Source organism: Panicum virgatum, chromosome 4N, assembly GCF_016808335.1.
Source record: "Panicum virgatum strain AP13 chromosome 4N, P.virgatum_v5, whole genome shotgun sequence".
Taxonomy (NCBI): domain Eukaryota; kingdom Viridiplantae; phylum Streptophyta; class Magnoliopsida; order Poales; family Poaceae; genus Panicum; species Panicum virgatum.
This window is the reverse complement of record NC_053148.1, coordinates 16271699-16413429: the sequence shown is the minus strand read 5'-3', so window position 1 is coordinate 16413429 and position 141731 is coordinate 16271699. Positions and strand designations below refer to the sequence as shown.

Below are 141731 nucleotides of genomic sequence, written 5' to 3'. Positions count from 1 at the left end.
GTGAATAGGGTCGCTAATTCGTTTTCTAACCTATGGCTCAATCTATTTGCATAAGATAAACCTAACACGCCCTACACATGCTAGTTATGACTAAGGTTTATCTACGCTACTCTCTACTTACCCCAAAAGACTTGCAACCTATAGCCAATCCTAATCAAACTAACTAGAAAAGAAAAGGCACACAAGATAGAGTAAGTGCGGAAACGTAATGCGGTAAGTAAAGAGGTAAGTGCAAGAGGGATGCAAACTCCCGAGTAGACACGGTCATGTAACGTGGTTCGGCTCAAACGCCTACGTCCACGGGACACCGAGGCTCTTCCGATCACCGTCTTGCACTAGGCCACCAAAGCGCACTGGCAAGCAAAGGCAAGTGCCCACAAGACACCGAGTCTCGTGCACCGCAAACGTCTCTCTCGGTCACCCGGCCGAAATCCACTACGGAGCTTCTCCACCAAGGAGGGGATCTCCTCTTCCCCCGTACAAAGTGTCGGCACCGCTCCACACCAAGTCGGAGGGTCGTCGATGGGAATGCTTTGCTTGCCTCGGCAAGACTTCTCTTAAGCTAGCTCTCTCAAGAACTAAGCCTATACAAGTGCACAAAGCACTCTCTCAAAGCTTCTCACAAGCTAGATATGACACTAAGCACTTCTAGGATGGTTGGTGATGGATCTTTGCTTGGGCAGCACTTTCTTCAGCTCTTGAGGCTTCCAACCATGTGTGACAACCGGCCATGGGGGTATATATAGACAGCACAAGCAAATATAGCCGTTGGAGAAAAACTGCCTGAAAAGTACCTAACGCCGGTTAATCCGACGCTCCTCCAATAGCCATCGTCGGTTCAACCGGTGATACTAAACTGCCCGTCTCAAAAACTAGCTGTTACATGTTCGGGCAATCAACCGATGTTGCGTCGGTTTAACCGGTGAGTGTAGTTGTCCTGTGAACTCTGAAAAACTAACTCTCTAGACAACTGCACCGACGTTCACCAAGATCCAATCATTGGTTCATCCGGTGTATAGACCTTGCCTTAGCTTCTGGATCCATTGCACCGACGTATTCATTTTTCCCATCGTCGGTTCATCCGGTGCACTCTGCTGACTGAGTCTTCTCTGAACTCATTGCACCGGTGTATGTAATTTGCCTCACTTCAGTTTAACTGGTGAGTGCAAATTACCTCTGTCTTAGTCCTTTCGACCTGATTTCTTCGGGGTTTTGTATCTTTTCATCCCTTGGACCTATAAGCCTGATAATGATCATCTTAACATATATATTAGTCCAAATGTTGGGTTGTCATCAAATCACCAAAACACATATGAGAAAATATGGCAGCCATGGCATGAGAGGCCATTTCCCTAAAAGGGGCCATTTTCCTTACAGGTTGGTCATGTGAACTCATAGTTAGGGCTTGCTACGGAAGTTCTACACCAGCTTGAAATTGCACAAGACGCAAGAGTTTTGTCAAATCAGGAGAAATGGCTGAGAGACCAGCTCAAAAAACACTCCCTGGCTCTCTCGTCCCTACAGCGAATGATTGCAAGGAGTCGATCTAGAATCACCTGGCTCTCGGAGGGAGATGCCAACACGACCTTATTTCACTTCCATGCTAAGCATCGCAAGAGAAAAAACTTTATCTGCAAGTTGTCCTCGGATGAAGGATTAATGCTCACTAGTCATGAAGACAAGGAGAATAACATCCATCTTTTCTATAGCCAGCTTCTTGGAGTTCCTTTGGAACGGGAAGTTACAGTTAACCTGGAGGAATTGAACATCCCGCAGGCTGATCTGGCAGATCTTGAGGCTCCTTTCTCTGAAGAGGAAGTCTGGAAAACTATTTGCTCGCTGCCATCCAACAAAGCTCTGGGGCCAGACGGGTTAACTGGGAATTTCTACAAAGCTTGCTGGCCCATAATAAAAGTTGATGTCATGGTAGCTGTCTTGGCCATATGGAGCAGGAAATTTGGGAACTTTAATTTGCTGAATTCTGCATACATTACACTTATCCCCAAGAGAGAGGATGCCCTACACATTAAGGGTTACAGACCAATCAGTCTAGTTCATTCCTTTGCAAAACTTATTACAAAAATCCTGGCTAATCGACTTGCTGGTAGACTCGGGCAGCTGGTATCACATAATCAGAATGCCTTCATCAAAGGCCGTTTTATACAAGACAACTTCATGCTAGTGCAACAAACAGCTCGACACTTGCACCAGCAGAAGCAGCCCCGGATTCTGATGAAACTAGATATAACAAAGGCTTTTGACTCGGTTTTTTGGCCGTTCTTGTTGGAAGTGTTGAGGAATCATAGGTTCGGGCAGATCTGGTGCGATATTGTCAGTGGTCTTCTCACTTCTTCCTCCGCTCAAGTGCTGCTTAATGGTTCTCCTGGAGAAAGAATTTCTTATCAGCGAGGTTTGAGGCAGGGAGATCCCCTGTCTCCAATGTTATTTATCCTGGTAATGGATGTGCTATGCTATATGGTACAAAAGGCTGCAGATGAAGACTTGTTACAACCTCTTGCTAGGAGGGCCCTGCAACATCGAATTTCCCTGTATGCCGATGATGTGGTAATTTTCTTGAGACCTGCTGCTGCTGATATGGATGTCACCTTTTATATCCTACATCTTTTTGGCAATGCATCTGGTTTAGTGAAAAACATTCAGAAAAGTAGTGTGCAGCCCATTCAATGCAATGTGGATCACAAAGAAACCATTCAGGCACACCTTCCCTGCCAGGTGGTGGAATTTCCTACCACTTACCTGGGCTTGCCACTCTCCCTGCACAAATTGACCAGAGCTCAAATTCAGCCAATTATTGACAAAATAGATGATCAGCTACCAAGATGGAAGGCTGATCTCCTAACAAAGGCGGGAAGAAAATTTTTGGTTCAGTTTGTACTCACCTCAATGCTCATTTATTTGGCAATGGCCATGGATCTACCTTCGTGGGATCTTAGAGCTATTGACAAGATTAGGAGAGGTTTTCTTTGGAAAGGAAGAAAAGAAGCGAGAGGGGGTCACTGTCTATTGGCTTGGCCCAAGGTCACTCGACCTGTGGAATTGGGAGGACTTGGCACCTCTAATCTGCAGCAATTAGGATGGGCTCTTAGAATGAGATGGCTCTGGTTACAAAAGACAGAACCTAATAAGCCATGGACTTTCCTCCCAATTCAGGTCCACCAGTCAGTTAAATCCTTCTTTAGCATGGCGGTTGTAACCCAGGTCGGCAATGGCACGAACACTTTATTTTGGATTGACCGTTGGCTGCATGGTCAGAGCCTAGATATGATGGTGCCTCACCTCTTTGGAGCAATTTCTAGCAGAGCAAAACGAAGGATGGTGCATGAGGCAATGACTGACAGGAGATGGGTTTCGGACATAAGAGGAGCTTTAACTGTTAATGTCCTAATTGAATACCTGGGGCTCTGGGATTTACTACTGGATGTTGAGCTACAGCCAGAACTAGAGGACAGTCATACATGGCGTTTTTCAGCGTCAGGAGTGTACTCAGCAAAATCAGCCTATGAGGCAATGTTCATTGGATCCACTCAGTTCAGGCCATGGGAAAGGATCTAGAAAAGTTGGGCCCCAGGGAAGTGCAAATTCTTCATGTGGTTAGTTGCGCATGATAGGTGCTGGACAGCGGATCGACTTGCTAGAAAGGGATTACCTCATCATGACCATTGCCTGTTATGTGATCAAGAAGAAGAAACAATAAACCATTTGCTGCTGCAGTGTGTATTCTCAAGGCAGGTGTGGTTCAGCATTCTACAAGGTCTTGGGCTGCAGGCACTTGCCCCACAGCTTGAGGATAAATCCTTGGATGATTGGTGGGAGAAAGTAACTGGCATGGTTGATGGCCCAGTTAAGAAAGGACTTAATTCAATCATAATTCTAGTGTCCTGGTCGCTGTGGATACATCACAATCACTGTATTTTTGAGGGTTCGCAACCAAGTCTGAATGGGGTCTTGTCATGCATCAGGGAGGAGCTGTGTCTGTGGAGTTGTGCTGGTGCTCGAGGAATTTCTCACATCCTCGCCCAGCTACCAGTGGGTTAGGTTACTTACTCCTAGCCGTGGTCTTGGATCTAGTATCAGATGTATAAGCAATAGAGTGATATCCTGGGCATAGGGGGGTTTTTTGTTTCTTTATAGGTTTGTTTTTTCCCCGGACAAGAAAACAAAACCTGTAACTTTGGGTGTTCTCACCCACTTCCTTCTTAATATATTGATACGCAGATCTCCTGCGCGTTCAGAAAAAAAAGCCTCTTTTCTCTAGCCCCAAGGAAGTTGTTCTCGACCACAATCGAGATTCAACTATGATTTCTCACGATGAATCTCTTGAAATGAAGAACCGACGGGCCACGAAATGTTGTGAAGCGCCGACTCTGGAGTTCATAGAAAAGGATTCCATATATGAGCATGGGAGCTTCCTAGTGATACCTCAAAAATCATGCTCTTTCAATACCTTTCTAGAGTCAGGCACGCATTGTGCCCAAAGCACACACGAGGACTATAACTGCCTTAAGGTCCTCTCTTGCAAAATCTTTAGAAGGCTAGTTGTAGATGCATATGTTTACCGTAAACATTGCAAATTTCGTGGATGCTCTGTGGTGCTGACCTTGCAGCTAAACCTTCATGACACATCAACAATTGGTGATAAAAAGGGGAACACATCATCAACAATAACTGCAAGAGGATATTCCCATGGTCGAGCTTATGACCAAAAACAAAGCACTGCCGGGAGATAGCCAGGATTATCATTTATTTATTTACTTATTTATTTCCCTTCAATAAAAGCAAGAGCATGTTCTATGATGTATTTTTCCTTCGGGTATTTTTGGTCACTAACCTTTTCAGGGGAAGATCAAGAAGAATGGCGGACAAGCAACACCTACGAACATGAGAGCTACACCAACTACAACCCCTCGATATGCCTTAATGAAGGAACAACTAAAGAAGGAGACTTGAACTCATACACTTGAAGTTTTGCAAACTCCAAGTGTGGGGGAGGTATGTGAGTGCCTCGAAGTAAGTTCTTTCTCAATCCATATCTTGTTTTGGAATTGGTGTTAGTTCCTGCATCTTGCTCTCTATAAAAAAAAGAGAGGAATTACCATGGCAGCAACATTGAAGTCTTCATCAACAAAATGCTATGGTAAGTACTCTCAATGTCCTGCTTTTGAAATTAAACAAAGCCCTGCCAGGAGGTCGCCCGAGGATCGCCAGAGTAAGTCTCATGGTGAGATTAAATTTTAGTTCAAATAAATTTTAGGAGCTTCCTGGTTCTTAAAACCAGCAGAGCCATTATTTTGTTTCCACTATCTCGTTGAATACAGCACCAGGTACAAGTATAAGTGTGGGGGAAATCTCTCAAGATCATCATTGTCATACACATTCAAGATCTCCCACAGATGCATCGCATAACATCGTCTGCACCATCATGACAAGAGACAAGGCAAGGACACCAAATTCAGCCAGCCACCTAGTGGTTTTGCTGAATCACCATTGTCTTGATCCCCACCTTCTTAAAGAGCGATAGTATGTGCATCCTCTACTTCTCAACTCTCTTTGATTCATGAGTTTGAATGGTTTTCAAATCTTACTCACTAAAATCAAACTCAAAATGAATCAGTGTATCCGCCTGCTCTACATGTTTCCTATGGTTGGCTTGCATATGTTTTATTCCATGCTTATCACCTTGATGCTTGTGAACAAAAATCCTTAGGAAACCATGTTTATCTAAGTAGTTGATGTTTGAGATATGGTTTGGATGATATGATCTTCTCTCTTTATGGTTTAAGTGCTTGGGAAATTTATTTGAAAATTTGGAAAATCCTTTGCGAAGCTCCTCTTTAATATGCCAAAGTCCTACCAGCGCCATATGATGATATTTCTTGAAAACCATATACACATATGGTGCTTGTTTTTGCATTGAGCTTTGTCAAATTGTTGTGACCCTTGAGAGAATTCTTTTCATGCTTTCATGATCAAGATTCATGTGCACACCATATACCCCCTTGCTATGCTTCTTTGAGAAGTTAGCATTGTACCATCCACTCATTCCACAAAATAAATGCTCCACTATATGTGTTGGTCTCTCCCCATTTTTTGTTAAAAAAAAGAGAGGCATGGGCTATCAAAAAAAATATGGACACATGAAGGTCCAATATAAAAAAAAGAAAAAAAATGTGGGCACACGAAGGTCCCTGAAAAAAGAAAACAAAAAAAGGAAAAAAAATATATCCATGCTCTCAAGATAATTTATATAGGGAGAGAGATCATACAAAAGAAGTTTCCATTCCATCCATCACAATCCATGCACATGCACATCTTGATCTGATTGTATGATTTGTTTTTCTCTTTGGATCCGGTTTTTGACTTGGCAATATATGTGAGACAAGTATGCCTTATCTTCCATACCCTACCTTGAGCTCCACATTAGCCATCACTAGAAGTAGGATGAAGAAAAGGCAAGTCAAATGCCTTGGTAAGGACATATACACATTGAGCGACCTGAGAGAATCAAATGAGGAGCTAAGCAAGGTTTGTGTTGGAAACTTATTGAAAACCCCCAAGCTACTTGACATGAGGAGTAGAAGTGATTTGATTCGCGACCATTCCATTCCTCAACTACCCAAGATGGCATGATAGACACTTCAAAGTTCACATGTGCAAGGTATGGTTTGGAATAACTCTTATGCTCGCTTCATACCTTTGGAAGTCATGTTCTACCTTAGTCCTTTCTGCTTTACTCGAGGACGAGCAAAGGCTAAGTGTGGGGGAGTTGTTGACGGCTCTTAAGTACCAAATTTAGGCCATCAACTCCTACATAAACACATGAAATGCAAACATCAACATAGTGGTAGGGGTTTATTACTGACCATTTCCACGAGTGTTGGTAATTATTTGTATGCAGGTGAAATAAGGGTGAAAACATACTTCATGAGCAGGAAAACACACTCCACAGATCAAAGTAAAATGCGCAACTATGTACAAGGATCAAATGGACCACTAAATAGCCTCACATGAGAAAGAATGCAGCCCACAAGCAAGGTGACACATCATCAATCCGTGGCAACACCCTCTCAACGAATCAGATGCATTCACGACGATCCACAAGCCCACCAGAGCATCTAAACTGCCTTAAGAGGGGCCCACACCCCTGGGTATGACATGGGGGCCCACCTAGCAGCCTCCAGACTAAGTTTGAGGCGGTTCAGCCAACCAGGTCGCCCGACCTAAGGTCGGTTCGCCTCGGCCTCATCTTCCACGTGGAGATCCCTCATTCGATGCCAAAGGCGGTGCAAGGAGGCACCGGCTCAACCCTGCAGCCGAGGAGGCCATGGTACCCCACTATAAATAGTAGAGGGGGGTTCCAAATGAAGACATCCATCCAAGTGCTCTCTCAAGCCTTCTCTTGGTTTAGAAGTGCCTTAGAGTAGGGAGAGGGTAGAGGTACTCATGAGGGGCGCCCGTCTTCGGCGCTCTTCTCCATTTTTGTACCTCTACGAGAGTGAGGGAGTAGTTCGGGAGAAGTGCTAGGGTGTCGGCATTCTGCCCCAGCTTGTACCTCTACGGATGCTGCTACATTCTTTAGTTTTTAGTAAGTATTCGTGGTTCCTATCTCTAGTATTTTACTTGGTATAGTAGATGCTAGTAGTGCTTGCAGTTGAGTGAGATCAATTCTCTTACTCGCAGGTTCGTCGATCTGTATTCATACAGAGTGTTGTAGTTTGCTACGGGACGTCATACGTAGTTAGATTGCAGTCGTAATCAGTCGCGTAGGCGTGGTGTCTAGGCTAAGGGTTATCCTTCATTTGCCTTATATCCCACGGTTTGTTAGAGATAGGTCGTAGGTGGTGACATCCCTATTGGTCCTTCGTAATCCTCCACGTTCGGATATAGCATAGAGCTGTTGGCCGGAGTCGACTGGCAGACCAGTTGTAAGCCGGTGCCCGAAGCGAGTATTGTGCCCAAGAGATCGACCTTTAACTCGACAGTAGCACTATCTTAGGAACCCTCTCTATCCTTCTACCTATCTTGCTGTGTCCTTGGACCGATTAGAATAGAAGAGAGTGCACACACGTTCCCTGTGGATTCAATAACCCTTGGAATACTCTGGGGTAAAAGCTACAACGGTATCCGTGCGCTTGCGGATTATTCGTGACGCTAAAATACCCAACAGAGCACTCCCGTCACTTTCGACCGGAGCGACCACCCCTGCAACACAGCGGGCGTAGGCCTCCTCCCGGTCGTCGTGACACCCACCATCTGCAACATCGGGGTCGGGAGGACCCTGGTGGACGGCGGAGCAGGCCTCAACCTGCTGTCGCCAGAAGTCTTCTGCAGGATGCAGATTGGGGAGTGCAAGCTCACCCCATCTGCCCCTTTCTATGGTGTGACCGACGGGAAGACTGTCCCGTTGGGGGCAAATCAAGCTACCCGTCACGTTCGTCGGGAGGGACAACTTCTGCATGGAGAACATCACGTTCGACATGGCGCATTTCGACCTCCCCTACAACGCCATACATGGGCGCCTGGCACTTGCCAAGTTCATGGCCGTGGTCCACTACGCCTACAACACCCTCAAGCTCCCCGGCCTAGCCGGGGTCATCTCCATCAAGGCCGATGTGAAGGGCTCGGTGCACTGCGCGGAGTGATTCTATGAGGAAGTGGCGACCACGTCCTCCGACGACGTGGAATGCCCCAAGGCGTCAGCCCCTCCGTCAACAAAGTAGCGCCTGTCTCCTTATAGTTCTACCCCCGATGAGGATATTACCTCAACAGGAATGAAACCGGGTGACAAATAGGAAGGCGCGCCCGTCACCTTCCTCCTGGGAGGCGTCAGCGGATCCACACAGAATCCGTCCAACACACCCAGGGTCCACAGGGAGGTGGTCGGGCCCAATCTCGCCGTGCATTCCGAGGCACAGCTAGAACGACTGAAGATCCAGTGCCAAGCCCCAGATGGGCGAAAGTTCATCTGCATGCCCTTCGGGCTCTAGAACGCTGGTTCGGCATACCAGCGAACCATGCACATCAACCTACAGAACTCCCCGTCCCACAGAGTCGCAACACATGAAGGGGAGGCTCGGCGATCAGCGCCCTTCCCGCGGGACCTGACGGAAGTTTTCAATAAGCTGCGCATCACCCTGTGATGATTATGCAGCACGGCAGGTCACCGTGCCCCTCTTTGTCGGGAACCCAGCACTGCGCCAATTCTAAGCATGCGAAGGGACGAACAAAACTCCCACCCACATGGGAAAGAAAATCCTCTTCCGTGTAGTGAAACGGCCCGGCGTGCCCAAAAATTACCAACAAGGGCGGGGCACGAGCGCTTGACGCGGAGGAACCAAAAAAAAATCTCTGTAAGTCTACTATGTAGATAGAGGAGAGTCCCCACACTCTGGCATGTGGACCTAGCGACCCGAGGCCACCTCGGGGAGCTTGGCACGAGGGCTCCCTCCTACCTATGTTTCGCTTCATTTTATGAGTATGCTTTGCATTCCTTGCAAATTCAAAAACTTTCTACGTCCCGGCGGGTGGGATGCCCAGCGCCATGAAAAAAGGACTCTCTCGGTGGGGTCGGCATGCTGGTCGCAGGGCTCACAGGCTCTTCCCGGCCAACTTCGACTCCCTGCTTGGTCTCTGGACTCCGGGATCAGTTGCCCGCCACGAAATCTACGCCTCCACCAACTCCTCGCACTGAGAAGCTCTGGAGTAGTTGTTGGCATTTCTTAACATCGCTACTAGGAGGGGTTAGTTCCCAGCAACGCCGCCAAGGAATGCCGGATTGGTATGTCTTAATGATTATAGAAAGATCCGCAAGCGCACGGATATACCGTTGTAGCATTTCACCCAGAAGTATTCAGGGTATCGTTATTTATATTTTCCCAAGGGATTGCGAGATTGTGTAAAGATGTTTACTAGTTACATAACCATGACATTATGAAATAAGGTGTAAACTGCTGATTATACAGGGGTAAGTGATAAATAAGGATAAGCAGGGGTAATGTGACACACACAGAACAACCAACTCTCATGAATAAAGAATAAACAAGCACACCTAAGTAGCGGGAGCATAGGCAACAAGATCCTAGTATACTATTCATGTTAGCAGGTAAGTTATGTTAGCCACATGCTTAGAACTGCAGGTGCCGGGAAATTAGGGATATCGGGGAGAATGACCCGCACTGGAGAACATTCAATCCCGTTTCATCTTTGCATGAACTCCTACATGATACTCGAACATCGGGGAGTACGCTAACCGAGAAGCAGCTTCCCGGCGGACTGACAGGTTGTCACCACCTGCGGTCTACCCTAGTCAAACCGTGGAGCACGGTCATATCCGAGGGATCCTGCATACCCGGGCACCATGCTCGCATATGAGGTCACTACCTTAGCACCCCCAAGTCCCCCACCCTTCGGATGGACAGGTAAGATGCTGAGGCAAGCCCGAAAGCACAATGGACCGATAACCTTACCCAGATCATCTGGTCTAAGCAAGCAACTAGTATAACTTGATAAAGCATAGATCAAGGCTAAGCAAGCTAAGAACATAGCAAGATAATCAAGAACGAACTCAGTATGAATAGCACAACGATAGTAGGAATACAAAGCCATACCAGAGGATGAGGATTGCTCGCCGACACCAAGGATGACTGGATTCGCTAAAGAAGATGAAGTACTAGCCTAGCTCCACTACCCGTAGGAGTACAAGTCACAATGAGAGTGAGAGAGAGGCTTCTCAAGTGGTGTGTGTGGAGTGTGTGGAGGGAGGCCCCTTATATAGTGCCTTGAGGTCGGTTCACGCCAAAGTTATACATAGAAACGCTGAAAACCGCCTTCAGGACGATTAGAACCACCTTCCCACCAAAAATGCACCTGGAGATGTGCCTGTCCAGGTTCGGCCGAACCACTGGTTTGGTCGGCCCCACTTTGCCACCTCTGGCCACCGCCTTTCTTTGGTACACTTCCTAGTGGGTCCTAGTGGTTTGGTCTGTCAGGTGGGCCTATTTTGCTTGTGTTATGTAGGATGCGGTCTTCTGTGGTTTCGTCTGCGTATTCTTTGTGTTTTCTTCTTATAACAGACTTGTGCTCCTGAAATCATAAATCTTCGAAAACAACTATGGAGCTAGGTTAGTGATACCCACCATCTGCAACATCGGGGTCGGGAGGACCCTAGTGGACGGCGGAGCAGGCCTCAACATGCTGTCGCCAGAAGTCTTCTGCAGGATGCAGATTGGGGAGTGCAAGCTCACCCCATCTGCCCCTTTCTATGGTGTGACCGATGGGAAGACTGTCCCGTTGTGGGCAAATCAAGCTACCCGTCACGTTCGTCGGGAGGGACAACTTCTGCATGGAGAACATCACGTTCGACATGGCGCATTTCGACCTCCCCTACAACGCCATACATGGGTGCCTGGCACCTGCCAAGTTCATGGCCGTGGTCCACTACGCCTACAACACCCTCAAGCTCCCCGGCCTAGCTGGGGTCATCTCCATCAAGGCCGATGTGAAGGGCTCGGTGCACTGCGCGGAGTGATTCTACGAGGCAGTGGCGACCACGTCCTCCGACGATGTGGAACGCCCCAAGGCGTCAGCCCCTCCGTCAACAAAGCAGCGCCTGTCTCCTTACAGTTCTACCCCCGATGAGGATATTACCTCAACAGGAATGAAACCGGGTGACAAATAGGAAGGCGCGCCCGTCACCTTCCTCCTGGGAGGCATTAGCGGATCCACACAGAATCCGTCCAACACACCCAAGGTCCACAAGGAGGTGGTCGGGCCCAATCTCGCCGTGCATTCCGAGGTACAGCTAGAATGACTGAAGATCCAGCGCCAAGCCCCAGAAGGGCGAAAGTTCATCTGCATGCCCTTCGGGCTCTAGAACGCTGGTTCGGCATACCAGCGAACCATGCGCATCAACCTACAGAACTCCCCGTCCCACAGAGTCGCAACACATGAAGGGGAGGCTCGGCGATCGGCGCCCTTCCCGCGGGACCTGACGGAAGTTTTCAATAAGCTGCGCATCACCCTGTGATGATTATGCAGCACGGCAGGTCCCCGTGCCCCTCTTTGTCGGGAACCCAGCACTGCGCCAATTCTAAGCATGCGAAGGGATGAACAAAACTCCCACCCACATGGGAAAGAAAATCCTCTTCCGTGTAGTGAAACTGCCCGACGTGCCCAAAAATTACCAACAAGGGCGGGGCACGAGCGCTTGACGCAGAGGAACCAAAAAAAAATCTCTGTAAGTCTACTATGTAGATAGAGGAGAGTCCCCACACTCTGGCATGTGGACCTAGCGACCCGAGGCCACCTCGGGGAGCTTGGCACGAGGGCTCCCTCCTACCTATGTTTCGCTTCATTTTATGAGTATGCTTTGCATTCCTTGCAAATTCAAAAACTTTCTATGTCCCGGCGGGTGGGATGCCCAGCGCCATGAAAAAAGGACTCTCTCGGTGGGGTCGGCATGCTGGTCGCAGGGCTCACAGGCTCTTCCCGGCCAACTTCGACTCCCTGCTTGGTCTCTGGACTCCGGGATTAGTTGCCCGCCACGAAATCTACGCCTCCACCAACTCCTCGCACTGAGAAGCTCTGGAGTAGTTGTTGGCATTTCTTAACATCGCTACTAAGAGGGGTTAGTTCCCAGCAACGCCGCCAAGGAATGCCGGATTGGTATGTCTTAACGATTATAGAAAGATCCGCAAGCGCAAGGATATACCGTTGTAGCATTTCACCCAGAAGTATTCAGGGTATCGTTATTTATATTTTCCCAAGGGATTGCGAGATTGTGTAAAGATGTTTACTAGTTACATAACCATGACATTATGAAATAAGGTGTAAACTGCTGATTATACAGGGGTAAGTGATAAATAAGGATAAGCAGGGGTAATGTGACACACAGAGAACAACCAACTCTCATGAATAAAGAATAAACAAGCACACCTAAGTAGCGGGAGCATAGGCAACAAGATCCTAGTATACTATTCATGTTAGTAGGTAAGTTATGTTAGCCACATGCTTAGAACTGCAGGTGGTTGGAAATTAGGGATATCGGGGAGAATGACCCGCACTGGAGAACATTCAATCCCGTTTCATCTTTGCATGAACTCCTACATGATACTCGAACATCAGGGAGTACGCTAACCGAGAAGCAGCTTCCCGGCGGACCGACAGGTTGTCACCACCTGCGGTCTACCCCAGTCAAACCGTGGAGCACGGTCTTATCCGAGGGATCCTGCATACCCGGGCACCATGCTCGCATATGAGGTCACTACCTTAGCACCCCCAGGTCCCCCACCCTTCGGATGGACAGGTAAGATGCTGAGGCAATCCCGAAAGCACAACGGACCGATAACCTTACCCAGATCATCTGGTCTAAGCAAGCAACTAGTATAACTTGATAAAGCATAGATCAAGGCTAAGCAAGCTAAGAACATAGCAAGATAATCAAGAACGAACTCAGTATGAATAGCACAACGATAGTAGGAATACAAAGCCATACCAGAGGATGAGGATTGCTCACCGACACCAAGGATGACTGGATTCGCTAAAGAAGATGAAGTACTAGCCTAGCTCCACTACCCGAAGGAGTACAAGTCACAATGAGAGTGAGAGAGAGGCTTCTCAAGTGGTGTGTGTGGAGTGTGTGGAGGGAGGCCCCTTATATAGTGCCTTGAGGTCGGTTCCCGCCAAAGTTATACATAGAAACGCTGAAAACCGCCTTCAGGATGATCAGAACCACCTTACCACCAAAAATGCACCTGGAGATGTGCCTGTCCAGGTTCGGCCGAACCACTGGTTTGGTCGGCCCCACTTTGCCACCTCTGGCCACCGCCTTTCTTTGGTACACTTCCTAGTGGGTCCTAGTGGTTTGGTCTGTCAGGTGGGCCTATTTTGCTTGTGTTATGTAGGATGCGGTCTTCTGTGGTTTCGTCTGCGTATTCTTTGTGTTTTGTTCTTATAACAGACTTGTGCTCCTGAAATCATAAATCTTCGAAAACAACTATGGAGCTAGGTTAGTGATACAAATATGCGAGTAGAAGGTACGGTTTTCGTTCTTTAATGAGTGTAGTTGACGGTCATATTTTGCACTTAACGACCGTCAACAGTAGTGAAACAAGCAAACCACCCCGGGATGTGGGACCTTTTCGCAATAAAGAAACAAATGGCTGAGAATATAGGCTTTGACAAACAATAAAGGCTAGAGCCGGCCGGGACCTCACGGCCCCCAAAAAAAGAAACTTTATTGCTTTTTCTTGCATATACCCAGTGCAGGACATAAGCCCAAACGGGCAAAACTGCAATGGAAGATTCCCAGCAAAGGTCACCAGACACTGACTGAAGGCAACAGCTCTACGCTCAGGCATGAGGACCAAGCAACCCGGAGTCACCCCGAGATACTTGGCCCGGGGGCTCCCTCCTACCTAGGTACCACCTTGGTTTCTCAGTTGCAATAAACATGTTTTGAATTCCTTGCAAATTCAAAAAAAGTTTTGTGTCTCGTGGTGTGGGACGCCTAGTATCATGAAAGAAGGACACTCTTGGCCGGGTTGGCATGCTGGTTGCGGGACTCACAGGCTCTTCGCAGCCAACTCCGACCCCCTGCTTAGTCTCCGGATCACGGAATCAGTTGCCCGCCGGGAACCCAACGCCCTCACCAACTCCTCGTGCTGGGAGGCTCCGAAGTAGTGAATGGGCAACCACCCCAGGACGCAAATGTTTTCCACATAATAACAGCTACCAGTAAAGTTTTCCCCACACAAAAAGGGTCAGATCTGACCGAGGTCTCAGGATCCCAAAAAAGGAAATCTTTAATTATTTCTTCGGCATGTATACAGTACAAACCACAGATACGTATACATGAAGCTGCCGCGAAGAACTTCCTGGTCCGCCAGGAGCGCCACGCTGCGGCCAAAGCGGGGCTACAGCGAGGCCAAGGTGGCCTCACCCGCCAGACCGCGAGTAGGAAGGGCTGCGGGGCCAATATGTGACCCCGGGGTGCGGGAAGAGATGATAGCATAAGCTCTCATGCACCCCGGGCTAGCATATTGGAGCAACTGCTGAAAGCAGTCGCCCTGCTAAAGACACAGCCGGAGGCTCTTGACGGGCTCCGCGCAGCCGACGAAGCAAATGACGCCCTCCCGCCGGGCGTCATTGGAGGAAATGGCGGCACTGGGGAGGATGAGAAAGGCTCCGAGCCCCTCGTCTGAGCTAGCAGCATAAACTGGCCCAGCCCAGTGCTGACACCAGCAGCAACAGCCAGCTCCATCATTCGGCTGGAGACCGCCAGCTGACGAGGAAGATGAGGACCCCTCGACGGCTGACGGAGACCTCCAACAGGAGGCGGCTGGCCGGGGGCTAGCAGACCCTGAGGAGCAGTAGTGGCCTAGGGAGTACTACCCCACCGCATGTGCAAGCCTGCAAATACCCTCCTCCATCACAGTGGAGGAAGACATCAAGCCGGCGACGCGGTGGAGCAGTAGCTCCCTCATCTGAGCGTGCTGCGGATCCCAGCAGTAGTAGAGGCAGAAGACAGCAGGCACATGTGCTTTGAGGAAGAATACTCGTAGCCGCACTTCCTCCTCTTCTCGGGAAACAAGCCCCCCTTCGACCCCTCTCGACTACACTCGAGTTAGAGGAGGATGCTTAAAGGGGGGGCCTTTCGGGCTTTCGCCGGAGAACTCGGAGGACCGCCTCCTCCGCGCTTCAAGGGCGCCATGGGTGCCCAGGCCCACGATGCCATTTCGACCCGACTCCACTACACTAGAAGAGTAGGGGACAACAGCACCCCCATGCTCTCCGCCGACAGCGGGGGGCGCGACGGCAAGGGCGACCCCGGAGAGGAGCCCCAAGGACTCGCCATGGAACCCAGGTCTGGTGGCTCGGCCATTTCTTGGCTAGGGCTAGGAGGAGTTGAGCTTGAAGAAGCCCCCCTGCCTAGCAATTTATAGCCCAGCAGGGGTCACGGGCGGTCCGACCAGGTTCTCCCAGCAGGGCCCTGGAAGGATCCAATGGTCTCCAAGGAAGCACCCCCACTAGGGTGCGCCCTCTGCCCTGCCTAGCTCCTCGAACGATGTGGTGGCAGGGCGAGACGAGCATGACAACTACTCCGGCCCTGCCACGCGCCCTGGTCAACAGGACTGGCAGCACGGCATGGGCACCACGGCGGTCCGACCACCTGGTCGGGACCAGGGCATGCGCGCTACAATGGCCGCTCCCCCTGACCCGGCTCTCTCGTCATGTCAAGGGTGATGGGGTGGACCTCGCTGCTGAGCACCCGCGGGCAACTCTAGCGCGGCGAGGGAACGCCCGCACCGGCTTCTTCCAACGGCACGGCGATGATTAAAAATGATGACAACAGCAAAAAATAAGATGAGTCGGCCGAAGCCACTCGTCGCGATCAAAGGTACTTCCATCAAGGAGTTCATTACACGCACACAAGGCCCTACTAGCCGGCCGCCGCCGCCTTCGCCGAGACCTCGGGCTGGGCCTCCGGGTCTGTGCCACCCCCGGCGGGCACCGGGGTGAAGGTGTTCACCACTGCTTTCGCCACAGCCTCGGTCCAGGCACGAGCCTCCACCTCGAGCCTGTCGACGATGCCCTCCATGGCCTCCTCCACGGGGAAGTCAGGGAGCCGGGACTACAGGCTAGCCAGCGCGAACTGCACTGCCTCTGTGGCGAGCGACCGGGAGCTCTCCTCAATGGCCTGTTGGAGCATGCCCCCGAGTTCCCCCAACTGGATGACCAGGAGCTCCATCCTGGGAAGAAGGTAGAGCTCATCCAAGGTGGGATCACCTCGGGGCTCAAACTCGACTTTGCCCAGGATGGTCTGCTCCCAAGCCTCCTTGAAGCGACACGTCAGGACGCGCACTCCATCGGGAAGTTGGCGAAGATGGCCTAGGTCCCGGGGTAGATCCGCTGAGGGGTCGGCCCGGGCGGACTCCTGCACCGCCGCCTCCAACTGGGCGGCTCTCTCCTCGGCAGCCGTCGCGCGCGCCTCGGCATCGGCAACTTCCGCCTCTGCAGCGGCGACACGGTGGGTGGCCTCCAGCTGCTCGCCCTCGAGGAGGGTCCGGGCATCCTTCACCATGTTGGCGGTGTCCAACAACGTGGCCATGACACAGACATGCACCTCCCGCTCGACCTCCGTAGCCCGATCCTTGGCTGCCGCAGCATTGGCCACCTCGCGATGGGCGGCCTCCTCATGTTCGACCAAGATGCACTCATGCGCGTCTAGAGCCGCCACACGCGAGGTGACCTCAGTCTCCCACTGCGCGAGCTTGGCCTCCCTAGTGGCGAGGGCCACCGCCTCCGCCGTGTAACGCCGTTCCTCTGCCGCTGCGGCCTGCACTTGACGGTAGGTGTCGTCCAGGGCAAGCTGGAGCTGCTCGCTACGGCGCTGGAACTCAGCCTCATGGCCGAGGAGGTCCTGCTCCCAGTCCTCTTAGGCGGCGGGGTCGAGCGCAGCCCCGCGAGCCTAGTGTCCGTGCAGGCCCTGGAGCGCCACCTCCATCGTGGCGATGACCTGCGCCATCGACAAGGCGGCGAGCGGCACTCCCCACAGGGGTTGCGCCGCCACCACATCCCCCTGCTCCATCACCTCGGCCTCCTAGGGCAGCTCCACCGAGACGGGTTGGGCCCCTAGGGGACCAGTGCTGTTGTCGCCGTTGAGCACCACCACCTGTGCTAGCCCCAGGGATAACACAGGCAAGTCAACCGCGGGAGCCGCCGCCAAGTTCACCGACGCCCCCGTATCTGTGGTCTCGACGTCAACGGCGACTAGCTGTGTGGCGGGCGCTGGCTAAGCGGCGGCACTCCTGTCCAAGATAGAGAACACACCAAAGTGTTGCCGTAAAGACAAGCAAGACAAAAAGACCGAGAGGCCAGAGTGTACCTGGCGACCGCCGAGCACACCTGCCGCCATGTCGAGGAAAAGAGCGTCGGACGCTTCGGCGCCGGGGCCCGTCCACCGACGTAGAGGGATGCCGCAACCGAGGAAGCACCGCCGGATGAAGAAACCACCAAGATGGGGGAAAGTGCGCGTGCACGCTTGACCCCTTCTTGGTTGGGTCATGGCGCGCTCCCGCTCACACCTGTGCCGCCGCCGCCTCCGGACGCTTGACCAAGGCCCTCACCTCCACCGTCAAGGGGAGGGGGTGGCGGCTAGGCCAGCCCCCGCCCATCGGTCACCGGCAAACTGCCGATGATGATCTCCGCTGCCGGGTCCTCGCACAGGGGCACCACCCCCTCAGGGAGGAAGGCCGCCGCAGGGTCCCGTTCCTCCAAAACCTCGCCCAGTCACATCACCACAGTGTCAGCGCTGGGGCTGAACTCTGTGCCGCGAGCCACCGTGCTGGTGTCGTCGTCGCCGGCGTAACGCCACGCCGGGTGGGGTTGAGCTTGGAGCGGGGCGATACAGCGGCGGAAGAAATCTATGGCCACCATGGTCCCGGTGACACCCATGGCCCGGAACACGTTGATCCGGTCCAGCACCGGCCTCCAAGCGGCTCCAAGCTTCGATGCCTCCGACCACCGAGTCTGGCTCACCGGCAGACCTTGAGGGAGACGTAGGAGCGGGGAGGCGTCATCCACCTGCACGTACAGCTATCGCCTCTCCCAGTTATCCCACTTACCTTTCCGGGTAAGGGGAAAGAAGTCGGGGCCGACCGAGTGATTCTGCAGGATGACGCTGGGGCCGGGGGAGAGGGACGACGACTTCACCACGCTGAAGAAGTGGCAGAACAGTGCCACCAACAGGCTCACCCCCACAAACGCCTCACACGCATGCATGAAGAGCGCAAGGGTGAGGACGGCATTGGGGGCGAGATGCACAAGGTGGGCCGAACGCCTCCAACGCCGCCAAGAAAATGGCGAGAATGGTGGGGACGAGCCCCACCAGGAGGAAGGGGAGGAAGTTCACCACCTCCCGGGCATTGTGGAATGCTGGGAAAGCTCTGTCCTGACGCAGCACAGTGCCCGCCGGCACCTACTTCGCCGCCACCCTCAGAGCGGCATCATCGTCCGCCGTCGAGGGGGCGAAATCCAGTACCCGCGGACCACTAGCCTGAGAGCCTCGGTGAGCCATGGCGGGAGCTATGGAAGCTGGGGCAAGAGGCGAACAAGGCGAAAGGACGCGAGAGCAGAAGGGGAACATGGCAGCCAGTTGTGCCCACTTCTCCGCTTATATACTTATGGGCGAGGAGGGGGGCGTATCAGCAGAAGGATCCACTGCTGCGGCGCCTCGACTCCCCCAACGGATTTAGCGCGACCCCCCACAACAGCGACGTGGGGAGCCGAAACGGCTGCAGCATTAATAGGGCTCTGGGTCCCACCACCAACCCACTCCGCAGGTTACGGGTGGGCCCGGGGGCTACTATCAGCGTGATGGGAATGGGGGTCCCCATAACCCCGGACTCATTCGTGATCAAGAAGGACGGGCCCACCGGTCACATCAGCCGGCAATGTCAGCCGGGCGCGGCCGTGGGACCCACCACGAGCGTTCACACACATGGCGTGGGCGCCCATCGGGAGCGGACTGGGCCTGACCCGACACGCAAAACCTGGAGGGATGCTTAATTCCCCTCAAAGACAACCCGCCTAGTAAAAAGATCTTTACCAAGCAGTTACAGTGCCTTGCCACCGGACTCTATACAGAGCCCAAGAGGGTGCGCGGATTCCCCGTAAGAACATCATGATTACGTGGATGCCGCGCGCTCAAAAGATAAGACGATAGGCGGCGGACAGCTTTTCTCTGAGTTACCTATCCCATCAACTTGAAGGTGGACGGTGGCTGGGTCCCACCTCCATTTACTGTGCCCCTGTCATACTAAAGATCGGGGTCACCCCGAGCTGGGCCCCGGAGCCGGCCAGGGTCTCCCCGGACACGGAGGGTCCACCGGACAACCCCGGAGGCCGCCACGTGGCCACACTCGCACCACCTCGGACGCCCCCGGAGACACCTCGAAGCGTTCGGATCGAGCAGAAGGCCCCGGAACACTCCAAGATGAGAGGACCCACCGGCCAGTGTCTACGGCCACCCTGGGGTCTCTCGGGGTAGCCCCGGACGACTCTGATGGTGGTAGGACCCCAAGCGGTTGCTGTAGCAGGCCCGACAAGACGGCTGCCTGCCTAACCGGGTCAGGGCAGCTTGGGTGCGTTCACACTAGTTAGAAAGCAACCAAGAAGGTAGATGTAGTATATAAATAGAAAGACCCGAGGACATGTAAGGGGACCGATCTTTTCGGGACCTAACTAGTACACAGGTTCTGGGCTTGGACTTTCCAACTCGGGATCATCAAAGAACCAATCACCACAAACACAGGACATAGAGTATTACGCCTCCGGGCAGCCTGAACCTGTCTAAACCGACTGTCTCAAACTCGCTTCCTTAGGGGAGATGTAAGGGTGCGTTCACACTAGTTAGAAAGCAACCGAGAAGGCAGATGTAGTATATAAATAGAAAGATTCGAGGACATGTAAGGGGACCAATCTTTTCGGGACCTAACCAGTACATAGGTTCTGGGCTTGGACTTTCCAACTCGGGATCATCAAAGAACCAATCACCACAAACACAGGACGTAGGATATTACACCTCCGGGCGGCCTGAACCTATCTAAACCGACTGTCTCAAACTTGCTTCCTTAGGGGAGATCCTTGCGTCGTTTATACCACTGGCCGAATCTCTAAACGGGGGTTACCAGTAATCTCTGCTAACGGTAATCATACACCGTCAGCTGCTTATAGAATAGGTTATTCTATGGCCCAATCAAGGGTACCAAATGCATCCACTCTGAATTTTCTGCAGTGAAACCTATTCATCACATATGATGTTGGACACGAGGGGTGGAGCAGCTTTCGGCGTGGGGTTGGAGGTGGGGGGAGCGGCCGCCGAGGTCAGCGGTGGCCGGGTAGTGGTCGAGGTGGTGGAGCTTATGGTTTCGGTTTGCCGAGGACCGGCCCTAGAGGAGGAGGTCGGCATCACCAGCGGCAATACGACGGTGGTGTGTGGTTCGGCCAGCGGCGGAGGTGAGGCAGCGCGGGAGCACTGCCGGCCGGCTGGGTTGGACCTCCGGGGGATGATAGCCAGCGGCAGGGGCAAAAAGAGCGTGTAAAAGGTGGTGGCACTACGGGGTTCAGCCTATTGTCGTGTGCCAGAGCCACACAGCAAAGACCCTAAAGCACACAGCAAAGGTTTTGCCATGTGGTGCACACGGCAGAGTCGACACGGCTAACAAGATCCAGCAACGCCGACTTTGCAGTGTGCCTTTTCTCGGGCATTACTAGGTGGTACTTTTGCTGTGTGCCGAACGTCAGGCACATGGCAAAAGCTGTGATTTTGCTGTGTACCTCTTTTTGCCATGTGCTTTTTCTTGTAGCACACGACAAATACATCCTTTGACATGTGCTGAACTTTTGCCGAATGGCTTTTTGCCGACACTCAACAAAAGGATATTTTGCCGTGTGCTCGAAGAATTGCACACGACAAATACAGGGGCATACGGTATATAAAGTGTTTCCGATAATATGGTGTGTGGTGAGCAGACGGGCAGCATGGCAGTGGGTGGTGGGCGGGCAACACAGTGGTGAGAGCCGTGGTTGGGGCGGAGGATCGTCGAGCAGAAACGGAATGGAGAGAGCCTGGCTTCTATGATGCATTTGCGAACCTTGGCATCCAGCCATGAATAGAACCATTTTGGCCGCACGGTACTAGGAAGACCTTTCAAATACCATACATGAGTCACTGGATATGTCAGTTTTATGTAGCCCATTTGATATCTTCGCATCCGAGAATCAACAAATTCTACCCCGCATTATTGGTAAAATCTTTCGTCTTCGTTTTCAGGTACGCTCACTCAAGAATTTCCACAAGCACACATTCCACTTTTTATGGGTCCAGAGATTCTTGGGCAAAACAATCCATCTTTTTCTGGTTTATCAATTCTATCCTCCGATGAATTACCACAATGCCTTTTGGTTCTCTAGGACTAAAGATTAGCTGGAGGGCTAAAGTTTAGCCCCTTTTATCGTTTGTTTCCATGAGCTAAAGTTTAGCTTAGGATTATACAGACTTTTTTACCATTCATTAATGGTGACTTCCCCTTATTAATCAGTGGGGAAGAAGAGAGAAGTAGCAGCTGTCTTCTTGAGGGGCAGGACCCCTTTAGTCCTCTTTAGCCCACCTTGTAGGGGAAGCGCTAATGGGTGCAGGCCGTGTTTGGTTCCTTTAGTCCTAGGACTAATTTTGGTGGCTTGACTAAAAATTTTAGTGTATTCCCATTTGGAATCAGAGACTAAAGGGAACTAAAGGTCATTAAATAAATTGTACGAAAGACCATGTTATCCCTAAGAGCAAGTATTATGATGGGTTGTAAGCAAACTGATATCTACGTGGACGATAGAGAAATGTAGAAAGAGAAGAAGGCAGATGTCTGGTGACGCGCCCGCTCAAGCCGGCGGGGAGAGACTGCGTGTGTTGCTATTAGGAAGAAGCGAGCGCGACATTAAATAGTATTGGGGATGCCACCATCCCACGCCCGTTGCAGCCAGTGGTTGGCGAAACCATAAGCCATGCTCTAGGATGGAGATGGGTGGATAAGGTGGACTAGGGGTGGCGGCTGGAAAAATAGGCCTTCACTAGACATAATAGGCACGTGGAAGAGGATTTAATGGATTATAGTCCTAACATACATTTTTAGTTTCTTTTAGTCCCATTTAGTCCGCCACCTCAGCACGGCGCGTCGATGCAGGGTGCTCGCCGGGAGAGAGGAAATCGCGGGAGCAAGCCGAGGCGGTTGGAGCTTGCAGCGGTAGGAGGCGGATGGCGGATCTGGGGAGGTTCGCTGGGAATAGAGGAACGAGGATAATCATCTTCTTTATAGTACCGCTTACAGGCTCCCAGGAAAATTTACGCTATCCTGTCCTGGCTGACCGGGCAGCATACATCGATGCGGTCAGTCTGAGGTCACCTTTACGCTAGATGCTCCCCTAATAGTCTTGGTCTTGGCACCGGACTTTCCAGATTCAGAGTGTCTGCGCTCGTCATATTTTAAATTTATTTTTTAAAAAAATATTCATATCTGATCATAAAAATTTTCTACTCTACAGTAGTTTCGCTGCATCTATCGTACTCTATATTTCATCCTCTATATCAACTATAACAGATGAAGCACCACATGTCAAACTTTTTTTTCCTTTTTTACTCCTCTCCCCGTCACTCTCTCTCTCCCACGCGCGCCACCCCCTCTCTCCTCCCTCCTCTCTCTCCTCCTCCCCCATTCCATGGCCGCCGAGCTCCCTGCGCACCGCCTATGGAACCCATCCCCGTCCCGGCTTCTCCACCGCCCTTCTTCCTTCCTACTCCCCTTCTCGCGAGCTCACCCGGCGGTCATCCCTCCCGCGTCGGCCGTCCTCTATCCCGAGCCACCCTCTGCTACTCCCTGGGCTGCGGCCATGGCGGCCGGCCCGTCGAGCAAGGAGCAGCGACGGAACTAGCATGGCCACCACGCGCACACCTAGAGCTCCGCGGCGCCAGACTCTCCCCTTCGGCTCGTCTCTCTGCTCCCCTCCCCGGTGGATCTCGCGACGCCCTCCCATGCTTTCCGGCGGCGGAGCTTCATGCACGGGCGCGCGGGCCGCCGGGTGAAGCCTCCCTCTCCGGCCCCGAGCGAGGCGCGAGGAGCTCCCTGGCGCGAACGCCGGCCCTCGCCCCCTTTCCGAGCTCCCTTCTTCCTCCGGCGGTGCACGAGCTCCGGCCGGATCCGTCCAGCCGTGGCGCCCGGCGGTGGATCCTCCGCGCCGGAGAGGGAGCTCCGCCTCCCCCAGACCGCGGCGGCGGCGGCGCCGAGGCTAACCGGCCGGTCCGCCCGCCCCCCGATGGCCCCCTGCGCGCCGCCGCGCCGGCGGCCTGCGCCCGCCGCCGCGAGCGGCGTGAGCTCGGGGGACTCTGCGCGCGTGCAGCTCGGGCTCGGGGAGGTGACAATGGGCGGCGCGGGCTCGGGGAGATGACGATGGGCGGCGGCGGGCGAGCTCGGGCGTATCGCGGCGGACGAGCTGGCAGCCAGCAAACTTCGAGCCGGCGGCCGGAGCGCGGGGTCGGGGCCGGCGCCGTCGCCGCCTACATTGCTGCCTGCTGCCGCGGCGACAACAACCTTGGCGACGCAGAGGAGAAGGCGAGGGAGGAAGAGCGGGCAGCAGTTGCGCAGCGCGGGAGGAGGCGTGGGGTGGGGCCGGCACAGGGCGTAGCGGACGCCCTGCAAGCCGCTGGAAATAGCGGATCCCGGCTGATACGCTTGGATAGCGTATCGGTTCTAGTACCCCGCTGCAGCGTGAGAAACGCTATGGTGATACTGCAGGAGGCCGTAGCGGACGTGATACAGGTCCCAGTGCGGACAGCCTCACAGCAAAATAGGGGCAGAACTATCCAGTCCTCCATCCTTCTTTTGCGTTCAACATGTCAATAGTTTTTTAAAAAATTAATCCTTGAACAAGAAGATCAGTGGGCAGCAAAAGCTTGTAATCTGCAAACGAATTGTCATAAAAAAGGACGACAAGGTCATCCAACTTTATTCGTATATATGTATGTAAGGCACCGAGTTTACATAGTACAATCATATAAGTATGGTACAAAAAGAATAACGAATAGCGTCAAGGCCTCGCACGACACGACTCGAATAAACCGCCTCTCAAATCTGCAGGAGAAAGCATGCTCCTAGTGCATGAGCGCGGCCACGAGCAGGGACACCAGCGCGGGTCCGAGGGCCACGGCCGGAGCAGACGCCGCCCCAGCGACCGGCGCGGGCGCAGGTGCGGACGACGGCGCCGCGGTGAAGTCCTGCGCTGACACGGAGGCGACAAGCACGGCCACGGCGAGGAGCAGCACGGCGGCGGCGACGGCGCGGGGAGCCATCGGGACCGAGAGAGGGCTTGACACTTGCTAGTAGCACGTAGGAGACTCTGTCCCGGCGGCGGCGGGGGAGCGGTGTGTGTGCGCGTGCGCTCTGGCCTGGTGGTGCGACTGGGGCAGGAGACGCGTGCTGCGGCGAGGCTTATATAGGCCGTCGCACTCGGCGGACGAAGCCGGGTGCCGCCCGCGCCGTGGGTTCGGCGGTCGCGGGTTTGCGTGTAGGCGCGCTGGCGTTTGCGTTCCGCGGGGGGCACGCCACGGCGCACGGTGTGAGAACGCGCGCGGGCGTCGGCGCGGCGAGGCGGCTCGGCGAAGTTTCCGCGTGTGGACGGGCCGGTTTGACGCGGAGCGCGCCCACGGCTCGCGCGCCGCCTGGACAACACGGGGAAGGGTGCCTGTCGTGAGCTCGTGGGGTCCAGGCGCCTGCTTGCTGGTGGTGGCGGGTCGCCGAACGCGTTGCGATACAACCGCACTGGTAATTTCACTCTCGTTTTCTTTAATCTTTAACAAAAAAAGGAATTGGAGGCGGTTAAAAGTCTAAAGACGCTGAAAATCCACCGGAGAAAAAAAAGGGGATAAAACAAGTCCAAAGGCGCTTACCATGGGTAGAAAAAGAGCCGGCGCACGCACTTGGGCATGCACGCCGCTTATCGTAAAAGTTAAGGTGCGTGGAATTAGCGAAATCTATTTATCGCACGCGCGATAAATCACCGTACCATCGCAAAAGGGGGAGAAGCCCCTATTTTTCTTCTTCCCCGAGCTAGGGGAGGGGGTGCGCGGCCACCATCAAGCTAGGGGAGGGGGGTGGCCAGGGAGCGGTGGTTGGTGGGCGGAGCGGCCGCCGATGAGGTTGCCCGCGGCCGGGGTGGTGCAGGGCGGCGGCGGCCTTATGATCCCGGGTTGCTGGGGGTGGAGTGGCTCCATGGCCGCCGGCTATAGAGGAGGGCTCGGTGGCGGCGGCTGTGGAGGCGGTTTGGCCGGCGGAGGCGGGAGCGTTGCCGGCCGGGCGGAGCCGGACCCGTGGGCGGTGCCGGCGGCGGGGGCGAGAAGAAAGCGATACGTCGGCGGCTGGACGGTGCGCTCAGCTGGCGTTGGCGGCACGGGAGGGTGGCGGCGGAGAAGCCCGGGAGGCGAGGGAGGTGGGGGAGCAAGCACGGGACGCCCCTCCCCCCCTATCTATTCCCCCCTGGAATTTGGTTGGATCCGTTGAAGGTACGCGTACCGTGTGCAGAACTAAAAAAAATTACTGCTAGTACGACGTAAGTTTCAGGCTCACCTTGTCATGCGCCACCAATTTTCCAGGGGATCAGGGCAGTTCCAATGTCGCATAAAATAACAATGGTAGGGAGGACACTGCTGGACTGTTAAGAACTGGTAGGAACTATAATTCACTACCTAATACACAGGGGAAACTACCTAATACAGATATAAAGTGTTGTGGCTACGAAGCCTTCATGTACTATTTAATTTACATATGGTAGAGGTACGCTAGGCCTTCGTAGATTGGTAGGCAGCAGCATGCATTGGTGTAGTTGCATCAGGTTCGTTGGCAAAATAGAAGGTGCTTATCAAGTCCATGTCTACCCTGCACTGGAATAATGGGTTTAAGTTTGCAATCATGTTACAACAAACGCACAAATTAAAGGATTTGTCAGTGTGGGCAAATCACCTAATCCTGGTCATCTGGATCAGTGAGGTGTAGCTGTCTCCTGGTCCTCTTCTGGGCTGATGTATGGATATCACTGCAACAAATAGGAAGGCAGAGTGTGCTGCACATTATTGTATATGAAAGTTGCTGAAATTTTCATCTGAAATGCATTGTCAAGTAAAGATTGCGGTATGAAATATCATGTATTGATTTGGATTATAATCTGGGTCCTATTTAGATAAAATAGTGCAGATGTCATGTACTTAACATACCCTGGATCATTTTTTCTGGTGCTATCAGATTGGTCATCATTTGAACCCTTGGTCTTTTTGGTCTTTGGGTCAGGAACCTGAATGGGGAACGGTTAGTATAAAATTGTCTTTCTACCTAATCAAAAGGTGAGTGACTGTCTATGTTAGACATGGAGTTATGAGACATACCTGGGTTTTTTCTAGGTCTGCAAGTGACACCGGAGTTGACGGGAGGTTGCTTTCAGATGATTGAGGAGCCTAAAGTTACATGGACATAGGAAATGCATAAATATACTGGAGGTATGAATGTGAACGCCAAAAACTTTTAGTGGTATGGAAGTGTTGTAATATTAGGATCAACACAGTGCACGACCAAGAGGGATCTCTTTCTCTTTTCTTTGTTCAAGTACAAGATGTTCCTAGATCTAGAACAAAGAGTACACGAGAGTACACTGAGAGAGAGAGACCTTCTGTACCACCGGTGGAGCTCGATCCGGAGGCCATCTCTGGTTCGCTGATGAAGATCTGCTCTAGGGCAGCAGCGAGTGACGCAGCAGCTTCACGGTCGCGGCGGCGTTGTCGTGGACGACGGCGCCAACAACGACGAGTCCAGGACGATGGCGGCGGCGGCGGTGGAGACGCCAGTGGAGTCGAGGACGACGGCTGGTGTAGCGCAGAGGCGGTGGCTTCCCATTGCTTCTGCGCACCCTCAGATCGGGCTAGGGTTTTTCGGTGGGTTTGGCGGCGCAGTGCGAACCTCGTGCTGTGTGCCGCCGGCCTCCACCTCTCTTTATAGCGCAGCGCAGCGGGGGCCCACCAACCATGTGTTGGGTTGGGCGCCCCCGATCAGGGTGCGGATTAAGGGCCTAATAGGCTGTTGGGCCTATTAGGAAGGAGATCAATCCAACATTCTCCCCCTTGATCTCACCTTTTACTTTAACTTTATACTTTAATTTGAAAATTTTTCCTTTAGTTGTTCCATCACAGATTAATGAATAGAGCATACTTTATCGTCACGGTCCAAGACCGATAGACTCAACAGCTACCACACACATCACTGTTTTGAAACAAATTCTTTATCTTTTGGGCCCTTTTATTCTCCAGAAATCACAGGCTTTCCCTTAAACCCATGCCGGCTATGTGTTCCATGAACACATTGGGTGATAAGCCTTTACTGAGCGGATCCGCAAGCATTTTCTTTGTGCTTATATGCTTGAGTGTAATAGAGTGATTCTGGATTTTCTCCTTCACAACATAAAACTTTATGTCAATGTGTTTGGCAGCACCACTTGACTTATTGTTGTGAGCATAAAACATTGCTGGTTCATTGTCGTAGTACATTCTGAGTGGTCTTTGAATGCTGTCTACCACTCTTAAACCGGGTACAAATTTCTTTAACCATTCAATCTGCCCCGAGGCCTCATAACATGCCACAAATTCAGCGTACATCGTCGATGATGCAGTGACGCTTTGTTTGGAGCTTTTCCACAATATAGCTCCCCCTACGAGTGTGAACACATAACCGGACGTGGACTTTCGGTCATCGATGTCCCCCGCAAAATCCGCATCTGAGTACCCTTCTATCTCTAGGGAATCGGATTTTCTGTATGTTAGCATGAGGCCTTTTGTGCCTTGCACATAACGTAAAGCTTTCTTTACCATGATCCAGTGTGCCTGTCCTGGTTTACTTTGATATCTGCCAAGTATCCCAGTAACAAATGCTAAGTCAGGGCGTGTACAAACTTGAGCATACTGTAGGCTTCCGACAGCTGAAGCATATGGAACCGCTTTCATTTGTATGCTTCCGACAGCTGAAGCATATGATCGATCTCATACTGGTTTCTGGGACATTGAAATTTCCCAAATCTATCGCCCTTGACTATTGGAGCAGGTGAAGGCTTTCACATATGCATACTGTACTTCTTTAGAATCTTTTCTAAGTATGCCTTTTGTGATAGTCCTAATACCCCCTTTGTTCTATCTCGGTGAATTTCAATTCCCAAAACAAATGAAGCTTCACCAAGATCTTTCATATCAAAGTTTGAGGACAAGAATTTCTTTGTCTGCAATAGCAGACCAACATCGCTACTAGCAAGTAGAATGTCATCCACATACAGGATTAGGAAAATAAATTTTCCACTTCTGAACTTTGCATAAATGCAATTGTCCTCCTCATTTTCTTTAAACCCAAATTTCCTTATGGTTTCATCAAACTTTAAATACCACTTCCTAGAGGCTTGCTTTAATCCATAAATGGATTTCTTTAAGCGACACCCCATATGTTCTTTTCCTTTCACGACAAAACCTTTCGGTTGTGCCATATAAACATTTTCATACAGATCCCCATTAAGCAATGCCGTCTTTACATCCATCTGATGTAACTCTAAGTCATAATGTGCCACCAATGCCATTATAATCCTGAAGGAATCTTTACATGAAACTGGAGAAAAGGTTTCATTATAGTCTATCCCTTCCCTTTGCGTAAAGCCTTTTGCCACTAGTCGTCCTTTGAACCTTTCTACATTCCCTTTGGAGTCATGTTTTATCTTGTAGACCCATTTACAGCCTACTGTTTTTGCTCCTTTAGGAATTTCCTCTAAGTCCCAAACACCATTGGAACTCATTGATTTCATCTCATCCTTCATAGCTTCCAGCCATTTAGATGAGTGAACACTTCTCATGGCTTCTTCATATGAAGTGGGATCACCCTCCATATAAATCTCTTCTATATTATAAACTTCATAGTCGCTAGAAATGGCCGACCTTCTTTCTCTTTGTGACCTTCTAAGAGCCCATGCTTGTGGCACATTTTGTGCCTCAACTTCTGGCACGTTTTTCATAGGGGGCTGTAGCTCCTCCTCCTCATGTCCAACCGCGGGTTCAGGCGGTTCCTGGATGACAGGTTCCAAACCTTCGCTCACTGTTGGTATGGGTGGAGTTGCAACAGGTGTTGACACCGTAATATCTGGAATAGTTGGCGCAGCAACAACCGAAGAAGGCACTGGCATCACTATTTCAGGAACTTTTGGTGCAACATCAACAGGTAGTGAGAAAAATGGCTCTTGAATCATAGGAGTAGGCACATACACCCGCTTCTCCTCAAGGTCAATTTCTCTAGCTACCATGCTCCCTCTGATCATTTCATTTTCTAGAAAGATAGCATGTCTCGATTCTACGAACTTTGTATATCTGTCTGGACAGTAGAAACAAAAACCTTTCGACTTTTCAGGATAGCCGATAAAATGGCAGCTTACAGTTTTGGGATCCAGTTTTCCAATACTTGGATTAAACACTTTAGCCTCAGCTGGGCTCCCCCAGACCCGAAGGTGAGTCAGTGAGGGTTCTCTTCCTGTCCATAGCTCATACGGTGTTTTGGGCACCGATTTGCTTGGCACTCTGTTGAGAATATAGATGGCGGTTTTTAACGCCTCCATCCACAGACTCAATGGCAGTGTGGAATAACTCATCATACTGCGCACCATATCCATCAGTGTACGGTTGCGCCTTTCAGCTACTCTATTTTGCTGAGGCTCCCCCGGTGTGGAATATTGGGCAACTATACCATTTTCCTGTAAAAATCTTGCAAAAGGTACAGGAACTTGTCCATAAGGGGTATGTCGACCGTAGTACTCCCTTCCACGGTCTAACCTTACTATTTTAATTCTCTTGTCAAGTTGATTTTCAACCTCAGCTTTGAATATTTTAAATTTATCCAATGCCTCAGATCTTTCTTTAATTGGATAAATGTAACCATAGCGAGAGTAATCATCTGTGAATGTTATGAACAAATCATAGCCATCCACACTTTTCACAGGAAACGGGCCACATATATCAGTGTGGATTATTTCTAATGTTCCTGCACTTCGTTTGGCACCCTTTTTAATTTGCTTTACAAATTTTCCTTTAATGCATTCAACGCGTTGTTCAAGATTAGAAAACTCTAGCTGAGGAAGAATTTCACTCTTCACTAATCTTTCAATTCTCCCCCTCGAAATATGGCCTAAACTACAGTGCCATAATTTCGATGAAGTATCTTGAGTTCTCTTTCTTTTCTTTGTTTCTTTCTCTGACAAGGATTCATTCACATTCACATCACATACAGAATGTACTTTATCACGCATAGATAGTAAATAAAGATCATTGTAAAGGAAAGCATCACAATACAATTATTATCAAACCATAGTTCACATTTGCCATTCGCAAAATGACAACCAAAATCATCTGTGTCTAAGCGTGATACACTGATCAAGTTTCTTTGAAGCGAAGGGACAAATAAAACATCTTTTAATACAAGCATGAAACCATTAACTAGCTCGAGGGATACATCACCAACAGCTTCCACATCTGCTTGTACTCCGTTCGCGACTTTAATGTGTCTTTCGCTTCTTAGCGTAGTCCTTGTCGAACGGAATCCCTGTAAAGAATTTGCAACATGCACGGTTGCACCAGAATCAATCCACCAAGTAGATTTGGAAAACTGTATATACAGGGATTCATTAACAAATGAAAATACATTCTCACCACTCTTTGCCATTATCATCTTTAAGTAGTCGGGACAATCTGCTTTACGATGCCCCTTGTCATGACAGTGGAAGCACTCATCTTGAGCTGGAGGGCGCTGTTGCTGATACTTCTGTGGCATAGGGGCTTTGTCTTTGGTTTTAGAGGAAGAAGCAGCATGGAAGGGCCTTTTCTTGCTATTATGCACAAAATTGATAGACCCACCATTCTGTTTCTTGAGTCTATCTTCCTCTTGCGCACACATGCCAATTGCCTTTTCCATATTCCACTTCTCTGGCTGTGAGTTATAGTTTACAACGAACGTTGCAAACTCTTTTGGCAGAGAGGCGAACACCAGGTGCACCATAAACTCTTCCTTGAGATCCAAGTTCATTGGTTTGAGCTTAGAGTTCAAGGCGCACATCCCCATGATATGATTTCTTATAGTACCGGCATTGCCATAGTACCTCTTTATGACCAACTGCTCTATGATCTATGTGGCATAAGTCTTTGAAGAACCAGTAAACTGGTTCTTTATCTTTTCAAGGTACTCTGCAGCTGAATCACACTCTCCAATTGAACCCAAAATGTTAGGATCAATTGTGTTCTTTATCACTGCCACACATTTCTTGTTGGCATTATTCCACTTTATCTTTTGGAGATCATAAGCCTTCTTTAAAGGAGCATAGTCCATTTCTTTTTTCTGCCACTCAGCATCAGTGTCAGATTCCCCTCTCACTGGAGCCGGTGGCTCAGTGGGCTTTGGAGTGGTGATCATCTCATCCACCTCTCCACAGACGAAAGCAAGATCAACCTTCTTGATCTATTCGCCATAGTTGTCTCATTTTAGAGTTGGGATGTGATTGATGAATCCCATCGAATTCATCCCCGCTGAAAATTTCAAAAAATAGTGAGAACATAATAACAACAATTGCATGTAATAATTCCAATGTTGGTCAAAAATAGAACATACAATTGTTTATGCAATTAAATCTATATCACCGTTGGGCAGAAATAGAAATAAATGCATAAGAACTATGAAATTACAGTATTGTAATTAACAACATTGGTCAGAAAATTATCAATACCATAATCCTCAAAAATACTTTAAACATGCACTGAAATTTAATTGTCTCGTTGGTTCGAATTAAATTAGAGAGCAAAAACTTTAAACTTTGCAGCGGAAACATGTAAAAATTCTATTTTCAGAAGCAATACTATGGACTTTTATCTCTAAACAATGTACACGTTGTTGCAAAATTGAATATAGATCAAACTATATTCAAAATACTATGAAAAAGCTTCTGAAAAATAGAAAAAACAATTGAATCTGTCACTGTTTAAACGGCCCGGACGAGAAATCGGCCCGAGGCCGACAATCTCATGCGTTGTGCGTGCATTTCCTTTTTGGGCCGGCGGCAGCACGCCACGGCAGCCCAGCAGGCGCCCGGCCTGCCAGCACGCGCGCGGCGCCCCCGCGCCCAGGCCGCAGCGTGGGCCTGGGCCGCCAAATCGGCCTGCGCACGGCACCCACCTGGGCCTAAACCGGCCTGCTCGCTCGCGAGCGCTGTAAGCCGTCGGATCGAATCCGACGGCCCTCCGCCCTTCTCGGCGGATCAAAACCGGCGAGCGCCGACTGCCCCCGAACCCTAGTTTCATTCTGTCCCTCCCCGTCTTCTATCTCCACGAAACGGCGGCAGCCACGGGTGGACGCCGGGGAAGGTAGCGGCGGCACCGCCGCCGGCCCTCTCGCCGGCGCGCGTGCTCCCCCGTGTGGGAGCACGCCGCCGTCGAGCGGCTTAGCGGTGGTGCCCTTTCCGAGCCCGCGCGTGGAGAAGGCGTCCCGAATCCACGAACGGCGGCTCCGATCTGTGTGCCGGCGAGCCGGCCCTCTGTTGGGCTACCGCGCGGCCGGTGGCCGGCGGTGGAGCCGGCGGTTGGACCCAGCTAAGGCCCCGCCACCCTTTTTCCTTAGGGTTAGGGTTAGGGTTTCGAATTTTCTTTTTTTCGAATTGCATCGATTTGCCTTTTCTGTCTCTTGATTCTTTGATTCGTGACCGAATCTACATTTCCCATCTCGATCTACACTAAGTGTAGGCTCTGATACCAATGTAATATTAGGATCAACACAGTGCACGACCAAGAGGGATCTCTTTCTCTTTTCTTTGTTCAAGTACAAGATGTTCCTAGATCTAGAACATAGAGTACACGAGAGTACACTGAGAGAAAGAGACCTTCTATACCACCGGTGGAGCTCGATCCGGAGGCCATCTCTAGTTCGCTGATGAAGATCTGCTCTAGGGCAGCGGCGAGTGACGCAGCAGCTTCACGGTCGCGGCGGCGTTGTCGTGGACGACGACGCCAACAACGACGAGTCGAGGACGATGGCGGCGGCGGCTCTATTGATTGTTTCTTTTGGGCTCCGAGCTGTGGAACGTCGGACGACGACGACTTTGATTGTCTCTTCTTTTTCTCAGTAGTTTTGATAATTGTGCGTTCGTAGTCTGAAGGGGGGTCTCTCGGAATGAATTTTCTCTTATTTGTTTCGCACATTCCCTTAAAAAATTTCAAATCTATCGGATTTATCACTTTCTCGGGCTCCGGTTTCGGCTTCGGCTTGAAGTGCTCTTTAACTCTTTCTTGAGTTATCCGATCGCATTCTTCGAGGCTCATGTCCCAGGGTTTAATAGGAGCCTCCTTGGTTTTCTTCTCCTTTTCCTTCTTCTTTGGAGGCTCCTTAGCCGGTGCAGCTACCTTCTTTGCCGGCGGCCGTTTCTGCTTCTTTGCCGGCGGCGGAGGGGGTGACCATGGAGGCGACGGTGACGCTTGAGTGTTCATCGGCGCATGAGATGATGGTGATGGAGAATGTGCCGGTGATCCTTGTCGAGACAGTGCTGCCCTTGGGGAGTTTTGCGGAGATGCCGGTCTTGGAGACGCATGTTGAGATGCCGGTCTTGGTGCTTGATCATCCGACTTTAGGACAATGTAGCGCTTATGCCATAGGATGTAGCCATGAATGGCTTCTGCTAGTGTCCTCTCCCCATCGCCTCCAGGAATATCAAGCTCGAGCGTCTCCCAACCCTGGCACACCTGCTCCACGCCAACTCTTGTGTATCTAGGCAGAATTTGCTGCCTGTGGTACACGTCGCCTGGTTGGGTTGGCATGGCGGTACCGTACGCAACAGTGAACATTAAGTTCTTAACGGCAGTCTGCAGGTCACAAGGTGTCCGCTGGGTGATCTCATCCACTGGAAATCGCTGCGGGGCCGACGCTTCAACTGCGGCCTGGATCCCCATTGGCTTGGCGACGGCGACGTTTGTGGAAGCGCAGCTGCTTTTCTGCTGAGACAGGTGATTGGCTGTGACATTAGGCTCTGGAGGCACCATTTGGGCTTGCTGTTGCTGGCTCATTGCTATGGCCACTTGGCATTGAACCTCTTCCTCCAGTCTTTGATCGTGTGACATGAGCCGTTCCTCTAGCCTTCGCATGTGCTCCCGCTCATCATTCTTTCTTCTTTGCCGGCTTCTATATGATTCAATGTAATCCCTGAACCCATACTTCCACGGAACCACGCCTTTGCCTCTTGTGCGGCCCGGATGCTCTGGATTCCCAAGGGTGTAAGTCAGCTCGTCCCTCTCTCTATCCGGCTTGAATGTTCCCTCGGCCGCTGCTTGTATGGCCTCCTTTAGTCTCTGGGCTGCTTGCTGGATGTTTGGCCCATAGATGCAGTCACCAGTCAATGGGTTCAAGCTTCCCCCATGACCATAAAATCAGGTCCTTGACCTTTCAGGCCAGTTCATGGTCGTAGGTTGGATGCCTCTGTCAAGCAGATCCTGCTCCATCTTCTCCTATTTGGGTACTGCAAGCTTGTAGCCTCCTTGGCCTAGAGTGTGATGGTACACTTTCTTCGAGGCGTTGTCTTTGGCCTTCTACACCTTCTCAAGCCCAAGCTCTGAAGACTTGTATTCCACAAATGCATCCCAGTGACCCCTGAGCTTTTCGAGCTTGCCGGTAAATATGGGTGTGGTCCCGGTCTTGATATATTTCTTCGTCAAAATTTTCTTGAATGATCGCAGCTTTTCAACCATCTTACTCAGGGTCTAGCGCTTGCATATCTCTTCGGATTCAGCTGGAACCGTGAAGTTTTTCTTAAGCTCCCGCCAGCACCATTCTTTTTCTCTTTCGGGTACCGCATCCCGTTCCTCGCTTGGATTGGAAGCTTTCCAGAGCCTGAAGCTGATCGGGATGTGGTCCCTGACAATACATCCGGATTGTCTTATGAATTTTTTGGCGGCAGCTTCTGGAGCGATCGGTTCGCCATCTGGACCAACTTCCGTTATAATGAACCGCCCTTCCAGTTTTTTTGTTGGGCCTCGCTTCGTCTTTTTCTGCTGCGACGATGATCCAGACGGCTATAAAAAAACATTCATAGTATTCATATAGATTCAGATGAAAATATGATTGTCACTACAAATAAGTATAGTTGTGATATGTACATTAGCACTTTGTTCAGCAGCAGCGTCATCCTGAATAGATGGTGCCTCAATTCCATCACCGGACATATTCAAATATATGTCGGTATTGCTGCCATCATCAGCTTGTTCGTCTTCCGCGTCTGTTCAACAGGAACTGTTCGTCTTCCGCGTCTGTGTGTCGTGGGTCCATCGTAACTAAAATATGAATACAAATAAAACCCTTAAAAAATTCTCTAAATAATCCACATATTTGCGAGCATTTAACTAAGTACCGATCGATGGACGAGGTCGAGTAATATTCTCTAAGTAATTCAAGAAATAAACTTGAAATATTCTATATATGAAATATTCTAGACGGTTTTTTCACTAAGTACCGATCGATGGATGAGGTCGAGAAATATTCTCTAAGTAATTCAAAAAATATACACGAAATATTCTATCTATAATTTCACTAAGTATCGACTGTGAAATATTCTAGATGGTTTTTTCACTAAGTACCGATCGATGGACGAGGTCGAGTAATATTCTCTAAGTAATTCAAGAAATAAACTTGAAATCATCTATATATGAAATATTCTAGACGGTTTTTTCACTAAGTAATTCAAGAAATATACATGAAATATTTAAAAGAAATTTAAACTCACTTTACACATACATACATACATACATTCATACATTTAAAAATTTGTAAATATACCTTTATTTACACAACAAATTATGATTTCACTCTTAACAACTAATTATGATTTCACTCTAAATAACATGAACTCTAAATTATGATTTCAAATTATGAGCATGTCCCAAAGTTACATGAGTGTAGCTTCCTAGCTACTGAAAATGAGCCATAATTGGTTGACGATGTCGATCTCAGAGCTGCCAGTTGCAATGCTAACTGTGGAAATGATAAGGCAGCACCGCTTATATAGTAAAATCCATCAATATTGCATATAGAAGGAGCAGATGTCTTCATCCAGGCCCCGCAGTGTCAATGGTAGAAAAGGTCATCTAACGATCGCAAAGATATATAGCATCCATCTTGGGCCTTCTTTGTGCTCGCCGATTGACTTGCTGCCGGTCCCTCCGGCTGGCTCCACAAACTTTGCACTTCAGGTTGCAGAACCTTGAGCCATGGATATCGTTGAACCTTCACTGGGCTAAGGCAGTAGCGAACATGCATGTTTTCACCAAATATGGGGATCACTAACAGCAGTCCTGGAGGAGGTCAGTGCTTAACCCAGACGAAAACATCAGTATAGCCATGTCTTATATATGTAATTTTGGATTTGCAGGGCGGCAGGCACGAACCAAGGTATCTTGCAGTAACAAAGCAGTTGCCATTTCATAGTGATTAAGCAGTAGCTTCCTAAGCTTCCCAATAAATAAGTAAACACTCGACACACTCTGAAAACTAAAAAGAACATTGGGGGGAACTACAGAGGCAGGAGCTTCCCAACGTAGCGAGAGGTTCTGGGGTTCAATAGAATGGAGAAGGTGTCGAGGGGACTCAGGAGATCGAGCTCTACCTTTGGGTAGTCGCGGCGTGGGCTGGGATGGCCTGTAGCGGCGGATCGACGGCGAGTAGGGGATGGCGGCGCCGGCGAGGGCGTTACGGCGGCGGCGGTGTTCCGGCGGCTATCCGGTGGGTTGGTCGGGGCTCTGGGCGGCGGCGTGAGGTCGGGGCTCTGGGCGGCGGCGGTGCTCGGCTCGCGCGATGGGGGGAGCAGGGGACGGCGGCGGCACCAGGCGCAGATGAGAAACCAAGTGTTAGGGGAAGGGCGAAGGAGGAAGTTATATGGGGGGCCTTTTGTCCCGGGTGAAGCCACCACCCGGGACAAAAGGTCCTTTTGTCCCGGGTGGTGGCTTCACCCGGGACAAAAGGTGTTTTTGGGAGGGCCGGGAAAATTCCCAGCCCACGGCCCACCTTTAGTCCCGGGTGGATCTACCACCCGGGACAAAAGGGGCCCGTTTTCCCTCGTTCCCGCCTAATCTTATGTTTGTTTTTGTTTCTTTTTACTTCTCTTTTAAAATTGGCTTTCATTTGTTAATTCAGTTAATAAAATTATGATTCCAAAAATTATTGAACAAAATTTCTTATCTCTATATAAACTTGATACACGCAACAAAAATAATAAATTTTCATTCAAGTGATTGGGTCAATGAAATATCTAACTTTTTTGAAATCATATTTGTTATTTTGACCATGCAAAAATATATTAGGTGAATTTTTTTTCAAACTGTTGCTTTTCGACAGAAAGTCGATTCTATCACGATATTAACGTTTAAAAAGTGAATTTTAGATAAAATTAAGCAATTTCATGATATTAATGAGTAGTGTGTGAGTTTGAGAGATAGTGTGTGTTAGTGAGATTGTGTGTGTTAGTGAGAGAGTATAGTGTGTTAATGTGAATGTAATTTCATGAAATAAATAAAATTAGTTGAGTAATCCATTATTGAATGAAAATTATAATTGAGTCTAGTAATTAAGTGAAAAATATATAAAATAATATATATAACACATAAAGTATAATTGTACAGTACATATATAATAAAAGTATTCGAATTGCGATTATGTTTTTATACAATAATATAAAATGATTCAAGTACATGAAGGATTAGCGGTAACAGATTTTCTCTTCACAAATGTCCCTTGATTATGATCACGGCGCAAGTATGAAGCATCATCATTGGCTAGCAGGATGCATGGATCAGCATTTACTTCGAAAGGTGGAATGGCAACAAAATTATTATATTCTTCTGACAAGTCTGTCTTGCCCTCCACTCCAACGATGTTTCTCTTTCCTGATAGAACTATGTGTCGCTTAGGCTCATCCTTTTGCTTGTTTATCCCCTTCTTTGGCTTGCTGGACATGTCCTTAATGTAGAAAACCTGAGCGACATCCTGGGCTAGGACAAATGGCTCGTCTCTATACCCAAGATTGTTGAGATCAACTATTGTCATCCCATACTCATCTTTTGTTACCCCTCCTCCAGATAGCTTAACCCATTGGCAATGAAATAGAGGCACCTTGAAATTGGGACCGTAATCCAGCTCCCATATCTCTTCAATGTAGCCGTAATATGTGTCTTTTTTTCTATTATTGTCCGTGGCATCCATACGAATACCGCTGTTTTGGTTGGTACTCTTGTTATCTTGGATTATCGTATAAAATGTGTTTCCATTTATCTCGTACCCTTGGTATGTTAAGATATTCCAAGATGGTCCCCTAGCCAATAAGAATAGTTGTTCACTTATATCCATGTTATGCATTAGATGCTTCCGCAACCAGCTGCAGAAAGTGTTCATGTGCTCACGTGTAATCCATGCCTCAGTCTTTTCCGGGAAATTGGAGAGCAGAATTTTCTTGTGTTCCTCGATATATGGGTCAACCAAGGATGACTGTTGAAGAACCGTATAATGTGCTTTCTTGAATGAGAAATCATCTGTGCAGACATAAGATTTCTTTCCTAATGTACCCTTTCCAGTTAGTCTCCCCTCATATCGCGATTCAGGGACTCCAATCGGTTTAAGGTCATCAATAAAGTCAACACAAAAGTCAATGACCTCATCAGTTCCGTAGGCACTGGCGATGCTTCCTTCTGGACGAGCTCTATTACGAACACATTTCTTGAGTAGCCCCATGAACCTTTCGAATGGGAACATGTTGTGTAGAAATACTGGTCCGAGGATATCAATCTCTTTCACAAGGTGCACTAGAAGATGTGTCATGATGTTGAAGAAAGATGGTGGAAATATCAGCTCAAAGCCAACAAGACATTGCACCACATCGTTTTGCAGCTTTATCAAATTCTCCGGGTCAATTATCTTCTGAGAAACTGCGTTGAGGAAGGCACATATCTTCACGATGGTTAACCGGACATTATCAGGCAGAATCCCCCGCAGCACAACCGGAAGAAGTTCGGTCATAAGCACATGGCAGTCATGGGACTTGAGATTTGTAAATTTCTTCTCTGCCAAATTTAAGATTCCTTTTATATTGGATGAGTATCCAGCTGGAACCTTTATACTGCTCAAGCAGTCAAACATGGTTTCTTTCTCTTCCTTGCTAAGAGTATAGCTGGCAGGACTTAAGTATTGTCGTCCATTATCTCGTTGTTGTGGATGTAAGACATCTCGTTCTTCCATACATTGCAATTCTTGATGTGCTTCTACTGTATCTTTTGTCTTTCCGTACACTCCCAAGAATGCTATCAGGTTGACGCAAAAATTCTTCGTGAGGTGCATCACATCAATTGCATGACGAACATCTAAGACTTCCCAATATGGTAGCTCCCAAAATATAGATTTCTTCTTCCACATGGGCGCCATTCCGTTTTCGTTCGGAACAGGTTGGCTACCAGATCCCTTTCCAAAAATAACTTCTAGATCTTTTACCATGTTGAAGACGTCTTTACCACTACGGTGCATCGGTTTTGTTCGGTGGTCCGCTTGGCCTTTGAAATGGTTGCCCTTCTTTCGTACCGTATGCTTGATGGGAAGAAACCGACGATGACCCATGTATACAACTTTCTTACAGTGAGTCAACCATATATTATCGGTATCATCTAAACAGTGTGTGCATGCTTTGTATCCCTTGTTCGAATGTCCTGACAAGTTACTAAGAGCAGGCCAGTCATTGATCGTTACGAACAGCAATGCTCGTAGGTTGAAGTTTTCCTGTTTGTATTCATTCCACATCCGTACACCTTCATCGCCCCAGAGAAATAAGAGTTCTTCGACCAATGGTCTTAGGTACACATCAATGTCATTTCCGGGCTGCTTTGGACCCTGGATAAGCACTGGCATCATGATGAACTTTCGTTTCATGCAAAGCCATGGTGGAAGATTGTACAGACAAAGAGTCACAGGCCAAGTGCTATGACCACTGCTCATCTCACCAAAAGGATTCATGCCATCCGTACTCAAACCGAACCTTATGTTTCTCGCATCCAAATCAAATTCAGGGTACGTTCTATCTATTTTTCTCCACTGCGGCCCATCAGCGGGGTGTCTCAACATCGAGTCTTTCTTGCGTTCCTCTTTGTGCCATCGCATCAACTTAGCATTATCTTTATTTCTAAACAGACGCTTCAAACGTGGTATTATAGGCGAATACCACATGACCTTTGCAGGAACTCTCTTCCGGGGAGGCTCCCCCTCGACATCTCCAGGATCATCTTTTCTAATCTTGTAACGCAATGCACTGCATACGGGACATGCATCCAAATTCTCGTACTCGCCTCGGTAGAGGATGCAGTCGTTGGGGCATGCATGTATCTTTTGAACTTCCAGTCCTAAAGGGCAAACAAGTTTTTTGGCTTCATACGTTGTGGCAGGCAATTCGTTGTCCTTAGGAAGCATTTTTTTAACAAGTTTGAGTAATTCACCAAATCCCTTGTCGGATACACCATTTGTCGCCTTCCATTGCAGCAACTCCAAGGTGGTGTCAAGTTTCTTCAATCCATTTTGACAATATGGGTACAACAACTTATGGTGGTCCTCTAACAACTTCTGGAACTTCAACCTCTCCGTTTCACTCTCACAGTCTGCCTGCACATTGTGCAATGCCTGCCCCAGATCGTCGCTGGGATCATTTTCTGCTACATCTACTTCGGGCTCTTCCATGGGAATATTGTCCTCGAATGCACCGATTCCAGCATTCCCGGGAAAGTGGTCGTCAAAATCTTCTTCTTCATTGTCTTCCATGGTAACCCCCTGTTCTCCGTGCTTCGTCCAACAAACATACTTCTCCATGAAACCATTTGCGAAAATGTGGCTGTGTAGGATTCTTGAAGATGAGTAATCCTTGTTATTGTTGCAATGAACACACGGGTAGCACATAAAACCATTCTGCTTGTTTGCCTCAGCCATAGATAAAAAAATAATGCAGGCCATCAATGAATTCTTTCGAACGTCGGTCAGCATTGTACATCCATTGCCGGTCCATCTGCATTTTAAAAAAATCGATTTGAATTCTTTACACGTATCGAATAAATAAAATATATCAAACCTAAATTAAACTAAATGTAACATAACATGAATAATTAAAAGATATGCAATATCCATCATACATCTTGATTAATTAAAAAGGAGTACTTAATCCATTACAGAACTTAACAAAGGAGTACTATATATGAAACTTAAAAATTCGGTCAACAACACATAGGTTTTCAACCGTCCTTGCGTTGGAACGCAGAATGCTCCAACGGATTTCTTGCTGGCGCAGAAGAAGATGGCGGAGCTGAAACCTCCGAGTTTGGTGGTGACGAACCGTAATGCCGCAATAAATCCTCAAGATCAAATGGAGGTTCCTCGCCCCTTGCCATGCATTCTCTATATTCTTTTTCCAAATAACGGAGCGCTGCCCTATGAAAAGCACTAGGTTTTTTGGACCGACGACCTACTCGAGTTGTGCCCTTCTCTACAGAAGGACAACGATCACCCCCATCGGCGCTACTCCCTCCAGCTGCTGAAGCCATATTTTACTGAAAAATACCTTTATTTTCCACAAAATTATAAATTCTTACCATTACAATGCAAAAATTATTTACTATTACAATTACAATGATCAGATTAATAACTCTTGCAAATAACAATGAAATCATATAAAAAAGACGAGCTATACACAATGAAATCATGAATAAAAAAATCAACTATCCACAATATGGTCATATATACAAGTACATCACATGAAGTGTCTACACTCATTCTAAAAATTTCTACTATCCACATACTCATCTAAATCTAAAAGAAAATCACACCTACATATGCAATCTAGCTAGCTAAATGTCCAAGAAATGAGCTAGCTACACATTTTCTCTATTTCTAAAGCATGAAATGGGCTATACAAGCCAAGGAAGAAGAGAAAAACAAGCCCCAAACCTTTAGCACTGATGGATGGACGGGGAATCAAAGATCTTCACAAATGTGGTGAAGAAATGAGCAAGAACTCCTCTATCCCGAGCCAAGAACAGCAAGAAAACAAAGTGAGCTGAATGGCTCGGGTGGGGGGAGAGGGAAGGGGATAAGGGGCCCAAGGCCTTTTGTCCCGGTTGGTGTCTCCAACCGGGACAAAATGCCCCTGTCCCCCCCCCCCCGCTGGCCCGGCTAGCCGTTGGACCCGGGACAAAAGCCACCTATTGTCCCGGGCCCAAAGGCTGCCGGGACAAATGGCCTGGAACAAAGACCTGTTTTGTAGTAGTGTAGATTGGTAGGCAGCAGCATGCATTGGTGTAGTTGCATCAGGTTCGTCGGCAAAATAGAAGGTGCTTATCAAGTCCATGTCTACCCTGCACTGGAATAATGGGTTTAACTTTGCAATCATGTTACAACAAACGCACAAATTAAAGGATTTGTCAGTGTGGGCAAATCACCTAATCCTGGTCATCTGGATCAGTGAGGTGTAGCTGTCTCCTGGTCCTCTTCTGGGCTGATGTATGGATATCACTGCAACAAATAGGAAGGCAGAGTGTGCTGCACATTATTGTATATGAAAGTTGCTGAAATTTTCATCTGAAATGCATTGTCAAGTATAGATTGCGGTATGAAATATCATGTATTGATTTGGATTATAATCTGGGTCCTATTTAGATAAAATAGTGCAGATGTCATGTACTTAACATACCCTGGATCATTTTTTCTGGTGCTATCAGATTGGTCATCATTTGAACCCTTGGTCTTTTTGGTCTTTGGGTCAGGAACCTGAATGGGGAACGGTTAGTATAAAATTGTCTTTCTACCTAATCAAAAGGTGAGTGACTGTCTATGTTAGACATGGAGTTATGAGACATACCTGGGTTTTTTCTAGGTCCGCAAGTGACACCGGAGTTGACGGGAGGTTGCTTTCAGATGATTGAGGAGCCTAAAGTTACATGGACATAGGAAATGCATAAATATACCGGAGGTATGAATGTGAACGCCAAAAACTTTTAGTGGTATGGAAGTGTTGTAATATTAGGATCAACACAGTGCACGACCAAGAGGGATCTCTTTCTCTTTTCTTTGTTCAAGTACAAGATGTTCCTAGATCTAGAACAAAGAGTACACGAGAGTACACTGAGAGAGAGAGACCTTCTGTACCACCGGTGGAGCTCGATCCGGAGGCCATCTCTGGTTCGCTGATGAAGATCTGCTCTAGGGCAGTGGCGAGTGACGCAGCAGCTTCACGGTCGCGGTAGCGTTGTCGTGGACGACGGCGCCAACAACGACGAGTTGAGGACGATGGCGGCGGAGGAAGTGGAGACGCCAGTGGAATCGAGGACGACGGCTGGTGTAGCGCAGAGGCGGTGGCCTCCCATTGCTTTTGCGCACCCTCAGATCGGGCTAGGGTTTTTCGGTGGGTTTGGCGGTGCAGTGCGAACCTCGTGCTGTGTGCCGCCGGCCTCCACCTCTCTTTATAGCGCAGCGCAGCGGGGGCCCACCAACCATGTGTTGGGTTGGGCGCCCCCGATCAGGGTGCGGATTAAGGGCCTAATAGGCCGTTGGGCCTATTAGGAAGGAGATCAATCCAACATTCTCCCCCTTGATCTCACCTTTTACTTTTACTTTATACTTTAATTTGAAAATTTTTCCTTTAGTTGTTCCATCACAAATTAATGAATAGAGCATACTTTATCGTCACGGTCCAAGACCGATAGACTCAACAGCTACCACACACATCACTGTTTTGAAACAAATTCTTTATCTTTTGGGCCCTTTTATTCTCCAAAAATCACAGGCTTTCCCTTAAACCCATGCCGGCTATGTGTTCCATGAACACATTGGGTGGTAAGCCTTTACTGAGCAGATCCGCAAGCATTTTCTTTGTGCTTATATGCTCGAGTGTAATAGAGTGATTCTGGATTTTCTCCTTCACAACATAAAACTTTATGTCAATGTGTTTGGCAGCACCACTTGACTTATTGTTGTGAGCATAAAACATTGCTGGTTCATTGTCGCAGTACATTCTGAGTGGTCTTTGCTGTCTACCACTCTTAAACCGGGTACAAATTTCTTTAACCATTCAACCTGCCCCGAGGCCTCATAACATGCCACAAATTCAGCGTACATCGTCGATGATGCAATGACGCTTTGTTTGGAGCTTTTCCACAATATAGCTCCCTCTACGAGTGTGAACACATAACCGGACGTGGACTTTCGGTCATCGATGTCCCCCGCAAAATCCGCATCTGAGTACCCTTCTATCTCTAGGGAATCGGATTTTCTGTATGTTAGCATGAGGCCTTTTGTGCCTTGCACATAACGTAAAGCTTTCTTTACCATGATCCAGTGTGCCTGTCCTGGTTTACTTTGATATCTGCCAAGTATCCCAGTAACAAATGCTAAGTCAGGGCGTGTACAAACTTGAGCATACTGTAGGCTTCCGACAGCTGAAGCATATGGAACCGCTTTCATTTGATCGATCTCATACTGGTTTCTGGGACATTGAAATTTCCCAAATCTATCGCCCTTGACTATTGGAGCAGGTGAAGGCTTTCACATATGCATACTGTACTTCTTTAGAACCTTTTCTAAGTATGCCTTTTGTGATAGTCCTAATACCCCCTTTGTTCTATCTCGGTGAATTTCAATTCCCAAAACAAATGAAGCTTCACCAAGATCTTTCATATCAAAGTTTGAGGACAAGAATTTCTTTGTCTCCAATAGCAGACCAACATCGCTACTAGCAAGTAGAATGTCATCCACATACAGGATTAGGAAAATAAATTTTCCACTTCTGAACTTTGCATAAATGCAATTGTCCTCCTCATTTTCTTTAAACCCAAATTTCCTTATGGTTTCATCAAACTTTAAATACCACTTCCTAGAGGCTTGCTTTAATCCATAAATGGATTTCTTTAAGCGACACCCCATATGTTCTTTTCCTTTCACGACAAAACCTTTCGGTTGTGCCATATAAACATTTTCATACAGATCCCCGTTAAGCAATGCCGTCTTTACATCCATCTGATGTAACTCTAAGTCATAATGTGCCACCAATGCCATTATAATCCTGAAGAAATCTTTACACGAAACTGGAGAAAAGGTTTCGTTATAGTCTATCCCTTCCCTTTGCGTAAAGCCTTTTGCCACTAGTCGTCCTTTGAACCTTTCTACATTCCCTTTGGAGTCATGTTTTATCTTGTAGACCCATTTACAGCCTACTGTTTTTGCTCCTTTAGGAATTTCCTCTAAGTCGCAAACACCATTGGAACTCATTGATTTCATCTCATCCTTCATAGCTTCCAGCCATTTAGATGAGTGAACACTTCTCATGGCTTCTTCATATGAAGTGGGATCACCCTCCATATAAATCTCTTCTATATTATAAACTTCATAGTCGCTAGAAATGGCCGACCTTCTTTCTCTTTGTGACCTTCTAAGAGCCCATGCTTGTGGCACATTTTGTGCCTCAACTTCTGGCACGTTTTCCATAGGGGGCTGTAGCTCCTCCTCCTCATGTCCAACCGCGGGTTCAGGCGGTGCCTGGATGACAGGTTCCAAACCTTCGCTCACTGTTGGTATGGGTGGAGTTGCGACAGGTGTTGACACCGTAATATCTGGAATAGTTGGCGCAGCAACAACCGAAGAAGGCACTGGCATCACTATTTCAAGAACTTTTGGTGCAGCATCAACAGGTAGTGAGAAAAATGGCTCTTGAATCATAGGAGTAGGCACATACACCCGCTTCTCCTCAAGGTCAATTTCTCTAGCTACCATGCTCCCCCTGATCATTTCATTTTCTAGAAAGACAGCATGTCTCGATTCTACAAACTTTGTATATCTGTCTGGACAGTAGAAACAAAAACCTTTCGACTTTTCAGGATAGCCGATAAAATGGCAGCTTACAGTTTTGGGATCCAGTTTTCCAATACTTGGATTAAACACTTTAGCCTCAACTGGGCTCCCCCAGACCCGAAGGTGAGTCAGTGAGGATTCTCTTCCTGTCCATAGCTCATATAGTGTTTTGGGCCCCGATTTGCTTGGCACTCTATTGAGAATATAGATGGCGGTTTTTAACGCCTCCATCCACAGACTCAATGGCAGTGTGGAATAACTCATCATACTGCGCACCATATCCATCAGTGTACGGTTGCGCCTTTCAGCTACTCCATTTTGCTGAGGCTCCCCCGGTGTGGAATATTGGGCAACTATACCATTTTCCTGTAAAAATCTTGCAAAAGGTACAGGAACTTGTCCATAAGGGGTATGTTGACCGTAGTACTCCCTTCCACGGTCTGACCTTACTATTTTAATTCTCTTGTCAAGTTGATTTTCAACCTCAGCTTTGAATATTTTTAATTTATCCAATGCCTCATATCTTTCTTTAATTGGATAAATGTAACCATAGCGAGAGTAATCATCTGTGAATGTTATGAACGAATCATAGCCATCCACACTTTTCACAGGAAACGGGCCACATATATCAGTGTGGATTATTTCTAATGTTCCTGCACTTCGTTTGGCACCCTTTTTAATTTGCTTTACAAATTTTCCTTTAATGCATTCAACGCATTGTTCAAGATTAGAAAACTCTAGCTGAGGAAGAATTTCACTCTTCACTAATTTTTCAATTCTCCCCCTCGAAATATGGCCTAAACTACAGTGCCATAATTTCGATGAAGTATCTTGAGTTCTCTTTCTTTTCTTTGTTTCTTTCTCTGACAAGGATTCATTCACATTCACATCACATACAGAATGTACTTTATCACACATAGATAGTAAATAAAGATCATTATAAAGGAAAGCATCACCAATACAATTATTATCAAACCATAGTTCACATTTGCCATTCGCAAAATGACAACCAAAACCATCTGTGTCTAAGCGTGATACACTGATCAAGTTTCTTTGAAGCGAAGGGACAAATAAAACATCTTTTAATACAAGCATGAAACCATTAACTAGCTCGAGGGAGACATCACCAACAGCTTCCACATCTGCTTGTACTCCGTTCGCGACTTTAATGTGTCTTTCACTTCTTAGCGTAGTCCTTGTCGAACGGAATCCCTGTAAAGAATTTGCAACATGCACGGTTGCACCAGAATCAATCCATCAAGTAGATTTGGAAAACTGTATATACAGGGATTCATTAACAAATGAAAATACATTCTCACCATTCTTTGCCATTATCATCTTTAAGTAGTCGGGACAATCTGCTTTACGATGCCCCTTGTCATGACAGTGGAAGCACTCATCTTGAGCTGGAGGGCGCTATTGCTGATACTTCTGTGGCATAGGGGCTTTGTCTTTGGTTTTAGAGGAAGAAGCAGCATGGAAGGGCCTTTTCTTGCTATTATGCACAAAATTGATAGACCCACCATTCTGTTTCTTGAGTCTATCTTCCTCTTGCGCACACATGCCAATTGCCTTTCCATATTCCACTTCTCTGGCTATGAGTTATAGTTTACAACGAACGTTGCAAACTCTTTTGGCAGAGAGGCGAACACCAGGTGCACCATAAACTCTTCCTTGAGATCCAAGTTCATTGGTTTGAGCTTAGAGTTCAAGGCGCACATCCCCATGATATGATTTCTTATAGTACCGGCATTGCCATAGTACCTCTTTATGACCAACTGCTCTATGATCTGTGTGGCATAAGTCTTTGAAGAACCAGTAAACTGGTTCTTTATCTTTTCAAGGTACTCTGCAGCTGAATCACACTCTCCAATTGAACCCAAAATGTTAGGATCAATTGTGTTCTTTATCACTGCCACACATTTCTTGTTGGCATTATTCCACTTTATCTTTTGGAGATCATAAGCCTTCTTTAAAGGAGCATAGTCCATTTCCTTTTTCTGCCACTCAGCATCAGTGTCAGATTCCCCTCTCACTGGAGCCGGTGGCTCAGTGGGCTTTGGAGTGGTGATCATCTCATCCACCTCTCCACAGACGAAAGCAAGATCAACCTTCTTGATCCATTCGCCATAGTTGTCTCATTTTAGAGTTGGGATGTGATTGATGAATCCCATCGAATTCATCCCCGCTGAAAATTTCAAAAAATAGTGAGAACATAATAACAACAATTGCATGTAATAATTCCAATGTTGGTCAAAAATAGAACATACAACTGTTTATGCAATTAAATCTATATCACCGTTGGGTAGAAATAGAAATAAATGCATAAGAACTATGAAATTACAGTATTGTAATTAACAACGTTGGTCAGAAAATTATCAATACCATAATCCTCAAAAATACTTTAAACATGCTCTGAAATTTAATTGTCTCGTTGGTTCGAATTAAATTAGAGAGCAAAAACTTTAAACTTTGCAGCGGAAACATGTAAAAATTCTATTTTCAGAAGCAATACTATGGACTTTTATCTCTAAACAATGTACACGTTGTTGCAAAATTGAATATAGATCAAACTATATTCAAAATACTATGAAAAAGCTTCTGAAAAATAGAAAAAACAATTGAATCTGTCACTGTTTAAACGGCCCGGACGAGAAATCGGCCCGAGGCCCACAATCTCATGCGCTGTGCGCGTATTTCCTTTTTGGGCCGGCGGCAGCACGCCACGGCAGCCCAGCAGGCGCCCGGCTTGCCAGCACGCGCGCGGCGCCCCCGCGCCCAGGCCGCAGCGTGGGCCTGGGCCGCCAAATCGGCCTGCGCGCGGCACCCACCTGGGCCTAAACCAGCCTGCTCGCTCGCGAGCGCTGTGAGCCGTCGGATCGAATCCGACGGCCCTCCGCCCTTCTCGGCGGATCAAAACCGGCGAGCGCCGACTGCCCCCCGAACCCTAGTTTCATTCTCTCCCTCCCCGTCTTCTGTCTCCACGAAACGGCGGCAGCCACGGGTGGATGCCGGGGAAGGTAGCGGCGGCACCACCGCCGGCCCTCTCGCCGGCGCGCGTGCTCCCCCGTGTGGGAGCACGCCGCCGTCGAGCGGCTTAGCGGTGGTGCCCTTTCCGAGCCCGCGCGTGGAGAAGGCGTCCCGAATCCACGAACGGCGGCTCCGATCTGTGTGCCGGCGAGCCGGCCCTCTGTTGGGCTACCGCGCGGCCGGTGGCCGGCGGTGGAGCCGGCGGTTGGACCCAGCTAAGGCCCCGCCACCCTTTTTTCCTTAGGGTTAGGGTTAGGGTTTCGAATTTTCTTTTTTTTCGATTTGCATCGATTTGCCTTTTCTGTCTCTTGATTCTTTGATTCGTGACCAAATCTACATTTCCCATCTCGATCTACACTAAGTGTAGGCTCTGATACCAATGTAATATTAGGATCAACACAGTGCACGACCAAGAGGGATCTCTTTCTCTTTTCTTTGTTCAAGTACAAGATGTTCCTAGATCTAGAACAAAGAGTACACGAGAGTACACTGAGAGAGAGAGACCTTCTATACCACCGGTGGAGCTCGATCCGGAGGCCATCTCTGGTTCGCTGATGAAGATCTGCTCTAGGGCAGCGGCGAGTGACGCAGCAGCTTCACGGTCGTGGCGGCGTTGTCGTGGACGACGACGCCAACAACGACGAGTCGAGGACGATGGCGGCGGCGGCGGTGGAGACGCCAGTGGAGTCGAGGACGACGGCTGGTGTGGCGCAGAGGCGGCGGCTTCCCGTTGCTTCTGCGCACCCTCAGATCGGGCTAGGGTTTTTCGGTGGGTTTGGCGGTGCAGGGCGAACCTCGTGCTGTGTGCCGCCGGCCTCCACCTCTCTTTATAGCGCAGCGCAACGGGGGCCCACCAACCATGTGTTGGGTTGGGCGCCCCCGATCAGAGCGCGGATTAAGGGTCTAATAGGCCGTTGGGCCTATTAGGAAGGAGATCAATCCAACAAGTGTACCTTGGTTCCTGCAGGAACTTGGATCTCAGAATTTTCTAACAATGAAAACAGGCAAGCAATGAGGAAAGGCACGAACCTTGCCTCGCTGCTACCTTGACTCTATTATAACACATTCTTTTGACATGATTCTTGTTTGAGTCAACATGGGGCACTAACGGACAGTAGTGGTCTCCTATATTTACAACATCACCATAGATCAACTGAGTAAAGGATTGGAATTCTATGTGGTCGAGAATGTACAGTAGACAGAGGGGAAGGCACTAACTGATGATGATGCCCCATGAAGGAACAGCCGAAGAGGCTGCACCTGATAGAGCGATAGAGCAGGAAGGGAAATAAGACAACCATACTTGTTGGCAAAGATATAAATAAATAACAAGTGAGCAAGTCAATAATGGCACACACCGAGCAAACAGGCAAACATGGAGCAACCGAGCACAAAATGAGTCATAGTGAACCAAGATGACCTTTAGAAAACCACAGACCTGCACTTAAGAATGCAGCTGGGTGGCCTTGGATAAAATCAGTGCGCACACGATGGCCATAATGGCCATGATACCCTGCTCGACCTCTACGACGCACACGATCAACAGACGACACAGAATGGCCTGACGTAGAAGACGATGCGGACGCAATTGACAAAGTTTTTTTTTGGCCTTTTAGGAGCCATTGAAATAAATTTCAGGACAGCTAAGCAAACCACATAGAGGAATAGATGCATAGGGAAAAAAACACATAGCACTGAAGCAATTTAGCAAGTCAGGACCCAACCAAAAGTGGAGGCCAACGACAACAACAATTTAAAGGCGGAATAGGACGAATGAGAGCACCTCAAAATAAAGGTCACTACACAACGACAATATGCTGAGTACAAAGGGCCACTATTAAACTAAATTACGAACCTAGTAGCAGCAAGAGCACGGTACATTCAAATAATTTACCAAGGTCATGACTATTGCAGGAAAAAAAATGAGCAGAGCAGTAATGAAATGGCAAAGCACATACTTCACAACCGAGCAGATGCAACAGAGCAAATTATGCTTCACACTGTGAGAAATGAAAGAAAGCAAAGTGACGTAGAAGAAACACACAGCAAGCAATGGTTCAGTATAGATAAGATGATAAGGTCTGCATGCATACAATACATATAAAATGGAACAATAGAACTCCATACAGGGCCTATGGACGGAAGGAAAACCAGTCGCAATGAGAGAAGCCAAATATCTAAAGGAACCACGGCAGCATAATATGGGCACGCACTGAAGGGCAGTAAAATCAAAACCCCAACCTCACCTAGAGTAGGCGCCAACAGGAGGGCCAAAGGACCTGGAACCACGAAGGCCACGGCACAGAACAGGCGGGCGGAACCTGAGCAAAAAAAAAAGGAAAATATCAGATCAGCGTAGCAATATAAGCGGCACCGCAACTCGTCGGGTCCGGCACGGCGGGCCTCGGAGAGCCGCGCGTGCGCCTACGACCTCGGCGCCCCGCGACCTCGCGCCGCCGCCGCCGCAGGCCCCGCCCATGTGCGTGTGCGCCGCAGACCTCGGCGCCCCCTGGCCTGGCGGCGCCACCGTGCTAGGACCAGTACAGGGGCGCGGGCAGCAAGGACGTCGGCGCCCCGCGGTGTCGCGACGCTGCCGGGGAAGGCCTCCTCTTGGGCACCAGCGGCGGAGGCGCACACGCACTTGACGAAATCTGATTCGTTCCGATGGAGGAGATCCTTGAGGAACCCCAGCTGCGGTAGCTAGGAAGGACGCTGGGGGACGGCGGCGCAAAGGTCCACAGGGCAGGAACAATCAAAGACAGTAAAGGATAATGTCCATATCCGGCAACACCGGCAGAAAGGAAAGGAAACGAACAAATCAAAACAACAATGAACAGCACGGAGCCGACGGAAGCCAGAAAGGCACGGCGAGAGAAACGCCGATAAATCTTAGAACTCACCAAAGAGAAAAGATGAAAAGGATAGGAACAAAAACTTATCCAGAAAGGAAAGAAAAAGATGGCTCTAATCGGCGGCGGAGCCGACGGGGCCGCCCATGTAGGTAACGATGCAACCGAGACAATCGACATAGAGGTGGAAGGCGACAGCGAGAACAGCAACACAACACCGACGTGGCGTAGGAAGTACGCAGCCCCGAAGCATAGGGAGCAGCAGGAATAAAAACAAGCCAAAAAATGAAGAGGCACCGACGATGCTAAGGACGGCCCACGAGAAACAAAGGCCCAAAGAATATGCACAACACAAGAGCAGGCCCCATGAACATGAAACACGCGTCGCGAACGCATGACGCAGAAAGCACTTTACTGGGCAAGCAAGAGACACGTGAAGGAAAGGAAGCGGCAAAAAGCGAAGAGGCATCCGGTGGTTCAGCGATGTACCTTTACATATTATGAATGTGCACCTTAGAGCAAGGTTAGTAATACGACCTAACAAGCCAGCTGTAAGAATTCTTGCAGCCTTCTCTCAGTCTACCTGTACAATAGTTAGCTCTTCACAATTAATACATGATCCACTTGTCTCTCTCATAGATTTTTTTGGTTTTTGTGCCCAAGCCAATTGTAAGCTTATAGTCCGCTTCTCCTCTCTCTTCTCTCCTTCACCTCATCATTTAGCCGGCTTACAACCAGCTATAATACTTGCTCTTAGGAAAAAATCTTTAAGATGAGCTTTAAGCTTAAGGCCTGAACATAAGAAGTAAAAAAAAATCTCTCTCACCTCCCTCCCCTCTCACCAGCATGAGATGTAGTGGGGTCCATATATATTGCAGCAAACTTTAAGTATTGTGGGAGGAGCAACAGTTGTTGCCATCTGATATAATATTCCTTTTTAAGGTATCTCAAAATACACGTTGGAGCTGCCCTTATACCGGGGGTGTTTTATTGGATGGTTTTTTTTCTTTTGGTAATGCCTTTTGTTGGCCAGCCGTAATTTTACTCTTCTGCATGGTATATTTGATCCATCATTGAGCGGCCATGGAGATTATTTTCCAGAGATAACACCCCCCCCCCCCACCCCACCCCACACTGCAGCCCCTCGACCGGCCTGATCGTAGCCTCCTCGCTCCTCCGCAATCTCCTGTTTCCCATCTCCTGGGAGGCGTGGCGTGGCGTGCGGTGGCGCAGCGCGAAGGGGCCGACGCGGTGGGTGCGAATGGGGTGGCGCATAGGGGTCCAGCGCGGTGCATTGAGCAAACGGAGCGGTGGTGCCGCCACAGCAAACGGAGCGGGCAGCGCATTGAGCAGCTAGGGGTGGTAATGGGCCATGGCCCTAATGGCCTCTTCACAGCCCAATAAAGTCCTTAAAATTTTTAGTTCAAAAATACATATGTTTAAAGCCCGGCCCTTTTAGGGCCCGATCCTTAGATTTTCTAGTTCAAAATGTTGGACCCTTTACCACCCCTATGAGCAGCGTGTAGGGTGCCTTCCTCTAGACTCATAAGGTGCGAGCGCTCATTTTGCATCCTCATCCGATGAGCACATAACTCCTCCAATTATTCAGCTTGGGTTATTTATATTTGATGCAAACAAAACTATTATGACGAAAGAGGGAGTTCTAGCTAATACTGCAACTTTGGAAACCAAGCTAATGTTTAAAGGAGATAATTTTCTCAAGAAAATACAAGAGAAGAAGAATGATGTTTCCATGGCATGAACGATGGAGTGATATGCGTAAAAGTATAATAAAAGTATAATTCGACTAATGTTTCCAAGAGAAAATACAAGAGAAGAAGAATGATGTTTCCAAGCTAATGTTTCCACTAATTCGACCAATCCTCTTTTTGTTGGGTCTAATATGCGTAAACAGTGGCGGATCTAGCGGTGGGGCGGCCGGGGCTAGAGCCCCCCTACCGCCGGCGAACCTCTGAAGCCCCCCTGAGCCCCCCCTAAATTTTTCTGCCATGGGAGAGAGCTTAGGAGGGGCTGGAGGTTGAAGACGATGGAGTGATGGACTGCCTCCGGTGTTTGGGCTGCTTGGCTAGCTACTGGGCCAGATTTCTCTCCCCCCACCAAGGCCCAAAATGAAGCCCAGAACCGGCCTTTTTTCCCTCTCAATCTCTCTTCTCTCTCGAATCGATCTCTGGCTCTCTTCTCTCTCTCGAATCGATCTCCAGTTCGTCTCCTCCGTGGATCTGCGACTGGCGGCGGCGGTGGCCGGTGGCCGGTGGGGGGCGGCGCCACGGCGGGCGGCCGGACGGGGTTGCGGCCAGCAGGGGCCGGGGGGCAGCGTGCTACAGTGCCAGCGCCGCAGCCCGCAGGAGCGTGCGCAGCGCAGCTGCGCAGGCGGCACCGCGGCACGGAGGCCGACGGCCAAGCACCCGAGTGATGCGCCCGCAGCGCAGGCGCCAGGCCCGTAGCGGCCGAGCCGCCGAGGCGTTGAAGGCCGAAGCAGGCTGCAGCTCTGCAGCACAGAACGCGCAGCGCTGGTAGGTAATGAAAAAAAAAATCTAGTTCAATTCTCAATTTCCATGATTTAATCTTGTATTTAATGGGTGAATGGCACTATGACAGATCTTTGGCTAGTCTGTGAGGAACACAAAAAAAATCAAAATGTCAAAAAGAACGTTGCACACATATTATTCGAGTTCAAGCAGTGGGACTTCAATTCCAACCACCAATGAGAACATTGGTCAATTGAAAAAATCTAAGGTGGAGTTTAGGCACTCAGATATCATTAGTGATCCAGGAGACTCCAAACCAATTGACGAACATCCCCCTGAAATTAGGGATCAGTTAAGGAGGGCATATGCTCTTGGTGGTCGAACCCAACCTAGTAATTATACTTTTCCTCGTAAAATGGCACCGATTTATCACATAATTTGCTTGTTCCGGTGATGTCAAACTTCAATGTTGGTTTTATATAGGATACCATGAACTTGACTCTCTTATCATTCAGCCCCCCTATGTATTTTTTCTGGATCCGCCACTGTGCGTAAAAGTATAATAAAAATATATCATTTTTCAAGTATGGCAAGACTTTGGTTTGAATCAAACAAGGAGTTGTTGACGCTAAAACGCATCGTCACACGAGCACGTCACGTGTACCTCGTCGAGGGCTCCTTGCAGCGCCTCCACGAGATCCGGTCAGATCGATTTGGTAGGACGGTCAGACCGGTTTCGCCGAGTAGCCCGATGAAGGTTCAATGAACGCTCGCCCGGGAGGGACCCGTCAGGGCAAGCGCACGCTGGATTGCTCTAGGCTCGGCAGGACAGTTAGGGCGCCCCCTCACGCCATGGAGACGAGAGACGAACAGAACATAGGGTTGGAAAAGATTAGTGCAAAGAAAAGGTAAAAAGGATAAAAGTGTTTGATAGATTCGATTGGATGTGTCTCAATCGGTCATAACCTTTTATATTTATAGGGTGGGGTGGTCTGTACCCATTAGTAGTCAAAACCCTTACAAATTCCATGTCAAAATACAACTCCTAACTCGGATTAGGCTCTCCTGACCGGTCTGACCGGGGTGCAGATCTTCCGGGAGGTATAACTTCTTCATCTGGAGTCCAAATTGGACGTTTTATATATGTATTTCGCTCGCCTCGACGAGATGTATGTAATGGTGAAGTCCAATTGACAATTTGACAAATTTGTCCTGACTGGTCTGACCAGTTTATACGACCGATCTATACAACCGGTCTGACCGGTTCGCCTAGATTGCCCAGCAAACCTTGACTTGTGCCAATTTTTTGAGTGTCAATAGGAATTTGAAGATAGGAAGATTTAAACTCAATTTGGATTGCCACACCACAACTTTACAAGTTTAGAGTAAATTGGTCATATGTCCCTAATACAAAGTCTATTTTTTCCTATATAAGTACTTGTTGGAAAGATAATTCCAATATCTTTCCAATGGATCAGGCCTATATTTATCCCTATATTTTGTAGGGGTTAGAGTTGTTAAAACAAGTGTCGGGTCGTGTTGAATCCGTGTCTGTTTCAGGCTTTGAGGATGGCTAGTCGTTGGATCCATGACAAAGTCTCCATTGGTTCTAAATCCAACGACGGTTGGGATAAATATAGGGATCAAAGACTTGTTCTATAGTAGTCTGTGGAGTGTCGAGCACAAACACGTCGTGTTGCCGTCTGAGCTTTAACTCGATCAGTCCGTCCGTGGACCGGCCGTGGAGCCTCGGACCGACCCCTCTGCGGTAAATTAATCTGGTGCCCAATAGGAATCTTTTTTTGGCAAACCAAATAATTAAAAGCGTACAGCTACTACAGAGCATGCATGATCGATCATCAGTTGGGCGCATGCATGATTAGGGACACAAGTATCGGCGTCTGAACGAAGATTCTGCTGTCGAGCCACACTGATCGAGTAAACAACTCGAACCACCCTGGGCGGCCGGCCTGATGATTTTATTCGTTCGTCGATCCAGGCTGAAAACATGATCTCTGATTGGATTGGCCACTCACTCAACCACCCTGATCCAGCAGTCTTCTTCCTCTTTCCTAGCTTGCAAGAGCAGTAATGCTAGTTTGTTACAATCTGTGCGTACTACTTTTCTACGAGATATATAGAGAGAGTACTGGTAGTTTATCCCGGCTGTCTCCTGCCTGCCGTCATATACGTATGCCATGGACAAAAGAATCTCTCTCTAGCTGTCAGGATGATTAGAAGCGTATGCATGGTACTAAATGGTCGGTAAGCTAAGCCCAGTGTTTAACAATGCGACCCAACGTACGGATGTGTTTCGTCGTCGGCACCACCTGCACGGCTGCACATGTGTAGTGAACGGAGCCTGCTGGCCGTTCCATTTTTGCTTTGATTTGTCTCTAACTTGATGATTTAAAACTGTGATTAATTTCAACTTGGGTTTCTTTTCCCCCTTTTCTAAACCAGTTGTCTTGTACCTGCATTGTAGTTGAGAGAAAACAAAATAGTATACTTAGAGCCACAATATTGAAGACTTTGACATCACAAAAGAGACCATGGTGAGAGACAAATGGAGACGCCAGCACCATTATATCATTATAATAATTAAGCAAGGTCGTCGTCGTCGTTGAACTGGTTGTGTGCTCGCGGCTTTGCAGGCCAGCAAGGACAAATGACATTGAGAAATTGGCAACATCCTTTTTGCCAGCTTGGAAACATGAGGCCTCCATATGTTGCAAAGTCCGACCCAGTTCAATTACAATACTTTCTTGCAAAAAAAAAAGGATCACAAAAACACGCATGATGTATACCAACTAGTCCAGCAAATTCCAAGTCTAGTGATGAGTGCTTCACATCATGACATGATTCTAGATCTTTTATTCCGTTAATGCCATTGTTTTTCCATCATCATCATCTATTATGCATTCGATTATAGAGCAGTACTGGTTGACACCGCGTGGCAGTACCAGCAGCATTCTGGCTTCTGAAACCTTCAATTACAGCGAGAGATCAACTGCCATGGGCCAGCTAGCTACTCCCTCTATTCTGAAATATAAGTCATTCTGACATTTTACCAGATTCATTGAACATTCTCTAAATCTAGACAAACTATATGTTCAGATTTATTGAACATTCTATGAATCTGGACACAATAAAACACTCCCAGAATGACTTATATTTCAAGACGGAAGGAGTAGCTCCCAAATTAGCTTCCGGATTCCTATAATAAATTAGGGCATCTCCAACCCACAGACGGCCGCCGTCTGCAAGTTTATAAAATCTGCAACACAAAAAGTTAAATAGACAACTCCTCCAACCCACAGACAGTAGCTGTCTATTTAGTTGTTTAATGCTTTAGATGCAGCACATGATCAATTGTGAACAACATCTCTATATACATTGTGTTGCTACATACCTCATCTCATACATCTTTGTATACTATACATACTAGTATATGATTAAAAATTCTGAAAAATAAAAAAACAAAACACCCTCAACCTTATCTCTTCAGGCTTCCAATCACCACTCCGTCTCACGCCTCTTGCTGTCTCATCCCTCCTCTCTCTATCTCATGGCGCCTCTCTCTGCATCTCATGGAGGCCAACGCGGGAAGGCGGCCGGCGTTGGGGAGGCAGCGCATCGGGCGCATGCGCCGCGGCCGGGGGGAGGCAGCTCGACGGGCGCGGGGACGGCCGAAGCGAGGAGGCAGCTCGGCGTGGGAGGCAGGCGCGGTTGCGGGCACGGCGACGACTCCGCAGCCGATGGCCAGATCCGCCCAGGCAAGGCTCGACGGTCGCATGGAGGAAGGCCGGCGGATGAGCGGCGCGCGCTCGTCGGCAGGCACTCCGCACTCGCCATCGATCGTTTTCCTCCCGTGCTCTCGTGGAAACCGTAGGGTGGAGCACCGGATCGCTACTGTCGCCGAGCCATCCTCTAACGGGGCTCCGAAGTCGTCTGCTCGCGTGGGAGAATGTGCCCGTTTCGTCGCCTGGCGAGACGACGACGCAGCCGTCTGCTCGGGCGACCGAAGGCTCATCTGCAAAATTGTCCTCAAACCGACGGCAAACCGACGAGCGTTGGAGATGCCCTTAGGCCCACTTATTTCACGCGCCAAGAAGCAAGACACATTCAAACGCGTCCAAGGAGGGACTCGTTCCCTTCCAACAGCTACCAGTTCGTCCTCAACAAACCTCCCGCCCACTCATCGCACATGCCCGCACGTCGCGCGCAGGCGGCTCTCCTGCCCCCACATGGCGGCCACCAACCCTTCGTCTCCAACCGATCCAAGCTATAAGAACACCCCGCCCCCCGTCCTCTTCCCCCCAGGCAAGCTAGCTGCAAGCAAGGGCGCGGCACCAAGTAGTCATAGCAAGTGTGGTCATCCTTGATCAGGCTTGCTAGCTAATCACACCTTGTCAGTTCTTCCTCGTCGATCGATCTCCGACCGACGGCAGCTAGCAATCCAAGAAGAGTCGTGATGGAGATGAAGAAGGTCGCCTGCGCCGTCCTTGTGGCCGCCGCCTCGGCCACCGTGGCCCTCGCCGCCGACGCCCCGGCGCCCTCACCCACCAACGCCTCTGAAAGTTATCGGGTGCTCTAGCCTAAGAGGGGGAGGGGGTGAATTAGGCACTAATAAAAACTTAGACCTATGGCTCCAACTAGTTTGCACAAAGCTTAAACTAAAACAAGCTATCTAGATGTGCAACTAGGTTGTTCTAGTGTAAAACCCCTATCCCAAAAGAGTTTAGCAACCTATAGCCTTTCCTATCAAGAAACTATTCTATGAAAGTAAAGGCATACAAATTACTAGAAAGAAATGCGGAAGCTTAAAGAGCGGGATAGGAGATAGCAAACTCTTGACGCGGGTGTTTATCCCGTGGTTCGGTTAGCCACAAAGGCACACCTACATCCACGTTGTTGTAGCACTCACTAAGAGTATTGCTACTCGGCCACCAAGTCTCTTCCGTGAACACAATCACGGTCACCTTGGCCCCGGGTTCCACTAAGGAGCTTCTCCACAAAGGATGGGGGTCTCCACGTCCCCCGCACAAAGGTGTCGTCGCCGCTCCACACCAAGTCGAAGGGTCGATGACGTTGCCGGCGAGCTCCACGCTCCAAGGTGCCGGCGCACCAAGCTCTTGTTTTGGTTCACTAATGAACCACAGCACAAAGGCTCTAAGCCTTGCAAACTCACTCACTAAGAGCTAATCCTTTACACAACACTCTCAAAGTGTGCTAAGGGCTAAGGATATGATCTTGATGCTTTTGTATGGCTTGGAGATGTTCTTGGGTGTGTGTGGGATGTCCAGCAACTCCAGCAAGCTTCAAATGGCCGGGGTGAGGCGTATATATAGGCCACCAAGTCTTGTAGCCGTTGCTCCAACGGTTAGCTGAAAATCTGTGTACCACCGGAAGAACCGATGCCTCTTGGCAGGGTAGCGTCGGTTCATCCGGTCACTCATAACACGAAGTAGCCGTTGGACTCCTGACGACTGACGCAGAGACCACCGGTTGAACCGATGCTTTGCACCGATGCCTCACCGGTTCAACCGGTGCTGAAAGAATCTTCTCCTGGACGCTGACGTCATTACACCGGTGGTATGCACCGATGCCCCATCGGTTGAACCGGTGCTGAAGACACTTCTCCTGGGCACTGACATCGCCTCTGGTACAAAGGACGGCCAATGCACCGATGCCCCATTTTGACCCGTCGGTTCAACCGGTGCCTGTAGGCTGACTTGGCTTCGATTTCCTCCTGCACCAAACATCGTAGCGTCGGTTCTTCCGACAAGCGTCGGATGCACCGGTGCCCCTGGCGTCGGTTCTTCCGGTGCTCCTGATCCGAAGAGCTTTCAGGGCGCTGCCCTGAGACCCGCGAGGGGCGGCTCCCCCTCGACCCCCGTCCGCTAACCGGGTAGCGGAACCCCCGTAGGGGCTGCCCTTCGGGCCTTGCTACGCCTATTTTCTCTTTCTCTTTGTCATCACTTGAACCTAAAAGTCTGAGAATGATCATCTTAACAATCATATTAGTCCAAGTGTTGTGTTGTCATTCGATCACCAAAATCACTCGAAATGGCATAAATGGTGCCATGTTCGTTACAGCCTCCTCGGCCGCCTTCCCGGCCATCGGCGCGGTGATCGGCGCCTCCTTGCTCTCCTTCTTCGCCTGCTGCCTCCAGTAACTGCTAGAGGAGGAGGAGGAGCAGGAAGCTTGGTGCTGGCTGCGGTTGTATTCTATTTATGTTTTGTATACAAGTTACCTTAATTCGGGTTTAATCTGGATTATTTGGCCATATCGATTGATCCATTCATTTGATTTTGCTTTGACGTTTCTCCCCCTCTATGTTATTTTCCACCTGTAAAGAGGGGAGGAGCGGAGGCGCTATTTGTTTGGGCATGAAAGTTGGAAATTAATCGATATACCCATTTGTTTGAATTGTGATGTTATTGTTTCTGCTTTATTTCTAGCATTTTATTTCGTTGCATTTATTTATTCATGGGTTTGAGTGATCAAGTGGGGTGTTTTGCTCCGGTCTACAAATCGAGGGACTACCAGTGCTAGGTATATGGTAAATACTCCCTCCGTTCTTAAATACATGACGTTTACGACAAGTAAATAAGTTCATTTTGAACTGCTGATTTGTCCTAAATGACATATTTTTACGGACAGAGGTCGTATATATTTAGTTTAAATTGGGCCCATCTAAGAAACTATCTGTTTCTTTCAGGTGCCCATCTGCCGTTAAATTGGCTAGAATTCAGACCTCCATGCGGAATAAACCAAACATCTCCTCTGCATCATCCTCTGACAACACAAGCCTTCTCTGTCTTGCGACTTTCAGGCTTTTATTGTGAGTTGAAAAAATTCAGACAATGTTCTTTAGTTTTCTGTATGAATTAATTGAAGGAATAATGTGACTAAGCATGGATCTTTAGAGATTGATAAACAACTGTAAAGCTCACGAAAAAAAGAAAGAAGGGACATCAATGGGTATCACACATTATTTATGCATTCGGAACATTACATCAACATCCCTCAGGACTTTCAGAATATGGCCTTCGAATTCACGTTGAAAAGATCCTGATCGGCAAAGAAGAAACAAGAGTTGCAAGAATATCTCAAAACAAACATCTAATTTGTGCAATAAAAAGGCATAAATATTAACATGATCAGATTTACTAGACTGAGGGAATCAAATCACTACAAATGCATGAGAGAGAGAGAGAGAGAGAGAGAGAGAGAGAGAGAGAGTCCAAATTCCTAAAAGAAACTTTTTACAAGCTCAGAAGGGATAGTCAATATAAGAGGTGAGCTATCATCATGGATCAGCAGCCCTGCCTGCCATGCAATAAGCCAGAACCTTAGCTTGGCAAGGCCAATAGCCTGACAATCACTAACATAAGGATTTCCCCATCCTCCATGAAGAAGATGAAGAAGCGTCCAATGTTACATGGCAGGAAACGATTGTAGGCTCGACCAAAAGCTCATTTGGGATAGCATCATCCAGGAGTTCAGAGATCACAGAGGACCATTATGTTCATCCTCTTAATTGGCAGTCGATTAGGGTGCCCTGGTGAGTATGAGAAAAGGGAAGAGCTCCAAAGCTTCATGGCTAGAGAAGGTGGAAGGTGAATACAGAGTACTGACAGACTTGTGTGTTGTGCATCCTCATCGCACTGCCAGTGGCTACTTATATAGAGAAAAGGAGCCATTAGTACTCTACTGATGGTAGCACTCTGTTTGCTTAGAGTAAACCTAGTTACTTAGCTTGACACTCAAATAATACTAGTACATTCCTGTCAGGCAATGATCATACTGTTGAAGTGAATCTTTGCCATCCAAATGAATGATGACAGAAGTTCATTGGTGGTCTAATGCATCCAAGACTACAGATAGGCGGAATCTCGTTGCAGGTTTGGATCATAGGCAGTGTTGGAGCTACGGAACCTACCTCAACCTCAAAAGGAATATATAGCCATGCCAAATGCATATGCTTCATCCAAACACTTTCACTTTCATATCAACAGACAAGGTAGCTGGGCTGCATGTCTGCAATTCGCTCTGTTCAGCTGTCAGCCAGCCAGCTAGCAGCCAATCAGCAGTACTTTTCTCTATCAACAAATCAGTATCACCTACCAGCTACAGCCAACCGAACAGAACCGCCAGACCTAAAACAGTAGGCCACGAGCTCTGATCGATCCGATTTTGCCGAAGTAGATGCACACACTCTACTTGGACCAATTTACCTTTTTCTTTTTTGAGTTTTGTGGAATGCTTTGATCAATTCTGTGCACCATGCATGTCGCGTTTGAATTCAACGGGAAGATTCCTTGCAGTTCTCGAGATTTTCAACCTGCTGTCGTAATTTGTAAATCAATTCAGCTTTTCAGCTACTGCTAGGTTTTAGCGACTGTTGTGGCGGCCGATAGCTTATAGCTAAATTATTCCCTCCAGCTTGGAAAAATGTTGAGCTAGGCCTCATAGGACCATGGTTACAAAAGACATATAGACTGATTTACCAAAGTTACAGCCCATCCTCACGCAAAATTTTCAGACCTATCAAAATCAAAAGAGTTTACTCTTGGGCAAGAGGATAGTATAGTCAAATGACGTGTTCTGCGGATTACAGCTTTCTATGACAAAGTTAACCTTAGACTAATAAATGCATGCTGCCACTAGGGCGGGTTGAGTTTTTGCATTCAAATTATGAAGGTAGAGAAAAGGTACATGTACCCTCATTAGTATATTAGTATATTGTTCAGTTAATCAATTGCTTAATTTTTATGTTCGCATCAAAATCAAAAATATTAGCAAACCTTTTTTTACTCCTCTAGCCCGCCGGTGGGCTCAAAAGGTCCGGTAGGCCTAGAACTACACTAAATTTTAACCAAAAATCTTTTTACTACTTAGCATTTGTGGTCCAAATCCAAGAAATGGCCCAACAGGCAACATGTAAATACTAGCCCATCACAACTGATGTCCGCGCGGCTTTTTTATTTTTATATTTTTTAAAATTGTTTTTTACAGAAATATATTTTCGATTTCACATTTTACAGTTTTATACCCCTACCGCCCGGCAGGGGGTGGCAGGGATCTACATGTAAATAAATATAATCTCGCACCCTCGTTTCCTGCCCACAAGATCCAGAGAGGGGAGAGGAAGAGAGAAGGGGTGAGGGAGGTTACCTGCTCCCATGTCATCGCGACTTGTTCTGTATATGGGTTAGATGCTGCGTCATATGTTTCTCAATATTTAACAAAAGACGCCGCAGCACAGACTTAGTGTCATGAGATATACGGCATCGGTATTCTAGGCCCATTCACTCAAAAAAATCCCCATCCAATACTCATCCCTGATCTAGCTACGAAGAGGGGCATAGGCCGACGGCAGACACGTCGTATCCGAAACGGAATGGACGAGTCCGAGGCTTGAATGAAGAAAAAATGTCGCAACTTGTGTGGAGCGGACGGTCACACTTACAAGAAGTGTCCACAGCTTTCAATACTCACTACTGCTGCCGCGGTTGTACCTTCCGGGAATCCAACGGATGGATCGGCTCCACCTACAAGAATTCGCACGCATGTAGTTGTGCACGACACACCTTCCAATGTATTTGTTTTTACGAAACTAAGTATATTGTATATGTAGTATGCCTAAATGTCTTGTTTAATTAGTTGGCAGTGCGTATTTCTATAGAATTTGGTTGTAATGAATGAAACCTTCAATTTAATATCTTATGTGGTATCTTGTTTAACATTCAATTTAAATTTCGTTCATTGTATCAAATTGGTCAGCCCCAAATGCTTGGACACATGGTTTGTAGCCACCTTTAGCACAAACACCAATTAAACAAATCAAACAATTCTGAACGCCAGCTCTACTTGACCGAATCATGGAGCCACACGAGGTTCAAGGTTCACAAAAAATACAATCATTGAAATTACCTCCCTCACCCCTCCTCTCTCCCTCTCCCCTCTCTGGATCTCGTGGGCAGGAAATGAGGGTGCGAGGGAAGGGTTGAACGCTAGTGCTGCTACCGCTATTTTTACTGCTGAACGCTCGAGCCCATGCAGCAACAACATCCCAACGGAATTGGTTGCTTAATGATATGTGTAAGTTTTTAAGGATTGACTCCAGTGTTTAAGTATACACTTAGTTCTTTCAAATCTCACAAATCTATGTGCTTATTTGAAAGTGATGATAGTTTTGTCTATTAGATGCCCTTCTCCAGTTTTCATTGTTATTTCAAGTATGAATTATAATTTTAAATGAATTTCCCAGCTCTTAATCTATTACTACTTTATTTTTTATATTGTAATTACGCAAGTTTAGAACCTATTTTTTAAATTAGAGGTACCATTGGAACTTAAAAATATTATTATACATTTGGTTAGTTTGTACTTGTATACACTAAATTATAAATTTTGAACCCTCAAATACCTTACATTTCAGGACTGAGGGAGTATATATGAGATATTTTCTAAAAACTATTTTCTCTTAATGGAAAATTTGTACAAATTGAGAAAACTGCAAAAAAAAAATTGCATCCTTGGCATATGCAATGCCAATAGGTCGGCATTTTAAACACCAAATTCAACGTTGTTCTTCAAGTGGCCAATATGCATATGCAAAGGCAAATTTGGAAAAAGCATGAAACCTTGTTCTTCAAGTGGCCATCGGAATATAAGGCTGACCTCAGTAGCGTGTATAAGCCGCGTCCGCCCGCCCGCGTGAAGCCGCGTCCGCCCGCCACCTCAGCAGCGTGCCCCGCCGCGTCGGCCCGCCCGCCCACCACGTAAACGCCTGCCCGCGTCCACCGCATGCTGCTGAGGTCAGCCTAAGCATACCAAGGACATCACTTCAGAAAAAAAAACATATCAATTTGCAAACTTAAGTATTTGTACAGACTAAACAATGCACAGCGAGAGTGGAAAATTGATGAAAATGCGCCTTTTTAAAGCGTACACGTAAGAATAGTTCTACGCTTCCACTTGAGGAAAACATAGACAGCGTCTGCAATTGATTGGTCGACTAGTGGGCCTCCAAACGCTTGTGACCAAAGCGGAGCGGCTCGGCCCAATGCGAAAGCTCAGCGCTGATATAACGACGTGATCCAGCAAGACCTCGCGGGGCTAAACCTAGGGTTTCTTAGTCGAGAGCCGCCGCCGCCGCCGCCGGAGGGAGTGCCGCGATGGCGGAGAAGAAGCAGCGCCCCGGCGGTGCCAGGAAGGACGAGGTGGTCACCCGCGAGTACACCATCAACCTCCACAAGCGCCTCCACGGATGGTATGGTTGCCAACACCTCCGCGCCTCTCGCCTCTTCCCTCCACCTGATCTTGCCGCTGCTGTCTGTGAACTGATCTTCCTCGCGTGCTCGTGGCGGTAGATTTTGGGAAGCGAACGAATCGCTAGGGGGCGCCGGGTCCTGCAGTCGTGTTCAACATGCGTGACCTTGCATTTCCCTGCGATTGATCTGTACGGTTTGGGCTGGCGCGCTGCGATTGTCTAGTCCTCTGATCGTGTGTGGTCTTGTTTGTTCAGCAACTACAGCCTCCGGGTATAGTCCAGTGCCTGTCTTTCAATCTTGTGGGCTTGTGGCTGTGCACGCTACATTACCCGGGATAGCGGAATCTGCTCATCGTTACGCGTGTTGCGTCTTCAATTGCTACTATGTGTTACATTTGGGCAGGAAATCTCTCTGACTCACACCCTCAGCAGCGGCTTGTCCGTCCATGTTTTTCACATTATCTCTGGTGCCTCAACTCGTGTTCGGAATCCAGGTTCTATATTTTGCTGTAGATAGAAGTATGATGCTTCCGTTTGTGCCCCATAAAGAAGATGCTTTCCTGCTTGTTGTATCTGTCCTGTTACTTGTTGCATCGTTAGCAAGGCAAATAACAAAAACTTGTGCTTTCTGTAGGATGTGATGCCTGTGTCTTGTCTTGTTCTGTCTAGTGCTTAATTGACATGGTTTATTCATGATCTGGTCTGCTCAGTTTTGTTCTGGATGTCAATTTGGCAAGGCTAGTGCAATTAGGATAGGTTTACAGATCAGAATCTGAGTCTGCTGCAGGTCTCAAGATGGAGCCTGAGAAATAATAAGTAAAAGTTCACATCACCGCTTTCGCTCCTGAGTCCTAAACAAATGTTCCTCATGAATGAATCTTGCTTTTGTGCTTGTGACGGCAGATTCATGGATAGGAATGAATCACCTGGAGGTTGCTTGATGCAAGCCCAGCTTGTTTGGCTGCACATTTCCTTCGGTTGATCTTTATATCTTGGGCTAGTAGCTGCAAGTGGACTAGCACTCTGATTACATTGTAGCTCCTTGTTGTAATGTATGGTTTCCGGGTATAGTCAGGTGCCTGTCTTTTAAGTCCTGTGGCTGTGCACAGTTACATGCCCGGCAGAGTGGAATCTGCTCATCGTTACATGTGTTGCTACTTCACATGCTACCATGTGTTCCATTTGGGCAGGAAATGTCTCTAATTTGATGCCCTCTTTTGGTTTTTCATTTTTTTTGTCACATTCTCTTGGGGTCCCTTGTGAATCATGTTTTGAAGCTCTATTATATGTTGATATGAGATGCTGCTGTTTGTGCTCCTGTTTCTTGGATGATTTGTTTATCCTTCTACATGATGTGTTTATGGTTGTTTGCACAATACTTTAGCAGTGCACAAACGTCAGAAGTTTTGTGCCTGCAACCATTGGATCTGGACTTCAGTTGATCTTTATATCTTGGGCTAGTAGCTGCAAGTGGACTAGCACTCTGATTACATTGTAGCTCCTTGTTGTAATGTATGGTTTCCGGGTATAGTCAGGTGCCTGTCTTTTAAATCCTGTGGCTGTGCACAGTTACATGCCCGGCAGAGTGGAATCTGCTCATCGTTACACGTGTTGCTACTTCACATGCTACCATGTGTTCCATTTGGGCAGGAAATATCTCTAATTTGATGCCCTCTTTTGGTTTTTCATTTTTTTTGTCACATTCTCTTGGGGTCCCTTGTGAATCATGTTTTGAAGCTCTATTATATGTTGATATGAGATGCTGCTGTTTGTGCTCCTGTTTCTTGGATGATTTGTTTATCCTTCTACATGATGTGTTTATGGTTGTTTGCACAATACTTCAGCAGTGCACAAACGGCAGAAGTTTTGTGCCTGCAACCATTGGATCTACTAGTCCAGTATGTTTTGTTTATTTGATGCTTTGATCTGCATGTTTATTCATGGTCGTGTTGCTTCACTTCAGTTTTGTTCTCCATGCTTGCCACTCCTGTTTTATGATGTTTTTTCTGTTCTGCTTATGATAATTGATGAGTAACTGACAGCTCACCTGATGTGCTGCAGCACCTTCAAGAAGAAGGCTCCCAACGCCATCAAGGAGATCAGGAAGTTTGCACAGAAGGCGATGGGCACCACAGATGTCAGGATCGACGTGAAGCTCAACAAGCACATCTGGAGCAGTGGTATCCGCAGCGTCCCAAGGCGTGTCCGCGTCAGGATCGCACGCAAGAGGAATGATGAGGAAGACGCCAAGGAGGAGCTCTACTCTCTGGTCACTGTCGCTGAGATCCCCCCGGAGGGGCTCAAGGGTCTGGGCACCAAGATTGTCGAGGACGATGAATAGATCTGCCTGTGTACCTGCCTTCCACAATGAAAGCAAATTTTGGTGTTTTTGAGTTTGTTAGGTTCAATATCCCTATGAGGAAACGTGTGGTGTCTCATGATGTCTCCATTGCTTTCTCAGCTTGGTATTGAACTCTTCAAGATACCTTGTTGGTTTGTGGATCCAGATCGTTTGTGCAGCTATGCTAGATGTCTCTTACTCTTACGAATATCATGAATCGTGTCCTGTTTCCATTTGAATTCGGTAAGTGCGAAGGTCGTGGGTTTGGGCTTGCTTCATCAACAGACACTTGCCAGTTCGAGATTGTACCTTTGTCCCGTCAGATCTACTATTGTCGTTGTTTGGGAGAAAAGGGGCAGGATATATTGGGAATCCTGAGTATCGTGAGCTTGCTTGTGTGTCGCTAAGTTTTATATGTCGCTACAAACACCCAAAAATTTGGGATGGTACTAACTTTTATATAGCAGGTCGAAAATAACGGCCCCAGCCTGGGTCGGGTTTTAATCTTGAGAGGAGTATACAATTCTATTAAGCAGGCAAAATAGTCTTCTAAGACTAAAATACAAGATACTTGCTTCATAACATACGTGTGGCATCTGAATTCTAACTATGTATTATCTTAATCATCTTCATCATATTTGTCTTGGATATTATTAATGGTGTAATTAATTCATTTATATCAGCATGCTTGATAGCAGTATTTATTTTTAGCGATGGGGCAAAACAAATTCAGCAACATTAAAACTGCAAAAGGTAATTGATTTGCTCATATATGGCATTTATAACATGATTTTCATTTACTCCGGCATTGTATCTCTTGCAGTATTATCTCCTGGATTTGTAAATTTCATTTGAGTCCTTCATACAGCATTAACAATCCACAACATTTTTCAGTATAAATATGGTTTCACGCCACATCTTCCACAAAACTTTGCACAAGAAAAACTTGCTACCATGTCATACCATCCTGAATGGGTTTGCCAGCCCAATAATCCTTCCAACGCCAAGTGTCGTAAGACCTTGTTTTCATATTATGTTTAGTATCCATACACCTTTTTCTATTCATTTCGATATCATGTTGCCATATTCAAATTGTTCCATGTCTAATCCTCCAAAACTTGTACATTTGTAGGAGGCAATAAGCTTTTCTGGCCTGAGCTGGTGGGAAAGAAGGGCAAGGAAGCAAAAGCTGTGATTCTGAAAGAGAATCCTTATGTCACTTCTGTGGTTTATGCTCCGCCAGATGCCGTTGTTACTGATGACTACTGCTGCAATCGTGTTAGGCTCCTTATGAATTGTGATGCTGGCTGTGACTATGAAAATGCTACGGTGTTCCAAGTCCCAATGGTTGGATGATCAGCAAGTTATTTGGTTGAGGATTGCAAATGCATATGCATGTACCTGTAGGCGGTATTTGATAATAGAATAAATTGTTGTCAGGTTGGACAAAAGAATCATCTTAATAAAGCATTCTACATTCTGCAATTTTATGTCACTACTGGTGGCTGATTTTATTCACAGAATTTCTACTTTATTATACCTAATAAGAGGTTCACCAAAAATTTGGGGATACAAAAAGAGCTGAAGAGTTGTGTCAACAACTAGCTAACTGTTGTTATTTAGCATGAGAAATAAGATTGAATAGTTGATGTGCCATCCATTTCTGGCATTAATTTGCCCCAACCGGGCATTAAAAAATATGTTGAGTTTCTGGTCATCTTATAAATTCCCTGTGAGCAACTACCTCACTGTTTTCTACCAGAGACAAAAGGAAACGTTGGTTCCATATCACTGAAAAAATAACATCATTTTTAGAAAATACCACTGACAGATCTTCCTCGCGTATTGAGAAAGCTCTACAAAAGACGGCCTCATTGCATCTCTGGCTCCCTCTTTTGTTAGCAGAACTCACGTTCCCACCAATATCTCTCTTATGTACCATCTAGAATCTAGAAAGAATAATATTTTGGGTGATGTGGCTAGCAAGAGGTAGCGATATGATTCAGATGCCCCATTGGATTTCATATGATGCGATATGAACATGTCAATTCCTATTCACTTAGGAGTGTCTATCATGAACTCAGGTGTTCGTTGCTAATTGGTGGGCAGAGATTTGAAATAAAACTGCTTTACATCTAGGAAAAAAAATACCGGTGTCAGTCTTGTGATGATATTTTCAATAGTGAACCATTTCAAAATAAATAATTGAACACAGATACATCATTATGAATATGTCGCTACTATTTCTAGATACACCAACCAATGCCATTCAATGTGCAACTTAATGACCGCATAATTAATGTTATTTTTATAAATTAATGAGAATAATGTATAGAAAAACCTTAGATAATATGCAAATCACACTTGTTTCAGTATGCTTATCTATCCAAGCTATTCATGTCTATAAAGAGTTTAAATTATGCTTTTAATTTGTTTTTATTCATGCATATGTTTCAATAATGTGCTAAATATACTTTCTCAGTATAGGGTTTGAATAAATTATACTAGAAATAAACGACAGATGATAGTTGGTTTCGATCTATGCGTTACCTAAAAGTTTTCACAATGAACTAATGTGTCTTTTTTCATCCACCCTCTCGATATATATATTCTCTTAATGCATTAGTCCTATTTGTCTTGGATATTATTTGTCGCCTAACAATCTATTGAAATTTGCACACGACTATGTATTAAATAGCTCAAAGTTAATGCAGAGAACAGTGTACATTTTTTTTATTTTAGCAAGGGTTAAAACTTTTACTAACTTGAAAACAAAATAAAATTATTTTGTATTAATATGGCATAAAAGTGGGCCATTTACACCATATAATCAAGGATATGCATTATATTAAGGGGATTCAATGGATTTGTCTTTAATCTTAATTATTTTCTTAATTAATTGGCTTGAATTCTTTGTGTTTATTGACCATTATGCAGCACATAAAAGTCACGGAATTTTGAGTATAAATATGTTTCGCCCCACATCCATTGCACAAATACAAGAAAAGCTACTCCATAGGAACCATGTCATACCATGTTGAATCGGTGTGCCGGGCTCAGGGTCCTTCATACTGCCGTAAGACTTTGGTTTCATGTTTCTTCACAAATTTATCCATTTCATTTTGATACTACAAAGGCCAAATGTATTAATACTCCGAAACTTTTGCATCTGAAGGTGGCAAGCAGGCATGGCCTGAGCTGCTGGGAAAGAAGGCCAGGGAAGCAAAGGATGTGATTCTGAAAGAGAATACTTATGTTGATGCTGTGGTTTACACGCCCCAAGATGCCATTGTTACTGATGATTTCTGCTGCAATCGTGTTAGGATCTTTGTGAATTGCCATACCTGCGACTATGAAAACGCTGCAGTGATCCAAATCCCTAGGGTTGGGTGACTAACAAGTTATGTTTCTGGAGACTGCATATGCGTGGTCAGATCTGCGAGGAGATGAACTATTGTCCATGTCATGAAAACAAAATATCACATTAATAAAGCATTTCCATTTCCATTTCCAGCAGAGATTCCAAACATTTATGCTATTCATATAAAATGCAGTCTAGTATATATATAGACTGCCCAAATTATTGGGCCATCATTTAGAGCTTCTAACCCGAATGATCGTGGATGGGCCATCACTGAGAGCTGGTAAATTTTTTAAAAAACTGCAAACTCACTTCAATGAGGCATTATCTCAATACTCCCTGGATCAAGGAAATTCTTCCACCATAAGATGCTAGTAGCAAGCACTAAACACTAAGTTTTTCTAACGACAAATCAGGATAGCCACACCAAATAATTTGTATATAGAGTTATATATCCAACCAAAAACTATATTCTTTACTGTAATGGAAAGCTTGTGAGGAACTCCACAAATCTCGTATTCAAATTCAAATTCGCCACTTTCTTAGTTTTTTAGTGGAAAAAAAATTAAAAATCATTTAAACAATCAAAATATCAAGGAAATCAAGATGTAAATAGGGTGAGTGTTAATTTTGCGAAGTATCATGAGAGTGCCAAACTCGTGAAGCTGCACAAACAGTGCAAAAAAGAAACAAATTTCTTGACCACCCCCTGCCGACGGACTTTTATTTCTGTAAATTCAGACATCCTTTGCCAGTTTTTGAATTTTGACTGAATACTTGTCCTAGTGTATGTATAGATTCTTAGAAATTATCCTGAGGATTGTGGAGTAATCCTTTGTCAATTTTTGAATTCAATTTCTGCAAATTCATCATACACCCTTTGTCATTTTTTGGCTGAATTCATATCCTGAGAATTATTGAGCAATCCAGCTCATCAATCAGAAAATAACTCGTAGAATCATTATTATATATCTTGATTACTATTTCCCGGCCTGCGAGTTCCTCATACAGGAACTGACCCAAGCCCGATCCGTCAGTTGCCGCCGGCGCCGAGGAGTGCGTCGACCTTGTCCTTGAGGTGGGCCTCGTCGTCCCCGAGGCGGGCCGCGGCGGCGCCGCCCTCCCAGCGGATCAGCGTCGGGACGCCCCTGAGCGCGAACCTGGGGTCCACCCTCCAGGGGTGCGCCGGGTCGCGCCACGTGGGCTTGTCCCCGACGTAGGCGCGCAGGAGCACCGCGTCCCGGCCCCGCGGCAGGGCCTCCAGCCGCTCGTAGATCACCGGCTCCGCCACGTTGCAGTCTGCGGGCGGCGCACGACGGGTTAGGAACGGGGGGCTACTTACTGCCAGTGCCAGGGAAGAGGAGTCTTACCGGGGCACCAGGTGAGGGAGGAGCCGGGCTCGCGGTCCGCCAGGAAGAGCAGCAGCTTCACCTTGCCGTCGGAGGCCGCGTCGGGGGACGCGAAGAGGCGCTCGAAGTGGGCGCCGAAGTCGGCCAGCGTCGCGTCCACCTTCTCCACCGTCATCTCGCCGCCCCGGCTCCGGCTGCGGCTGGTCGAGCAGCAGAGTAGTAGTAGTAGATTCGGAGAAGCACGAGCGGAGCAGCAGATTTGTAGATCGGGAGACGGGACGGAGGAAGAAGACGGCCGCCGACCTTTATCTCCGCTGCTTACGGGAGCGCGTGCCGTGATTCCTCTCCCGGTGTTCTCGCACGCTGCCGGGTGGGGCCCGCTCCCCCCTTCCGCGTGTCGCGCACGCGAGCCGGAATCGACGGTGGTTTGGGCCCAGTCCGGTGGGCTGAGCCAGCCCAAGACGAACCCAAGCCCAACAAACAACCCCGCACCGCACCACCACCACACGGCGCCACCACGCGGGCTGCGCCCCCGAGTCCAGCGGAGTCTATCTAGCACTCTCGCCGCCGCCGCCCCTGATCGGCTCCGGTGGCGATCCGCCTGCCGCGCGGCCGCCGCGATGCACGACCCGTCGGAGATCCGCAACCTCCCCATCGACATCGCCTTCGGCCGCCTCCAGGAGTGGCTCGTCGACCGCAAGCGGGTGCCGCAGGACTGGCGGAAGCGCCTCGCCGGCATCCGCGCGCGGATCGCCGCGGCCTTCCCGTCCCTTCCGCGAGACCTGCACCCCTCGCTCCTCGGCCTCGAGCCCGAAGGTAACAGAATTTACTCCCCCCGGCCTGCGGCCGGCCTTCAGCGTAGCGATTCGGCGAATTCGATCCATCGCGCTTTTAAGCCCCCCCCCCCCCCCCCCCCCCCACCCCCACCTCCGCTAGCTTGATTCTCTGGTTTCTCTGCGCGTGGAGTGTAATTGTTTGCCTGTGCTTCGTTTCCCTGGTTTAGAAATCGGGTACCTTGAAGCGAAGAAGATATATAGCATCCTACTGGACTCCAACACGGAGAGCCGCAACATATTTGGCCGCCTGACGGGATCCGCGGTAAGCGTTTGTTTCTCTTATCTTTTCTTTTTATTAATATAATATACGAAACAATGGCACCTTCACGTGCCACCGGAAACTGGCATACGCTTTGATACAATTGCTATGCATAGGGTGAGTGGGAGTCCATCGTGAAAGCTTACGAGAAGGATCATGTCTTCCTTGGAGAGGCGGCACAGATCATGGTTCAGAATGTGAACTACGACATGTACGGCCTCTCTTCTTCCTTGTTCTTGGCTTAGCTACTATGCCTGACCCAGCCTGGCCACAGATAAATTTTGACTAGCTCTTCTGTCTATCCCAAGTCCATACCAGAGAAAGCAGATGCAGAAGACTCAGCAGCAGCTTGCCGAGCTTGATCGAAGGGAGGCTGACATTAAGCGGCTCGCAGCTTTGTCTGCTACTAGATATGTAGAAGCTTGCCAGGAGCTTGGTTTGCAGGTCAGTTTCTCTATCTGACTGGCACTGAGTGGGATGTGTCTTTCATTTAAGTTGCTCACCACATCATACTTTCATATACAGGGACTAAATGTGCGGGAAGAACTAATAGAGTCTGCAAAGACACTTCCGTCTACATTTAGCAAAATCTTGGAAGTGCTGAACAGTGACCCTGTCTCAAAGGCCATTGAGCACTACACAGCTTTTGTTAGAGACTGCCATTCTGAGGACAAGGTGGGCTCAGGACTATGTAGAACATATCAGTTACTGAATACAAAACAAAAAAGTTGCTGCTAGAAACTTTGTGGTTATTTTAACCACTTTGTTCTTTTGAACCTCAGGGAAATTGTGATTCTGTGCTGCACAATCTGAAAAAGTTGCAGGAAAGTCCTCCTTCTCTCAATGTCTCGGTATATAATGAGGTCGAAAGTTCTACTGGGGAGGCATTGAAATCTCATGGGTCTGTGGAACAAATTGACTCCAACGTTCCTGCAGAGGATATTGATTGGGACATTTCTGTGGATGCCAATGAAATTGATTGGGATATTGGTGCTGTTGAACAGCCAGCTGAAGAATCTGGTGACGGTTTTGGATCATATGAAATCATTGATGCTAACATAGTGCTAGCGGGTTCTGAAAATTATAATGTTAGTGTCTCGGACAACCCATCTTTGAACAAAGAGGGTCTTGCTCCATCTGAGTCTGGGATTTGCTGGGACATCACCGCTGATGGTTCTGAGGAAAGTGTGCATTATAATACTAATATTCAGAATGCTCCAATGTTATCTGAAGATAGAAGTCGTTTGCTGGAGAAGGAATACAGGAATGATATTCTAGATGATTTACTTGAGGTGTGTTTTCATCATTTTGAAGCCTTCTTGTTTTGATGTTTTTTCTTGGCTACAACGAATACAGATGTTGTCTTTTAGAAATTCAGGCCTAAGGTTGTTAGCTCAGTCGGTCTGGGCACAACCGGCGGCACCCGCAGGTGGGGGGTTCGAACCCCCCACCGGGGCGGATTTCCCCCGCCTGTGGAAAAAAAACCCCCTCGCTGTGCTCTTGATGGCTTGGGCTGTGTAGTCAGCCTGGACCCGGCCCGGTGGGTAACGGTCCCAAGAACGTGGCGCCAGACCCAGTGGGCTGAGTGGTCAGCTTGGTCCCGGCCCGTTGGGTAACGGTCCTAGGAACGTGGCACCAGTCCCAAGATCAAGAGCCGGGGTTCGGGGGGTTTCTCAGCCGGGGTCAACTTGGCCTCTTCTTAATATAATGCCGCGGGGGCGGTCTTTCCCCCGCCCGGTCGAGTTTTTTTTAGAAATTCAGTATTTGACAAATATTGTTGTTCTATGAGATTGTTTCCCCAATGCATCCTCTTTACCATGGTGCTGTAGCTCATTTATTTATAATAACTGAAACAGGTAAAATCATTTTTGACTCAACGCTTAGGGGAGATGAGGAATGGTGATACATCATCTCTACAGCATCAAGTGCAAGCTGTCTCACCTTTTGTTCTCCAGCAGTATGCTCCTGATAGTTTGGAGAATATGCTTGTAGAGGTTTCTTCAGCAATCTCATTGCTCACTAACCAGAAGACTCTTGACCTTATAATGATCCTTAACTCTAAAAGGTAAAAGATTATGAAGCTTCACGCTCGCTTTTGTCTTTCATTACTTTTAGTCTACTAAAGTGTTAATTTCTCAGGGTCTTAAAGACTTGCATGTTACAGCAGTTTTTCCACAATAAGTGCATTATGTTTCTAGTTTCTACATTTTCTTTAAACGAATATTCTTTCTTTCCTCTCTACAAGGTTTCTAGACAGATTAGTTTCTACTTTAGAAGAGAAGAAGCATCATGAGGTAAAACTACGGGAAGGTTTAGGTGATTTATCTGTTAAGCGCATGGAGCTGCAGAATGCGCTGTCGTCATCATGGCCGAAGCAAGTAAGTGATTCTTTCCTTGGATTAATTAACTAGAGCACAATGCTTGTTGGCACTTGCTGAGACACACCGTAAAATGTTGTTTATCTGATGGACGAGGCAAATATCCTAGCTATTTGCTAGGAACTCTATGCTGCCAAACACACCACAAGACAGTTCATTTGCTTCTGGATGATGCCATGATGGAAAGATCACTTGAATTTTCACATTGTTCGCTGTTCCATGTGGCCTAATATCTTTCTGACGTGCCCCAAGTAATTGCTGACCAAGTACTGTGTCCAGAAACCAGTTTCACATTCTGCACAATGCTTTTATTCTGAGCGTACTAAAAACATCATTAAATAGCACTTCATATTGATCCATGTAAAAGCTGTGACCTGAATTGGAATAAGAAAACAACGTCCTTCTGTTGTAAAAATATGACTTCTTATATTTCATATTTGCTCATGATCGGTTGTGCAAATCAAAATTATTTATCCATTACTCCATTATGTGCTATAGAAAATGAACGGAAACACTAATAGGTCTCCTTGTGCTTTACGTAGCCAGCAAAAGTATGTTAATTTGCTAAAGGTTGAGCCTGCTAGTTATTGCCATTTTATATATTTTACAGGAGGCTGCAATTACAAAAACAAGAGAACTAAAGAAGCTGTGTGAGGCAACACTATCATCTGTTTTTGATGGCAGGCCAGTCCATATAATTGGAGAGATCAATACTTTACTGAGCTCAAGTGTTAGTCAATTAGCTGGATGACTGTATTTTTTGTTCTTGGATCAAATAAGATTGAGATCGTAAGTTTGTTATCTCATGGTATATACTTTTGAAATTTAGATTTCCTGCTCATGTTGCTTTGTTGCTCGATGTTTTCTGAAAATGCATATGTATGAGTTTGACTATCAGATTCACCATATGGATATACAGTTGAGCGACGAAGAAAGTAATGTATCATTACCAAAGGTTTCATTTCTCAACGAACAATGTTTCCATCAATGTTTCATAAAAGTTCACCGCACCTTGGTCAGTGTGCACTTTTTTTTCTGATACAGGGCCAGTTGGAAAGCAGAACTGTCAAATTTACAACAACAACAACAACATAGCCTTTCAGAACTGTCAAATTTAAGATTACTAAAGTTCCTATGCTATCTGTTTCTCGAAAGTTGCATTGTTTTAGTGTTACTGTAGAATTGTAGAAATACTAGCATGCTCAGGAGAACCGCAATCCAATCACCTATCTCATCTGACTTATTGAGAATCACTTATACAACTGGAAGCTGGATAGACGACAAAATCTGGATGTTACACTGATGATGTTGCTCCATAGAAACACTTTTGACATGCATGGTACAAAATTTTATTTATGAAGGAAATCCTGGAACCATTTGCTGGAATGCTTTGGATATCTTTTCAAACCATCCTTGTAGTCGATATAATTAATACCAAATCTCACAGTATAACCATCCATCCACTCGAAATTGTCAAATAGCGACCATGCAAAATATCCTCGTACATCAGCTCCTTCCCTGCCATGTCATAAAAGTACTTTTAATGTTGGTACATATACTGAAATTATATCATAACTTTAATTCAGTAATCAACAACTCATCTATGCATCTGCTAGTATCAAGCATCAAACTTACCTTACGGCTCTTTGAATGTGGAATAGGTGTTGCCTGTAGAATTCTATTCTGGTATTGTCAACTAAGGCTTCTTGAAGTGGTAGGTTTTCATTGTTAATTTCATCAACTCCTGCACCATGAGTAAGTTTATCAGTTACTGCTCTGTTTTCCTGGATAAGCTGTTATAAAATGTGGTTAGGCTGTTGTACCATTTTCTGTGATGTAGATTGTAGGATTGTTATACGTCTTCTTGGTGTATAGCAGGAGCTCTTCTATACCTTTTGGATAGATGTAGAGCCAAGGAGATCCAGCCTGGATACAAATATTTTGTTGTTTACATTCCTATGCATCACTTTCTAGTTTTCTATGCGTAATGAATTGGTTATCTATAAAGCGACTCTTTATCATCTCTGTGGAACATAATCTTAAATGAGTCCTTTATCATCAACCCAGTTACACTTGCACAATTATGAATGAGGCAGGATAATTTTTCTTGTTGAGAAAGGTATACCTTTGGACCAATAGCTGTCCCATGTCTTTCAACTGTTGTTAAAAGTACAGGTAGAGAAAACTCTTAGTTCACCCAAGTTACAGTGTGGAACAGAAATAATATGGCTACTTGATTACCTGTTTGATTGGTCAGTGAATCAGTATCATAGCTTTTGTTTACACTGTTACTGTAGTTGGCATTCTGAATGTATCTTGATGTATAGTAGTTGAGACCGATGAAGTCGAACGATCCATTTATTGCATTTGACTGTTCTTTCGTGAATCTTGGTAATCTATTACCAGCTAGTGTTTTCATACTGAGTGGGTAATCTCCATTGGTTAAAGGATCCATGAACCTGTTCAAATTATCACTGAATTATGTAAATAAGTTTTTACAAGAATCTTTTTCAGATTTGTTTTTATGGAAACTTGAAGGATGAAAGCTGAAGTCTATCTAGTAAAGAATTTGAAGAAAAACTCACCAGCCATACATAAATTCCAGTTCACGCTTGGCAGCATCCTTGTCTTTCTTGGAATTTGAGTATGGAATCATCCAATTACTGACTAGAGTAATTCCTATTTTTCCCTTTTGTTTTCCCTGTATGATTATTGATTCTCATTGTAAGCGTAAACTATGAAGCTCGCTAAGTATATGAAGATGATTAATTGAGCACTAGTGTTTTCAGTGGTTAGCTATCTAAACAAGTTGGCTGAACTCAGAAATTCTTGTCTCTTGTCTAGTTGTCTTAGACACCTTTGATGTGCTAACTTTGTTCTCTATCATCAAGTAGAACTCTAGATTCTAGGAGATGACCGGCACTACCTTCTCTTGTTTGTAGCAGCAGATTGTGGCTTTATGGCTCTCTATAATATCTGTTGTCATATGTTCTACCCTTGAAGACCATTTATGTGTGTAAAATCTTCAATCAGAATTATATGATTTGTCACAATACAAACACATCCTTATGTCATGCCAGAATGCAGTTTGTAAGATATTTGATTTATTTTTTATGAAGTAATCACAATTAGGAAACCGAATCTATACCTGGTATTTGTCTCTGTACACTTGAACCGCTGCTGCGTGAGCGAGAAGTTGGTTATGAGCTACAATGTAAGGTTCCTTTCCAGAGTCTCCAATGCTACATCCCGAATTTTTCCAAGAGGAGCATCTGCCTGGTGCTAATATACCACTGGCATAGCCACCAACACTGAAACTCCAAGGCTCATTGAATGTTATCCAATTCTTGACCCTGTCTCCAAACTCCTTAAAGCATATGTTGGCGTAGTCACGGAAGTCTTCCCTGGTAATGATAACTCAACATATTAAGACGTGATTCATAGTTTTCCTTTGATTTCAATAGCATTCTTATTATTGATCATAGCATTCTCAGTTTGGGCTCCGTTGAGGACAATTTACAGGACTTGATTTGTCGAGTTTACTTACACAATGTGGTGGCTCAAGAAGCCACCATACTGCTGTTCTAATGCTTGTGGGGAATCCCAATGAAAAAGGGTCACGAATGGTTCAACTCCTGCATGTTGTTTAGACATTAAGATGAAAAGAGATAAAGTCTTTAACTAGTTACATTCCGAGTATTTACCTTCTGAAATTAGCTTGTTAATGAGGTTGTCATAGTATTTTATTCCTTCCATGTTGATCCCTCCACTCAGTTTTCCATCTGCATCCAAGCCATCGTCCATCATTTCATCAACTAGAGGATGGGATCAGTCTATGTTTTTCTTTGATCTACATCTGCTCTGTTAGAACTGCATTAGTGTTTGCTGCATGTCAAAGTAAAAGTTTTCAATTTTTTACAATAACAACAATTAAAAGTGGGTGGCTGGGATATGTTCAAAGTCATTGGTTTTATGTGCCTGCAGCACATCTGGGTTTTATTTAATCTCAAGAGCAGCCGAGCAGGATTCTTTTACAATTTTCTGAGAATATGAACCTTATGTGCATGGGAGTAGGCTGGATTCAGCACTTACTAGGCAGAATTCTTGTCCAAGAAATAGAAAATCTATAGGCATTAAAGCCTATATCCTTCATGATTTTGACATCCTCCTGCATTCAGTGAATGGCATGTGATAAATGCTGGGAAGATGAAAACTGATGGGCAGATAGGATGGCCATTATTCCTTAATACCTGATAACGATGGTAGGAATCGATTGCTATGTCTCCGTTGCTTCCATTTGCTATCTTCTCTGTTGACAAACTTTTGGGGCTTAGAACAATGTACCATTCATTCACTGGGCTGTAGATCAGATGTAAACAAGCTGTTCTGTTCTCCGTTTTGGATTTTTCTTCGATAGTTAGACGGAGCATTGTTTTTGGAAACGTGTCTTATTTCACTGCCTCATGTGCTGCAGTGAACTGTTTGGGCCTTTTGATTTCTGGCATACATGAGGCATCCACGGATTGGGTTAACATTTGACCTTAAAATAGACCTGTCCTTTTCCTTTGTGTTGATGAGACATCCACGGTTTGGGTGAACTTTTGACCTTAAAATAGACCTGTCGTTTTCCTTTGTGTTGTTTGTTGTTCGAGATAGAGCAATTGAAATTTGAAAGTGTTCATGCAACTAGCTACTGCATCTTTTGAGATTCTCATCTTTTTGTTTGCACCTTTTGTTTCCATGTGCTTTTGTCGCCAGACCGGTAGATTGGTGGTCCTCACAGGCTCTGATCTATCAACGTGAGTTGTTTGGTAAGCACAGTCAAAACGTGCCTTGAATGAGCTAATTCTAGTTTTGAACAGATCAACCGACCAATTTGATGAAGTGATTTCCTAGGCTTAATCATATGCCCTTTCTTTTTGCATGATGTTATATACATTTCATGGTTACGACAAAAAAAAACAAAAAATTGTTTACAGCAGGCTTGTATGTATATCAGGTTTCCATAGCTTGATTTACCATATTTTATACAGTATGGCAGGTAAGCAGTTAAACTAGGTATTATTTATGGAACAGGCTGATCGTGCCATCAAGCTGTGTTACTTTATGCTATCTCCAGTTGATTTTCAACAGATTGTCTGTGCTTGTTTGTTCGGAAGTTGAGCGACAAGGTATATTATTTTTTTCATTTAAGATTCTGTTTTCGGTTTTAGGTGATGAGCCCCAGTTTTTTATGGTCTCGTGGTTCAGCCTGTTGATCGTAAGTTTGAGTGAGAGCTTGGAAGATGCGATAGGAAAGCAAACTGTTTGTGGAGGGTGGTACAGTGTTACTTTATCAGGCATACCATTTGCATGCTCTTCCTCCAATGCACAGATTCTAGTTTGATACCATTTCTTTTTTTTTTATTGCACTTGAACAGGAAGCAGTTAAAATTTAGATGTAGCTTAATCATGTCTCAGACCAGGCAGCTGGTATGACCATTTGCTCCCTAAAGCGATACCCTGTTCAACATGCTATGCATAGGCCTAATGATACATCGGCGAATGCATTTGCTTGAAGGTGTTAGACAAGGGGCAGGCAGAACGCATGAGCAGGGAGCTTTTGAATGGAGCAAGTGACCTGGATGAGTGTGAGTGTAGGTGTCCCAGATGCTTGGCCCTCTGCCGCCCTCCCTCACAGCTCCTTCATACTACAACAAGCATCCAAGCTCGTATGAGAGCAAAACCACACACCACTTCTTCCAGGAGTCTCTAGATGCTTCGAGAACTACTTACCTGGTAGGCCGACGATGCTGTGCCGAAGAGGAAGCCCCTGGGGAACTGGCTCCTTGAGATGATCTTCTCCGGCTTCGCGGTCGACACCGCGAAGAAGAATGGCAAGAGCAAGAGCAGAGGCGATATCCGAGGCATGGCTGAGCTTGCTGTGTATCTCCAGCTCTGTGTTCATGAGTTTCACCAGCCAGGGCGCTATTTATAGGCTGGCTGGTTCTTGGGAGGCAGTTTGGTAGCAGAGAAAAACCAGGAAATCCACATGCCCAGCTGTTTCACCAAATAGTTCCAGTGGTGCCACTGAGTGACCAGCGAAGACCGTGTCTTGTCGATGCATAATCTATGAGTGACCCTTGTCTTTTGGACGCCATTAGACAAATGGCGCGCATCTGGCATGCAATCTTTTTAGTGGTTCAGCTGTACTTCCAGGTGCTTGTCTGAATGTGTATTTAAGAGGCAAAAGTGTCCTTTCAAGTATGCGCAAAGATGTATATATACTCGAAGGAGAAAACACTATTTTGGGGGGCTTTGGGATGTAATCCATCCTTGGAATGCATTGCTCATAGAGAACTTCAAAGATCTCCAGTGGTAGAAAAGGGCAACTAGTACAGGGCCATAGCATCCAGGGGGTGAGGAAAGAATCCAGCTTTCGCCCTTTACTATGCTTTGACGCCTTTGTTTAGCCTCCCAAATAGGCCATGCAAGAGGTCAAGTGGCTTGTATAGAAAACTCAAAAGAAATTTGAGTGGCAACGCTCGGAGGATAATGCAGGGGGGGGCTCAATCTAAAAAAAAAAAGTTATCCCCTTGGATATCAAGATTGGTATTATTTTCTACTTTATAAGAAAATATGCGTATTTTAGTCATAAAACCACTCATTTCTTTAGTGAATGTTCTAGGGAAATTAAAGTGAGTGCCCCTAATGCACTTAAAAGGCTCTTATAATGCTGAACAGTGCCTTGAGGGGAACCTAGTCTCTTCTGTTCACGAGTTAGTGCGGACAGGGGTGAGGTTTTAGAGAGGAGGGCTTTATTTAATTTGGAATTGCTCAGCTTTGTTATACAAGTTGAATCAGTTTGTGGAAGTACTTGCAGACAAAATAGTACTAGCATCAAGGCCTAGTTTCTAGCTCGCGTTCGGGCTCTGTTAGTTATTTATGGAGAACATGAGAGCCTAAAATTGGATGCTTTTCACCCTGAAGTGTAGTAGCTTATACTCACGCTTGGAGACCCAGAGAAAAGAAGCTTAGTTCATAAGTTCAGAACCATTAAAACAAAACTCGACCTATTGGGGATGATATGCCCGAGGTTTGACAGGAAAGATAAAAGTTTTCACTTTCGCAGGGTTCAGAAAATGTCACGAATCCCGGCTACCCAGAATGTGCCACGAATGCCGTAGCACGCTTGCGGATACGTATCACTCTACAGCTGCTAGTGGACCACGTATTTCCTGTGTTTAATAGTATAGAGTATAGTGAGAGTGGCCTTTTTTTTTTTACTTCACTAGACCAGGGAGTCGAACTCCCGACCTACAGGGTGCACCGTTGCCACCCCTACCACTATGCTACGCGCTCGGTCTTAAGTTCAAAACCGTACAAAAAGCAACCCAACAGTCTTGAATGTTTATGCACCAACTAATACAGATTCAGTGGTGACACATGACATTTTCTATTCATTTTTTTTAATTCTTATCCTTTTTTGAAACGTTTTTATTCTTATTCTTAAAGTTCTAGCTTTTGATAGAGAGAAAGCAGTGTTTAATCTGAAACTCTCCAGAGGTTAGAGTAATGCGTCTCTTTTTTGGGGAACATGCCTGAGCACGTATTTCATTAAAAGAAAAGCAATACGACCATTACAAACCTTAATAGACAGAGGCTATTAAAGCGGACATATAGAACCACCAAGCAAGTGGTGGACGACCATAACCACAAACAAAAACAGCAAGAACAACAGAGGAGGAGACAGACCCGGACTCAGAAACCTAACCAAAACCACACAGCTGAACTTGCTAAATGAAACTACACCACCAAAGGTGCAAGGTCGACGACACAAACAAGGTGGCAAAGCATCCACCTGACCAACCGACAATGGCGGCAAAGCATCCGCCAGACGTGAACTCCAACTATCGACCACGGCGGCAAAGTATCCGCCAGAACAGCACAGTGGCAAGGTATTCGCCTACGAAGAGGGGCGGCAAAGCATCCGCCAACTGATGACCAACGTAAACTTGGAGATATAGAGGAAACTAAGCGAAGGCAGGCGCAGAAGTGGATCCTCTCCGGAAAGAGCAGACGACCACCACCGGCAAGAGCTTCCAAGACAATGCCTCCAGGGAGGGAACGACGCAAAAAGGCGCCGCCGTCGTCCGACCAAAATGGTCTAGGCTTTTACCTGGAAAGCTCGCCGAAAGTAAGCGACGCCCTCAACAAAGTAAGCGACGCCCTCGGACGTCGCCGTCACCAGCCCGCAAGTGGACCGCTTTCGCCTTCACCCCAAACCCAACCCAGAGGCGATGACAGCAGGACGGCCACCACCCCAACAGGACGGCCACCACCCCAAGCCGGCCACCAGCTCTAGCGAGAGCACCCACCCAGGACGAACGGTGGCGCGGCCACAAGACAGCAGCGGCACGGCCATGGGCCCAAGCCACCCGAGGCAGCGGCGAGAGGCGGCGTGGCCAGGAGCCCCCAGCACCCCGAGGCGGCGGCGGCGGCGGTGACGTGACCACGGCCCCCCGGCCACCCGAGTGGCGGCGGCGCGGTCAAGACCGAGGGCGGCAGCGAGACCCCGAAAATAGCCACCAAGTCTACCTATTTTCAGTGATAGTGATGTGAAGCCTCACAAGCTACATTCCCAAGCATTAGAATCGGCGATGTGGGAGGCAGAAAGTGCGTGCCTCCAATTGCATCGCCATCCACCATGATCTCCCAAAAATCATAATATACTCAAACCTATCCAGGAAAAGCCAGGACAGGTCAACGAAGCACGAAGCATCCATTCTTCTGTTTCTATTTTTCTAGGCTAGACTAGGGCAACGGCACTACGGCATGCCGGAGTAGTGAGCCCCTCCATCCATCCCTAACCATGCCACCATTGCTCATCAGCACACTGACGACGGCCAACTTCCACGGTCAGGGTGGATTCAGGCCCATCGTACTTGCCAAATCCGGCACGGTGCACCCCATTTAGGACAAGTGGAACTTGAAATGGCACTGCAAAGTTTTTTTTGTCTCCACTCGCCAAGTTCGTTCTAGATTGTGGCGAATCTTGACGCCACCCATGTGGTTGCACACATTTAGACATGTGCAAGAACGGCGAGTGACAATCAGGGTTAAATTTCCCGACCGGAACCGGTCCGGGCCGGTTTCAGTTCGGGCCGGTTTGAAACCGGCGCCAATTCAAAATTCAAATTTGAATTTAAAAAAATAAAAAAAAATTAAAAATACTTCAAGGTGAGACGAATCTAATGGTGTCAAATTTTCTCAAATATTCGTTCATTTAGTATAGTTTGCGGACATTTGAAGTTAAATTAAAAAAGAAAAAGAAAAAAAATGGGCCGGCCCATTAAGGCCCACCGCGCCGGCGACCTTCATAGAGGTTCTGCAACAGCGCCCCCCCCCCCCCGACCGCGCGACCCAAGAAACCTAATCCCCCCACCGCGCGCCTCGTCCGCCGCCCCCAGGCCGCGACCGACGCTTGCAGCCGGCCAGCCGCCCGGAGCGCACGGCTAGCCGGCCGGTAGCTCCGGTAAGCCGGCCCGGTCGCGGATCTGGTGCCCCCCCCCCCACTATGCGACCGGCGCGCAGAGCCAGCCAGCCGCCCGCATCGCGCGGCAAGCTGGGCGGTAGCGCCGGTAAGCCGGCCCGACCGGTACCAAGGTATGAAATCTAATTTTTTTATTAGAATGATTTGTTAGGTGTATGATTTAGAATATTAGATGATTTGTTTTAGGATTTAGGTAAGATTTAGGTGTATGACTGATATGTTTTAGGATTTAGGTGTAGGATTTAAGATTTTATTTATGTGATTGATATATTTTTGTTGTCCATTTATGCAGATAGACAATGGCAGGCAGAGATAGAGATATTGTATGGAACATGGTGAAAATCTTTATCCCGGATGGCGATACAACTATTGTCGTACGCAGAAAGTAGAAGGTGGTGCGACTAGATTGAAACAACATTTGGCTGGGCACGGGGCGGAGGTGGTCCATTGCAGGAATGTGCCACCAGATGTGCGGGAGTTCTTTCAGCGTGACATTGAGAGGGCAAAGAAGGCAACTGTTGACTGGGCTCGAGAGAGGTTGAAACGGGAGAAGTCTGCAGCGGAGGGAAACTATCCCGGTGATGAAGAAGATGAGGAGGCTCAGCTGCAGCGTGCCATGGACCTATCGAGAGCGGAAGTAGAGTACCGACGGGGGGTGGAACAGAGAGGAGGTGCATACGAGCATGGAGGGGGTAGTGGTTCGACGAGGGGGAATGCTATGCAGTGGATGTTTCGAAGGGCAACTTCGTAGAGGGAGAGTCCTGCGGTGGAGGATTATAACTTGGCAGTCGGTGGAAGAAGAGGAATGATGCAACCAAGGATTGATACAGGCTCCTGGACGCAGAAGGGTAGGAATGCAAAGGAAGCTATTGGTAAAGCTTGGTCAAAGTTTTTCCATATTGCGGGAGTACTTGGAAGACAGGCTGACAGTCCATACTTTGTCAGCGCGGTCAGGGAGACACAGAAGTGGGGTAAGTTTTCTTTCATTGGAATGACACCTATGAGCTTACATTCCTATATCTCATGATTTTCATATGGTTGCAGGTGAAGGTATTGCATCACCCACTGGACGGGACATTGATGGCAAGTACCTTGATCAGAACGAGCAAGACTTGAAGACGAGGTACGTAAAGTTTCAGAAAGACTGGCCCTTATTTGGCGTCACGTTGATGTGTGATTCATGGACTGGCCCGACGAGGATGAGTGTCATCAACTTTTTGATATATTGCAATGGGGTCATGTGGTTCCACAAGTCTATTGATGCCAGTGGAAGAACTCAAGATGCCGCATATTTGCTCAAGGTAGCCCCTAAACATATTCCATTGACATTGAGTATATTTTGACATGTTACTAAATATTCTGTTTATGTTGACAGGAGATTCGAAAGGTGGTGGAGGAGATTGGACCGGAGCATGTCGTGCACGTAGTCACCGACAACGGCTCGAACTACAAGAAAGCATGCAAGGGACTAAGCGAGGTGTATGAACACATTGCTTGGACACCTTGTCTAGCACACACCGTCAATTTGATGTTGAAGGATATAGCTCAAAGGCCCGAACATGCTATTACGACCAAGCAGTGCAAGCGAATTTCAAATTGGTTACACAATCATGGTCAGTTGAATACAATGATGAGGAACGCAATCGGTGGTGAGTTGGTCAAGTGGAATGCCACTCGATTTGGAACCAACTACATGTTCCTAGAGAGCATCTATCGGAAACATGATCGTTTCATGCAGTGGATGGCATCTACAGAGTTCGTACAAAGCAAATGGGCGGATACCGAAGATGGTAGATTTACTAATGCCAGGTTTTCAAGTATGGAGTGGTGGGACGGATTGAAATATATCATCGACACAGTTCAACCAATATACAAGTTTCTTCACTTCGCTGATCAGGACAAGCGGCCCAACATGTGCGAACTCGTGATGGCCTACCAAACTACGAGACGGGAGCTGCAGTCCTTCTTTGGAACAAATGTGTCCACTCTGATGGAGTATCTTAACCTTGTGGACAGTAGGTTGCGTGATGTGTTCATAGGCACATATGTGGGTCCAGGTAAGACTATACGAGTCATATATTTTTAAGCTCTATTGACATTATGCTTATTTGAAGTGATTTATATTTTGCAGCTGCCATCCTAAATCCGAGGTATTCATATACGATGGATCCAACTCAAGAAATGTTTCGTAGACTCAAGGATACATTTCAGCGCATGACGGATCTCCAGAGCGTCGTGTAGGCATTGCAGGAGCTTGACCTATTTCGTCAGAAGGTTGGCGAGTTTGGCAGTGAAATGGCAATGAAAATGGCGACGGACCCCAGGACATCCCCATGTAGGAGTTATTCCGTATGATATTGTTTTTTGCTCTATTCGAATATATTGCTTACATACTTGGTTGCACATGCAGCGTCCTGGTGGATGATGTTCGCATCAAGCACACCAAAGCTGCAGTACCTTGCCATGCGGCTTGTTTCTTAATGTTGTTCGTCCAGTGGATGCGAGCAGAACTGGAGTACTTTTGCCTTGCTGCATACAAAGGTTCGCAATCGGTTGTCACACAAGAAACTTAACAAGCTTGTCTATGTCAACTACAACCTTCGTCTGCGACTTGAGGAGGTCTCCGGCCCACCGATGTGTGAAGAAGGTGATTTCATTGACCAGCTGGCCCATCTTTCTTTCTATGATGAGAATAATCCAGTGTGGGAATAGATGGAATATGGTAGATCTAACCGGGCTCCAGTTCTGGACGAGGATGATGATGACGGAGACGTCCCTCTCCTATCCCATATTGTCAGAGATCAAATAAACCTCTCAGATCTACGTGAGGCTACGGGGGATGATTGCATCAGCGATTGGACATGTACACATGTGGGTGACACTCACCTAGGGAAGAGGAAGTTCCAGAAGGGGCCTACGAAGGGTGACCCGAAGCGTCAAAAAGGAAAAGGCAAAGCAGCAGCAAAACCAGTGAGCAGCGACACCGAGACTGATGATGGCGAAGGTGAGCGTATCAGGAGTCCAAAGATAGCAGCTCAGCTGATGATGGTGATGATAGTGACGGTGCTGATGCTGGTGCACGGTGGTGGTAGTGGTGGTGGTGGTGGTGGTGGTGGTAGTGGTGGTGCTGCTGCTGCTGGTAGTGGTGGTGCTCGTGGTGTCCGTTTCATAGGTATACATTGCACCTACATATGCACACATATTTCTGACTATGAGTACTAATTATGATATATGGTTGATTGCAGAGGAGACTCAGTTCACACATGCTACTCAGGACACCGACCATGGAGCACCGCAATCGCAGAGGACAACGGTTGGACCGACGGACTACGACACTCCACAGTACTCTTCTTCCTCCTACAGCGATACCTCGTAGTCTTTTCACTATCCCATACCTGACATCAGCATGCAACCACCGACGAGATGGGTGTACGAATGGGAAGACCCCTATTTTTACACTATGTTAGTTCAGGAATGTGAGACAACATCGGTGTGGACGGGCCAAACTTGGCAACACTACAAGGCTGAGCTGCTTAGAGTGCGAGGTATCGCTGTGATGTCCACTGCCGAATACCAAACCGCGTCCCAAATGGGGGTCTTCCCATTCCTACGTTGAACTTTTATTGATATGTATCAGTGTATGCACGATTATGACTATGGTATTTGTATGCACGCTTATGACTTCGGTATTTGTATGCACGCTTATTACTATTGTATTTGTATGCATGATTATCCATTGTTGCTTTGGTGTGGTCTTTTACATTAATATGGGCATAGCTCATGCCAAAATTTTCATTTATTTCACACCGGGGAACCACTTTAAAACTGTCGGAATTTTTGGTTAAAACACCGGCAACCGGTCAAACCGAACCGGTAAACCGGTCAAACCGGTCGGTAAGCCGATCAGAACCGGTTGAACATGCGATTTTGAATTTAATTTTGAATTTGACCGGTTTTAACCGGTAACCGGTCAAATCAATCCGATAAACCGCTACCGGTGGCCGGCAGTTTGAGCCCACTGGTCAGTAAAAAAACCCTGGTGACAATGGGTGTGTTTGAACTGCTAAAAAAATGGGTGTGTTTGGTTTGCCGATATAATCCTAAGTTTGGATGGGCAACAATGCTCTTATTTTACATTAAAAAAAGTACTATGCTTTAGACAGCATTCTTGTTTCACATAAGCATTGTGTTCCGGATGAACCAGACGGTTCTGAACCAATGTGTTCTCCACTTGAACCAAGCAGTTGAGGATCAGATGGTCTGTTACTTCACATTCCCCAAGCCATCAAGAGTTCAGTGGAAACACTATCATGGTGTCTGAACCCTTTCATAGATGTCGGGCGAGTGGTAGTGAGGAATTAGGTTGGTTGTGGGCTTGTGGCTACCTAGCTTCACTGTTGATTCATTCAGAAGTGAGCCAAATACTTGTGTTATCATACAGCACGCAACAGCCACAAAAACGCAATGCCACATTTTGACGACATCATCACTGCAGAATCATTAGCTCTCAAGATGACATGGATTGCTAATTCACCAACACCTAGAGCCTAAGGTCTCCATTAAGGTAGTTGAAAGCATCTAGGCCCTCAAGGTATGTTTCGGTGATTAATGACAACCATTATTGTGACTAATGAGTTTGTGCAGCTTAATGAAATCTTATCGCTCATTGGATCATATGTTAAAGAGGCCCCTCAATTTAGGAGATCTCGGTATTCAACTCAAGTATATAACAAGACTAAGGATGGTTAGTATAGGTTGAGAAGGACACTTAGGTTAGTATAGGTTTTATAGTTTTGTAGAGGTCGCACTATTAAGAGGGGTTAAGGCCAAGTAACTTTAGCATGGACATGGTCAATCAAAAATGGATGCACACATTGGTCACTCAGGTTATTGGAAGCTCAAACAAGTGTTACTCAACTCATATGTTAAGAAAGTTTGGATTTCACTCAAGACTCAAATCAAAACAGACAAAATCAAGAAAAAGTCTTATCACCGGTTTAACCGACGCTACTGCTTTTCTATACGTCGGTTAAACGCAGTCATTGAAGCCTGGACACTGTATTCACCAGTTTAACCGACGCTGTTAAAAATTAACGTCGGTGCAGTTGTCCAGAACGTTGGTTTTTTTGGGGTTTCTGAGCTCATACACACCGGTTAAACCGACGATGGATTTGAGTTAACGTCGGTGTAGTTGTCCAGAGAGATGGTTTTTCAGTTAATCAGTGGACAGCTACATTCACCGGTTAAACCGATGATACGTCGGTCAAATTGCCTGTGCAATAACGGCTAGTTTTTCAAAGAGGTTGTTTACATTCATCGGTTGAACCGGCTATTACTCTGGAGGGACCGTCGGATTAACCGGCGTTGCGTACTTTTTCTGGCAGCTTTTCTCCAATGGCTCTATACTCGTGAGCTGCCTATATATACCCCTCCTAATGGGTCATTTTACTCTCTCTTGACACCAGGCAACATTCATACACACATTCTATAGTTGAGAGACACATAGAGCCTTAATTCCACTCAATTGATCATTCAATCATCCAAGAAGTAAGGCTAAGGACTTGAGTAGGGAGAAGCTTGTGTGCATCCGCTCTTGGTGATCGGTTCTTGCTCAAGTGAAGGTTCTAGCTTGTTACTCTTGGTGATTGGCATCACCTAGGCGATCTTAGTGATCGGGGGTGATTCTCTCGAAGCTTGCCAAGGATTGTGGGAGCCCGGAGAAGAAGAGTGTATGTGGCTTGAGCTCCACCACGCCGGGACGGCGAACGGAGACTCTTAGTGAGCACTCTTGTCTTGGTGACTTGGGAGGTGACAAGACTCTTAGTGAGTGTCACAACGTGGATTAGGGGTGTGTGCCAACACATTGATACCACGGCAAAAAAATCCGGTTGTCTCTTGATCCCTATTTACATTCAAGCATTTACATTCTTGCTATATTTTCATGTGCTTGTCATTAGAGATCATAGCTTAGCTCTACCTTACTTAGGCTAACACTAGTTTTATCTCTCATATCTTGAGTAGCTAGCTAGCTAGACCGGTTTGTGATTTTGGGCCTTCTAGTTTTTGCATAGGCTAAGGTTGATTTATATCGCTTTAGAAATTTGAAAATGGCCCAATTCACCCCCCCTCTTGTGCTATCGATCCTTACAATTGGTATCAGAGCCGAGTTGCTTATTTGGATCATTAAGCTTCACCGCTTAGAGCCATGGCTAGGATGGGTGGTTCGCCTCCTCACTTCGAGAGCAAGAACTTCGCTTATTGGAAAGTTCGCATGGGCGCATATCTTGATGCAATTGCCCCCGAAGTTTGGATAGCAACCAAAACCGGGTTCACCGGAAATCTAACCTCCGAACAACTAAAATGGAATGCTCAGGCTAGAAATGCAATTTTTGAAGCCATTAGAGAGGTCTTTGCTAGAGTTAACGGCATAGACCTAGCATGTGATATCTGGAAAGAACTCATAGAAATTCATGAAGGCTCCACCAAAGTTAGAGAGCAAAAATATCACGTGCTTAGAGCTAAATATGATGCTTTTAAAATGTTAGCTCATAAAAATTGCAATAAAATGTATTCTCGCTTGAATATCATTGTAAAGGACATTAATGCACTTGATGTGTCCAAAATTGACAATGGCTCCATCAACCGGAAAATACTCATACTCCTTCCGAAGCCAAAGTATAACATCATCAATGCTATGCTTCAAAAGGAGAATCTTGAGGTGGTGGAAGTGGGAGAGCTTGTGGGCGAGATTCGCGCTCATGAAATGGGAATTCTTGGTATGACCGAAGAGCCAACTACAAGCAAATCAATCGCTCTCAAGACCAAGGTAAACAAACCCCGTAAGCTCAAGATGATCAAGCAAGAATCAAGCTCAAGCAATGAAGAAGATGATCGTCATGAAAGCTCATCCGATGATGAAGATGATGGAGAACTTGCTCTCATGATGAGAAAGTTCACACGCTTGAGTGACAAGATCAACAAGAAGGGTTACAACTTTGAACCTAAAAGAAGAATGTTCCGGCCAAGGGAAGATGTCAAGAACAAAACTTACTACAATTGTGGAGAAAAATGTCACATCTCTCCAAATTGCTCCAAGCCGGACAAAAGAAAGAAGGATAACAAGAGCAAGCATCGCCATGATTCAAGCGATGATGATGAACATGAAAGGAAGAACAAAAACAAGAAACTTGGGAAGAAGAAGAGCCATGACAAGAAGACCAAGCTCTTCCCAAAGAAAAATGGCAACACCAAGAGAAGCTTCTTGGTAGAAAAACAAGAGTGGGTGACGGATGTCTCATCAAGTGAAGAATCAATTGATGAAGAAGAAGACATCATCACCATTGCCCTTACCAATGATGAACCATCACTACCTCATCCTCCTATGTGCCTCATGGTGAAAGGTAACACAAAGGTATGCATCGAGGATAATGATAGTGATGATGAGCTTGATCCTAATGAATTTGCTAACCTCATCATGAGTATACATCCGTCATCAAGAGGGAAAAGGGCAAGGTCAAGTGTCTTGAGAGCACTGATGCCAAGCTAGAGCTAGCTCACTCTGATTTGCTTGGCGAGTACAATGACTTGCTCAAAAAGCACCATGAGTCACTTGCACTTGCTAAGCAAGTTGAAGAGAATCATAAAAAGCTCAAGCAAGAGCATAGGGAGTTGGCTCACAAATATCAAGAGCTTGAGTTTGCCTATGAAGCAATTGACCAGAGTCTTGAGAACTCTATCAATGAAAATGTTGAAAAGGTCAATGCTTCTACTTCATGTGATGACCTACTCATTGATGCAAATGCTACTAATGTTTTGTCCAAGCTTGCTCCCTCTAGGGAAAAGGAATTGATAGATCAAGTGGCAAGCCTCAAAATTAGTGTGGAGAAGCTCTCACGAGAAGAATACATCCACAAGGAAATTTTCTTCAACAATGCTCGTGACTATGGCAAGAGAGGTCTTGGTTCATTTCCGGAGCCAAACAAAGGCACTACTCATTCTCCGGAGATCAAGACTAGCTTCATCAAAGAAGTTGGATCATATTGTCAATATTGCCAAGTCACCGGGCACCACACTAGGGAGTGTCCCTTGCCATCATGCCCTCTCCCTACTTTACCTAAAAATTACTCATCTATGCATCAAAATAACCATTTTCTTTTGAGTAAGGTAAAGGGCAAGGTGAAGGCCAAATTCATTGGCAAGCTCACAAAGGAAGCAAAGAAGAAGCTCCCAAGCAACTTTGGGTCCCCAAAGCTCTTGTCACACATGTGCAAGGCTCAAAGCTCATTTGGGTTCTAAAAACTCAAAAATGATTCTCATTTGTGTAGGTGAACTACAAAGCCGGTGGAAAACATTGGGTATTTGATAGCGGTTGCTCTCATCACATGACCGGCAATGATAGCATGTTCACCTCTCTTGAAGACCCCGGCGATCATGAACATGTCACCTATGGTGATAACTCAAGGGGGAAAGTTTTAGATTTGGGTAGAATAGCAATTTCTAAAGATTTATCCTTTTCTAATGTCTTATTTGTAGAATCACTTAGTTTTAATCTTATTTCAATTGCTCAATTATGTGATCTTGGACTAACGTGTACCTTTGATAAGAATGGTGTTGTAGTAGCCTTTGAAGAAGATAAGTCATTGGTATTCACGGGGTTTAGACATGACAATATTTACTTGGTGGATTTCTCTTCAAAGCAAACAAGCCCCATGACATGCCTCTTCACCAAGTCGTCTCTTGGGTGGCTTTGACATAGAAGAATTGCTCATATTGGCATGAGCAACCTCAAGAAAGCCCACAAGAGAGGGATGGTCACCGGCTTGAAGGATGTCACCTTTGACAAGAACAAACTATGTAGTGCATGTCAAGCTGGAAAGTAAGTTGCAACACATCAACCCATCAAGACGATGTTGTCTACCTCCAAGCCGCTCGAGCTACTTCACATGGATCTCTTTGGTCCAACCACATACAGGAGCGTTGATGATTTTTCACGTTACACTTGGGTCATGTTTCTAGGCGATAAGACTGAAACTCCGGAAGTCTTCAAGACATTTGCAAGAAGAGCTCAATGAGAGTACAACTCCCCAATTGTGAAGATCCGGAGTGACAACGGCACCGAGTTTAAGAATATCAAGATTGAAGAATGGTGCGATGAAGAGGGTGTCAAGCATGAGTTCTCCGCCACCTACACGCCTCAACAAAATGGAGTGGTGGAAAGAAATAACAAAACATTGATCACTCCAGCAAGAGCAATGTTGGATGATTATGGCACGTCCGAGAGGTTTTGGGCGGAAGCAATCAACACGGCTTGACATGCATCCAACCGGGTGTATCTCCACCGACTCCTCAAGAAAACACCATATGAACTCCTCACCGGGAAGAAACCAAACATCTCCTACTTTCGAGTCTTTGGTTGCAAATACTTCATTTATAAGAAGAAAAGGTTCGATAAGTTTGAGAGTAGATGTGATGAAGGATTCTTTCTTGGTTATGCATCAAACTCCAAAGCATATAGAGTATTCAATCAAACCTCCGGGTTAGTTGAAGAAACTTGTGATGTGGAGTTTGATGAATCTAATGGCTCCCAAGAGGAGGTTATTGGCAATGACAATGTAGGTGATGAGGAGATTGAAGAAGCTTTGAAGAAAATGTCCATTGGGGATATCAAGCCGGAAGAGGTGCATGAAGGCAATGATCAAGGGGGAGGACCTTCCTCGTCTACACCAAACACCTCCTCGGCACCCCAAGTGGATGAACACAAAGAAAAAGATAATCCACCATCACAAGTGAGTGTTCCAACGCCAACACCCCCAAGTACAAGATCAAGATGAGCAAATTGTTCCGCCACAAGCACAAGCCATCCATGATCCACTCTAACAAGCTTCAAAGAATCTACCGCTAGTGAAGCATGGACAGATCTCCAAGGATCATCCAATTGATCAAGTCATTGGTAGTCCTTCCAAGGGAGTGAGAACTCGTTCAAAACATGCTTCATTTTGCGAACATTACTCGTTTGTTTCTTGTGTTGAACCCACTAGCATAGAGGAAGCACTTGAGGACTCGGATTGGGTGATGGCCATGCAAGAAGAATTGAGCAACTTCACCCACAATGAAGTTTGGGTCCTCGAAGCTCCTCCGAAAAACAAGAACATCATCGGCACTAAGTGGGTCTTCCGAAACAAGCAAGATGAACATGGGGTGGTGGTACGCAATAAAGCAAGACTTGTGGCAAAAGGGTTTTCTCAAGTCGAAGGTTTGGATTTTGATGAAACTTTTACTCCGGTCGCAAGACTGAAAGCTATACGCATACTTCTTGCTTACTCTTCTCATCATAATCTCAAGTTATATCAAATGGATGTGAAGAGTGCATTCTTAAATGGCTTTATTAATGAACTTGTTTATGTTGAGCAACCTCCCGGGTTTGAAGATCCGAGGAATCCTAACCATGTTTATAGATTGCACAAGGCACTCTATGGGCTCAAACAAGCTCCAAGGGCTTGGTATGAGAGGCTTCGTGACTTCCTAATCATGCAAGGCTTCAAGATCGGGAGGGTGGACACCACATTGTTCACAAAAGACGTCAACAGGGATCTTTTTATTTGTCAAATTTATGTTAACGATATTATCTTTGGCTCAACTAATGATTCACTAAGCCATGAGTTTGCTACCATGATGTCTAGGGAATTAGAGATGTCCATGATCGTCGAATTGACCTACTTCCTTGGCTTTCAAGTCAAACAATTGAAGGAAGGGACATTCATCTATCAAGAAAAATACACTAAAGATATCTTGAAGAAGTTCAAGATGGATGAATGCAAGCCGATCAAGACACCCATGGGAACCAATGGGCATCTCGACTTGGATGTGGACGGTAAACCGGTTGATCAATCTCTCTATCGTTCTATGATAGGGTCTTTGCTTTACCTTACCGCATCTAGGCCCGATATAATGTTTAGTGTATGCTTGTGTGCCCGCTTTCAAGATAATCCAAAGAAATCACACATCTCGGCTGTGAACAGGATCCTTCGGTATCTCAAGCACACTCCAAGCATAGGCTTGTGGTACCCCAATGGTGCTAGTTTAGACCTCTTGGGATATTCGGACTCGGACTTTGCCGGGAGTCGTGTGGATCGGAAGAGTACCTCCGGGGGTTGCCACTTGCTTGGGTGTTCTCTAGTTTCTTGGTTGAGTAAGAAGCAAAATTCCGTGGCTTTGTCCACCGCGGAAGCGGAATATATAGCGGCCGGTGCATGTTGTGCTCAAATCCTATATATGAAGCAAACCCTTTTGGACTTTGGTGTGAAACTAGATAGGATCTCACTCCTTTGTGACAATGAAAGTGCCGTAAAAATTGCCAAAAATCCGGTTCAACACTCTCGCACAAAACACATTGATATTCGCCATCACTTCTTGCGTGATCACGAAGCTAAAGGAGACATATCTCTTCAAGGTGTGAGATCCGAGGAGCAATTGGCGGATATATTCACAAAACCATTAGATGAGAGTACCTTTGTTAGGCTAAGGAATGAGCTCAATATTTTAGATGCGGCAAACGTCATGTAAGTTGCCGTGTCATATAGAAAATGCATACATAATAGGCACTTGTTTAACCATGGTAAGATAGTGATGAGCATGGGTTTAGCTAGAGGTGGTGGTCTCCTCGTTTTCCTCTAGGCTTGAAGAAAGGCTCATCATGAAGAAGCTTCCCATGGGTTCAAACTTGACAAGTATAGCTTCAATTCATGTTATGCATTTTCTGTCATATAGATGTGCACTTCATGTCTATCTTCTCTTGCATGTGTTTATAGCTTGCACCATCATTGCATGCGTAAGTGTCACAAAGGAGCTCACTTGATGAAAATGAGACTTGTTTTCATATGCAAGCTCTCAATTCATGAGAAGTGAAAAAAGCAAAGTGTTGGGTGTGTTATTACCTAGTGAATCATGTCATGATGAGTTTGGAGTTCTCTATCTTCAATATTCCTATGACATGGTTTATACATTTTAATTTGGCATTTTGTCTCTCGTGGTTTTCCCTCTTGTGTTTGAAAAAGAAAAACTACTAGGCTAGTGTGCCATCTATGGCATTTTGAGGGGTAAAGTCACCTATGCTAGTCCATTGACTTGTGTTTAGTTGTATCTTATAAGTCTATTGGACTTAGCATAAAAGAGTGAGCTGAGAGAGGTTTTCTGGGTTCACCGGTTAAACCGACGTTTTATGGATCATAACCATCGGTTTAACCGGTGTTGGTAAGTTCTGCCTCAGCAAAAGTTTATTTCAGTCATTCAACCGGCGTATGAAAAATTCAGAGCGTCGGATCAACCGGTGATAGAATTAAATTTCTGACCTAAAGATCAACCGACGATATCAGTAATCAAACGATGAGTTCAATATTCATATCATCGGTTCAACCGGTGTTCAGATGTACTTTTAGTCTTTTACAGAAGTCTCGGGTCAACTAAACCGACACATTCAACCGATGTTCAAAACCTAAGCGTCGGATCAACTGGTGCTAAGAAAAGTCGCGGGCCCACATGTCATATATGTCTCTTGCCCGCTCCCCCGGCTCTCTTCTCCACTCGCGCCCGAACAATTTCCACGCCGCCGCCTGCACGCCGCGACCCCGCGCGCTGCACCTCTGCTCGCCGCCGCGCCTCGCGCCGCCCGCGCGCCACCTCGCCACGACCCCGCGCGCTGCACCTCTGCTCGCCGCCGCACCACCGCCGTTCACGCACCACTACACCAAAGCTCGCGTGCCACCCACGCCTGCATGCACGCCGACACCCACGCTTTACCGCAGCTCGCATTGCCAGTGTCCCTCCGCACCTCCACGCCACGCATGCCAACTACTCGATGATTTGCCAAAGCCAAAAGCCGCACCCATTCTCGCACACCCGCAACGCGTTCATCGCTCCCGCAGTCAGTATGGGTCGCGAGAAGAGGAAAGGGAAGGAGGTCGTGGTCGAGAAGTTGGTCCGCAAGAGGACCCGCGCAGAGAAGGAGGCCGAGAGGGCAGAGTCGGTGGCCAAGGCCGCCGAGGAGCAGGCTTTGGGGCGTGCTCGTCTGTTCCGGGTCAGGGAGCCGCCCAGTTGGGGCAAAGGCAGAGGTAGAGTAGGCAGGGCCACCAGGGCCACGGCACAGCAGACAGAGAGAGATTCGTCTGAGGGGGAGCCATCAGCTGAGTCAGAGGGGCAGAGTTCTCCTACTCCACGACGGTCTAGCCACTCTCTGCAGTCATCTAAGGGAGGCTCTCCGTCAGCGATCGAGCGTCGCTCAGGACCGAGGACTCGAGGCGGTCACTTGCCACAGGAGTCTCGCAGGTCCACAGCAGCAGCAGCAGCAGCTCGCAGAGCAGAGGCCCAAGAGGCCGAGCGTGCCGTATTCAGGATGGACACTGTTGTCCGTCTGGAGCCTGGGGTGCTTCTCCAGAACTTGACCAAGGCTAAGCAGCAAAGGTCAAGAGGCTGAGATGGAGCGTTACAGAGGAGGATTGGTTCCCAGTAGGCTGTGACAGCAGGATTGATACTAGATTTTGGACACTGCTTCAGGCCAGTTTCTATGAGACCTATTAGAGGAGGGGTCACAGGATCTTCCCTCATCGGGTGCTCGACTGGGTTTCTCTGAGGACTGCAGCAGGAGGGGCAGATGTCAGAGAGCACTTTTCTCACTTTAGAGGGCTGCCTAGACTGATTGAGATGGGGCAGAACAGGTACATTGAGGACTGGGTCCGAGTGTTCTATGCCACAGCTTGGATTGCTCCCGAGCGCAGAGCCGTGCATTTCATATTTGGAGGCCAGGTCTTTGGTTTGACGAGGGCGACGATTGCAGGAATCCTTGGAGTCGACTTGGTCGATGTCTCCCTGCACGACAGAGTATACGGAGACGCAGATCCACCCCGCAGGGCGATGATTGGCGGGATTGCACCTTCTCACGAGGTGATCTCTCAGTGCTTCCGCCAGCCATTCCCAGCCTCGTATGCCAGAGTCCCCAGCTTGCTGACCCCAGAGGCGTACACAGTTCACATGGCCCTCTGGAGGACATTGTTACCGAGGAGTGGCTACCCAGAGGGGTTCACAGGACTGCAGCAGCTGCTACTACTCCACATCCTCACTCATGAGCCTTTTGACATTGTGGACTTTATTTTGGTTGAGATCGAGGATGTGATCACTGACGGGATGGGGGTCGTGCGGTAGTTACCTTATGCACACTAGATCAGTTATATTTGTTCAATGATCGTGCCCGCCGACTCGCCGATCAGTGATGTCTATCGCCAGGATGAGGCTCCCTGGTTCCCAGTCTACCGTCCCACTGCACCATAAGACCGGAGGAGGGGCAGACAGGCAGACAGAGCTGCAATGGCACAGCTACACCTCCAGTCAGCTCGGACCCGCAGCTCATGTCCCTCACCGAGGGTTCTCCGTCCGACGATGACGGCGACGACCTGGACCGCTTCCTCGCCGTGCCGCGACAGCAGGACCCGTAGCTTGCCTTTTTGGTGCTTTGATGCCAAAGGGGGAGAGAGTTAGGGGGAGTCACAGAGGAATTGGAGTCAGGGGGAGGGTAGAGCTAGCAGAGTGGTCGTAGATGCCAGGACTTGATTGGTGTATCTTCATTGGCTTTTAGTTCATAGACATTAGGGGGAGTCACAAAGGAGTTGGAGTCAGGGGGAGGGTAGAGCTAGCAGAGTGCTCGTAGATGCCAGGACATGATTGGTGTATCTTCATTGGCTTTTAGTTCATGTACATGTATATTAGACTCTTGTGCGTGTTGCTCTTTATGACATGTCTATGGATTCTGTTCGAGCCTTCGTTCTCTTTGTGCTTTTCTTTTTGTGCGTTAATCTTTCTTGCTTTACTCGTTTAAGTTATTATTTGTGTTGTCATCAATCACCAAAAAGGGGGGAGATTGAAAGCATCTAGGCCCTCAAGGTATGTTTCGGTGATTAATGACAACCATTATTGTGACTAATGAGTTTGTGAAGCTTAATGAAATCTTATCGCTCATTGGATCATATGTTAAAGAGGCCCCTCAATTTCATTATTCAAAAAGGCGATCTCGGTTATCAACTCAAGTATATAACAAGTCTAAGGATCTTTCTAGTCCTAAGTGTCGCAAGGTTGAGAAGAACACTTAGGTTAGTATAGGTTTTATAGTTTTGTAGAGGTCGCACTATTAAGAGGGGTTAAGGCCAAGTAACTTAAGCATGGACATGGTCAATCAAAAATGGATGCTCACATTGGTCACTCAGGTTATTGGAAGCTCAAACAAGTGTTACTCAACTCATATCTCAAGAAAGTTTGGATTTCACTCGAGACTGAAATCAAAACAGACAAAATCAAGAAAAAGTCTTATCACCGGTTTAACCGACGCTACTGCTTTTCTATACGTCGGTTAAACGCAGTCACTGAAGCCTAGACACTGTATTCACCGGTTTAACCGACGCTGTTCAAAACTAACGTCGGTGCTGTTGTCCAGAACATTGGTTTTTTTGGGGTTTCTGAGCTCATACACACCGGTTAAACCGACGATGGATTTGAGTTAACGTCGGTGTAGTTGTCCAGAGAGTTGGTTTTTCAGTTAATCAGTGGACAGCTACATTCACCGGTTAAACCGATGATACGTCGGTCAAATTGCCTGTGCAATAACGGCCAGTTTTTCAAAGAGGTTGTTTACATTCATCGATTGAACCGGCGATTACTCTGGAGGGACCGTCGGATTAACCGGCGTTGTGTACTTTTTCTGGCAGCTTTTCTCCAACGGCTCTATACTTGTGAGCTGCCTATATATACCCCCTCCAATGGGTCATTTTACTCTCTCTTGACACCAGGCAACATTCATACACACACTCTATAGTTGAGAGACACTTAGAGCCTTAATTCCACTCAATTGATCATTCAATCATCCAAGAAGTAAGGCTAAGGACTTGAGTAGGGAGAAGCTTGTGTGCATCCGCTCTTGGTGATCGGTTCTTGCTCAAGTGAAGGTTCTAGCTTGTTACTCTTGGTGATTGGCATCACCTAGGCGATCTTGGTGATCGGGGGTGATTCTCTCGGAGCTTGCCAAGAATTGTGGGAGCCCGGAGAAGAAGAGTGTACGTGGCTTGAGCTCCACCATGCCGGGACGGCGAACGGAGACTCTTAGTGAGCACCCTTGTCTTGGTGACTTGGGAGGTGACAAGACTCTTAGTGAGTGTCACAACGTGGATTAGGGGTGTGTGCCAACACATCGATACCACGAGAAAAAATCCGGTTGTCTCTTGATCCCTATTTACATTCAAGCATTTACATTCTTTCTATATTTTCATGTGCTTGACATTAGAGATCATAGCTTAGCTCTACCTTGCTTAGGCTAACACTAGTTTTATCTCTCATATCTTGAGTAGCTAGCTAGACCGGTTTGTGATTTTGGGCCTTCTAGTTTTTGCATAGGCTAAGGTTGATTTATATCGCTTTAGAAATTTGAAAAAGACACAATTCACCCCCCCCCTCTTGTGCTATCGATCCTTACAGTAGTGCTTACAGTAGTGCTGTGGTGGACTACTGGCTCACAGTAACAATTGGTAGGAGATTCCAGTCAGGACTCCAGCTGAAATTCAGTCCTGCAGATACATGGTTGACACTCTTCTACAGCTACAAACCGGAATGGATGACAAACAAAATCCATATGAATCCAAGATGTACATGCTTCACCATGATCATAACAAACATCCCGGTCTGGGCATAGCTGGGCAAGCTATGTCAAAACTCATGATATCCTGATTTGGTAAAACGTATGAACTCATGGTACAACCAAAGAATCCAACTGTGATAAAACGGCAATGAAAAGGCCCATTGGCCGAATCAAAGTTTAAGGAATTATGCTAGCACAGTTTGCTGATGTGAAGCAAAACATGGTGCTTACCAATCAGTTCACTATTCAACCTGTCCACAAGAGAAGACGACATGGATAATACAGTAGCATATAGCAACTAGATGTGGAGCTCCAGTAGTTCATACATTTTCTTCAACATCAGCAAAACTTCTGATGACTTGCAATCAGTATATGTTTACACTCATGCAGGACCTAGCAAACACCAAGATTACAAAAATTGAAGATTACTACTAAAATATATGAAGGTGGCAAAATTGAAGAGCAGCTGCCTAATTGATAGCCAAGAATCTATTCCATTTGAATTCAACTATAGCCCCGCCTCCGCCGCCCGCCGTGGCGTGCTCTTCCGGCGGCTACCAGATTGCCGGAACCCATTGGACCTGGTCGACTCATCATTGCTGGACCGAGTGCTCGAGCTGTTCTCCTCCATGTCAAGATTTGAACCCTCTTCTTCTTCCTTGGGCACCCTGTTCCTCTTGTTGGTACCAACCCCTGTGGAACCCTTTAGCTTGGCACCATCCCCTGCTCCCACCACATAGTCCTCATCGCCGTCATCAGCCTCCTCCAGTTTCTTCACCTCCGCCTCAATGATCTTCTCGGCGGCGACGCGCTTCTGGGGCCGCCCCCTCCTCTTCCTTGCAGGCACGACGACCTCCTCACCGCTGCTCCCCTTGTCCTCATGGGTCCTGCCATTGGTGAGCTGCTTCCTCCCTCTGCCCCTCCCCCTACCCATTGATTCAATTCAGCAGAGGCTGCAGTCCTGCAGATGCGTGCACCAGGCAACAGCTGAAGCTACAAGCTGTGAATGAAGATAGCTAGATGCGGCCTATTCTGTTGCTTCCTTGTTTAAACAAAATATCTCACTGGCTCTAGGACAGTGCAGCCAAAACAATCTAGAAATCTGCACGAGAAATATCGATGAGCCTACTGTAAAACCCAACTAGAACATGATTGAATATTCAAGAATGGATGATAGATTAATCTCAGAGTTGCACTTAGATCCATAGCAATAAGCTCAGGAAACAAATACCCCAATAAATCTCTAAACTCAGATGGGAATGCACCAGTAGAACACAGAAATTTTAAGAACAGGTTAGAGCAGAACCATTGAAATGGTTTACTAAGCAATAGAGGAGATAGAAAGAAGCTGACCTTGCATCAAAATAGCATGCCCTTCAAGAAACATGCTGCTGCAAAACCCATTTCCCCAAGCTCCAGCGGTCAAAGGATGGGATTTTTTTTTTTTTGCTAGCACCGAAGGGGAAAAGAAAAGGTGCTCGAGATAGATTGGCACTGATCTTGGACTGAGATTGAGACACCGGGAGACCCACCACAGATCAGGAAGCAGAGGCCAATAGCCAAAGGTTGGCGCTGTTTGGGGAAAGCTGGAAGATTATTGAACGAGCAGGCGGTGCTGATCGGTGTGCTGGTGCTGGATGCTACCGCGGGTGGTGCGAGAGATAAATATTGTTGGTTGGTTGCTGTTGCTGGGTGGTGTGAGAAGAAAATACCGTTGAGAAGCGCAGCGAAAGGGGTGATATGGAGCCTGGGTGCCTGAGCTCTAACAGTAGCTGTGAGCTCCCCTGCGGGACAGCAGCGGCAGGACACTGTACACACCACGCGATGAGAGAGAGGCTGAGGGAGGGAGGGAGGGGGCCTGTGCCTGTGCTGGCTTGCTTGCTTGCTGGAGCTGCTTTTGTGTGGAGCTGTCACTCGGTTGCTCAGTTTTGCGCTTTGTTTACCAACCGTTGAAAACGAGTGAGCTGCACTCCACAGTCCACACCCCCCCCCCCCCCCACTGGGCACTGCTGCAGTAGCCCCTGACAGGTGCCCTCGGGGACATCGAAAGGCCGGAGAAGGGGCAGCAAGGATCCCAAGACTGACAGCCAGGGAACAACCAAACCAGGGGCTAGTAATGACCTGCTGCTGCCAAGATCCGTCAGCATGTTTCATAGTACCGCAAAGGCTGGTGGTTTCAACGCCCCCTTGTCATTATTTTCTCTTTCTTTTCTTTATTCCAAGTTCAAAGTTTCTATTGAATTTGGCCATGTTATGCTCCAGCAGGCTCCAGCCAGCTAGCCCTGGGCATTCGGTTAGAACATCGGTTCGGTTCTTCGGTTCTTGTAGAAGTTCGGTTCCTGAAAAACAGAAACCATTCGGTTCTTTTCAGAACTAAGAACCGAAGAACTTCGGGTTCGGTTCTTTCGGTTCGGTTTCGGTTATAACCGATGGAACCGAACTCCTCGCGTGCGCCAGGAGCGGCGGCTTGAGCCCGCGCCCCGCGCAACGCGTGAATCGGGCGTACCGCCGCCTGGATCTCCTTGAGACAGGGGCGGCAGCTTGCGACTTCACCCCTGCCCGCACCGCATCGCCGCCACCGGGCCCTCCTCCTGCTGACCCATCACCGCCGGTCCCCCGCCACCGCTCGAATCGGCGGGACCCAGTGCTGGTGGGCAGCCGAGCACTCCGCTGGTGGCCGCCGAAGAGGGCGGGGCGGCGGCTGGGGTCTGGGGAGTGGCCGCCGGCGCCGGTCGGGACCGGGGGTCGGGGACGCCGGGACGGGGCGTCGGGGGCTCGGGGCCTCGCCGCCTCGGGGTCGGGGGTCAGGGTAGGATGGGCAGGGTGGCCGGGTGGGGGGTACGGGACGGGACTGGGTGGCTTGATGTTAGGGTTTTCTTTTGGGCCTTGGGCCAGATTCATTCCTTCATGGGCTAAATGTATGATGGGCTCGGTTCTTCGGTTAAACGGCTTAGGAACCGAAACCGAACCGAGTATTTCGGTTCCTGAGAACTAGGAACCGAAATTCTCGGTTTCGGTTCGGTTCAGCTCCGGTTCTCGGTTTTTTCAGTTCGGTCCTCGGTTCTCGGTTTTTTGTGCCCAAGGCTACAGCCAGCAGTGTTTTCCTCTCACACCACTCCAGCAGCAGCCTCCAGCCACCAGCCAGCCAATAGTATTTTTCTCTCACACCACTCCAGCACCAGTACAGCGAACAGGGCTTTTGTGTTCGTTCATTTGCTGTTGATGGGCGTGTTTCTGAATCAATGTAAGTGATTACAGGTGTTCTTCCATGTGTTGCCTTGCCGAAGCTGATCCAACCGTAATGATGTTACTGTCTAAACTTTGTAATGAGGTATGTAACAGTAACAACTGAGGATGCTTCCATCTATAAAAATAGCACGCCTATATTGGTTAGTTACTATCTTGCAAAAATTTATTTATGCTTCTTAAACAGATGGCATCTATATGCACCTTTGGTCAATACTATTTTTTTTGGATATATTGATATTATGGCTAATAACACATATTGATAGAAAATTTATAGTACTATGGAACTATCATCTACAACAAATAAATGTATTACTACATTCACAGAGTAGATCTTAGCCTTTTTTTTTTAAAAAAAAAGAAAGAGTCACCTTGTTATCTAAGTGCAACATTCTACTATCACTTTCTTGTATTCGAATATATTGGTATTGTTCGGCTGGCTAGTGGCTAGCGATGATTTGTTGTGAGAGAAAAATATTGCTGACTGATGCTGATGTTGATTTGGTGCGAGAAAAACACTGATTGGCTGACTAGCCAGCCAAACAAGCTGATTGTAAAAGCTAATTCGTTATTCCATCCATTCTTGATATTTGTTTGGTTCACATACACAAACAATGAGAACTGTGGGGGATCTATTATAGATTAATAGTACAACATCTATTTAACTGCACATAATAATCAAATTTTAGGGTTTGTTAGAATAGCTTTTGATCCGCTTTTCATAAAAAGAGGTAATACATTATGGAGTCGTTTCACAAGTCTAGACAAAAGTGAACGAAGGTTGGATGAAACCAATTTTTTTTCTTCACTAGCTGAAGCAGTTTCTGACAAACCCTCCCAAGGGTCCATTTGTTAGATAGGTGGATCAGAAAATGTAGTAAAAGGGAGGTGAAATCAAAGTTTAATTATCCCAAGAAACCCTTTTCGCAGATGTGTCATCACTATTCGACTGATACGGCACTCAAATTAGCTTGGCTTTGGCTGTGTGCACCAAAATTACAGTCATTAATTCCTGACTTCAGCATGCATAGAACGGAAACTTTTGGACAGACGGTTTTGCACAGTGGTCCAGTACAATCGCCAGACCACAATTTTATGACAGAGCGAGTGCATTCATAGCAAGAGTAAATGCTCCGCTTCATTGTGAAAAAAAATCATACTAGTATGCAGCAAGGACAGCATTGACAAGTTTCGGTGCTTATGCTTATTATTTTTCGTCTGCATTGCCTTTTGTTTTGTTGAAAATTTGGTGGCTCTGAGATGATGTGGGCCTAGCAGCTTTAACAACCAAAGGAGGACGAGCGATAGCTCAGTTGGTTCGCTCGCGCACCCGCGAGCGGCCGGGCGCGGGTTCGATTCCTGGGAATCGCAACTCGCGTGCCTCATCAGGTACTGTTCTCAGTACCTTTAATAATCTCCGTTGTCTCTCACGCGTGGTGCCACAAAGGGACTGTGACGCGCCCGTCGCACACGGAGTCTTGGAGGTTTCCAGTGATATCTAGAAGGACGCGATCTTCATATCTGTGTGTAGTTGTAGGTCTGATTGTACACGTGTGGTGTGAGTGTGGTGTGCGTGTGTAGGGGAGTGCGTGTGTGCGTGTATGAACAGATGCTACAGCTGTACCCAGATGAGAGGTGTCAAAAAAAAAAAACCAAAGATGAGTAACCGAAAATCAGTTGGCGTGAGGAGACGGCATAGAGAGAAAATGGCCAGTTTGGGCCCAGTAAAGTACGCGGGCAAGCCCAGCGCATCTCGACAGGCGCCGAAGAGGACGTGGAATGAGGAGTGAGGTGGTCGGTGTACAGGTACCTATTTACTATAGGTAACTCAGCCCAAACAGCTCTCGCACGGTGAAGGCGGGATTGTAGCGGAGGAATAAGGAACTCCGGCTTCTTCTCCGCCTCGCTGGTGAGTCTTCTGATGCCAGTGATGAGCCGAAGTGGTGTGTGTCCCCTGGATCTGGGAGTTCCAGGTCTCGTTGGGTTCTTTTGTCCCTCTCTTGTCGTCATCGATTTGGAGAGGTTTGCTTACTAACCAGAGATGAAATCGGATTGGTTGCTAGTTACCACCTGTCTTGGTGGTTCAGTTTCCCTTCGGGGTTCTTCGTCGTCCGGCGGATTGAAGCTTCTGCAGGTTCTTGGGGCGTCAGGTTCCCCACGGCCCGACGATTTGATGGCCGCCGGTCATCTTCAGCCGGATCGTTCAACAACAACAAAGCATGTTGTTTTCGATATGCTGCTCAAGACGGCAACAACAAACTTTCTTTCTTCGCCGGGGAGGAGGCCGGCCTCGGGTTGCGGATGCCAGTCACCGATGGTGAGGAAAACCGGGAGATGGTTACAAGGATTGGGCTGTAATTCCTATTTCTTTCAAGGACATCTTTGTAACACGGGCTGTAATCACCGAGAATATAAATGAAATATCAATCCGGTTTCTCAAAAAAAAATGTGCAACGAAGATCGAGGACGGCCCTGTCCCAAAATACACGGAGCAAGCTGCTCATTGCTGTTGCAAATTGTAATATTGGTGATGCTTAGCTTATGAAGTGTATAAGCGGTAAATGGCTTTAATTTTTTATTTAGATAATCTAAGGGTCGGGTCCTCAAAGAACCGTGCTCTAATTTTATATAATATTTAGTTAAAAATATTAAGGATCAAAGTTGTATTGTGAAGAGAGCATTAGAGTCATAATCTATTACCACCCTCACCCCAAATGAAGTGCATGAGACGACCGTATTTCAAGGACTTTTTGCATCAAATGAGGCCCAAACTGCAATCCAACCAAAAGCCTGAAAAAGGATCCTTTATTATTAATGAATTTGAGTAAAAAAACCTTTATCTAGTTACAAAGAATCTCGCCTCACATTTTGACTAAAATATTGTTAAATTGCTATATTACAGAAGAAAGAGATGACCCTAAAGTGATGTCATATCCTCATAAAAAATTAAAATAGTTGTCTCCAAATGATTAAAAAATGTCACGTACATATGAGCCGACAAATATAAAAATCGACGTTGATGGTTTCACACAGACTGAAAGCTGATGATAGTTTCAACTTCAATTCCAATTAAGGTGTTCTAGAGTTTGGCTATCAAGGCTTAGGGTTCCTCATCATAGATGTTATCAAGGGTGTGTGTACCTAGTTGTGTTGTTTTGCAATAATTTCTTTATTTCTTAAAGGCCTTTGTGCAATGTATATGTGAAAAAAGTTCGATTTACACCCTCAAACTATAGTAAACGTCTAATTTGGAACCTTCAACTACAACTGGATAACAAAGATCATCTAACTATCGAAACCGGGCAAATTGGGCCCTTAGGATGGTTTTGAACGTGTTTTTGTATTTTTTTTAAAAAAATAAAAAAAATCTAATTAGATCTAAAAAATAAAACTAATTTATTTTAATCATAAAAATATGCAACTAGTACCAAAATATTTCTAAAATGTAAGCTATATATTGTTGCTCTATTTGAATCTTAGTTATACAAAAATAATAGGCATAACAACAAGCAACAAAAAATTATGAACATAAAAAATTGAATCTAGATAATTGAGATAGGTTACATTTTTAGAAAACTTTTGGTATCCATTTTGTAATTTTTTGATTCAAAATGAATTATGAAAATTTTAATTTAACAACTTAACTACAGGAAAATTTACAACCAGGGGAGCAATAAAAATATCTTTCCACCTGATCCCCTTTTGGATTGGTGGATAAAAGTTACACTGAGTCGCTGTGTAGATATTCCAGTCAGCAAGGCACGGACAGATATGTGGACCGCAGCTCACGGCCGAGAGTGAACTGTTGCAGTTTGAGTGTGAAGTGACGCCCATGTGTGCTTGCAATGTCCGTGTGTACAAGATCAAATTATTTGAATTTATTCTGCATCTCAACACAATGGCTACAAGATCAAATTATATATTAAATCACCATGATTTATGTATCAAAAATTAATTAAATATCTTGCAGATAGCCAAACAGACGATCCGTTGTATAAGATGTCTGTTTAGCTGTCTATGTATATCAAATGGACAACACCTGTCTAGACTGTTGTACATGACTTTAATTAGAGCAAAATTTACATTCAGGGGAGCAATAAAAATATCTTTCCACCTTATCCTCTTTTGGATTGGTGGATAGAAGTTACTTACGTTGAATTGCCCTGTAGATATTCCGGTCAGCAAGGCACAGATATGTGGACCGCAGCTCACGGCGCCGAGAGGCCGGGACCATTGCGAGCAGGAAGCCTCACCTCCTTCGGGGAGGGCCGTGCCAGTGCCACGTCGGACAGCCAAAGATACCCCGCTCCAACGTGGCCCAATGACGCGCGGGCACACGGATATCGCCGCCAATGGCGGGCAGCATTTGGATATCCCCCATCCCGCTTCGTCTCCGGCCGCTGGTGGTGCTCTTAATAGCAGCCGCAGATTCTGCTCCCGCTCTCAAACGCCACTCCTCCCTCTCCTCTCGTCTCGGCCTCAGGATCAGCGGGATCGGAGCAGCAGCAATGGCGATGGCGTCGTCGAGCGGGCTCCGGAGCTGCAGCGCCGTGGGCGTGCCCAGCCTGCTGGCGCCGTCGTCCCGCTCCGGCCGGCTGCCGTTCTGCGCCAGCGCCACCACCTCGGGCCGCGTCACCATGTCCGCCGAGTGGATGCCCGGCCAGCCCCGCCCCGCCCACCTCGACGGCTCCTCCCCCGGGTAAGCTATAGCTCAGCTGGCCGGCGGCGTCGAGGACCGGCGTGCTCTGCAGATTTTCTAAACTGACGAGCTGGCTTGTCTCCGGTATAAAATTTGGCCAGGGACTTCGGATTCGACCCCCTCGGCCTCGCCACCGTGCCGGAGAACTTCGAGCGGTTCAAGGAGTCGGAGGTGTACCACTGCCGCTGGGCCATGCTCGCCGTGCCCGGGATCTTGGTGCCGGAGGCGCTGGGGCTTGGCAACTGGGTGAAGGCGCAGGAGTGGGCGGCCGTGCCCGGCGGGCAGGCCACGTACCTGGGCAACCCGGTGCCGTGGGGCACTCTGCCCACCATCCTGGTGATCGAGTTCGTGGCCATCGCCTTCGCCGAGCACCAGCGCACCATGGAGAAGGACCCCGAGAAGAAGAAGTACCCCGGCGGCGCCTTCGACCCGCTCGGCTTCTCCAAGGACCCCGTCAAGTTCGAGGAGTACAAGCTCAAGGAGATCAAGAACGGTGAGCCTTGTTGCCTCCCTCGATCATGCCAGGCACCTGATCGATGTGCCGCACCTGATCAAGGAGTACACTAGCTAACTAATAACTGGGCATCGTACGTACGTGCAGGCCGGCTGGCGATGTTGGCGTTCGTGGGGTTCTGCGTGCAGCAGTCGGCGTACCCGGGCACGGGGCCGCTGGAGAACCTGGCCACCCACCTCGCCGACCCGTGGCACAACAACATCGGCGACATCATCATCCCCAGAACGATCTACCCTTGAGCTCAGCTGAGACGACGGCGGCGAAGAACGAAGATGAGGCGAGGCGAGGCGACGGGCAGACGGGCTGCGCTGGGAGAGTGTACTGGATAGATCGATGGTGTTTTCTGTGTGTGGATTACTGGGCACTGCCTGCGTGCGTGCAGCAACTGTACAACGACCGACGGCGGCGACGACTTTCCGGCCGGCCGGGAACCACTTGTCCTTGTGTAATGTAAAGCTTGTTGATGTAGCGGCTACTCGATCTTGTGAATCCACCCTACTTTTCCTCCAAAACCGAATTGGATTTGGTCCCATGGTCTTGTCCGGGTCCGGTCATAACTAGAGAAAAAATTTTGATCATTATATTTGTTCCGGCCAGTATTATGCCCGGAACTAATATGAACATTAATCTCGGTTCCAACGGCTTGGGGACGAAAGGGCTCTTTTATCCCAGTTGGAGCCTGTTGATATCACAAACCTAGACTAAAGGACCCTCCAGGAGTTAGTTCAAAAAAAAAAAGGTACCACATTTCGAGTTAGATGCATTGTGTAGGTAAGATGGGAAGCTGCCTAAAAACCAAGAGGTCTTGGGTTCAATTCCCATAGGGACGATAGAGCCGAATAGTAGTGAGTCCAGCTTGCTAAATGGTTACTACACTGAGGTGTCTCGCCTCGAAACCCTGCCTCAAGCTGACAGCCTAACACAGAAACAAAAGCTTACCAAACAGATTTGCCGCAGAAGGCATGACAGGGGCTAAGAGTCTTGCCGTGATAATTTCTTTTGTTCCTCAAGCCTGTACCTCATCCAGTCATCCTGCCGGGTAAAATTCCGGATGCGAGGTGCCGCCAGGGCTCTTGTACCACCAAATTTTCATTTCCACACAGGATATGAGGCCAGGTGCTCCGCTTCACGGCAACTCCTGATCGAGCCTCACTAATCTTACAATATGGCAAATAGTGCAGAATTTGCAACTAAGCTTCTTACACTCTTGCATCACCGGTAAAAATAGCATGTGATGCTTTACACATCGTCATAGCACAAAGCTGAATTCCCTATACAGGAAGAAGGTGATAAACATCGGCACTTATGCTGGGTTCAAGAGGAGCAGGACAGCATGCACACTCCCGGTCTGTATGCCCAGGCTGGCGGCAACCGTGCATACTTCTCCATCCCCGGCTGCTCATCATATGGATGTTGCATTACTTTCAGCAACCGACGAACCTCCTCGTAATCACCTTGCTCAGCGGCGTCGATCGCCGACTGGCAGAGATAGTTGCGGAGAATATACTTTGGATTGACAGAGTTCATCGCAGCTTTCCTTTCTTCATCAGGAATGCCACTCTCCACCAGCTACACAGAATGAATAACCCCATTAGACTGAAGATTTCACTTAACATTGATACCACAGGATTATATGATTTAAAAGAATATTAGCAGACATCAAGTGAACTACACAAGATTATAAAAAATACTGAAAAGTATTAGCTATATAATGTTCAAGTCTGGCAACAAGTATAGAACACAACCTTATTTGACACTGGACCTCATGCAAATGACAATTCACAATGCATAAAAAATTAAAAATATGTCAACATTAGATGCACTTTAAAACATATGCACGAACCTCATGCAAATGACAATTCACAATGCATAGAAAATAAAAATATGTCAATATTAAATCCACTTTAAAACATATGCATGCAGTGGAAATGCAGGTAAACTTCCAGAAGCACAAGGGCAGCAAGCATGCAACTGCCAAAAATCAGTGCAAATTTCTCCCTGAACCAATGACATGATACTTCAGTTTCTAAATGATTATTCCAACTTCACAAAATGGCAGCGATGTCCAAAACAACATCCAAGCACCAAAGACAACAAAAATACCAACATAGCAAAAACGTGCACATGGACAAAACAATTAGCAGAACAGAATAGGTGACCTACCTCTTCAATATAAGTCCGCACCCAACTAATCCATGCTTCCTTCCTTTCTTTCCCAATATCCAGCAGAGCAGCCTTCAGTGGCACAAGCAGCTCATTCTCTGGAATGCCAGGATCCGCTTTGATGTTTGAAAGAAGACGGAAAAAGTTGGTGTAGTCAACCTTATCAACTGCCAAGTTGTTAAGCAGCTTACTTATTAGCTGCTTATTATACTTGGTCAGGCCCAGTTTTCTGGTCATGATAGATTGGTACTCGTCCATGAACTTTGTCCCGTACCTGCAACATGCAAAAATCAACGTTCACACAAATAAGTAGTTGATGTCAACAGAAAATAGTTAATCCAGATTGGAGCAACAAACCCACCTCTCCATTACATAATTTGCCTCGTCTTGGCTAATAAGTTCAGCAGATGATAGTGGTCCAGTAAACTGAGCAATATTCCACAAACCAACATCAGGCTGATTTGCAAAACAATACCTCTTCCCAGGAAGGTCAGTGGTATTTGGAGTATAGCTAGGATCAAAGGCATCCAGAAAGCCAAATGGTCCGTAATCAATAGTCAGGCCCAGCACGCTCATGTTGTCTGTGTTGAGTACACCATGGGTGAAGCCAACACCTTGCCATCTGGCTATCAAGTAAGCAGTCCTCTCTGCAACCTCAACTGCCCAGGCTGTTACAAACAGATTGCAAATGAGGAAAGTTTAGTTCTCCAAATAATCGATGAGAATACTGAAAGAAAATAAAATATGACAAGAAGATATTTGCCTGCATATTTATTGGATGTAAGATCAATTGCTGGAGAATCTCCTATAGCTGCGTCAAATGATAAACCTTCACTCTTCTTCATGTTTTCAAGATGCAGATAGTGATGACGTATCGTATAGTCTGCCAAACGACGAACAATTTCCAGATCCTCTTTGCCTCTTGAAGCATGTATTTGGTATGAACCAAAACGTATAAAGGACGGTGCTACACGACAAACAATTGCGCCTGGCTCTTCCTTTGCATTGCCACTGTGTATATAAGATAAAAGCTTAAACACCAGAAGCATCTAAATAAGTACACTGTATACAGAGGACATGGTGTTTAAACTATTTTAACTGCTTTCATTCGGAATTATAAACTGCAGATAGTGGAAGTGTATTAACAAATGTTATCTACACCACAGCATTCCCTTCGCAACATTAAACAACAACATAAGAAGAACAGAAACCAACACACTGCCAAATGTACATGCAGCAAGCAAATAAAATTATGAAACATGCTGTCATTCAGAGAATAATCACATGTCTGCAGCAGAAATAAATAAATAAGTTCCTTAAAAGTGATCTTGAATAGTTGAACCAATGCTTTTCATCGGCTAGCATGTGTGTCTCAAGTAGCCTTGATTCATATGCTTTGAACGCTACAGATAACACCATCACCATTACCTCGTTCTGCTTAAAATAACCTGGATCGCCTACAGCCATTTATCCCATTTCCCCCCTTCTATCTATGACTAAATCAGATGAAAATTACCTGACATAATTGGGACACAGCAATGAGAAATGATTTAACCACATAGATTAGAAAATGAAGATATTGTGTGACATACTCATAGAACATATCTCGGACAACTGATTTGCCGGTTTCAACTAGGCAGAGAGCACGTGTCGTAGGAATGCCTAGACCATGCATAGCTTCGCTGCATAAGAATTCACGGATGCTACTGCGAAGGACAGCAAGACCATCCGCAAATCTGCTGTATGGAGTCTTTCCAGCACCCTTGAGCTGCAACTCCCATCTCTCACCTCGAGAGTTTACAACCTCCCCAAGTGTTATCGCTCTTCCATCCCCCAACTGACCAGCCCATACGCCAAACTGATGTCCTCCATAGCACTGTGCGTAGGGCAAACTGCAGGTTGATCCGTATCAGAAGGTTGATTACTGCTGTTCAAAACCGAATATTAAGGATATACACAGGGTATCACAAACCTTCCCACCAGTGGAGTTGCTCCGGAAAAGAACTGAGGAAAGTCAGGTCTTTCAAACCTGAAAAATACATAACAAAGCACATAAACAAATATGAATTTCCATTCTCCAATATCAACAAGGATGCAAAAAAGAACGATTACTGAGAATTGGATGACAGCAGGAGACAAGGTAGGAGAAAGAAATAACCACATTTCAGTAGCTCCTGAATTTTAAAGTACATATAATTAATGCGAAGAGATTATAGGTCAGATAGACTCATATAACAGCTCAATAAAAAAAGAGACTGAACAGATTGTAGGTCAAAAAGACTCATAGCCAAGGTGCCAATATTTAAAAATGCTTATCAAAGACCTTAAGAGTAATATGTCAGCTAGCGCTGATCACTTACTCGCTCGAATCGAATCTGCTAACTGGAATGTCTTGCTACATGTGGGCCAAATGCCATATGGAACGACCATATATGTGAAATGACAGAAACCACCATATCATACAGAGTTTTGGCAGTATGGCATCTCTTCTAGTGAATGAAGTGGTCATGAACAAAACTTGTTTTGCAAATAAGACGATGAGCCCTTAGTATGTTCAAAGGCTTAAGTGTCTAGCAGTCTAGCGACACCGTTTCTTTCTCAAAAAATGGCTATTCCACAGTACATAAGCTCTTGTCAGGTCCTTAGTTATATGATAGACATGCTTCAAACTTCCGAAGACTTCATAGTACCTTGGATGTTTTTGCAATTTCTTTTCTAACCATACGTTTTACCTTTGGTCACTATGAGCTCCACTGGTTACCTTTGAACAAAGAGATGTGCGTAGTTGCTCTTAACAAGGCCGACTTAAGTTTTAAAGAAAACTAAGGGTGCAATTTGAGTGTAGTCACGAACCGACAGCTAATTTTACTATCATCTAAGTTTTGGAGTCAAGATTTCGGGAGTGATGAAGGCACAATGGAAGTAATCAGGACACATTTCAAGAATCACTGGCCGCAGGTGATATCTGAAGTGGTAAAATGTGGGGTAATTTGGTGCCTTAACTAGCCAGGTCTCACCCGCAGGCGAGTTGGCATCGAGAGGTGTAGCGACAAGGATCTGAGGCTCACTCTTTGTGGTCCAGATTGAGGAGGTCGGCGACGGCGTCGGACCACGCCACGAGCTTGGGGCCGTCCACCTTGGCCGAGGGGGACACCTTAGAGTAACAGGAGTGCAGGACCTGCGGCGGCAATCCAGGCCAGGCAGTAGTAGATCAGGCAATCGAACTTAATACAAAGGAAACGAGAACCAAGCAGCGAGCGCTGAGGAAGGAGGAGGAGGCAGGGTGGACCTCCCGCGGGAGGGTGTCGGATCGCGGGTCCCCGGGCAGCTCGCGGACGAAGGAGTGGTCCCAGGGGAGCTCCTCCAGCGCGAACCGCCGCGGGGCGGCCGGCGCCTCCGCGGCAGCGGCTTGTGACCCGGGGGAGGCGGCGGCGGAGGCCATGCCGCGGAGCAGCGGGGGGCGGCGGCAGCGGCAGCGGCGCGCGCCTCGTGGAAGGGGCTGCGGCGCCGGAGGGAGGCGGAGGGCGCGAGGGGCCGAGAAGGGGAGAGGCGGGGGTGGGAGGAGGCGGTGCGGGAGCGGGAGCTGCCTGGTGAGGAGGAGGCGGGCGGTGGGGAACCGGGGCGGCATGGCGACGCGCGTATTTGGCCTGCGGGGGCGGCGGGTGGTGGCCTGGTGGGTCGGTCAATCCCCCCATCCCAGTTTTTCAAAAAAAAAAAAAATCCCCCCATCCCCGTGCTGCTGCGGGCGTGGAGGGGCAAGCGGCGCGGGCCGGCTCGACAGATCTGCGGCCTGGCCGGCGGACTGGACCTGGGGTTCACACGTTGGCGGCTTGGCGCGCAGAGAGGAACGTGGGAGCTCCGTACGTGTCTTTGTTACCGTGGGGGGACTGACTACCTAACAATCGAGTAAAAATCTTGGGATGCTGTCAGCCGAATTTTAGACCAATATGATGGAGCCACGTAGTACTATTAGGCAGTAGGGCAAAATTGAGTGACAGGAAACTAAAAATCAATCGGATTCTTTTTTTTGAAAGCACCCAGGAGTTGGGCACCTACGCTGACCGCGCGCTCAACGCAAATGGGCTGCCGAGAAGTCCAAGGACGCGCCTACCGGGACATACACACGCACACACACCCACACACACCACAGGAGCCCAGCACCCCTCTAGGGAAATTTCCCAATGCGACACCTGGGCACGTCCCAAACAGAGATCGAACCCGGGCGGGCGGTTACCATCGTGCTACCAGCGCGTTCGCAAAACAATGGGACACCACCACAAAGGATAGGACATAAAACTTGGGTGACAACACAAAGAAAATCAAACAATTCTCCAAGCAACAAGAAACATACAAAATCAATTGAAAATATATATGGCAACAATTGAAATAGTACCGGACACCACCACATAGAATTCCGAGTGAAACCTCTATAAAAAAAACAATCGGCACAGACACAACAACAGTTGTACGAGGGGGCAGCGGTCATGACGTAACTCGCTAACAGTTTCGCTGATGTTAGTAAAATGGGTCCACGTCTGGTCTCATTGGAATTTGCCACCAGAATCGCATGCCACGGCGGTGCTGCATGCAAGCGCGATCATGTGTGTGGCTGATCCTCGCGAGCTGACCGCTAGAGGAATGCATCCAACAATGCTTATGGCTCGAATAAAACGGCCCAAAAGCTAACAACCGATGACAGAAAGAAAACACTCGAGTAATCATTAGGAATACCATTTTACAGTTACTAAAAAAAGGGATATCATTTTACATTTATGCTACTGTTTCATGCTTTTCATGATTAAATTGATATCCAAATTCTGTGATGTGTGCCTAGCACGAGCGGACCCAGGGTCAAGCTCGACCACCCAGGGAAATTGTGTATATTGGGCCGTATTCACTAACGGGCTAGAAATATCACAAGAAACGGGCTCGAGCTGGTCATGCACACATCCTCTGCGGCCGAGTGATGAGCTGGAGTGACGGAAAAAAAATCGAGTGACAGATAAAATAGAAAATTACTCGAGTAGCATTTAGGAATTCCGTACCGGGTCGTGCCCGCGCTCTCGCTCGGTGGGCGACGGTCCGCTGTGTGAGCGCTAGTCACGTTGCCGTTGGGTACCCAACACCCATATCCAAACCCACACCCATTGTATTTGGGTAGGATACGAAATTACCCATCTAAATTTGGGTACGGATATGATATACGCGGGTAATACCCATTTTAACCATATCCATCAGTTTATACATAGCTGACGAACCTGCGATGGCAACGGGTGGTGTTCATCACGACCATGAATTGTCGCTTCCGGCGTCACCTAAAATGTATGACTGGCAGGAGGTGGAGCGCGCTTGCACTGCCTATCTGCACCGGCGAGGGGAGGCGGCACCTTTTCTCGTCTGGTGGCGGCGGCAGCGCCGCCGAAGCTCACGGACAGCGAGGAGGGTCCGAAGCTCGTGCACGACGCCCCTCCCGTGCTCAGCTCCTCCGCAAAGTGCGTCCAACGTCGGCCAGGAGGAACAGATCCCCACCATATGAGCCTCCGACGTCCTCTACGCGCAGCTGCTGCCGCCCTCTAGCTTATCTACTGGGTCCATGCCGAGCACCCTAACGCCATTGACGCCAAGCTCGAGGCTCGGTTACCCGCGCAACTGCACAAGCCTCTATCAGTCCACGCACGAGCACGCGCGAACCTTCACTTCGAGCGACGAATTAACACGAGCGTAGGGGGAGCACGAGCACTAGTTAGTGGTGTTATCAGCTGCTGCGTTACCCGCTGTGCGAGTGCTGAGTTGAGTAGATGTAGGAGCTTACTCATGGATTATTCAAGCCCGTTGGATAATTATCCACTTATTTGAGGATGGGTAAATTGGGGATGGGTAACATACGGGCATGGGTGCGGGTCACCCATTCCTTCCCCAACGGCATCGCTAAGCTGCGCTAGCAGTCAGTCGGTGGGCTGGGCTCTGGCGTGGCCGCCGTTCAGCTGAAGAGATGATGTGGCCCGTACTCCCTGCCCGCCGGGCCGCCGGATCGGCACGGCCTGCCAGCGCGCGAGATGGGCGCCCATCATCAGACAGAGAGGGCCACGCGACCCACGCCACGCTCAACGGCCTTCTTCTAGCCGACTGCCATCAGTGCAGTGGCGATGATGCGCCCATTGCATTGCACAGCTGCTAGCAGAACGAGCTAGCGTTTACCTGAACCGATTCTATAGAGTCTCTCGACCCTTCCACCGTCTACAGTAGGTCGTGGCGGCGGAACGGCGATTTGCGATTCGGCGTCGATCTCGCCATCTTCCCTTCGTCTCCGACACTGCTTTTGCCTTCGGAGGGGAAGGGAGGGGACGGGGCACGGCTAGATCCGCGACCAATGTATATATCCCCTCCTAGTATAAATTTAGATAGGTTAGGGTTAGGTTTACCCGCTTTGTCGGTGTTGAGCGGGTTCTTTTGCTCCCTCCTAAGGGCTCGTTTGGCATCTTGTTTCCCCGCCGGGTTCCCGGCCATTTCCCCGTGGAGGCAGGCCGCGTGGAAAGTTTTCACGGGCCACTCAACCGGCGCGTTTGGAAGCCTGCCTAACAAGGATCTCCAGCCCGATCGAGCCGGTTTTCCACGTGGAAATAAGCCCGACCTCCGGACACCGGGCATCGTTCCCGTCCCCGCATCGACTCGACTCCTCCGCTCCCCATCACCACCGCTGCACTCTCCTCCTCCTCCGCCGCCGCACGCCGCCTTGGTCGCGCTCTCCTCCTCCTTCCCCGTCGCCACTGTGCGTACGTGCTCTCCTCCTCCCCCTCCCCCCCCCACCGCGGTGGCGCTCTCCTTCTCCGCCGCCACCGCTGATCGCCTCGCTGTACTCGTCTCCATCGCCACCACATCAGGTGAGTCGATCCGATCTACGCGCCGCATCTGCTCCGTGCCCCCGCTAGTATCTCCTCGTACCTTTTCTTTTAGATCGCGGGGAAGAAGAGCTGCAGCCACGAATAGACGACAATCTGAGGCAGTTGGTCGTGGGAGTGTGAGGATCTTATCACTTCAGCGGCATGTCATCAAGATCTACTATGTGGGCTTGTTGTTCCTGCAGTTCTCTTTGTTTGTTTCTCAAGCTGTCGTATCATGTGTATGCAGGCTGGTGATGCTGTATCATGTGTATGCAGTAGGCTGGTGAGGTGGCCAGCCGGCAGTGTGCGTTTTGTTTCATCCTGATCCATCGAACCAGCTCCTACTACTAACTGCTGGTGGCTTGGCTTGAAATATTAGTGCATTTGGTACCTGCATTCTCAATCTTGCCTTTTTTTTCATCTCATTTCACGAAAGAACATGACAATGCTAATAGTGGTAGTTAGCTAGCCAGTGCAATTTTTAATGAAATACTAATCTACATTGATATTTATTAGAAATAAAATAGCTAGTTTCAGAGCAAGTGTAGCACACTTCTGCATATTTGATCTGATGCATGCTAGGATGTGATGTGATCCATGTGTAGCAAGTTGGAGTAATCTTGTTCAAGACTGAATATGCACTTTCTGTAACCATGAAACTGAGCCATGTAAACTTGTCTGATCATGTCTGACTGAAAAAGCAAGTAGAGTTAGTATAGATATCATCGAATGGATGAAGTTTTGTTTTGGTCTTGCACCCGAATTTCTAATACTTTTGTAATCATGTAAACTAAGCGAAATGTCAATTTTTGTGTTACTTGCAGAGTGCTCAGTGGAAGCAATGAATGGTATAAAACTGAAGCAATCAGGTAAGCATTTCTTATTCTGTGAAGCCTAGAGACAGTAGTTGAGGAAGACATTATACTTGTTTGGTCTAAGAAAAAAATGTGTTTGATGCTAGATTAATCACAAGGGTTGGGGGGGTTGTGGTGAAAACTAATCAGAAAAACATAAAACCACTGGTTGCCAATTGCCATAAATACTCGAGTCAAAAATATTGTAGTGTTGAAATTTTGTTCCCCACAAATAACCATACCCAATAGTGGTGAATTAATGTAGCACTATTAGCCTATCCATTTGTGGCACCTTTTGTTGTCACAAAAACATTTGATTTTGTTAGAAATTATTGTGTCAATTCTTCTTCTCACTATTTTATTATAACAGTGGTAAGTAAATCATCACAATTGATATGTGAAAAGTGACACCTTTATCATCACAATTTATTAAACTACTGATTTCTAAACTAATGATCGAAGCAGATCTCTTTGATGCCAATTTTCTTGCATTGATATTGGAGTGCTACTTGGTGGTGTCCACTGTCCACATAGATCTGAATTGTAATTCCACATATTATGTGTTTGATGGAGGCTGCAAAGCACCAGAATGTATGCGTGCAATAAGGTCACCCATTTGTTGATCAAGTTCTCTCCACTCTGTGTTTGACGCAAGGAAATAAGCTCATCACTCAAGAAACTAAGCTCATCGCGTTGGGCTTGCTGCTCTTGTTGCAATTGTGCATTTGTTTTGACCACTGTGGAGACTTGGCCTTCCAAAACTTGTGCATGTTGCTCAGCAGCCCCGGCACATTGCTCAGCAGCATCTGCACGTGCTCGAGCTGCAGCTTCGCGTTATTCTGAAGCCTCAATTAGCACTAGCTGCTAGTATTATTTTTTTCTAGTAGCATAAAACATGTGGTTGTCATGAAAAAGGTATTGAACATATGAGGTCTAAATTATATGTTGAATCTAAGCTGTACTGTAGGAGACTAGGAGTATTTTTCGAAATTCTTAAAGTGAATTGTAACAACTGATGACCTTTTAAGTTTGATTTTAAGTAGAATCATATTGTGTGTGTGGTATGAAAAATGCAGATATCTTTTAACATCTAACTTTTTGAATCCGAGTTAACATGTCGCTATTTTTTGTGTTACTTGCAGTGTGCTTGGTGGGAACCAATGCATGATCTCAGAGAAGTGAAGTTTTACATATTTGTGATGAATCAACATGGCAGTTGATTGTTAATGGCGCTACAAGTCCTTTTGATTCTTTGCAGTTGTGTTATTTATATGCATGCAAGTACCTGATATGGTTGGATGATACAAATCTGTTAGATGCATTATGCCTTGATAGCCGTTTATCTTTGTATTTTAATTTATGGGTGTACGGCAAACCACATGTTCTACATTCTGTAACCGTGGTAGACGTTGCCAGAGAAGATACGCAAGTTACCTAATTTTTTTTCATTTTTTTCCAATTTATTTGATCATTTTCTTTGTATCTAGAGATTTCTACCATTTGTCTTCCAAATGGTTACCGGGAATGAATTCCAAGCAGGGATTTCTCCCCATAGAATTGAGGGGGTTCTCACCTGCCACGAAAATCCCCCTCGGGGGTTCCTATCCCTGGGTTTTATGCCTCTTGCTGCCAAATAGGCCTAAGGGTCTTCGGTGTTGTCGACCTCGTCGGTGCGGGCTCCGGCGATCTAAAGGGAGGTATGTTTACCTCAACTTGATGCAATCCGGTCGGAGGTTGCTTGTGTACCGCGTCTTTTTGGGGTGTGGTTTCTGTTTACCCTTTACAGGTTCATCGTCATCCATGGTGTTGGATCTGCTACTGAAGCTCGAGGTGTCAGATCCTGCATTCCTGCTGCAATTCATGACGATGCTACGGCTAGCAGCCGTGTTGCAATGCCTGGGCGTTCAGCGATTTTACTGCATATCGCTTTGTTCGCGCTACTCATGGAGCCATTTCGAAACTATGATCGTGCTTCGTCAAGCTGGGATTCGGTTTTAAGCTTCAAGTTCTTTGTTCTTGTTAGCCTGTTGGTGTGGAGGGATGACGAACGGCGGCTCCAACCGAAGGCAATGAAGCTTAGCAGGAGATCCAGAGATTATTTGTAACTATGCAATTATGCTCGTGCGTTGCAACAGACAAAGTTGGTATAAGCATCGGATATGTATTGATGCCAAAATGTTAATTTGTAGGGATTTATGTGATCGAGTCGTGGACGGAGTGGTTGGTCTGACTCGCAAATGGGATGGACTAAGCTCCATCTATCAATAACATAGGTGGACCAAATCAACGCACTAAATCGAAAATTTGGGTAGAAATTTTCCTGTTTTTAGTAATAGATATAGATTTATAATTATCTCAAAGTTCTCTTGTAAGGGGTCGGAGGCACTGTAACTTTTATATCATTGTTAATAAAATTCAGCCCGTTTTCTCAGAAAAAAGATGCCAGCAGAAATAATACGAGTCGCGCGCGGCTGGCTGTCGCTGCATCGCAAAAACGAAGTGGCTCCGCTTGACGCGCAGGCGGGCCGTTGGCAGAAATAATGCAGGAAGCCGGAGGCCCAGTTGGCCCAGAGGGAGCTTGACGCGCAGGCGGGCCGTTGGCAGGAGCATGTGACCTTTTATGCAGGCGACTTGCAGGCGTGTATAAAATTCATATAAACATAGATAAAAAGAGAATTTTTACGATGATTGAAAAAAAAGATCCGTCCATCTGATAGAATTGCACGGTGCTCAAGGTAGGAAGTACCTAGACTAAAGTACCTGATGGTACAAAAATATGGGACCAAGTACAAAAAGAGTGGGACCGAATACTAATTTAATTTTTTTATTTCTTTTTTTACGATTTTGCATAAATATATTTGGGTGAAGAGAAGTAAAAAAGTATACTCCCGCCGCCAGTTGAAACGGCTATAGCCATTTGAAACGACGGTAAGTGCAAATGCCGCCATTTCAATTGGCGTGAAGGCCCTGCACAGACAGGATAAAAACCTGCAAGCGATACCGCCGCAGCAGCAGAGCCTACCTCCATTTCAAATGGCTATATCCGTTTGAAACGGCGGTATGGTCTTCAACCCTCCTGCCGCCGGGAAATAAATTTGGTGGGACAAACCACCGTTTGAACCGGCTATAGCCGTCTGAAACAGTGATAAATCTCCATATTTTTAGAAGATAGTCCAATAATATAAATTTGAATATTTTCAGATTGAATCCTACTTCTTGAAATCAAATGTGAAGTACTAGATGATTTTGCAAATTACCATTACAAAGTCGCACAAAAAATTTGTTGTTATTAACTCGTGAGGGAACTTGAAGTCTGAGAATGTATTATTATATATATCAAAAACAGCAGAAAAGTACCAAATTAATTGCGTGTACAAACCTAGCGACACAAGAATCTAGCCTTTTCAGTGTGTTTTCAAATAAACTTTTCAGTCTAATTTGAAATAGGCTTTACAGTGTCCTTCGAAATAAGCTTTTCAGTGTCCTTCGAAATAGGCTTCTTTCCTAGGAGCACGGGAGGAGAAGGGGGCATGAGGGAGAGAGAATGGGAGGGAGGGGGGCAGTCTGGGAGGGGGCGGCGGTGGGGTAAAAAAAATAAAAAAAATCTGACATGTGGGTTCCGCGGCTGTTAGTTGGTATAAAGGAAAGATATAGAGGATGAATGAGTGCGGAAGAATTGGATATAGAGGAGAGAATCTTGATGACCAGGACGGAATATTTTTTTAGAGAATAAATTTAGAGTACGACGAGTGCGTACAGCCCGAGATAAACGGGACACATCTGCAAATTGTTTTTTAAGTAGTGTAGCATGGTTGTCTGTGTTGTTGCTAGTCACGGGCCGATGCGCTCACGCGGTGCGTGCGTGGAAATCTAAGCACAGGTAGGGGAGATGCTCTGGTGATGCAGGTGGGTCATGGTTACATATACACTGTTCCATTCACGTATTTGCTCATCTTGATCCTGCTACCCGGTAGCCACTAGGGGGGTGACTGATTAATTTGGCTGTCGCATCTCAATGACGAAGAGCGGTGACCTAGGTTAATACTTCCTCCGATTACAAAAGAATACAATTCTCACATTTTGATAAGTCCAACAGTTTCAATTTTGACTAAAGTTATATAAAAATAGTAAGGTTCATAATATAAAATAAGTATCATCAGATTCGTTATATAATATATTTTCATAATAAATTTATTTGGAGACATAAACATTAATATATTTACTACAAATTTGGTCAAATTTAAACTAATTTGACCGGTAAGGATTCTATAATTGTATTCTTTTGTGGACAGAGGAAGTAACTTACTCTTGGCACGAGGCATGCATCGCTCTCTTCACTGGGTTTGGATTAAGCAAGTTCCTGGTGAGGTTCTGAGATGTCAGCACTGATATATTAAAGAGAGAGAGAGAGCTCCATCCAATGCGCTTTGGTTTGGGACAACTCGCGAACGCACGCGTAGGGCAGTGGTTGAACGTTGAAGTGCCGATGGATTGTCATAAAGGGTCTGTTTGGTTATTGCGCTATGTCTAGCCTGGTTAGGATTCTTAGCCTGGCTTGGTCAAGTCTTGGCTTACGGGATACAATGAGCCATGTTTGGTTGCATGAATCGAGCAAGTCTGGCCTGAGCATGATTATATTTGGTTGCCTGGTCTGTTTGCATATGGTCACCTCTTTCCTGCTACGGTGACTTTACCATCTCATTCCTAATCTTTCCTCTCTAGCTCCGGGAGCATGGCCCAGCTCAACACTGAGGCCATGGAAATTTCTTTCCTTGAAATAGAGAGAGCCCCTGGAAATCAGTGCTCCATCCGCACCAACCAAAAGGAAATGAAAAAATTAAAGGGAAAACGAATAGGGGAAGATCGATTCCCCATTCTAGAAGCTACTTCAATTAAGAGGAGTTGCCTCAATCCGTCAAAGGCTCCACTCCTCGAGAACATCTCCAAGGATTCCATATATCCGGCCCCTTCCTCTCTCTCTCCGGCGACGAGAGGGAGGTGGCCCGGTAGGGCTACAGTCGTCTTGTGTGTTTTGGTGTGTGCGGTGCGTTGTGAGGTTTTATTTCTTTCTGTTACTGCTGTAGTTGGTCTTGTTCCACCGTTTGTGTTGTTTTGTTAGGGGGTGTTTTGTTGGTGAAAAAGTTTATGTTTTGGTATTGTAGCACATTTTATTGTTATTTGACAATTAATGTCTAATTAGGCTTAAAAGATTCGTCTCGTCCTAATCAGTTAAATTGTGTAATTTGTTTTTTTAACTGTATTTAATATTTTATATATGTGTCCGAAGATTCGATGTGATGGGTACTGTACTAATTTTTTTTGAACCTAACGCACCCTAAGCTCTTCGGGAGCTCTCTCCGGATTGGATGGCTGTAACGGTGGAGGCACGCTAGAAACTTGTGTTCAGACGGGGAAAAAAAAAGAGAAGGTAGCACGCTAGAAACGGGAATCTTTGGTCTCACGTCGACAGGAGAGGCATGGTTTTTTAAAAAACTTTATGTGCATGCGTGTACTTTACTCAACGTTCACGCGTCGTTGGGATGGCAACCGGCAAGGCGCCCACTTTCGGCAGCTGTTGCACTTGCCGTTCTCTCTAATTGCAACTTGTTGAAGGTCCCGGCCTGTTCATTATTCATTCGGCTTAACTTTTCTATTGTCGCTGCCTCGGCACTATCACCGTGCCTTCCTTATTTTGACTTGACTAGACTGTAGAGTCGTTCTCTCGATCCGTAGTTGGCGGTGAGACGGTACTTTGGTTTCTTGCGCAAAAGCCTCTGCATGCCAGCAATAATATAATCAATGTATACATTTGAACATTATTGTAGTATAGTGGCGTATGCGGTAGGTAGGTGCCCGAGAGCATAGCTCGTGATTTCGTCTCATTTCGTGCGCAAAAGCCTGCATCCCAAAAACAATATAATTAAGGTATATACAAATATATTAGTAAATTGTACTAATTTTCCCCTTCGCCTCCCGAAGAGAGCTACCTACATATATACTACATGTACCAAGGAGACCAGTCAATAATACTACCGGGCCACCACTAAATAAAGTTTTGATACCTTGGTTTTTGCCTTCCTTTCTTTATTTTGGTATATACTAAGGAGTGCTCGATAAGAGCATGGCTTAGTGCAAGTTTAATGGTTGGCGGGGAGCCGGCGGGGAGCTTGCGTGGTGAAGCGGGCGGGGAATGAAACGCCGACTGACACCGGCGGAGATGCGTTGCGTGTCTTGCGATTGGCTGAGCAGCGACCTGGCTGCGGGGCCACCACCATGCCGCGCGCGTCCCAGCCGGCGGCCGGCGAAAGCTATTAAACTTGCTCTTATAAGTATGCCCGCTCGCCGGCTGGGAAGCACTCCAGGTCATCCAAACTGCAGAGCCGTGGTGGTGGGCCCTATCAAAATTTAATGCTCAGCTGTATTGTGGAAGCATAGGATTGGAAGAGGGACTGCTACAGTATATTTCGCCGGCTGTTGATCGCCGTCTCGTGAATCGCCCATCTCCGTCTCTCTCTTACTTTCTCTCTCCGCCACGTGAGATCTCGCCGGCTTCTCTCCAACTGTAATACTTGCTCTAAGAGTAGTGCTGCCTGCAGGCTGTAACTAGTAGTAGCTACTAATATAGGAGTAATGTCGAAAAACAATAGCCGTGGTGCTGCCATTGAGACTTGAGCATCGGAACGGAGCTATACCAAACTACAAAAGCACCAGTAGTCACTCTGCCATCTAGCTAAGCTGCAGCGCGTACCTCAGATCTGGGGCTAGCTAGCTGTGCGTCATCACTACTCTCGATCTTCAAAAGCAGCTAGTCGGAAACTCGAGGTACTTGCTCTGTGCCTGATGGATCCAAGGCTGCTCGATCAACAGCTTCAATTCCTCTTTCTGATCCGCTGGTTAACTTCGAGTTTACTTCTGACTCCGCTCAGTGCGCACGACGACGAATACCGATCAAGCCCTTCTTCAGCTGGCAATCGTTCTCAAGTTCCAGACCGCTGTTAGCTGCTACTAATATAATCCATTTCTGAGAGCAAGGTATGCTAGTTAGTCTTCCATTCTTTTAAACCGTCATCAATTCAGTACATCTCTTTTGCTGTAGCCTGTCACGTACGTGCTCTTTGTGATTCAAAATTGTTTGGTATACATGGAGTTGGGTACTTGGTCTACAGACTATACAAGGGACAACACCACAGTATATAGTTCTTTCTTCTTTTCCAGTATTGGATATCACGAATGGTTCCCCTGAAAATAGTTATGGATCTACATTTATCTAATAAGATCAATGGAATATACAAAGGATAGCATCTAGACCACCCATGTTAGTTCACAGTTTATGGCCATTAATCGTCCACTATTTTAATCTGGAGTAGAAATATATGTTGCAACATTATTATTGTTTGCCATCGAATTATTTTTTGCTTGAAAACTCCATATATATAAATATCCATTTTGCAATAATTATCAAAAGGCTAGGATTTGGCTCAGTGAATCTTTGAAACATGAGTATAGTGGAGGCTGCTTCAGCTTTGCATCAGGGTTTGTTGCTTCAGTGACCAAGTCGAACCTTACTCTCTGTCTTCTCAGTGAGTGCTGGTGCTGCTCCACTTTTTGGCGACGTAACGTATTGCTACAACAATTAATCATGAGTTGGTTCTCAGTAACCATCATCATACAAGTAGGGGGCCGTTTAGTTACCAAAAATTTTCACCCAAAAATTTTCACCTCCCCTTTAAACACATGTATGAAGTACTAAATATAATTAAATAACAAAACTAATTACACAGTTTGGATGTATATGACGAGACGAATCTTTTAAGCCTAATTAGTGCATGATTAGTCATAAGTGCTACAGTAACCCCACATGTGCTAATGACGCGGTCAAAGGCCTCAAAAGATTCGTCTCGTGGTTTCCAAGTGAGTTCTGAAATTAGTTTTTTAATTAGTGCCCGAAAAACCCTCCCGGCATCTGGTCAAACAATCGATGTGACCTTTTGTCCAAAAATTTTCACTAACTAAACACCCCCTAGATCTGTTTCCCAAAATATTCTCATATGCATGCATTATTGACTTCGAATATATGAAATGAAATCTCCAGGCAGCACAAGTTAATTAATTTCACTTGTTTTCCGTCATACAATTTTATTCCTGAGTAGATGATGCAGCAGCGCTGACAACATCAGATTAGTACTAATTTTTTAATACTCAGTATAGTAATTTGCTCGTGTTGTAATTTCATTCACAGGGGCTAGTCCGAAAGAGAACTTTTGAAGCATGACTGGAATGGAGGCTGCTTTAGTTTCAGGAGTGTTGAAGGTCGCAGGCGCCAAGCTAGTTTCACTGATAGCCAGTCAGTTTGCTTCCATAACTGGTGTAAAGAAAGATCTCTGTGAGCTCAAGGATATACATGATGATATTACAGAATTGCTTCGTGACAGAGCAATAGAGGGTGGCACACCGCCGCCATGGGTGAACAAATTGAGAAACATTGCTTATGATATAGATGATTTACTCTATGAAGTCCAGCTACAAGCTGAGAAGCACAAGATGGAAAGCGATGTTAAAAAGCAACTTATACCTGGCTGTGGCTTCTGTGCGAAACCCAAATCATTTGCCTTCCGATGCAAGGTGGCCCGTAAGATGAAGACAATCAAGGTGGAATTTGCTGCGATTGTGAAGCAAAGAAGTGATGCCAATACTATAAGGAATAATTTACCAGCGGATCGTCCTGTTGGGAACAGAAACAGCACAACTGGCGAGCTCTCCATGTTGGGTAACGTTGAAGACTCAAAAATACCAATAAGAGATGAGGAGAAGGGTAAAATTATATGCAAGATTTTAGAAGCTAATGAAGGAGTGGATGGCCCAACGATAGTTTCTATTGTCGGACTAGGCGGGTCTGGAAAAACTACTTTGGCCAAACATGTCTGCCATGATAGCAAAATAAAGGAGCACTTCGCCGATAAGGTATTCTGGGTCCATGTGTCTGAAGAATCATTCGATGAGAAGAAGCTTATCGGCAAGCTATTTCAAGCTATCACTAAGCAAAATTCGCTTCTTCATGCCCCAGAACACATGCTCCATGAAATTTCGAACAAGTTAGAGGGCAAGAAGTTTCTTCTTGTCCTGGATGATGCATGGCATCCGGGCAAGCTTGACTGGGAAAAATTCATGGTGCACCTAAAGAATGGTGCACCAGGAAGCAAAATATTGCTAACTACTCGTGATAAGAAGGTTGCAGAACTTGTGAATTCAAGCTATATCCTTGAGTTGGCGTTCTTGGAGGAATCTGATAGCTGGGAATTGTTCCTAAAGTGTTCAGGGTGGAAGGAGGAAGATTTAGCCTCAGAGTTCATAAAGGTTGGAAAAGAGACCCTAAACAAATGTAGTGGCGTGCCTCTAGCAATCAGGACTGTTGGAGGTATCCTCTGTGAAAAGAAGGAAATAAGTTTTTGGAAAGCCATAAGAGACAGTGATTTATGGAAAGATGAGAGTATAAAAGATAGAGTGTTTGCTTCCTTGAAATTGAGCTTCATTCAATTGCCAGATGTACTGAAGCAGTGCTTTATGTTTTGCTCTATATTCCCGAAGGGGCTATGAAATCTACAAAGATGGCTTGATTGCACAATGGGTTGCCCATGGATTCATCAATTCAATGGATGGAGTGCAACCAGAAGATATCGGACGTGACTACTTTGATTCTGTTGTAAAAGTCGGCTTTCTTCAGGATCCTTCTAGCCACTGGTATACTAATCATCTAGTATGTAAGATGCATGATTTGATACATGATCTCACTCGACAAATACTATCGGATGAAGTGAGGACTAGTCTGCCGAATAATACTCAGAGGTGCAGATACTTATCTTTGACTTCATGCGCAGAGAAAGTTGACCGGGGCTCATTTTACAAGGTCCATGCTCTGTTTGTATCTGAGGGTAATCCAAGATTTGATAAACCAGTTAAGAAGAGTTCCTGTATCCGCAGTATTGTTCTGGACTACACAAATAGCACTAAATTTCCTCAATTCATACTGAAGTTTGAGTATCTTGGATATCTTGAAATTCATAATCTTAGTTGCAAAAGAATTCCAGAAGCTATCTCATGCTGCTGGAACTTGCTGTCGCTTCATTTTATCAGATGCAAAGATCTTGTTATGTTACCATAGTCCATTGGCAAGCTTAAGAAGCTACGAACTCTAGAGCTGAATTATGCTACGGAGCTTGAGAGTTTACCTCTGTCAATTGGTGATTGTCGAGACCTTCAATCCTTCAATCTGCACTACTGTGAAAAAGTTAAGATACCAAGCACCACCTGTAAAATTAGAAACCTAAGGGCCCTTCGTGTATCTGGTTGTTCATTTCTGAAACAGTTGCCGTCAGAACTAACCGGGGAGTTCAGCAACTTGCAGATAATCAACTTAGCTTATTGCATACAGTTGGAGGACCTGCCAAGCACACTGTCCTGTCCTATGCTGCGTACTCTTGACCTTTCTGGAACAAAAGTTAATATGCTACCTCCATGGGTTACTAGGGCTAGTACTTTGGAATGTCTAAATCTTGAGAATTGCAGTGAGCTAGTGGAGTTGCCTAAAGATATAGGGAAGTTAAAATGGCTTGAAGTTTTGAACATAGCAGACTGCACCAAACTGCTCTGCTTGCCATCAGGTATTGGGCAGCTGACCCGTTTAAGACAGCTGGGCTTGTTTGTTGTTGGGTGTGGTGGAGATGATGCGAGAATATCTGAGCTTGAAAATCTTGATATGCTAAGTGGTGAAATGGTCATTACAAACCTTAAGTATGTGAAGGATCCGTGTGACGCTGAGAAGGCTTGCTTGAAGCGTAAGAACCGCATACAGGAACTGGAGCTGAACTGGTCTTTGAGTGATACAGATAAAGAGTTGGCACCAAATGTGGAGCAAGAGCAGGGTGTGCTGAGCGCACTTGAACCACCAAAGCAAATTATGGACTTGAAAATCAAAGGTTACAGAGGTACTTGTTTTCCATGGTGGATGATGAAGCACAATGATTCTTCTTATTGTGAGGACACACTATCCAAGCAAACCAGTCCCTGTCAGTTCATGTCTCTTACTCGACTGAATCTAAGTTATTTGCCTAACTTGAAGCACGTGCGAGGACTTTCAGAGTTTCCTTCGCTGAAGTTCCTCACGCTGTGGAGTATGCCCAAACTAGAGGAGCTGCGGACTACAACAGGTGGTTTCGAAACTGGGGAGGAGGCATTAAAAGCACAGTGCTGCTTCCCTGCCCTGTACGAACTATCTATACTGTGGTGTCCAAGGACCCTGTTTAGTCTCCCTGTAAACGTAAAAACGTAAAATTTTGCGAAGGAATCTTGCTAATTTAAAGTATTTAATGAAATCTATTTACAAAACTTTTTGCATGGATGGGCTGTAAATCACGAGACGAATCTAATGAGCCTACTTAATCCATAATTTGCAACAGTGATGCTACAGTAACCATTCGTTAATTATTGCTTAATCATGAATTAATTAACATCATTAGATTCGTCTCGCGATTTACAACCCATCTGTGTAAAAAAAATTGTAAATAGACTTCATTTAGTACTTCAAATTGGTAAGATTCCGTCGCAAATTTTTTTTTACATGTAAAGAGAACTAAACAGGGCCAAAGTTATTGTGTGTGAAGCCATACTTCCCACCATCTCTGGAGCAGCTGTCTTTAAGTGCGTACGACAGCTTGCAGCTGTTAGCCCCAGGTAACTTCTTCCACCCGCTTCGTTCAACAGATGAATCCTCGTCGTCCTGCAACGTGCGCTCGGCGGTCCCACACCTCCGAGGGTTGGAGCTAATACGAATGAAGGCAGCAGCATCTGGCTGGGAATACCTGCAGCACCACACAGAACTGGAGACCTTGATGATTCGACACAGCGATGACCTGACACAATTGTCCGAGAGCATCCGAAGCCTCACCTCTCTCTGGCAGCTGTGGGTCTTTTCCTGCCCCGCCCTTGCCAAGCTGCTCGAGTGGCTGGGAGAACTGCGGTCATTAAAAGAACTGCGTGTCTGCGATGGAACAAGGATTGCTGGCCTCCCTCAATCAATGAAGCACCTTACGTCCCTGGTGGAGCTTGCCATTGGTTGTGGGAACAATCTGGACCAGCTGCCTGACGTGATTCAGCACCTGACCGCCCTTGATGTTAGAAATCTAGGCAATTTTCGGTATATTTTAATTCTAAAATTAAATGTATAAACTAGCAATATTTCTATGACTTTAAGGAGTAAAATAAAACATGTGAATATGTTTATACTTATCACACATATAAGCATAAACAATATAAATAACCAAAGTTTCAGGGAGTACCCTAAAGCGGGGCCGTTGCCGGAGGCATTGGCTGCGCTGTTACCAACTGGAGTAGACATCTACTCGGTTGGCCTCAGTCGAAGTAGTCGAACTAAATCGGTGCAGGAAGAAGTTCGCAGTGCAGTCCCACGAACGGTCACCAAGATGTAGTCGACGTAGTCGTTCGGCCACCAGAATGTAGTCGACGTAGTCGTTCGGCTCGTCCACCAGGAAGTAGTCGTACAATCGGGCAAAGCCTTAGTATTTTTGAGCAGTCACGCCAAAGCGTTACCCAAAAACCTGATTGCCCGCCTATCCCGTGCAGGATCTCAAGGCGAGCAAGGTTTCGGAGGCCTGCTCACGCTAATTCTGTGCGCGCAGAAATTAGCGTTGGGGAACTCAGTTGTTGCAACTGGAGAGGGAGAAGAGAGGAGCCGAGTTGTCTCAGTGCTCTGGTGCAGGATGGATGAGGGGAATGGCACTCCTTATATAGTGACTCAGGTGCTCAGGTTCGTTGAACCTGGACACCATCAGAGTCATTTAGGTGATGCGGTTATGGCCATTAATTACAGATTTAATTGCACGTTTAATCGCACGATTAATTGCTGTCAACGGCAAAATAGCCATCACATCACACCGCGCCGCGCCGCGCCGCGCCGCGCCGCGCCGCGCCGCGCCGCGCCGCGCCGCACCGCACCGCCCGTCCGGCCGGCCGCGCCGCGCCGCGCCTCGTCTCGGCCACGGCCACGGCACGGCCCGGCCCGGCCCGGCTCGGCGAGGCGAGCGAGCGCGCGCGCGCGTGTGGTTCACCGTCCTCCTCTTACCGGCTTCACAAGTGGTGTACAAGAAGTCCACCTTTTAAGTCGGTTGAGATCCTCCTCAATTCCCGGTACGGAATTAAACATTGATTCCCTAGCATTAATAGTGGGCTTTAAATTCTTTTAATGCTTTAGAATAAATGGTCCAAGCCCATTACTCCAACAATCCCCACCAAGAAATTCAAGCCACACTAGAAATACCCTCATTCTCTCATTGATATACCAGTATTCGACAGAGACTGTTAAGTTGAACTTCCATCTAGGACAAAGGCTACACTTATTCACAACTGTGCAATGGACTATGCCTTGAATTGCCAGTTTTGTGCAAACAAGTTTGACCAGAGCCCTACACTGGTACTAGGCTGCAAAAGCATCCCCGCGGTTTGGAGCTTATAAGTCATACTCCAGGCCCTTCATGAGTTTCTAGAGAATACCCAATTCTCATAGACCATGACCAGTGGTCAAACTCATATAGGTGTGTTCCTTTCAGATGTTCTGTAGGACAACATCTTTGTTTCAAGAAAACAACTCATTTGTTTAAAAGAAACCACCTGGCACACATTAAGGTATAGACCAACCTGCCATACAGATTAGAAGAGAAATGCACCTTATACACGGAATGAGCCCTTTTCACAAAGGTTCTCTTCTCACAGTCAGACTTTAGTTTGTTTCACCATCCTAATTCACGGGATCTCCGATCACATAGGACAGGTTTCCACTATAGAATGACTCACGTGGGTCTCAAGCCCAATTCCATAGATGCATTGTCTATCACATTTCGTGAAAGACCCTTTGTAAACTGATCTGCCAGATTTTTAGCCGTCTGAACATAGTCCAGGGCTATAACTCCGGAGTTTCTCAATTTTCTGACAGATTTCAACCGCCTTTTCACATGTCTAGATGACTTCATGTTATCCTTTGAACTATTCACCTTGACAATTACCGTTTGATTGTCACAGTTCATTAGGATTGCCGGTAACGGTTTTTCAACTATCGGCAAGTCCATAAGGAGCTCACGAAGCCACTCAGCCTCAACAGTGGCGGTATCTAATGCTGTGAGTTCTGCTTCCATAGTTGACCTCGTTAAGATGGTCTGCTTGCAAGACTTCCAGGAAACAGCTCCACCACCAAGTGTAAACACATATCCACTTGTGGCCTTTATCTCATCAGCATCAGAAATCCAATTTGAATCACTATACCCTTCTAGTACCCTTGGGTACCCGGTGTAGTGAATTCCATAGTTCATTGTCCCCTTCAGATAGCGCATTACTCTTTCAAGACCCTTCCAATGATCATCTCCCGGGTTTGAAACAAACCGGCTCAGTTTGCTTACAGCAAACGAGATATCAGGTCTTGTAGCGCTCGCTAAATATATTAATGAACCAATGATCTGAGAATATCTCAGCTGATCTCGCATTATCCTTTTGTTCTTTCTAAGAATTAAACTGGCATCATATGGTGTTGAGACAGGTTTATAGTCACTATAACCAAAGCGACTTAACACCTTCTCCACATAGTGAGACTGTGTAAGAATCACCCCACCATTGATCTCTTTTACCAGCTTTATATTAAGGATAACATCAGCTTCTCCCAGATCCTTCATCTCAAAATTTTGAGATAAAAACTCTTTGACTTCCTTAATCACATTAAGGCTAGTCCCAAAAATCAGTATGTCATCCACATACAAGCACAAAATCACTCCTTCAGCCCCACCATAGCGATAGTACACACATCTGTCAGCTTCGTTCACAACAAAGCCGGCAGAGGTCAAAGTTCTATCAAACTTTTCATGTACGTAAGTATGACAGTGTTGGCCTTTTCTTCTCCCATTCCTTGAAAGGAGTTATCTCTTTATTCTTTGTAGGAACACGGTTTAGGACATGACATGCAGTCAATATAGCCTCACCCCACCATTCCTTGGAAAGTCCCGCTGTATCTAACATGGCGTTAACCAAATCCGTTAGAGTGCGGTTCTTTCTTTCGGCAACCCCATTTGACTGAGGTGAATAGGGAGGCGTCCTCTCATGAATAATACCATGTTCCTCGCAGAATAAAGTAAATAAATTTGAGAAATACTCGCCACCACGATCTGACCTAACTCTTTTGATCTTTCTCTCAAGTTGGTTTTCTACTTCAGCTTTATAGATTTTAAAGTAGTGTAAAGCTTCATATTTTGACTTCAACAAATAGATGTAACAAAATCTAGTACTATCATCAATCAAAGTCATGAAATATTTTTACCACCTTTTGTCAACACTCCATTCATTTCGCACAAATCGGAATGAATTAATTCTAAGGGTGCCAAGCTCCTTGCCTCCGCGATCTTATGAGGCTTACGAGTTTGTTTTGATTCAACACATACATGACACTTAGAATTTTTGACAAAAGTGAACTTTGGAATTAAGCTCAAATTAGCTAAGCGCATCATACAACCAAAATTAACGCGACAAAGCCTCGAATGCCAAACATTTGTTTCATCAACGTTAATAACATTGTATGCAATTTTATTACAAACATCTGACAAAGAAAGACGGGACAAACCTCCGCTTTCATAACCTTTTCCAACAAAAGTACCAAACTTAGACAAGATACATTTATTGGACTCAAAGACTAATTTGAAACCATCTCTACACAGTAGAGAGCCGCTGACTAAATTCTTCTTGATGGTGGGGACATGCTGCACGTTCTTCAGCTGCATGGTCTTCCCCGAAGTAAACTTCAGATTTACCGTACCAACACCAAGAACACGCGCATGTGATCCGTTCCCCATCAGCAAGGAGGAAGTCCCGCCGGTCTGGTAAGAAGAGAACAAAGAAGCATCAGCACAAACATGAATATTAGCACCAGTATCAACCCACCACTCGGGTGAACCAAAGACTGAAAGAACAGTAGGTAATAAATTACCGTACCCCGAAGTTCCTCCAGGCTCGCTAATAACCATGTTGGCGGAGTTGTTGCCTTTGCGGTTCGGACACTTTGCAGCAAAGTGATCCGTACTAGTGCACACATAGCAAGCTCCCGTCTTCTTCTTCTTCTTAAAAGTGGTTGTCTTGTTAGTCTTTGGTTGGTTCTGCGGTGGCTTTTTCTTGTTCTTGTTGGAGTTGTTCTTCTGAACAAGATTGGCACTTGAAGCACCAACAACTCCTTTCCCACGTATGTCCTTTGCTCTCGCCTTCTCCTCAACATCAAGAGTCCCTATGAGTCCATCTATTGTGAACTCCTGTCTCTTATGTTTTAGAGAAGTAGCAAAGTCCCTCCAAGAAGGTGGCAGCTTAGAGATTATACCTCCAGCCACAAACTTATTGGGTAACACACATGGGGACTTTTTGCTGCAATTTTTGAGATCTTTTGCCAGAGTATGTATTTCATGAGCCTGTTCCACTACAGAACGGTCTTCGACCATCCTGTACTCAAGGAACTGCTCCATGATATACAACTCACTCCCGGCGTCAGATACTCCATATTGAGCCTCAAGAGCATCCCACAAAGCTTTGCCAGTTGGCAGCCGGATATAAGAATCCACCAGGTTATCACCGAGAACACTAATGATCAAGCCTCGAAAGAGGATATCAGCCTCATCGAACGCACTCCCTTCCTCTGGAGAGAATTGTTCAGGCTTACCCTCTTTCACATGGATCACTCTCGATAGTGTTAACCACAGTATAAGCCGCTCTTGCCAACGTTTGTAATTTGAACCATCAAAAAGGTGATGGTTTGATTGATGCAGCAAAGCTAGATACCGAAAACCTATTAACATCATCAGGTTTTTGGATTGTTAGAAATCTAGGCAATTTTCGGTATATTTTAATTCCAAAATTAAATGTATAAACTAGCAATATTTCTATGACTTTAAGGAGTAAAATAAAACATGTGAATATGTTTATACTTATCACACATATAAGCATAAACAATATAAATAACCAAAGTTTCAGGGAGTACCCTAAAGCGGGGCCGTTGCCGGAGGCATTGGCTGCGCTGTTACCAACTGGAGTAGACATCTACTCGGTTGGCCTCAGTCGAAGTAGTCGAACTAAATCGGTGCAGGAAGAAGTTCGCAGTGCAGTCCCACGAACGGTCACCAAGATGTAGTCGACGTAGTCGTTCGGCCACCAGAATGTAGTCGACGTAGTCGTTCGGCTCGTCCACCAGGAAGTAGTCGTACAATCGGGCAAAGCCTTAGTATTTTTGAGCAGTCACGCCAAAGCGTTACCCAAAAACCTGATCAGAGTCATTTAGGTGATGCGGTTATGGCCATTAATTACAGAGGCGAGCGAGCGCGCGCGCGCGTGTGGTTCACCGTCCTCCTCTTACCGGCTTCACAAGTGGTGTACAAGAAGTCCACCTTTTAAGTCGGTTGAGATCCTCCTCAATTCCCGGTACGGAATTAAACATTGATTCCCTAGCATTAATAGTGGGCTTTAAATTCTTTTAATGCTTTAGAATAAATGGGCCAAGCCCATTACTCCAACAGTGCTCACCTTGGAAGATTGTGCTGCAATGACCGTGCTGCCGGAGTGGATTGGACAACTCTCCAAACTCCGTCGTCTTGCTATCTATCGTTGCCCTGGCCTTCAATGCCTGCCCCAATCCATACGAGGCCTTACTGCTCTCGAAGTATTGGACATCGGCCGCTGCACTCCTGATTTCGCAAGGCGTTACAAGGAAGGAACGGAGGCAGACTGGCACCTTGTATCTGGCATTAGTTTTGTTGACGTACGTACGTGATTAGGGGGGCCAGGACACGCAGACACAGATGTGGCATCATCCAACCCTTGGTACGTCGTCTCTGTTACTTACTTCCTCCGTCCTAAATTATAATTCGTTTTAGTTTTTCTAAATTCATTGTTTTTTGTACAGAAATGGCCAAGTCTTGTAATGCTTGCCTATAGAAGTCGATGGTAGTTTTCTGTTCCCAGCATCAGCGGCCAACGGTGAATGGAACGCCGGTGTTCCTAGCTACGAGTTACTTCCACCTCACGCGGCCTCCGGAACGGAGGTCCAACTCAGTCCATTTCATTACCAACATCGACGGATGAAAAAATGCCGAACAGGGTACTCCAGCACAGGGGCGGAGCCAGCCGCCGCAGCCAACGACGTCAGCTCCATCAAAGATCGATGTCAACTCAGTGAATGAACCGTATGAAACAGTATTTTCTTACTAATTTTGGAGAGAGCCGTTGTTGTCAGCTGACAACGATAACTACACCTAGCTCCGCCTCTGCTCCAGCAACGATGATGTTAACATCACTGACGAGCACGGACATAAGGATTCCACAACGGCTTCTCACCGTAACAGTTAGCTTCACCGAGTAATAGTTTGGGTTCACGCCTTTTTGTACCAGTCAAATCATTTCGCGGTTGAACCTCCGTAGATGATACTACCTCCGTATCTAAACATTTGTCTTTGATCATGACGTTGACATTTGTTTTGTTCACCACTCGCTTTATCATCAAAAGTATTTTAAACATGACTTATCTTTTCATATATTTGGAATAAATTATTCAATAAGAGAAATTGTCAAACGTTTCATAAAAAAGTCAACAGCGATAAATATTTTGATAAGGAGGGGTATGATACATGAGGGCCACCGCACGTCGTCCGTCGCCCCAGCCTGGTCGGTCGCCCACCTCCAGCATGCAGGTAGAGCAGGCGCCGCCGCCGCCGCCGCCGCCGCCTTCCCCTATTTACGTACACGTGCCCGCTATATGATAGGATACTGCATAGAATCAATTTTATTCTTCTTTCAGGCGGTCTCAATAATCTTTATTTTTTCTTTTCTTTTTTAATAAAGCAAAAAAAAAAAAAACCAGGATGCCGGCTGTGGAGCGGATCGATCTACTACCTTTCTCTGTTTTCTATTGGCAGAGGTGATGATTTTGAAACACCAGTCTTCAGGAGGAAAAAAATCATTTGGCAAAGACAAGCTAGCTAAAAGGGAGATCGTTCATCAAGTAAGGCAAGCATATTTAAGTATTGAAGTAAAACAAACTAATAAGTAGAACAAACAAATATAATTGCAACTGACTCATGTTGTTTCACTTAACACTTATGATGATAAGTTAAAGTTTAAGGATATAAGATCATACTCTTACTACTATACGAGTTGTTGCTACCATATCACTTATAATGCTCCTTTTATATATATGCATAAATGAGGAAATTTTGCAATTACTATGAGATAACTTAAAAGACAGCCTATTGCATTGTGTAAGAGTTATCTAATAGGTCGTCACAATAGTACGGGCAATGCATCTGACCATGCATCTATTCGATAGCACTAATGTAACTGCACTTAGGCTAGTTATGGGCCGAGCTCACCTAGTTTTCTTTCTCTTCGATTATTATGACAAAAAAGCACATGGCATGTAAGGGTATATATCACGACAAAAGCTTCCGAATCAAGTAGCTAAAACTTTACATTGCAACAAACGGCAGTATCAATGGACAAGCTCGCTAGCAGCATTCCATATCTCCACGCGAGAATCACAAAATGCTTTGCAAATGATAAAGGTAGCGTTGTTATATTCGGGGCACAAATTCTCCATCATTGCGGACAAAGCATATTTCTCATATGCTCCATATACGGTGGACCAAATGGTCCTTGTGGTTCTCTTGTTAGCTCAAGTCGTACGAAACCCAGCTTACTGGTGCACCCATACATGTGCTCTGATATATTCTCCTGCCCAACCACTTCTCCAAGCACTTCTCCCAGCCAGTAGCTACTTCACTATAACCGCTCCCTGGTCCGGACCAACTAGTTGAGCAACCTTCAGCGGCCCAATCGCTACATCGGCGTCAGCGATGTGTTTGCCGTTGAGGAATGTTGAGCACTCTATCCTGCTTGTGATGAGTGAATTGTCAACCGTGCGGTGTGATTGTGCGCTTGGTCTTTGGATTGCAGGTACACGGGTGTCGAGTGTTGACGGGAAGCTGCCGTGGAGGTGCTGTGGCCGATGGACCGTGCGGTGGACGGCGGTGAAGGGCAGCCGGGACCGGAGCTCCGACCGGGCGGCAGCTGTGGCGTCCACTCCTGGATCGAGGGAGCAAGCGGCGACGGAAGGCGGGTTTCTTGGTTTGCGCCACAAAACCAAGGAGGCGGACGGCGGTTGAAGACGCCAAGTCGTGGAGGCACGGGCATCGGTCTCGGGACTGACGGAGGCGACGGGCGTCTAGGGCCTCGCTACGGGCGAGGAGGTGACGGGCGTCGGACGGCGCCTAGGGCCGTCAGAAGGCCGAGGCGGGAACGGCGTCTAGGGCCACGACGTGGAGGCGGGAATCTTCCCGCGTATGAGGTTTTGGTGGTTTTC

General features: G+C 46.8%; 8 protein-coding genes, 3 long non-coding RNA genes and 1 pseudogene across 17 annotated transcripts; 7 read left to right on the top strand and 5 right to left on the bottom strand.

The window, feature by feature from the left end:
- Nucleotides 1-26256: 26256 nt before the first annotated feature.
- On the bottom strand, nt 26257-52612 carry LOC120670185. 4 transcript variants are annotated; one of them, XR_005673092.1, is made up of 6 exons: nt 52088-52612; nt 50543-51910; nt 26999-27067; nt 26831-26907; nt 26580-26652; nt 26257-26500 (listed from the first exon to the last, which is right to left on the bottom strand). It is a non-coding gene; the product is annotated as an uncharacterized LOC120670185 (long non-coding RNA). The 4 variants fall into 4 exon arrangements; XR_005673091.1 differs by having other exon boundaries at nt 50543-52603; XR_005673093.1 differs by lacking the exon at nt 52088-52612 and having other exon boundaries at nt 26257-26495; nt 50543-52038.
- A 6483-nt stretch (nt 52613-59095) lies between these two features.
- LOC120668896 (arabinogalactan protein 23-like) lies at nt 59096-61364 on the top strand. The gene is made up of 2 exons (XM_039948701.1): nt 59096-59507; nt 61027-61364. Exons 1-2 carry the CDS (start codon nt 59402-59404, stop codon nt 61104-61106), a joined length of 186 nt encoding a protein of 61 aa, XP_039804635.1. The 5' UTR covers nt 59096-59401; the 3' UTR covers nt 61107-61364.
- Nucleotides 61365-65931: 4567 nt separating this feature from the next.
- On the top strand, nt 65932-68792 carry LOC120668409 (60S ribosomal protein L31-like). The gene is made up of 2 exons (XM_039948109.1): nt 65932-66212; nt 68274-68792. The coding sequence occupies exons 1-2, from the start codon at nt 66118-66120 to the stop codon at nt 68551-68553; spliced, it is 375 nt and encodes a 124-aa protein (XP_039804043.1). The 5' UTR covers nt 65932-66117; the 3' UTR covers nt 68554-68792.
- A 3942-nt stretch (nt 68793-72734) lies between these two features.
- LOC120668408 (thioredoxin-like protein Clot) lies at nt 72735-73597 on the bottom strand. Its single transcript, XM_039948108.1, has 2 exons — nt 73285-73597; nt 72735-73213 (listed from the first exon to the last, which is right to left on the bottom strand). Exons 1-2 carry the CDS (start codon nt 73436-73438, stop codon nt 72948-72950), a joined length of 420 nt encoding a protein of 139 aa, XP_039804042.1. The 5' UTR covers nt 73439-73597; the 3' UTR covers nt 72735-72947.
- A 33-nt stretch (nt 73598-73630) lies between these two features.
- On the top strand, nt 73631-77746 carry LOC120668406 (CDK5RAP3-like protein). Of its 2 annotated transcripts, XM_039948105.1 has the most exons (9): nt 73790-74079; nt 74267-74361; nt 74475-74569; nt 74667-74802; nt 74884-75033; nt 75141-75650; nt 76215-76423; nt 76604-76736; nt 77347-77746. In XM_039948105.1, the coding sequence occupies exons 1-9, from the start codon at nt 73884-73886 to the stop codon at nt 77485-77487; spliced, it is 1665 nt and encodes a 554-aa protein (XP_039804039.1). In that variant the 5' UTR covers nt 73790-73883; the 3' UTR covers nt 77488-77746. The 2 variants fall into 2 exon arrangements, with proteins under 2 accessions (XP_039804040.1, XP_039804039.1); XM_039948106.1 differs by lacking the exon at nt 76604-76736 and having other exon boundaries at nt 73631-74079; nt 77347-77705.
- A 198-nt stretch (nt 77747-77944) lies between these two features.
- LOC120668407 (beta-glucosidase 24-like) lies at nt 77945-84899 on the bottom strand. Its single transcript, XM_039948107.1, has 13 exons — nt 82512-84899; nt 82357-82426; nt 80987-81045; nt 80829-80904; nt 80441-80518; nt 80284-80371; nt 79885-80140; nt 79322-79437; nt 78978-79195; nt 78862-78893; nt 78560-78662; nt 78372-78480; nt 77945-78254 (listed from the first exon to the last, which is right to left on the bottom strand). Exons 1-13 carry the CDS (start codon nt 82644-82646, stop codon nt 78086-78088), a joined length of 1509 nt encoding a protein of 502 aa, XP_039804041.1. The 5' UTR covers nt 82647-84899; the 3' UTR covers nt 77945-78085.
- Nucleotides 84900-103158: 18259 nt separating this feature from the next.
- On the bottom strand, nt 103159-104810 carry LOC120670868. Of its 2 annotated transcripts, none has more exons than XM_039951044.1 (2): nt 104291-104810; nt 103159-103898 (listed from the first exon to the last, which is right to left on the bottom strand). In XM_039951044.1, the coding sequence occupies exon 2, from the start codon at nt 103869-103871 to the stop codon at nt 103446-103448; it is 426 nt and encodes a 141-aa protein (XP_039806978.1). In that variant the 5' UTR covers nt 103872-103898; nt 104291-104810; the 3' UTR covers nt 103159-103445. The 2 variants fall into 2 exon arrangements, with proteins under 2 accessions (XP_039806978.1, XP_039806977.1); XM_039951043.1 differs by having other exon boundaries at nt 103159-104039; nt 104291-104808.
- A 5710-nt stretch (nt 104811-110520) lies between these two features.
- On the top strand, nt 110521-111926 carry LOC120670823 (chlorophyll a-b binding protein 1B-21, chloroplastic). Its single transcript, XM_039950988.1, has 3 exons — nt 110521-110882; nt 110984-111375; nt 111484-111926. Exons 1-3 carry the CDS (start codon nt 110536-110538, stop codon nt 111633-111635), a joined length of 891 nt encoding a protein of 296 aa, XP_039806922.1. The 5' UTR covers nt 110521-110535; the 3' UTR covers nt 111636-111926.
- A 417-nt stretch (nt 111927-112343) lies between these two features.
- LOC120670822 (protein adenylyltransferase SelO-like) lies at nt 112344-117263 on the bottom strand. The gene is made up of 8 exons (XM_039950987.1): nt 116849-117263; nt 116628-116737; nt 115532-115588; nt 115152-115451; nt 114323-114570; nt 113921-114227; nt 113560-113833; nt 112344-112965 (listed from the first exon to the last, which is right to left on the bottom strand). The coding sequence occupies exons 1-8, from the start codon at nt 117185-117187 to the stop codon at nt 112711-112713; spliced, it is 1890 nt and encodes a 629-aa protein (XP_039806921.1). The 5' UTR covers nt 117188-117263; the 3' UTR covers nt 112344-112710.
- Nucleotides 117264-119713: 2450 nt separating this feature from the next.
- On the top strand, nt 119714-123486 carry LOC120668664. The gene is made up of 2 exons (XR_005672522.1): nt 119714-119931; nt 122939-123486. It is a non-coding gene; the product is annotated as an uncharacterized LOC120668664 (long non-coding RNA).
- On the top strand, nt 120215-122735 carry LOC120668663. Of its 2 annotated transcripts, none has more exons than XR_005672521.1 (4): nt 120215-120622; nt 120717-120827; nt 121265-121309; nt 122437-122735. It is a non-coding gene; the product is annotated as an uncharacterized LOC120668663 (long non-coding RNA). The 2 variants fall into 2 exon arrangements; XR_005672520.1 differs by having other exon boundaries at nt 120688-120827.
- Nucleotides 123487-128221: 4735 nt separating the features above from the next.
- On the top strand, nt 128222-139155 carry LOC120671194 (annotated as a pseudogene).
- Nucleotides 139156-141731: the final 2576 nt, after the last annotated feature.

Coding starts and splice junctions, on each gene's coding strand:
- LOC120670822 (XM_039950987.1), bottom strand. CDS start 117,187: ATGCCGCCCCGGTTCCCCACCGCCCGCCTCCTCCTCACCAGGCAGCTC. Junction 115,589..116,627: donor CTCAATCTGGACCACAAAGA/GTGAGCCTCAGA, acceptor TGTATTTTTCAG/GTTTGAAAGACCTGACTTTC. Junction 112,966..113,559: donor TGCGGACTTATATTGAAGAG/GTAGGTCACCTA, acceptor CATTCTGTGTAG/CTGGTGGAGAGTGGCATTCC.
- LOC120668896 (XM_039948701.1), top strand. CDS start 59,402: ATGGAGATGAAGAAGGTCGCCTGCGCCGTCCTTGTGGCCGCCGCCTCG. Junction 59,508..61,026: donor ACCCACCAACGCCTCTGAAA/GTTATCGGGTGC, acceptor TGTTCGTTACAG/CCTCCTCGGCCGCCTTCCCG.
- LOC120670868 (XM_039951044.1), bottom strand. CDS start 103,871: ATGGGTAGGGGGAGGGGCAGAGGGAGGAAGCAGCTCACCAATGGCAGG.
- LOC120668407 (XM_039948107.1), bottom strand. CDS start 82,646: ATGCCTCGGATATCGCCTCTGCTCTTGCTCTTGCCATTCTTCTTCGCG. Junction 80,905..80,986: donor ATTCCTACCATCGTTATCAG/GTATTAAGGAAT, acceptor CACTGAATGCAG/GAGGATGTCAAAATCATGAA. Junction 78,481..78,559: donor AATCTACATCACAGAAAATG/GTACAACAGCCT, acceptor CTCATGGTGCAG/GAGTTGATGAAATTAACAAT.
- LOC120668406 (XM_039948105.1), top strand. CDS start 73,884: ATGCACGACCCGTCGGAGATCCGCAACCTCCCCATCGACATCGCCTTC. Junction 75,651..76,214: donor TTCTAGATGATTTACTTGAG/GTGTGTTTTCAT, acceptor TAACTGAAACAG/GTAAAATCATTTTTGACTCA. Junction 76,424..76,603: donor ATGATCCTTAACTCTAAAAG/GTAAAAGATTAT, acceptor CCTCTCTACAAG/GTTTCTAGACAGATTAGTTT.
- LOC120668409 (XM_039948109.1), top strand. CDS start 66,118: ATGGCGGAGAAGAAGCAGCGCCCCGGCGGTGCCAGGAAGGACGAGGTG. Junction 66,213..68,273: donor CACAAGCGCCTCCACGGATG/GTATGGTTGCCA, acceptor GATGTGCTGCAG/CACCTTCAAGAAGAAGGCTC.
- LOC120670823 (XM_039950988.1), top strand. CDS start 110,536: ATGGCGGGCAGCATTTGGATATCCCCCATCCCGCTTCGTCTCCGGCCG. Junction 110,883..110,983: donor CTCGACGGCTCCTCCCCCGG/GTAAGCTATAGC, acceptor AAATTTGGCCAG/GGACTTCGGATTCGACCCCC. Junction 111,376..111,483: donor GCTCAAGGAGATCAAGAACG/GTGAGCCTTGTT, acceptor ACGTACGTGCAG/GCCGGCTGGCGATGTTGGCG.
- LOC120668408 (XM_039948108.1), bottom strand. CDS start 73,438: ATGACGGTGGAGAAGGTGGACGCGACGCTGGCCGACTTCGGCGCCCAC. Junction 73,214..73,284: donor CTCCCTCACCTGGTGCCCCG/GTAAGACTCCTC, acceptor CGCCGCCCGCAG/ACTGCAACGTGGCGGAGCCG.